Genomic DNA, 144,179 nt, shown 5'->3' with positions numbered 1-144,179 from the left:
AGACATGCTTGTCCCCACCAGACTAGGGATGTGAGGTCACGAAAACGAAATACAGTGGAAGTAAGACGTCTGGTGGCAAACAATGTGTTAATTTATAACACTTTTAACACAAAAGAAATCATCACTTGCAATCTGAATGTATACAAATGTGTCAGAAATAATATTTGAGTCACGTATTCCATCTACAAACACTTCTGCCATCTTTGCAAAACGGAACAAATGTAATTTTTACGAAATTGAAAATGGGTGCGACATGTTGTGTAAAGTACTTCACTTTAATGCCTTTTTTGTGCTGATACCAAAACTGGTCTTACATTTCGCATAATCGCCATAGTTTCAAAGTTAAATATAACATAATATTAAGATTCATATATCTCAACATATTGTTGATATTAATTCACCAGATGTATTTGCGAATCAGTTGTAGGCGTAAAACGTTATTGGATTTCTTACAGAGATCTGATAATATTAGTTCAGGAGGTCTGTTTGGCATGTTCAGAATAAGTAAACAATCAACAAAATTGTGTTGATGTCTTGTGTGTGACAAAAATATAATTGACCTAACATCAAGATAGGTTGCAATGAAAGAGGATCCACAGGAGCTGCGAACGACATTCCTCCCGTAATCGATAATCCATTACTTAAATTGTATCGCACTGTCCCGCAGAATGTGCTGCTGCGTTATCGTAGATGAAAAACACCCCTTGTGACGCTTCGTCTTGACAGTTCCTGTAACTTTATCGCGATACTTCGGTAGTATGCACCTATGACGGTTTGCCCTATATCAGCATTGCGTGTGAACGCCCCACCATTACAGACCCAAAAGACGCTCAGCATCGCCTTACACGAAAATTGGTCTTCGCCTTATTAAGGGATCGTGGAAGCACGTGCTTTGTATTGCTTGTTTTTCTCCTTACGTCTCAGTGTAACAGTGATGGACCTAGTACTCGTCCACGGTGATTAGGTGCCTAAAAAAAGTCATCTGAGCTGACCTCACACAGCTGCAACTTCTCCGCAGCTGCCCTGGTTCGGCAGGCTTCTTGAACGTGTGAGAGCAGTCGCGAAACCCAATGGACAGCGACCTTTGTTTGTTTTGTTCAAAATGTCCTGCATGATGTTGCAAACTGATGCAAGACTGATTTTCGCTCTCTCGCTATCGCCTCAATTGTGACACGCCATTATTCGAGCACGTGCACCTACACTTCTCTAGCAGTTCCTGGTTCTTTGCAGAGAGAGGGCCTTCTGGTTCATTCACACTTCTTGTACTGCACTGGAAGTGTCTGTACCACCAAAGCCCAGTGTCATGATAGAGTATTACCTCTGTAGACTTCCACCAACTTACCGTGGACTATTGCAGCGTTGTCCCCCTTCAAACGTAATGTATTATTATTATTATTATTATTATTATTATTATCATGTACTTCAATTACAACAAATCCAATACAAATCTGAAAAAAATACGTATCTACAACTATTTACGCTACATAAATATCAGACCTCCCAGACTACACACGAATGTCGGAACACTCCAGGGGAGCGCCTTGTTGGATGGTTCGTGGAGCTGTAGACTCCTGATACAACCAGGGAGGCGTGAAGTGGTTTTACATCAGTCAGACTTTTACTAAAACTTCATCTTTTACGAAATCCGTATTTCAGATGTAGGAGAGAGTAACTAATCGAATAATTATTCGATCCTTTGCCACGAGTCAAACTGGTAATTGCTTACCTTTTTGCAAATTAAAGGCTAAAATGTAAGCGCCAATCTCAACAACCGTGGTTTTACTCTTAGTTGGCAACACTAAAATCCACCATCACCCTCAACATATTCCTAAAACAATCAAAATGGCTCTGACCACTATGGGACTTAGCTTCTGAGGTCATCAGTCCCCTCGGATTTACAACTACTTAAACCTAACTAACCTAAGGACATCATACACATCCATGCCCGAGACAAGATTCGAACCTGTTACCGTGGCGGTCACGCGGTTCCAGACTGAAGCGCCTAGAACCGCTCGGCCACTCCGGCTTGCAAAACAATCATGTTCAGGTTAAGTCACCGAAGAGAAAGTTTTCTCTATGTGCGTAAAACTATTCACAGAAGTAGCAAACAGAACGGGAAAGTACATGCAGTAAAAAATATCATTAAAATGAAACTGGGTGTGAGGAGATAAATATGTAATAACGGCCTCATTAATTTCGATCTCGATATAAAATTAAAATTTGCTGTAAAAGATATGTTAGCAGGGTGCATTCTAGCAGGTGCTTGTGGGGTGAGGGAACCCACACCTCTGGCGATATAATGCTGTAACTGAGAGGTATGTTATCAGTGATGATCTTATCTCAAGCTCACTGATAGGGACTGCCAGTGTCAAGTTACGCACTTGGGAGACTTATACAAGACCATCCCCCACTCCACTCACCCCGGCGAGTCATCAGCACTTGATCAAGATCACCCAGAGGAATCTCCACACACCTTAGGCAATTGTGCTAGTTTTATTCAAGGTCATCCAGGGAATCCCTGCCCTATCGATGCATCTGGACTACTTATAGTCAAGCCTGAAGTAACTTGATACTGGCCACGTTATATAAAACTGGTGGGAAACCCGTGGGCCATTGGGAGCACAATAAAATGGAAGGAAACCCTATGGACCAATAAGATTCGAGCTCACACTCCCCTCTCCCCCCTCAACAGTTAGGCCTCTTATTTCGAGGTATGAGCATCATAGGAAGAGGGGGGGGGGACTCCGGATTGTAATTGACAAATTGATAATTCGTTAGTGACATACTTTGGAAATAATAACAATGATATAACAAAGTAACTAACAGTTTATTATGAACGATTTCTTTACTGCAATATATTATTTACACATATTTGTTGTTTATTTTTCTTCCTACAGTGCTATTTGTTATGCGAACAGTGTACTTTCTAGTTACAGTTACTTTTTGTTAATTAACAGCTTTTTCTTTACAATCGTTCGCTATTTACACAGAGGATTTTTCTTGTATGCAATAATTATCTATTGTTTTGCTGTGTTTACATTTTCTTTCTGATTGGTTTTAATATATGTTGTATTTACATATCTTTCAATATACACAATAATTACACTTAATTAATGCTTTTGTCTCTATATGCAGTACATACATGGCAAATGGAGACCAGCACCATCAAGCGAATAAGAAACCACATACACAATCACACACACACACACACACACACACACACACAACTTTGAAAAGCACTTCACCCACCTATATTGCACACTCTTGCAGTAACCATTTGCAAATAAATACACAGCCACACATTCAGTCACTTCAGTGAGTATTGTAGGGTACCGATCCCAACCCCACAGATGAACCTACATGACGCGGCTGGTCTACTTTCAGTTCAGTGCAGTATGTACCTCATTTCCTCTCAATCGAAAAATTAGCTGCTGCGCTACTCCGTTGAGCAGGTACCTTTTGTAATCATCGATCGTGAGAGCCTTTGAGGCTGCATGTTGCACACCTTTAGTCTGCCTCTGGTTGGCACCTGTATCTGTGTGGTATGTGTACATTTTCAATTTCAACCCCACAACCTCATAATCTGCGATTCATTGTCCCTCTTCATCAAGCTGATAAACTTCTTGTTTTGGGGCGCTATTCCAAAAGGATTATTGGCTGGACATCAAGATATGTCGGCTACTTTTGGATTGTACCTAAATACTTCTTATGGATCACAGCCTTTCAACCAGTAGATAAAACTGTTTCTATCCACATAGATGAACTTGGGATCAGAAAAGTGTGTCTTTGCAAACTCATAGTGGAATCGGTCCATGTGGAGTCTGGAGAGGTCTGGTACACATATACCGATATAGAGAGGCTTCGTGAACTGCACTGAAACCTTGGCCATCTCCACAGCGACTCGTTCTCCGTAGAAGATGGAGAACAGCTTGAAATTTGGTCTGGCGATGTAATCTCTAGCACCAAAACGACCTCCCCCCCCCGCCCCCACTGATAAAATAAATGAATTTCGTGATACTCTTAACAATTTCCATGGTATTTTTGAAAATTGAATTGTTCATTACCTTGCAAGAATCTTTTTCTAAATTACAAGTCACGAGAGGCATCTGTTTGGTATTAATGTCATTAAACTCCTTCAGCCAGAAATGCTGCTTGAAGGAAATTCTGCCGGTGATACTAACAAGTTCCATCCCCAACCTGAGATATAGCTGGAAATTTGTGTAGTGCAGAATAATCGCTGATTCTTCCGCAGCATTGTCAAGAGCTTCGGGATGGAACCATTTTGCAGAACTAAGCTCTCAGGACACAGAGGCAAGTAGCTCCGCTCATCAGCCAAGTGAGTCAGATATGCCATTTCCACCTCCAGAACATATCATTCACCAGTATCCTCAGCAGCATCACGGATTTTTTTCCTTCAGTGTGGCGATTTCCTCATCAGGCAGCCATTGGAGTCCTCCAAGTAGTAGACTATGTCACAAGGCATGTAGGGTGTCAAATAAATAACATGCCTTACATTGAATTCCTGAAACAATGCCAGTTAATTCGATATGTCACACAACATAGTTACGTGAAATTGTACAAATTTTATTAATATACAGATCTAATAAATAAGCCAGCATTTCGTGAATATAAACCACTGACTCTCACACTAGTAACTGCACACAAGTAATTTCCCCGACCTAAGCTACGAGACACAGTTCAGAGGGAAGGAGAATTAAATATTTTCAACATTTCACGGCCCTGGCAGCAACTGTACAAATATTACTTTTAATTTTGAAAACCAACAGCCTCAGTTGGAAAGTTTACCTAGATTTACCAAGGTTTCAGTCGGGATAACCCAACCTTCTTCAGAATAAAAGTAACTACCGTTTGTCCGTAGGGGACATCGTCAAGCTAAAACTACAAATCCATAAACTATCGTCAGACTGTAGAACCGTACCTGAAACTGCCTCGGCCCCACTTCGCGACCGCGATGCCGCAGCCACGAGTGCTGTGCTGAGTTCCAGCACATCTGGTGTTTCTTATCTAAAATCTGACTTTTCAGAGTGCGGCTTAGCCACAATTTAAACGCATGAAAGGTCTGCGTCAGGATTTGAGTTCACATTATTCACGATTAGGCAAACTTCATCACTACTTAAAAACCGCATCTCACTCCCTGTAAAACTCCACGACATATCAAAATTCTAGATTCAGGATCCTGATTATTTAGTTCACATGAACATCCTGAACACTGATGACAGCAGGCTGGAAGAAGTTAACCATGAACACATTGAGCGGAACAAAGAAGTAACCACGAGTGTTTCATTGACACAATAAGTGCCCTAGTATCTGGTATAAATCACAGCTGATTTTAAAGCAAATTCACTATGAGTCCAGCAGTACCATGGGGATGCAGGGGCTATGACAGACGGGGAGACAACATGGAGCTGCCAGCCACGGGTTCCAGTTTCTGTTGGTCGCCACTTTCTGCACTAATTCCATCCCCTGTACTTGGTGCCACAGCACCGCAGGGCTGCCAGTCCACTCTAGCGGCAGACGGACTGCTGGTCCCACGCCGGGAAAAGCAGCTCACTTTCGACAATGGAGTGGGCGCGTCTCTTGGCGTTTGCCTTGACCACCTGGGTGCGCCGTTCATTGATGGGGGGTCTGCCTCTGCGACATTCCATTCCACATTGCTGACGTCGGTGCTCATGCAACTCAGCCACGAGCTCAGTACTGAGTGCAGAGGTCAACAAAGTAGGGCGTCAACAAGTGGGGCAACCAGCTGGACAGAAGCTAGCCACCTTGTGATAACGTCCACCCCTGTAGAGCCGCATAAAGCATCCTTAAATTCCAAATATAGAGTTAATATTGGCAGCCGCTTCTTCCTGAGCCTATCGAGCGAGGTGGCGCAGTGGCTAGCACACTGGACTCGCATTCAGGAGGACGACGGTTCAATCCCGCATCCGGCCATCCTGATTTAGGTTTTCGGTGATTTCCCTAAATCGCTCCAGGCAAATGCAGGGATGGTTCCTTTGAAAGGGCACGGCCAACTTCCTTCCCCGTCCTTCCCTAATCCGATGAGACCGATTACCTCGCTGACTGGTCTCCTCTCTCAAAACAACCCAACTCTTCCTGGGCCTCATCAGCGTGCCATTCCGTCTCGCCCATCAGCGACTCTGCCTCCACAAGGTAACCTACCCAAACAACCCCCAACTCGCTCAGATCGTATACAGCAAAGAGGGAGGCTCCAGTCAGAAAACCAACAGTGCAAGCCAGCTTGGTTGGAAGTGACACGGTACCTGTAGCACCTACAAAAGGGGCAGGAGCACTATGGGTCTGAAAGCCCATGTACCCAGATGAAATGGCCATCAGAGAAGTGAAATGGAAGACAGATATGGATGTCTGGTCAAATTGATTAGGGTAATATTGACAGCAGGAGAGAATGGTATAATGGAAACAGGATTCATCGTTAACAGTGAGGTATGGCAGAGAGTGAGTTACTTTGAATACTTCAGTCATAAGGTTGTTGCCGGCCGAAGTGGCCGATCTGTTCTAGGCGCTACAGTCTGGAACCGCGCGACCGCTACGGCCGCAGGTTCGAATCCTGCCTTGGACATCGATGTGTGTGATGTCCTTAGGTTAGTTAGGTTGAAGTAGTTCTATGTTCTAGGGGACTGATGACCTCAGAAGTTAAGTCCCATAGTGCTCAGAGCCATTTGAACCATTTTTGATACGGTTGTTCTAATCAGAATCGACAACAAACCAATGCCAACATCAATAGTTAAGGTGTACACGTCGATGTCGAAGCCTAAAGGTGGATCTGTAAAGGAAGTGTAAGAGGAAATTGAACGACTAATTCAGTATGAAAAGGGATGTATCAATCTAATAATCGTGGTAGTTGGAACACAGCAATATCTTGCCGCCCCTGATCAAAAAAGACTGTGTGCTCTTTGCATCAAGTAGATACTGGTGCCATCTGCTGCTCAGTACCAGCGTACCCAGTTTACCAGCTGCTCATCCACACGGACTTTAGTTTGCAGGGTTGCCTTTTCCACCAGTTAGTACGAACCAAATACCTTCACTCCATCTCCAGTGACGGTTAACACCTTCAACGTTACCTTAAAAACGGGCTCTCACGGGGTACTATCACCAAGGCCTGGTGACCCAAGGATTTTTTAACTAGGTGTTACTCCTCCCCTCCTTCTTTCTCAGTCAGGCTTGAGACTGGCTGTGACGGAGTTTTACTATCATTATGCGGTTTTAAGTTGAAAACTTGTATACTCCATAGCTCTTACGTATTTCACTGAATATAGTACACAAAAAAATTAAAATATTCATAATTCTGCATTATTGTTATTAAAATCAAGAAAACACATTTATCATTGTTCATGTGCAATGTTTAACTTATGGACAAAACTCACAATGGAAGGTCTTTTCATGTTTTAAAAACAAGATCACAGGTTTCATGAGTCCATTGTCTGCAGATAATGCATTGTATCGTATCCTCCAACACATTTGCCTCACAAGTGAAGAAAATACCGTCATCTACAGCAGCTTCAATCAGAACTCTTTCAAGAGACGATTCCGATGAGTGAGCGGTGTTTTCTTTGCTTTTCTGCATCTTCCTGCTAGTGTCCCAGGTTCATTACTTAATTTCAGCACCTTCTCTGAAACCTGAAAAGGTTGTTTTATCCTTAATTTCTTGCAATGCTCTTTCATTTTAGGTACTGAGGAGGCTGAGTTCAGTAAGTCTGTCATGGATCATAGAATTCCACAGTTCTTTACAAGTCTGAGCTTCGAAAATTAGGTTTCACCCGAAGAATGCATGACACAAAGCTTTACGTCTCGCCTGAGCCCGTCAACACCGACATTGGACTGTTGATGACTCGAAACATGTTGCCCTGTCGGTCGAGTCTCTTTTCTAATTGTACCGAGTGATGGACGTGTACGGATATGGAGAAAACCTCATGAATCTATGGACCATTCATGTCAGCAGAGGACGGTTCAATCTGGTGGAGGTTCTGTAACGGTGCGGGGAGTATGCAGTTGGAGTGATATGCGACCCCTGATAAGTTTAGGTACAACAGGTGACTCTGACACGTGACACGTACCTAAGCATTCTGTCTGATCACTCTATCCATGCATGTCCATTGCGCATTCCGACGGACTTGAGTAATTCCAGCAGGATGGTGCGACACCCCACACGTCCTGAATTGCTACAGAGTGGCTCCAGGAACGCTTTCTGCGTTTAAAAACTTCCACTGGCCCCCAGACATGAATATTATTGAACATATCTGGGATGCCTTGCAACGTGCTGTTCTGAAGATGTTTCCACCCCCTCGTACTCTTATGGATTTATGGACTGCCCTGCAGGACTCATGGTAGCAATTCCCTTCAGCACTATTTCATACCTCTTTTGTATGTCCATCATTTTGGTAGGAGGTCTTTTGGATGACGATCGTTTACTGTTGTGAGACAATAAAACGCCTGCAGCTGTCCTGATGGTTTATTTATTTTGTTGCTACCAGTTTAGGCACTTCAGTTCACTTCTTCATGCGCGCGGAGGCCCTACACGATATTAGGCAGATGTACCAATTTCTTTGGCTCTTCAGTGTATTATTGTCAGCGACTTGAGATCATGAGCTGTTAAGAAGCTTGTACCATAATTCTCGCACTTGTCAGCACTTGCAATCTTCGTAAAATTTTTCCGAAAGATGGTATATCGCCAGGCTCATACATTCTACATATCAACGTGAATGTTTATTTTATTGCCACTTCCGCCAATTATTTTAGAAATTCTGTTGGAATGTTATCTATCTCTTCTGCCTTATTTGATATGAAGGCCTCCAAAGCTCTCTTAAATTCTGATTCTAATACTGGATCCCCTATCTCTCCTAAATCGACTCCAGTTTCTTCTTCTGTCACATCAGACATATCTTTCCCTCATAGAAGCCTTCAACGTACCCTTTACACTTATCCCTCTCTTCTGTGCATTTAACAGTGGAGTTCCTGTTGCACTATTAATGTTACCGCCCTTCTTTTAATTTTACCGAAGGTTATTTTGACTTTACTATATGCAGAGTCCTTCCTTACGACAGTCATTTCTTTTCCGATGTCTTTACAAGTTTCATGTAGCCATTTCGTCTTAACTTCCCTGCACTTCCTATTTATGTCATTCATCAGAGACTTCATTTCTGTATTCCTGAATTTCCCTGAACAACATTTATGTACTTCCTTCTTTCATCGATCAGTTGAAGTATTTCAACTGTTACTCATGGCATCATCGCAGCTATCTTCTTTGTACCTATGTTTCCTTTTCCAACCTCTGTGATCGCCCTTTCTAGAGATGTCCGATCTCCTTCATCTGTACTGAGTCTGTATCTACTCTAGGGTATACCTTACAATCCAGTACCTGATTTCGGAATTTCTGCTTGACCAAGATGTAAAATAACTGAAATCTTCCCGTATCACGCGGCCTTTTCCAATTATACCTAATACTCTTGTGATTCTTGAGCAGAAAATTCGCTATCACTGGCTAAAATTTATTACAGAACCTAATCTCCTCTTTCATTCCTTGTCCCAAGTCCATATTTTCCTGTAACCTTTTTTTTCTGCTCCTTCCCCTACAACTGCATTCCAGTCCTCCATGAATATTCGTCTCCCTTTACGTATTGTATTACCCTTTAATATGCTCATATACATTCTCTCTCTCTTCTTCTTCACCTTGCGACGTTGTCGATGTTGGTTTTCTGTCGATTCTGATACCAATCCTATCACTGAGCTGTTCACAGTAACACATTCTCTGTCCTACCTTCCTTGTCTTAACGAACCCCACTCCCGTTATAACATTTTCTGCTGCTGTTGATGTTACCCTGTACTTATCTGACCAGAAATACTTGTCTTCTTACTATTTCACTTCACTGTCCCCTACTATATCTGGAGTGACCCTTTGAACTTCGCTTTTTAGATTTTCTGGATTCCCTACCACGTTCAAGCTTCTGGCATTCCACTCCCCGTCTCGAAGAACATTATCCTTTCGTTAGTTATACAGTCTTTTTCTCATGGTCACCTCCGCTTTGGAAGCCCCTCCCCTAGATCCGAATGGGGAACTATTCCGGAATCTTTTGCCAGTGGAGAGGTCATCATGACCCTTTCTCAATTACAGGCCCCATGTCCTGTGGATACACGCTATGCGTGTTTAATTGCTTTCTGCGTTCTCGTGTCGTTGATCTTTGCTGATTCTTCCGCCTTTATGGGCAGTTGGTTCCCACCACAAGGACAAGAGAGTACCCTGAACTTCTGTCCGCTGCTCCGCCAGTGGCAGAATGAGGCTGACGTGTTAAACCTGAAGTCTTCGACCGCCAGTGTTGATTATTAATCAGACTTAAAGCGATGGCAGGTTTTCCGAACCCGGGATGGACGACATTATTTCACATTTCTGAACAATTAATGCAAGCTGCCAATTTTTGTACCACTTTGAAATCTTATGAAGATCTGACTGAATATTTATGCAGCTTCCTGCTGACATCAGCGGTAACTGCATGATCTGCAAAATGACTGGGGTTAATATTTTCTGCCAAAAGGTCCTCAGTCCAGTCACAATTTTTCACTTGATAACCCATATCTCCGAATTTTTTGACAATAAGTGTAGATGTGGTACTGAGTCAAATGCTTTTCGAAATTCAAGCCATCATCTGAGTGCCTTGATCCAAAGCTTTCAGTATGTAATGTGAGAAAGTTGGGTTTCACATGATCGATGTTTTCGGAATCCATGCTGGGTGGCATTGAGGACGCTCCTCTGTTCAAGATACTTCATTACGTTTGAGCTCAGAATATGTTCTATGGACACTGGAATGTAGTTTTGTGGATCACTTCTACTACCGTTCTTGTAGACAATTGCGACCTAGGCTTTTTTCCAAGAACTGGGTACCGATTTTTCTTGAAGGGATCTACGATAGATTATAGAAAGAAGAGGGGTAATTCAACCGCAAATTCAGCATACGAGGTCAAACAGGTTTCATTCAGCATCTCTCTATACACAGCCCTACGCTTTGTGTTACACCTATTATGCGGTAATTTCTGTTTCTTCAGAAATTTCTTTACAGTGACTATATGCTTTGGAAGTGCCCTCCCATTATGGACTGTTTTGCTGGGTACATACCTATCCAGTGTGTGATCAATTATTCTTTTAAATTTGAGCCCTATTACCTCTACATGTTACTGCCCTATGCTAGAAGTTTCAAGTCCCTCATTGAGATACGACACTTCTTCATTGAGATATGACGCTACTGACTTTTTATCTGGTTTATTGAACATATATATCTTTCTGCCTTTTTTTAGTTGTCCTTTGTACTTCGGTAATCAGTGTTGCCACAACCGCGTCATGGTCACTAATACCAGTTTCGCTATGGGCATCCTCAAAGAGGTCAGGTCTGTTTGTTGCCATTAGATCCAGTATGTTTCCATCATGAATGGGGTTTTTAACTGTTTGACCTAGGTAGATTTCAGAGAAGGCATTTGGTATTGTATCGCTGAGGCACAAGGGCGATGTACTTGAGGACAATATTATGGAAATGGAAGAGGATGTAGATGAAGATGAAATGGGAGATACGATACTGCGTGAAGAGTTTGACAGAGCACTGAAAGAACTGAGTCGAAACAAGGCCCCCGGAGTAGATAACATTCCATTGGAACTACTGACGGCCTTGGGAGAGCCAGTCGTGACAAAACTCTACCATCTGTTGAGCAAGATGTATGAAACAGGCGAAATATCCTCAGACTTCAAGAAGAATATAATAATTCCAATCCCAAAGAAAGCAGGAGTTGACAGATGTGAAAATTACCGAACAATCAGCTTAATAAGCCACAGCTGCAAAATACTAACACGAATTCTTTACAGACGAATGGAAAACTAGTAGAAGCCAACCTCGGGGAAGATCAGTTTGGATTCCGTGGAAATACTGGAACACGTGTGGCAATGCTGACCTTACGGCTTACCTTAGATAATAGATTAAGGAAAGCAAACCTACGTTTCTAGCATTTGCAGATTTAGAGAAAGCTTTTGACAATGTTGACTGGAATACTCTCTTTCAAATTCTAAAGGTGGCAGGGGTAAAATACAGGGAGCGAAAGGCTATTTACAATTTGTACAGAAACCAGATGGCAGTTATAAGAGTCGAGGGACATGAAAGGGAAGCAGTGTTTGGGAAGGGAGTAAGACAGGGTTGTAGCCTCTCCCCGATGTTATTCAATCTGTATATTGAGCAAGCAGTAAAGAAAACAAAAGAAAAATTCGGCGTAGGTATTAAAATCCATGGAGAAGAAATAAAAACTTTGAGGTTTGCCGATGACATTGTAATTCTGTCAGAGACAGCAAAGGACTTGGAAGAGCAGTTGAATGGAATGGATAGCGTCTTGAAAGGAGGATATAAGATGAACATCAACAAAAGCAAAACAAGGATAATGGAATGTAGTCGAATTAAGTCGGGTGATGCTGAGGGAATTAGATTAGGAAATGAGACACTTAAAGTAGCAAAGGAGTTTTGCTATTTGGGGAGCAAAATAACTGATGATGGTCGAAGTAGAGAGGATATAAAATGTAGACTGGCAATGGCAAGGAAAGCGTTTCTGAAGAAGAGAAATTTGTTAACAACGAGTATAGATTTAAGTGTCAGGAAGTCATTTCTGAAAGTATTTGTATGGAGTGTAGCCATGTATGGAAGTGAAACATGGACGGTAAATAGTTTAGACAAGAAGAGAATAGAAGCTTTCGAAATGTGGTGCTACAGAAGAATGCTGAAGATTAGATGGGTAGATCACATAACTAATGAGGAAGTATTGAATAGGATTGGGGAGAAGAGAAGTTTGTGGCACAACTTGACCAGAAGAAGGGATCGGTTGGTAGGACATGTTCTGAGGCATCAAGAGATCACCAATTTAGTATTGGAGGGCAGCGTGGAGGGTAAAAATCGTAGGGGGAGACCGAGAGATGAATACACTAAGCAGATTCAGAAGGATGTAGGTTGCAGAAGGTACTGGGAGATGAAGAAGCTTGCACAGGATAGAGTAGCATGGAGAGCTGCATCAAACCAGTCTCAGGACTGAAGACCACAACAACAACAACATATTGTTCCACAGGATGTCGTATCACGCTCACCACTAACAAAACTGTAATTTTCCCAATTAATTGTTGAGTGATTCAAGTCTGCACCAATGATTACAGAACGATTGCGGAACTGCAAGTGAATTTAGGTTTTCTCTACAGTTCTCGGCTACATCAGGAGTTGAGTCTGGTGCGCGATAGATGGATCCAATTATCATTTTATGCCCACACCAGACGCTCATTCGTTCACGAAGAATCTCACATACAGCTTCAATTTCTGTCTCGGTGGATCTGAGTTACTTGTCTACTTTCACAAACACACCACCTCCATTTCCCATTTGCCGATCCGTTCCATATACGCCAAAAATTTCCACAATACGCCCTGCTATCTAATTCAGCTTTCAACCAGCTTTCTGTGCCTAGTATTACGTGAGCTTCACTGCTTTTCATGCTCGCTGCAGCAAACTCAGGCACATTGTTGGGAGTGCTTCGGCAGTTCACAATCAGAATTTTAAAACCGCACGTGTGGGAGGCATTTCTTTCTATCTTACACTGATGATTGTGGGTCACCTATAGCTATCGTTATCTGGATTGGATGGAGAGTGGTCTAATGTAAAATAAAAAAAATAGCGACCTCTGACAAGTAGTGCACATTTAACCCGTTCACGCGACCCACCCATTCTCAGACCTTAGGCGAAAGTCCAGGATGTCGGTAATTATTCTTCACGTCACAAGGCTTTCCAGGAACATCATGTGAAACTGTAACAAATCTAAATATCTGAGTCAATTTATCTCTTTTTGTAATGTCCTGCATTGTATATGTAATAATGGAACAGAATGGGGCAGCTTTAATATCATTAGTACATTTATTAACTAATTTTGAATTGAAAGGCTAAGGTACTCTTGCGGATATTTTGATTTATGTATTAGATCGCGTGAAACCTGGCAGTGTTTCATGAGAAGTTCGAAATTGCTAAAAAGTTCCATTGTAAAATTTTCCAATTTACTCCCAGTGTCCCTGAAAAGTTATTTTACTGGATGGAATTGTTATCATCACATTCACAGTTCACTCAAGAACCTGTTTCCGTATGTTCTCACTTTTCTTTAGTTCTGACTCCGCACTCACGTCAACTGCGGTTTTCTTACACACGAATTGAAAACAAAGCACGCGTTCAAATACGCGTAGCTGGTTTCGTGTCGCAGTAAAGGTTCGGTTAGGTACCTCCAGTCTCGAATTCCTTCTCTTCAAGTTGACGACGACTTCTGTTCTCGAAAAAACCAACAGGTTTACAGTAAACAGTCATTTTTATATGAATAACACAACCGTTCTCTCCAAAAATCTTTGTCCTGTCAACGTAAACTTTTTGTAACTTTTATCCTACTTAGCATCTATGAAGAATGGACTCACTGGCTGATGAGGATTTTGTCTTACAAAGAACTCTTTAGCTTTATTATCTACATATTACTGGTAATCAGCACGAATATTTGAATAGTCTGCAATATTTATGGGCTTAGTTACATTTATGGCGACTTTGTTACAAACATCTTTTTCGCTTTCACAATTGCTGTTTACCTCTTTTCGCTTCAGAAGCGCTCTCACTTGTGACTCTGAAACCTTTTGTAACTATTTTGCTAGCGGTACCACAAGGAACAGAAAAAAATATTGTTGTGACTAGTTTGGTTGTTTCTTTTGCTAATTCTCGCCACTTCTTTCTTTTTTGTGCACCACTTAGATAACAGTACTTAACTTCAAAAGCTTTCATTTTTCAGCAAAACTGCACAGTTAAATGTTAAACTTTAAATTATTGAAGTCAAGTTTGAAAAATATCCCACCACTTAACGATATAACTGTTATTAACTTCCCGCGAAGAGGGCACGTCCGAAACTGAGTTGGATGTTGACTAGTCGTTACTACACCACAATGTCTTATTCGATAGATGACATTGTCGTCGAACAAATGTGTGACAATTTAAACATTTCCATAAAATGTGCATATCACCATCTAAGATACACCACACATTAAGAAAGTACCATTTACTACCTAAATGTCATATTTTGATATACATTTTTAATGTTGTCATTGTTCTTCATAATAACTAACATGCGCTGCCCTTTTCTGACGACCGAGGAACATTTCGCAAGCTGGCCTTGTGGCCGAGAGGTTCTAGGCGCTTCAGCACGGAACCACGCGACCGCTACGGTCGCAGGTTCCAATCCTGCCTCGGGCATGGATGTGTGTGATGTCCTTAGGTTAGTTAGGTTTAAGTAGTTCTAAGTTCTAGGGGACTGCTCCGAGCCATTTGAACATTTCGCAAACCCTACTGGAGACGGCAAGGACAAGAATTGTGTACACACTCTTACAACTATACTAACCTCAACGCTGACCGATTCTGCGAAACCATTTTAATCTGACCATTTCTGTGTATACTGGCGTTTATCTTGACTATGTCTGATACCTAAAGTAGTGGAAATTGGTATAAAGGCAGATTTCCAGGAAAGTTTTAGTATGTCTGAAGCATGCATGTATGGAATTTACTATGAAAGTACTTGTAAGACGTAAACAGTCATGACGGAATAACATAGTTACTTTCATAGCACGTGTAATAAAATAAGGTGTTTGCATTTTCTGAACGGAAACTGGTATAAAGCACTCACTGCCCTGTTATGTTACTGCACTCTTAGTACTTTGTCCAACCTCTAGTATTCCTAAATACCTCAAAAATTCTCTCCGGCATTGATTATGTTAGCGTTAGTAGCTCTTCTCATGTCCCTCTTTTCAGCTACTATACGGCTCTAATTGCCTTCCATTGCGATAAACACGCATTGCAAGTATTCTCCAAAGATTTTTCACGGGTATCAAATCCGGGCTTCGTTCAGGCATGGCACACATCTGTAACTTTATCTTAAAAGCACTTTTTGGCCGTAGCAGAAACATATGGTTCAAATGACTCTGAGCACTATGGGACTCAACATCTTAGGTCATAAGTCCCCTAGAACTTAGAACTACTTAAACCTAACTAACCTAAGGACATCACACACACCCATGCCCGAGGCAGGATTCGAACCTGCGACCGTAGCAGCCTCGCGGTTCCGGACTGCAGCGCCAAAACCGCACGGCCACCGCGGCCGGCAGCAGAAACATACAAAGACGCATTATTTTGTTGGAACAATAGACTTTCGTCCGCTAGATCCTCATACATTCTACACATTTCTGTCGCTGGCGTCTCAGTGTTCGTGTTAGAGTTCAATTTAGTGTTGAGCTAAGCAGTGCGCGACTTACCTTTAGCTCAGAAGGCCGCCCAAATCGTAACACTTGCACCATCGAAAGTTCTGATCATTCTTACCTGCTGCTCTCTTCTCATATCATGCCAATACTATTGAAATCCATCCTGCCCATCTCAATTAAACTTCTTTTCGTCTCTGAAGTTCAGTTTATCCGATTCTGAAGTCCATTCGGCGAACCTCAGTCTAGCCTCTTTATGTTTGGGTGTTAGAGCGGGTTACTGCAGTCGCTTCTTGAATGCAAAATGTTTGTCACGTGACAAAAATTATCGTACACGTCTCGCTGTTACTGGCAAGTGTAAAATCAACAAGTTGAGAGAAATAACGGTTTTTGGTCCTTGCTTTGTGCAAAATTAACTACTTCTATGCCTCAAATAAATTCCTACTTAGCCCATATTTTCTGTTTTGTCCATATCGTGCGTCAAAGCACTGTACTTGAACAGTTCAACTTCTTGACAATTAGAGAGTCCCATTTCCTTGAACGTACCGATTTCTGCTTTTTCTTCACACGATAATTGTTTTCCTCGTGGCATTGTCACAGTCGTGGTTTACGTACACAAAAATGGTTCAAATGGCTCTGAGCCCTATGGGACTTAACATCTGAGGTCATCGGTCCCCTAGAACTTAGAACTACTTAAACATAACTAACCTAAGGACAGCGCACACATCCATGCCCGAGGCAGGATTCGAAACTGCGACCGTAGGAGTCGCGCAGTTCCAGACTGAAGTGCCTAGAAGCGCTCGGCTACAGTGGCCGCCGTTTACGTACACAACAATTGTGTCTGTTTCATATCTGCTGTAAAGGAACGTAGCACACACTAACGCTTCACTGCCTTCATAAAGAGTTCTACCCTCTATCACCTGAATCGTTGATGTCTTGTACTACTGACATCACATGCGATACCATTGGACTGCGCTTCTCAGTATACTGTGTTTCATACTATTGCATTCACTTTGCGCACAGCTGTTCCAACCGACAATGTTAATTTTCCTGCCAATATCAATGCTTTATACTGATTTGGCTACTGTATTTCTTTATTTGTATTCATATATATTTTAGTATTTTATGTTCACTTTTAATCTTGATAACAATAAAAATTATTTATTTATTTATTATTTACATAGTTTACGCCCACACTGGAGTACTAAAATCAAACATAATACAACAGAGTCTACAATGACAAACTACCTATTGGCTTCTGTCTCGGATTCTTCTGCCGAAGTACATCTACAGATTTTACTGACGTTTCACCAGCACCAGTGGCTGGCATTGTCAAAGCTTCACCACACCATCGGCAATGGAGGGTGAAGCTTTGACAATGCCAGCCACTCGTACTGGTGAAACGACAGTAAAATCTGTAGATGAACATCGGCCGAAGAACCCGAGACAGAAGCCAATAGGCAGTTTGTCAACAACTGGCCACGAGAGCATTAACAATTTTGTAGAGTCTACAATGATTAAGTTTAGGTCTTAGCAGTCAGCAATTTCTTCGTTTCCCAAAACTTCTTCATTCGCTGTGATCTAGCTGCTCGTTATTCTGCAGATATGACACACTTCTTCCGTTCTGATGGTTTTAATGTCAGCCGCGTGTATTTGTTCTTCAGAAGCAGTTTCTCTTCTCTGTGTTTAATTTGGTAGGTGGTGATTTTCAGTTCATCCAGATCACTTTTTACTTCTTTTTAACCAGATGTTGTTGGTTTTACTGTTCCAGAAATAGTCAAAAATTTGCTTCAGGCTTCTAACATTTGGTAATGAATGTAATATTGTAATTGTTTTTCTGCTGGGTGCTAAGGTACGGGGTTGGTGTCCATTGCAGATTCTGCATGCCCTACCTAACTTCACGCCCTTCGCGGAGGCCTACTTCAGCTTACTGACGTCCATTGCTAGCATTGGCATTGGTAAGAAGTAAGCATATAGGCATCTCTTCAGGTTGATCTGGGTTGCGTCGGAAAGCGGAGAAAAAACCTCGAACTGCGTCACATGTGGCTCATTAGCTAGCAACCATTTACACAGCGCTACCTTTTAATAGGTTAGCAGTGGCTTGAATATTGTCACGTCGATGGGCTGCAACGGTGTTTGCCCCGAAAGTTGTAAGAGTAAAACACAAGTTTAACAGCTTCAGGTTTCTTGGAGTGCGTCTAGTGGCTATCCAACGCAAGCACATTTTTCTTTGATGATGTTTTGACACAGCCGCACAGCACCAAAAAATTATTAATGTAAAGTAATGAAATTTCGGGAATACATTTGTCTAGGAAACATATTTAAGTGATTAACATTGCAAGACCACAAATTAATGTAAGCGTGTGATACGCCATTGCAAAGGCTTTCATTAATAGCCGGTGTAAACTCCAGAATGTTGAATGCAAGCATGCAAACGTGGATATATTGTGTTGTCCAGTTCCCGGATGTCTGTCTGTGGGATGGAGCTTCATGACTGTTGCACCTGGTTAGTCAGTACAGGGAAGGTTAATGCTGTTTGTGAATGACGCTGGAGTTGTCGTTCAATGATGTCCCATATGTGTTTCGACTGGTGACAGATCTGGTGATCAAGCAAGCTAAGGCAACATGTCGAGACTCTATAGAGCATGTTGGGTTACAACAATGGTGAGTGGGTGAGAGTTATCCTGTTGGAAAACAACCCCTTGAACGCAGTTGGCGGCTCAGCAGGTCGAATCACCAACTGACGTACGAAACTGCGTGAGATAACCATGACACTTCTCCTGCTCTCATATGACATAGTATTCCAGACCATAATTCCAAGTGTAGGTATAGTGTGTCTAGCATGCAGACAGGTTGGTTGCATACACTCTGGTTGCCTTCTTGTGATCAACTGGCATCGAGGCAGAACCAGCTTTCATTATAAACACACACACAACAGACCTACGCCGTGCCCCTCCAACGAGTTCTCGCTTGACACCACTGCAGTCGTAAGTTGTGGTGGTTTGGGGCCAGTGGAATGTATGCTACAGGGCATCTGGCTCGGACCTGTCTTGAAGAAGCCAATTTGTAAGAGTTCGTTGCGTCACTGTGCACCCAACTGCTGCTCACATTGCTGCTGCAGATGCAATACGATGCGTCAGAGCCATACGCTGAACGCGATGGTCTTCCCTCTCGATAGTGCCACGGGACCGTGCGGAGCCTGGTCTTCTTGTGACAGTACATTCTCGCGACCACCGCTGCCGGCAGTCGTGGACAGTGGGTGCATTCCTGCCAAGTCTCTCTGCAATATCACAGCAGTAGCATCAAGCTTCTCGTAGCCTTATTACACAACCTCGTTCAAACTGAATGAGGTGTTGATAATGACGTCTTTGTCGCCTTAAAGGCGTTCTTGACTAACACCAACTCAACACTTCCAGAGGTAACTAACGCTCGCGGCTGCTACAGTGTGCATTTGAAGCAAACCTGATTTGCGTCCTCATAGTGACATTACTAGCGCCACTCTTATGCGACTATTGCGAAATCTTCAGACATCATCTTTCAGATGTTTAAAGATGCTTAGCAACTTTCGTATGTCGCACAACACCTCCTTGGTGTTGCGATTTCTTTTCGATAGTGTATTTATTGAAGAGCTCGCTAGTAATATAATCAGAGTCTGAAATTTCCACAAGAGCTCCAGGTAGAGGACAACTTTTCAGGGAAGGATGAATCCTAAGCCTCTTATATATCATCATGGGAAGCACATAATTACCCCCCAGCACTCGTACAACAGACAATAACTGTGTTATTTCCTCAGTTGGGGCCATCCGAAGTGGCCGAGCGGTTCTAGGCGCTACAGTCTGGAACCACGCGACCGCTACGGTCGCAGGTTCGAATCCTGCCTCGGGCATGGATGTGTGTGATGTCCTTAGGTTGTATAGGTTTAAGTAGTTCTAAGTTCTAGGAGACTGATGACCTCAGAAGTTAAGTCCCATAGCGCTCAGAGCCATTTGAACCATTTTGAACCTCAGTTGGAACTGGAAACACTACCCACTTGGCAATATCTTAGGCGATTCTTCCCCTACAATTGAGAAATTCGCTCCTTCACCAAATAAAATCCTCAGTTTATTTCATTTATGCTGGTATACAACTTTTTTCCAGAATATCGAAAACTTTGTTCACATTTTCTTTAATAAAACCTCAAGCCCTAATAATAAACACTTTCAGGCTGCGGCAGAGATAGTGTGGTACGCCGTTTCGCAAAAGAGTACAACCGTTTCTTACCAGCTATTTTTTTCTCTTTACTGAATGGGTTGTCAAGATGAGAATTAGCCTCAATTATTATAAAGCTAATTTCCTGAAGTCACTTATAGTAAGACTGAGCAGGTTCTCTAAGAACTCTAAAATTACATTAACCAGTTCTTCTTCACCTTAAAGTAGCAACGCTGTTTATCTCCCATTCACCGTCCCATTGTTGCCACATTCGATTCCCCGAAAACTTCCCCTCCAAAATGCCTCAGAAACGTTTTCTCTTGTATTTCATATGTTCTGCAACATTCGTTCAGATTTATTTTCGTTTCTTTAAAATCATAAAATTCGTGTACCACATTTTCTGGAGACCATTTTCCCTATTGGCTTCCAGCCATCTTAATGAAAATCTGTAAAGAAGAAGAGAAAATGATACTATAGGTATTGTGGATCGTCAACTTTCGCGATCGGTGCTAACATTTTTTTTCTCAACTTAGAATATTAGACTCCATAAATGTACGAAAATATTTAGCCTAAATGCCTTTCTTTAATCAGATTCTTAAGTTACACCAGTGCTTTTTCGACAGTTAAGCCATTTTGTGAGTTTGTCATGCCATAAACTAAATTATTGATCAGATGACAATTATAACGCTGTCAAATAGTATTTAAATATATGTTAATTGTATGCAATATATATGAGCGTAATTATGTTTCTTAGCTTAATACCAGGACCTTTACGAAAAGTGCACAAATTATACACGAAAACTGTCACTTTATTTGTGAAGCAAACTGAAATGCAAGACATACTATTACACCCACTAAAACCACACAGTTGTAGAACAGAGTTGTAAAACTACCGTAGGCTATCATAGACTATCATAAGCAAGGGTAGGCTACGATAGTTTTCCTAGTAGCTTTGGTCAGGTGACGTCGCATGTACGTTACCTGTATGTTAGGTGTATTGCATACCTATAGGGCGTTATCTCATAGCGACCGCTTTCTTTACGAATGTGATCAGTGCCATACTAGATTCCACCATAACAGGAAGCAGTGAGACATTGGAAACTGAGTGAGGATATATATAAAGTGCCGGGTAAAATACAGAACATTTTTGTTTTACGTAGTTATGCTCCTCCTGTTACTTAAAAGCAAACAGTATTTATAGCAAAACTGAAAATGTCAATGTTTAATTCAGTTTTATTCCAGAATTGTTGATCTGTAAAGTGAAACTAAAAAAAGGAACAAAACAAAAATGTATCAAACATTGCTTCAATACTTCGTCAAAATAATAAAAACATTGTTTCAGTTATACATAAAGAACTTTCGCACTTTTATGTAATGACACGAAACTCTTGCCTTTCATAATAATGGAGAATGTTCTATTGAGTATAAAATAACAAAAATTATATACATATTTTTTTTATGTTTGTGCATGTTAACACTATTTTTATCAAAAGTAATTGCCTTGGTCACATAAAAGGGAAGAAGTTATGTGATCAAATAATTTTTATTACTTAAAAAACTGAATTTATATTCTGTAAGGATATAAATTAGAGAATGCACTAACACTGAATGATGTGCGGTTCTAATTCCGTACAAAACAAACCTCCAAACAAACAAAAAAACAAAGAGAAAATCGGCTCCCAGTTTCTCTCTTACTCATTCATTTATGTTTCTTTTTCCCACCAATGCTACCAACACTACCGGGAATCCTACCACTCATTAGGCTCACTAAGGAACCGTAGAGCGCAACTCTGTTGTAGCACCATATAGAGTATTTTCTAGTCCAAACTACTCTCGCCAAGTGATGCATAAGTCTGGTCGGTACATTTCAAAACGTTACGGTGAGACTTGATAGCTAGTGCGGTACAGCTACTTTCAAGTACATGGGGTATTAGTCAGAGTTTAATGGAACTTAGGATCAAATGTTGGAGGGGAGAGTGGGGGGGGGGGGGATGGACGGAAGATAACATTCCGTCGGAATTTCTAAAATCATTGTGTGTAGTGGCAACCAAACAACTACTCTAGTTGGTGTGTAGAAACTATGAGACAGCAGACGTACCAACGTACTTTCAGAAAAATATTATCAACAGAATCCCCAATATCAAGGGAAGATAACTGAGAGAATTATTGCACTATCAGCTTAACAGCTTATGCATCCAAGTCGCTGACAAAATTAGTATGTGGAAGAATTGAGCTGAAAATTAATCTGTTAGACGACGATAAGTTGAATATTATGAACGGTAAAGCCACCAGGGAGTTGTTCCGAAGCTGCGCTTGATAATGGAAGCAAGACTTAAGAAAAATCAAGTCACAGCGATAGGTTTCGTCGACCTAGGAAAAGCATTCAACCAATGGAAATGGTTGCAAGATGTGGAAAGAGTACTTTGAAGGTCACTAAGAGGAGAGGAATTTGTCTGACGATGTCATAGACGAAGAAATAAAAGTCGACACGGAAGACATAGGACATCTTATGTATAGGACAGAATTTAACAGTGCTCGAAATAATATTAAAAATGGCGTGTAGAATCTGAGACCGGACACATTGCATTAGACTCTCGCGAAAATGTCATTCACACAATTGCGAAGATATCAAGGGTAGATAAGTGCGAGAATTGTAGAACAAGCATCTTAACATCAATGCATCCAAGTTGCTGACAAGAATAATATACAGAATTACGGAAAAGAAAAGTAATGAGCTGTTAGATGACAATGCGTTTTGCTTTAGGGAAGGTAAAGGTGCCAGAGAGGCAGTTGTGACATTGCGATTGATAATGGGAGCAAGATCAAGACAGAGTCATAAGATTTGTCGACATACAAAAAGGTTTCGAGAAAGCAAAATGGTGCAAGACGTTGTAGATTCGGAGGAAAATAAGAGTGAGCTACATAGAAAGACGGTTAACATGCAACATACACCAGCAGAAAGAGAGAACAATATGAATGGAAAACCAAAAACGAAGTGTTCGAATAACACTGGATGTTGGACATGGATGCAGTCTTTCCACCTGCTGTTCAGTCCATACATCGGTGAAGCAATAATTGAAATACGAGAAAGGTTCAAGAGTGGGATTAAAATTCAAGGTGAAAGGATAGGAATGATGAGATTCGCTAATGCGGTTCCTCTCCTCAGTGAAAGTGAAGAACATTTACAATACTTGTCGAATGGAGTGAACATTCTACTGGTACAGAATACTGACTGAGAGTAAATCGAAGAAAGACGAAGGCGATAAGGAATAGCAGGAACGGAAGTCAAAGAATTCTGCTATCTTGGAAGGAAAGTAACATATGATGGACCACGCAAGGAGGACATACTCGTAAAAAGCAGATTAGTATCCGAAAAGACGGCATTCTTCACCAAGAAGTCCGCTAATCTTAAACATTGGCATTAGTTCGAGGAAGAATTTTATGAGAATGTACGTTAGAGAGCAGCAATAGCACAGCAACGAATAGTTAATGAATCATGAACTGTGGGAAAACCGAAAAATAAGGGGATCGAAACACTTGAGATGTGGTCCTGTAGAAGGAAATCGAAAATTTGGTGGATCGGTAAGGAACGAGGGGGCTCTCCGCAGATCCGGGAGACACTGAGTAGCAGAACGGCCAGGATGATAGTATATGACATGTGTTAAGGCATCAGGGAATAACTTCCTCGGTGCTACGTGAAGTTGTAGAGACAGAAAACTGTATAAGAAGACGGAGACTAGAATATGTCCCCAAGCAATTGAAGGTGTACAGTGCAAGTGGTACTGGGAAACGAGGAGATTACACAAGAGTTGGATTTCGAAGTGGGTCGCATCTGGACGGCAGAGAACCTGTAAGATGACTGATGACTTAGCAAAAAGAAGAACGTAAAGTTTATATTGATCATCTCCCTTAATAAAGATTCGTTGGGATGCATCCTTAGAATATTCACATTAAAAGGACGACACATTAGGTGCCCCATATAACTTGATTCGATGTCAAATGAAGTGATACATAACTCTTAGCAACATTTTCCCACAAAAAAGAAAGAAAGAAAAACTAAAACAGGAAATACTCTTTTATCTGATATCTGTGTCCGTTAAGGCAGTTTAATGTCAAGGTACCTGCTCCGCAACAGCAAAGTGGGTCGAAACTACTCTCAATCAGCTACTTTTAGATAAAAATTTCGCTGCAAACATTGACATTTCTTTTTCGGTACAGCTCTTTCTGTGACTTCTCGAATGATGTTTAAAAAAATTGTTCTATAAAATGAACAGTTCTTTAAATTTTTCGATACACAGCAAAACCGTACAAGTGTTTAAATACAAGAGAGTATTCCCTGAGTTACATCTGAAGCACAAAAGGGTTCCATTATCGTATTACAAACCGCTACGTCACGTTCATTTACATAGACGCGCTGATGGCATGGAAGTCAGTAATCAGGCGCCTGAGGGACACCTATCATTACAGAAGAAGCCGAGAAACTGAGAAATACAGCCGAGTACAGTTTAGCAGCGGTAGCAGGCCCGCAGCGCCGGCGGCTACGTGTGCGGCGTCATCAAATTTTAACTGTACACCAGTCGGTTGTGCGGGTGAAAAAGTCGGAACGCCAGCTGGGGTCGCGTGAGGTCGTACAGAACAAAAGAGCCGTCAGCGGGACACGGCCGAGCCCTTTGACCTAAGGCGTAGTAGTGCCATTGTTGTGGGGTGGCGTAGCCCTGACAACGCAGAAGGTACGGCCCACCGCCCGGGGCGCGGGAAGCCGTAGCCGACAGTCCAGCATCGGTCGCCTCAGCCGTAGGTCACGCTGGGGCTGTGTGTGGACAAGGTGGAGGCGCTTCCCGACTACAGGTACCACTCGGCTTCCTCCACTGCTAGTTCAGTTTTGACTTTCCCAAACTGGAGCAAGCGCTATCTTTTGAAAAATACTTTTTTATTCACAACTAGCTGAGTACTTGGTGTTGGCCGGGTATGTATTAATTCCGATCGTCTATTAGTTCATCTACTCCCCCCCCCCCCCATCCACCCACCCTCTCCCACTGTCTGTCCATCTCCATCACCGTGTCCACCTCCTCCTCCCCCTGTCTCTGTTCATCTTCTCCTCTTTTATTTCCATTAATGCTAATTCACAATTCACTGTCATTAAACTTTGAAAAGACTACCTATATGCAGTTCAGAACCTGTAAGAGATTTCCTTTCTGCCCTTGTGTATAACATGAAAACACGCAGATGGAAGAGGACGCAAGTTGTAATCCCAGAAATTTAACACAATTTCTGGGATTACAACTTGATAATAAATTCAGCTGGGAAGAGCATACCACAGAATTGCTGCAGCGCCTAAACAAGGCTATATTTGCAATGCGAATGAATTCAGATGTAGGAGACGTAGACATAAAAAATCTTGCATAGTTTGCATGTTTTCATTCTACAACGTCATATGGTGTCATACTTTGGGGTAATTCGTCAAATGCAGCAAACGCTTTAGAGAGCAAAAGCGTGTAGTAAGACTCGTTTGTTGTATAAAGAACATCATGCAGAAACCTGTTCAAGTAACTGGGTATTCTAACCACCGCTTCTCAGTATATTTATTCCTTAATGAAATTTGTTGCAATACTAGTAATAAGGACAATCTACATAAAGACCAAAAATAACTTACCTTGGTCCAAAAAAGGGGTCAGTATTCTGGAAAACCGGTTTTCAATAAATTGCCAGAACCCGTTAAAAAATTTGGTTTCAGATAAAGACTTTTTCGTAGACAACTTCTTCTACTCTATTGATGAATATCTTAAAAGGGGTGTTAGACCAACTTGAGTAAAAATGTCTGTTAGATTTCAGTCTTGACAGCACTCGATCACAACGACCAAAAATAGATATTTTGGGTATGATAAATTTATTAAAAGCACATATCTGTGTTTATTCTGACAGTGTATTAATGCGGTAGATACTAGCAGTTCCAGTTTACTGTAATATATTCACGTACTTTGACAATGTCCTGATAAATAATCAAGGATGTGAGTATTATATTTAAAAGTCCTATTTTGTGTTATACTTTCTTATATGTTCCACACTCACGAGAATCATCTCATTTTTTGGGTCTATGGAACGGAAACTGAATCTAATCTAATCTCCTCCTCTTCTCTCACCCTGTACATCTCCTCCTCTTCCCCTTTTCAGTCCATTTCCTCCTCATACTCCGTCTGTCCATTTCCCCCTTTCCTATCTTTCTCCCTATCTCCTCCCGCTGTCTCTGTCCATCTCCCCCTCTATCTCCTCCTCACACTCCGTCTGTTCATCTCCTCCTCCTCTATCTTTCTCCCTATCTCCTCCCACTGTCTCTATCTCTTCCTCTTTCCTTTCTATGTCCATCTCCTCCTCTCCCCTCTCTCTGTCCATTTTCTCCTCTGTCTCTGCCCTTTTCCTCATCCTCCTCCTATCTGTACCTCTCTCTCCCTTTTCCCCAGCTGTCTCTTCGTCCTCCTTTCTCTCTCCACGTTGCCACGCTCACCCCAATGGAGACTGGTGTTCCTTACCCCTATAGTATTTCTTTCCATATAGTAACTAATATGAGCACCGAATTTGACTGAAACCGTTCCAGGGGTTTGGGATGAGCTTCTTACCCATGGTTTTGCTCGCATACTCCCATGCCAAATATATTTCAACCATACTGCAGCGACGTGGTGTTAAGAAGTACAATGCAATATTACTTCGGATACACATGCATGTCGGAAGGAACATTTCGTCGTACTTCTAAGCAACACAGACACTGCAATACCGTATTTATCCACCGACACCGGGCAAGTGACTTTCAATTAAAACTTCTCCCCTGTACAGGAATATACATAATGGATGTACTAGTGCAAGCTGTAGACACATGGTTGACGACATGTGTAAGTTTGGGTTTGGCCGTGAAGCGTGCTCGGATAGCCTAACGGTAATGCGAGCACGTGTTCGAATCCTTGCCCGGCAAAAATTTCCATTGTCGTCATTCCATTACACAGTTGAAGGTTGTTCGTATTTTCAACTGCGAACACATTTCTTGTAAAAATATTTCGGCATATTTCACTTGTGCTTCTATATATTTCACTTGTATATCTAGCGAATTTCGCCCTGCAGTTTCATTTTGACTCAGCTCGATGTTTGACGCCATATCTCCTGAACTATAGGCAGTAAAATGACATAATTTTGCAAGTACATCCAGTACATGTAAATATTGTCTGCGAAATGCAATGAAGTTAGTAGGAAAGAAGTAAAAAATTAAAACGTCTAGTATGGTGCAGCAGTTTTTCACGTATCTCAGTATTTTAGGTCGTATCTCTAAAGTATGTGTCGTACAGTGGTATATTTTTGTAGGTATATTCAGCAGAATACGTGGATAGTGCCTGCCTAATTTGTTGCGAATAGAGCTTGTAGCAATGCAATGAAGCAATAAAGTTTTTCCCGTGTCCAGTGTTTATGACTCCATATCTCCTGAGCTAAGTGTCCTACACTGATGTAATTCTTCTGGTACATTAGTGGTATATGTGACTACTGTCTGCAAAATGTGTCACAAATACTGTTAGCAGTAAAGACGTAATAAAATAAAATGTCTTGCTTCATGTGACAGTTTTATTACACGAACATCGAAAATGTAGTAAACGATGAGTTTTCTTGCTTTCATTATTTTGTGGGCGTCGTCAGCGAGAAAAGTTTCTCAGAAGTTTGAATTATCTGTGAAGTTTGTTGCAAGTCTAAGTGCTCTCATTCTAAAATGCTGGATGACTACGATATAGGTATTCTCATGTCGTACACTACACTGCTTTTTCATCCTCAACTCTTTGATAGGTTAGTTGTTCTTAACCCCACAGGGAGTCTTTCGTGACAGTAAATGTTATAACGTTTACCAAGTTTCGTTGAAATCGATCATATGGTTTGGAAGATGTGTAACAATTACACCTATTTTTATAATTTGCGTGGATTCCCTTGGTCGCAATGTGGTGGATTTATGACACAAACAGTTTCCATTGTAACGACTTGAAATCAACCAAACTCATTTTAGCTGACCAGGATGGGCGGCAGATGACTTGTGTTACTTTTGTATCAGTATACTGGTTCTAATAATAACTCATCGACTCGTTGGAGACTAAATCAACCAAGCAGATTTTTTAAAGCGACCACGACGGTCGCCAGAAGACAACTCGTGTTACTTTCGCAGCAAGATATTAGTACTAATGATGGCTCATTACAGTCGAAATCAAGCAAGTTGATTTTCTTACGTGACCACGATGGGCGCCAAATGACAACAGGTGGTACTACCGTCACAAAATACTGGTCCTGATGACGACTCGTTGAAGTCGAAACCAGTTAACTGTCACAAATCCACCAAATTACGATGAAGACAGCTATGAAATAAAAATTATTCAAATACGTTTTCTAACCCATTTTTCCAACAATTGTGGTGTTAGTCTTCCATGCTCTGCGCTCATAATCGCCCTAGCGCGGATGTTTGCTTTTGTATTGATTCGGCTATACGTCTCCCAAATTCTCAGTCTGTGAGATTAAAAAAATATTAAATGATATTCGAAGATAGGCGAGACAGGGAGAGCCCTAAGGAAATCCTACTCGAAAACTTGTCACCAAGCGTTCTCAAAATCGCGGATGTGCTGTTCTAAGCAGGTTGGCCCCGTACTGTAATCACAGTGTGGATCACCAACGCGGCGCTAGAGATGTTAAGGCGTTTATGGAGGTCACTTACCCTGTCTCTCCTACTTCCCTTTTCAATTATTACTTTTTAATTTGGTTTGAAGTAATTCCCCATTTCTTTTTGGTCTATACATCCACAACACTCAACAGTTTCGATAATTTGTTCAGGTGCTAAAAATTGTGTGTTGCTACAAGTTTCTGATTCTAGTTCTTTTATGTCAAGGTTGCTGCAGAATTTCTACATATGTCTCATTAACCAGTCCCTCATTTCTGGGGTGTTCACTTGGCCTTCGTACACACCTATTCTTTCTAGTATCTCCAGCTTCGGTGCTTCATCTATCCACTGTATTTCCTACACGCTTGGTTAGTATTATATTTCAAATTTATCAGCCTCCTTCTACATCAGTTTTTCCTTTGCTCCAGCCTCTCTTCCCATTCAGTGCTTTACTCCAGAAGAGCCTACCATTACAGCAAAAACATAGAATCTTAATTATTACATAGAAAACAACGTTCTTCTATGTAATTCCTGTTAAGCCATTACATATTGAGGCAAATGTCGGTTAACGTGACACAGCACAGTGTGTTACAAGGAAAACAAAGAGCAGAACTGTAAAAATGGTTAATGTCATTCATACCAATGCTAGGAACCATACATATTCGGGCGTTATCCATACTTCTACTACAGAGTCGTCGTGCCCAGCTGCTTTGTTTATTCATCTGACTCCATGCATGTATCAGGATCAGTTGAATTCACTCATATTTCACGATCACTTTCGTCTGGTATTGATTTTTCTGACCATTTTACATTTGTAGCTTAATTTAAGGGACAGTCAAATGAAAACGACAGAGATGGAAAAAAGTAAGTGGTTTACTATTTCAAAAGTAGTCGCTACAGCTGTTAATACATTTACCCCACTATGAAAGAAGATGCACAATGCTTCCATGCAAAAGTAGTTGAGGTTGCCTACGGAACCATCATTGTACCCAGGCGTGCACATCTTCGTCTGAAACAAAGCGACGCCCACTAATGTCTTTCCTCAGGATAGATATAGAAACCGCATGAAGGGAGATCGGAACTGTACTCGTATGTAGGATGGGTAAGGGCTTCCCACGAAACTTCTGCAGCGTGCTGGAAACAGCCTTGGCAACGTGTGGGCGTCCATTTGGCTGGCAGGATGTTTCGAGTACGCAGCAGAAGTTTCTCTGGGGAGTCCTTACCCATCCTACATACGAGTACAGTCCCGATCTCCCGTCAGGCCATTTTCATATTTCTGTTGCACTGAAGAAAGACTGGTGGCCGTCGATTTGCGTCGGACGAAGAGGTGCACGCCTGGGTACAATCATGGTTACCTAGGCAACCTCAAATATCTTTCCGTCCAGGTATTGTCCGTCTGGTCTCACAGTGGGCTAAATCTATTAACAGTTACTGCGGTTAATTTTGAAATAATGAAGTTTACTAACCTTTTTCCATCTGTCTTGTTTTCATTTGACGGCTCCTCATGCATTTTGAACGATGTTCCTTCAGCAGATTTCAATGTTATGCTAGTTTCACACACCGGTATTTGCTGCAGATTAATCTAGCTTCTGTTCTGTATTTCACTACACACTCAACGAAATAAAGAAGTCTGTTTTCAGATAGCACGCCGTAATCTGGCACGTTCTAGCGGTAAAACATACGGGTTGGACAGAAACATTCCGAAAATCATGCAAGATTGTTGCAGGGTAAATTGTACTGAGAAATAATTGTCAAGAAAAAAATTCGATACGTTGCGCTGTTTTAGAATTAATTAGCGTTGAAGTTGTCCAATTAGGCCATTGCGCGATCAAATACAATGGGCCCGCCAAATACAGTTAGTGTTACTTCTTTTCATAGCGTAGATGACAGGACACGAGAAACCTTTAACTCGGGTTAGATTCTTACTACCGTCCCATGTAAAACTTTTGTATTGCTCTTTTGATCGGTTTTTAGCAAACGGAACAAAGGCATTTTTGCGGCACAGTCTCTGGCGGGCCTTTCGAATCTGAGCGCATAATGGCCTGATTGGCTAATTTAAATGCTAAATAACTCGAAAAAGGCGCAATGTGTCGAATTGTTTTCTTAACAAGCATTTCTCAGCACAACCTGCCTTGCAACGCCCTTATAAGCTTTTCAGGCTGTTCCTGACCGCCCTGTATGCAGGGTGTTCCAGAAGTGATGGTCAATAAATCACACCTGGGCGGTACGGGTCAAAAGTAGCTAGAAAACTCCAATAAACATGGGTCCACAAATCATCCGTTGGCGAGATATTGAGTTGGGAATCAACTGTAAACGCGCCTGGATACCGCGGTATCCCAAGGTTTGGGATCGACTATTTGTTTACGCATGCGCAACTACTTCGCATTTCCCCTCCGTCGACCGTGCCGTACCGGCCTCACATTCAGTTACGAATGTGAAGGCACCATGGACAGAGGCTGCACTAGTGAAGAGTACGCTGACTTCCACTTCACGTGTGGCATAGCGAACGGTAGTGCCCTCGCGGCCGCACGATTGTATGAAGAGGCTTATCGCCTCCGCAGACAGCCCGACAGGCGTACATTTGCCGGTTACATCAGCGCTTTAGAGAAATCAGGAGTATCGCACACGAAAATGTCGATCCAGATTCATAAAAGCCGATGATTAGGAAAGAGCGTTACGCATTGTAATCGATCGTTCGAGTACTTCAACGATGACGATTGCTTCCCAAGAACGCATCGGAGTCATACCAGTATGTTGTGGATTTGACATCGGAAAGTACTTTATTTATATCTTCTCCAGTGACTGGAAGCCCTAAAAAATGCAGACTTCCCTTCTAGAGAGAATTCTTGCCAGTGACTGCAACAACAATGTACCCTGAATCCCCTTTTGTAAGCAGCATTATGTTCACGGATGAGGCTGGATTTACTCATGACAGTATTTTTAACTACCGTAACTGTCACGTTTGGGCCAATGTCAGTCCTAATGCAACACACCTATCACGACATCAGCAGTGTTGTTCATTGAGCGTCTGTGCAGGTCTGCTCGGAAACCGCATAATTGGGCCACACTTCCTACCACAGCACCGGACATCAGCACATGCGGTTTCTGCGGACTGTACTTCGATTTCCGTGATGATATCCCACTGAACGAACGCCTGAACGTGCATGATAGGGCTCCAGCATATCTTCACTTACGAGTGCGCCGGCTTCTAACTCGGACGTATGGCCAACATTGGATAGGTAGAATCAGGACCTGTGCCATGGTCTACCATGGATTTCTTTGTGTGGGGTCACGTCAAAAGCCTCGTCTACGCTACCGAGGTCAACTCTCTTCATAAATTACGCTTTCGGAATGAAGCAGCCTTCCAGAATTTTATTGCAATTAACTACTGATGTGTGGCTCGGTGGTAATGAAGGAAAGTGTCAGATTGTAAATGCAAAGGTTTGAGGTTAAAAATTGACTGTATCGGAATTTTTTCTGTCACCTAAAGTCGCTTTCACGTCTGCAATGAATCTATACATGCAGAAAATCCCTAGCTGCACAGTGGTTTGGAGTCTACGTTAAAGAGTTGTCCTGCCATCTGTAACTGTTGGGTATGTCAGTTCAGATATCGGAGAAACGTAAGGGCATATCATCTTCAACAGGACCATGCCTAGTAAAGTACTGAGTTAAACAAACCACAAACAGCTTTTTCTGAAGAAATCGTTCTTTGGCTATTTCATCATGCGGCTTCAGTAAGAATGCTTGATCTTAATTCTTGAACAGCCACACTCTTCCGTTTTTTGTGTTGTTTCTTAACTTGACTGCGACTCTAAATTGTATCAAATTAGAATTCAATTTCCTGGTTGAAACCTCTTTACATTGTTAGTCTGTTACATTGCACAAGTGTGTCGTGCGAGTTTTATCATACGATAGTTCTCAATTTTAAATGCTGAAGCTATTTTTAATAGCAAGGCTTTCTTGCGTTTCCAGAGTCTTGTTGGTTCCTATGTTCATAGATTTTGGTTACCACACTGTAGTTCCTACACTCCCGTAGCGTTCTTTGAGATCAAATTCGTCATTAAACTCAGCAGAACTACTGTAGAAGGTTAATTCGTAAGTATCTCTGGTGTTTCAAGAAAACTGCGGCAAAACTACAAGATGTAGTTAAATGACACAAATCAGTGTGCAGAGCATATCTCCAAATAAGTACCGCAGCATCGTTGCATACGTCCAGAACATGGCATACAATGAAGCGATGCGTACATTTTGTGTTGTTATTCGATAAATACGAGTCAGTTGTAACGTTTCAGCACAATTTCGCATCAGATATAAGATAAAAGCTATGACAGCCACGCTACAGAACATTTGAAAGACGGCACGTCCTTTGGATTCGTCTTTCTTTTTCTTTAATTATTCAGATAATGTGGAAGTGTGCAATTAGGGCACTTGTATCTGATTAGGAAGGCGCAGTGACTGATAAAAAACTTGTTAAAGACGGCATTCGTAGCTTACAGAGTTCATTGGACGGAGTAATTTTGAGGTGACGAGATTGTTTGTGTGTAGTAGAATGTTCTGCAGGACTGTTTCAGCTACAACTGGGTGAAGGGATTACTAGCCTTAGAAAGCCAAGAGGTCGCTTTAATGGTTTCAGCTCAGGGAATAAGGTATTGGAGTGGACGCAGGTACAAGGTGCGACAATAAAGTAATGAGACGATTTTCTTTGCAAGATGTAGCAACCCTGCAGGCTTGCGTAGGCACAATATCTTTGACCTTGGTTTATAAGTTGCTTCTAGTCCAAGCGGCACATCGATGCAGCTGCTCAGTCATGAGTTGTGCTGTAACACGTTAACATGTGTTTGTGTCTCTCGTCACGAAAATGGAACCGCATAATATTGTGCAACGTTATGCCATTTCTTTTTGCGTTAAATTGGGTGAAAACGCGACGACAACATACGGTAAGCTTCAGAAGGCTTTTGGAGAGGAGGTTATGTCAAGCTCTCAAGTTTTTTGTTGGCATAAAATGTTTAGTGAAGGCAGAATGAATGTTGAAGATGAAGACCGCAGTGGACGACCATCAACCTCACGGACGGATGTCAACTTGGCCAAGGTGCGTGAACTCGTACAATCTGATCGAAGATTATCCATGAAAATGATTGCAGAAGAACTGAACACCAATCGAGAAACGGTTCGTCTAATAATAATTGAAGACCTTGGTATGAGAAAGATTTGTGCAAAAATGGTCCCTAAAACTCTCACACCACAGTCTGTCAGTACAGCAATTTTTAACCTCAAAACAAATTTCACTATTACCACAGGCACCTTATTCACCTGATATCGCTCCGTACGACTTTTTTCCATTTCCAAGAGTCAAAACGGAGGTCAAGGGGCACCATTTTCAAACAACACAAGGTGTCCAAAAAGCTCTGACGGGGGTCTTGGAGGATATTACAGAAGATGAGTTCCAGAAATGTTACCATCAATGGCAGAAGCGCTGGAAAAAGTGTGTGCAATCAGAAGGGAACTGCTTTGAAGGAGACAACACTAAACTTGACTAATACGGCATGCATCATTTTTTTCACATCAGTCTAATTACTTTATTGTCGCACCTCAAACAGTATATCGGCTGGGCCTTCGAAACTTGGTCAAAAGATGGCAAGTTGGCGGACGTGGTCTGAGCAGTAGGGGGTACCCAGCCACGTACAGAGAGTTGCTCTTGGAGGGCTACAGTAGTGCCCTAGAGGCTTGCCTAGGGCACAACCTTTTACAACTTCCTCAGCCAAGTCGCGACGGGCCAGTGCCCTCATAATTGGTCCCTTTCGAGAAGAGTGCATTCTTCAGATTCTGTAGAAATCCAAGACCATGTTTTACGTGGATCGTCCTGCGAGATCCATATATGTAAGGATGGTAACAACATTTCCCTCCGGTAGCTGAAATGGACGGACGTAGCAGAACCCTCAAGACACTGTCGCCAGGATAGCCGCTGCGTTTTTTGGAAGTCACTTAGGCAACCACGCCAAGTAGTTTCCCGAGCGAGCAAAGATTTAATTGGGAATCCAATCATAACGTCAGAACACCTACCGGAGGACATCTGCGCTCTGTCGTGGAAAGCGATACGATTGGATGAATGAAGTTGCCCTTCTTCGGGAGGGAGGCTGTACTGAGAGAAGAGGAATATGCAACTCGCGTAAAGAAGCGCATTTCGATTGCTAGTATGTTTTTCGAAAGTACTGCACCTTGAGTGTTTTGTGAAATAGTAGAGAAGAGACGGAGGAAGATATTTGGGCTTTGGCCGTGAAGCGAATCTGATCGGATATTCAGCGAGAGCCTCGATTCGCGTTAGATCGTGGATTAGGGTTTGATCTGGTGCCGTCGTCGCCGGTCCTGGGACGAAAAGAGGAGACTGAGGTCCGTCGTTCGAGTCAACGCAGAGGCTCGCTGGTTGCAGCATTGCTGAGTCCCGCAGGTGCACGGTGAGCATTTTGCAGCTCCGGCGCACTACGAGCCTTTGAGGTGAATTCTCTGGGTGCACGGCGTGCTCTTTCAAAGAGCAGCAGTCGCTCTCCAATTTATGCATATCGTGCTAGCTCGCAACTTAATGATTCACAATCATTGTCAGCCAAAGCAGATACAGTCATATTTCGTTATCCACATTTAAAGTGGGCGGCGTAGTGTAAATTATTCCACCCATTCCCTAACTTTTTTGACCCTACATCAATATATGCTTCTTTGCGTTAAACAGGCGCTTGAATTTAATTCATGATTGTCTATTTCTGTGTATCTCTCATATCACTTCTGTGTTTTTTCTGTAATAAATCTTCATGTGGGAGCTAATTGACGTTATTTTGGAGTGTTGTACATAGTGTCAACTTCAGTTTCACTGCCAGGGACCTAATCAGTCATCTGCATTTAAATCATCCATTATGTAGAGTTTCACTATGGTATAGCTGAATGATGGTTCTCCGTCGTAGAATATTCCGGGGCAGAAGTTAATTATAAATAAACCCACAATACCTTCCCACCGCGACAGTTTGTACATTCTGCGAGACTGTCTGCTTATATGATGCGAAGCAAACAAATCGGTCGGGATCGTCAGTGGAGAAGGCAGATCGTCAATGGACAAATCGACGACACGTCCGCGAAGAGAATTGCAGGTACCACAATCAGCCATCCAGCGCATTCTACCGGGTGATCAAAAAGTCAGTATTAATTTGAAAACTTAATAAGCCACGGAATAATGTAGATACAGAGGTAAAAATTGACACACATGCTTGGGATGACACGGGGTTTTATTAGAACCACCCCATATTGCTAGACGCGTGAAAGATCTCTTGCGCGTGTCGTTTGGTGATGATCGTGTGCTCAACCGCCACTTTCGTCATGCTTGGCCTCCCAGGTCTCCAGACCTCATTCCGTGCGATTATTGGCTTTGGGGTTACCTGAAGTCGCAAGAGTATCATGATCGACCGACATCTCTAGGGATGCTGAAAGACAACATCCGACTCCAATGCCTCAGCATAACTTCGGACATACTTTACAGTGCTGTTCACAACATTATTCCTCGACTACAGCTATTGTTGTGGAATGATGGTGGACATATTGAGCATTTCCTGCTGTAAGATGTGTATATTTCTGTTCTCTATTGTCAAACCACAATTTATGTAAGGTGTTTATATTTCATTAATAGGATTAAGTAGGAATAATTAATATTTGTCATGTTGGAAATAATTGTGGTAGCAGGGAATATCTGCACCGAAGTATTGTTGATACAATTTTAAAAAGGGCGGGACAAACCGCGTACGGATACATTTTAAGAAAAGAGCGGGAAAGATCGTGCATTGATACATTTTGTAATGGTAGCAGGGATTGTCTGCACCAGAAAGCATTGTTGGCAGGAGAAATGGCACTTTAGCGTTCGTACGAAGTCAGTAGTAAGCGAGAAGTGAAGCGAGTCGGTAGCAGGTCTTTAGCGAGAGGTTGAGAGGAGCGGTGTGCCTGCCAGCCACTAGCTATGATTTACAAGAGATTATAAACGGTTGTACAGAGACATCAGCTAACTATTATCATAAGAGTAACTAATATTATTGAATTAATTTTTTGAGAAACTCAAGACTACTGAAGGTATGTTTTCCCATTGCTAGTTGTAAGATTATTGTAAAAAGTAAGTCCCATTTGAACGTTTGTAAAATCACTTCATTCAGAATATAATTAACTTCTGCCAGCAATATTGCATTTCTAATTATAATCCATCCCAAAAACCATCAACGTAAAACTTCGCAAAATTTTATTGTTGTCAAGAAAAAGTTTAACTATGAATTACGTAACTTCAATCAAATTAATTAAAGAATAACGTTAGCTTTGCTATTAAAGAATAACGTCAGCTATGGTAGTAAATACAGCCACTTATTATGAAAGCCCACCAGCAGCTGATAGAGTATAGTAAAACAGAGTAAGTATATTCATGTCGCAGTTCGATGTAGCAGTCAGATGGCGATCCAGTAACAGTAAAAAAGGTAAGGAACAGTTTTTGGTTATTGCAGATAACGACTGAGGGCCACGACGACGACACATTCTATGTTTCGTCGAAATAATCAGAAAATCACTTTTAATAAGCAGCAATTAAATTTGTATGCGAAGATAGAGAAAGAGAATAAATTTCAAAGGGAAGATTTCATTTGGTATTATTAAGCAAGAGATAGAAATCCTTAGTAAAGTTTACATAGTTTGTTGTAAAAGGGAAGGTTATCAATAACACAAGAGGTATAGAGGAGACGGGAAGGTTTCACTGTAAAGAACATCATTGCTTTGTCTTACTTTGTTGTGCTGATTATTGATATTCTGGTCAGATGAAGCACCATCTGTCGGACATTTTTTGAATTTTTGTATTTTTTTTTTCTAATAAAACCCCATGTCATTCCAAGCATGTGTGTCAATTTGTACCTCTCTATCTACGCTATTCCGTGATTTATTCAGTTTTAAATTTATACTGACGTTTTGATCACCCGGTATATGAATATCTCCGTATAAAGCCATACTGGCTCCCGTTGTAACAGGGGCTGAATACTCGGGGCCATAAGCTTCGTTCTGACTTTTGCAATAACTTGGAGCGGATACTAGAGGAAGCCGTATTTTTCATAGACTTTAGCTCAGTGATGATGCCAGTTTCATGTGTCTGGAGACGTAGGTCGCCGTACACTGAGGTGACAAAAGTAATGGAATAGCGATATGCCTACAAACAGATGGCGGTAGAATCGCTTATACCAGTTTGTATTCGTCTGATTCACGTGAGAAAGTTTCCGACGTGATTAAGACCACACGACGGGAATGACAGATTTTGAACGCGGTATGGTAGTTGGAGCTAGAAATAGCTCACATAGCTTTCAGATATTTGTTAAAAGACATCTTCTATGTATCATGAGCTGCACTAGAAATTTATGTTTACCAAAACTACTACTACTATTGCCTCATCTCACTGTCACTGTTTTCCTCTTGCTCTCTCTTACTGCTAGTATCTCATTTATTCCTTCCCATTGCTGCTGTGTGTTCTCGCTGTCTGTCTCTTGCTCGTTGTCATTGCCATAGACTGTGCCTCTCATTTACACTGGCTCTCAACCGCTTCCATTTTCACCTTCTCTGTATTCCTCTCCCACTGGCACTGTCTCCTTCACTCTTTCCCTAGAACTGTTCTGTCACTGTCAACTATGTGCCAACGCTCTATCTTTCGGACTGCTATTGTCTCCTTCGCTCTTTCTATACCACAACCACTGTCTTCTATCTTCCAGTATTTATTACTTTTCCTTCTCTCTCAGCATAAAAAAGCGCGAATGTGCATACCAAAATTTTTAGGAAAATTTTTAAAGATGACGAGGAAGTTAGAATGAGAGAGCTGCTACCTCCCTTTTCAGTCAGTGTTTGAAACTGGAGCATATTTGCCTTTTTGTGGTACGACAGAAGCATTTTTCTGCTGGTCGATGACGGATTCGAAGATAGAAGCTTTATTGGGCGATAGTCGCTACATACAGCTGGGCTACCCTTATGCTTCCAAATTAGGGCTGTTTGAACTATTGTGCAACATGTCCAATCAGCTGATGTCCTTCCATCTTCAGTAATTTTGTTGAAGAAATCTGTCAGCCATTCAGCTGAATCCCAGTGCTTTGATTTCGACAAATATGCAGGTAAAATTTTTGGTCTCGCCGCCTTTCCATTTTTCGTTTTGTGCAACCGCCTCCTTGGTGATTAGTGTAATGGGTCCCTGTACAGCTGTTGACACTGGAATTGGAGCATGTGATCAGTGCAAATTTTCTCAAAGTATTGCCATCATTACTATGTTACTTTATTCCTATTTTTAACAAATCTGATTCCCCATAATTTTTGTATGTCCGCTGCTTCACTAATCCATGGTTCAAATGGCTCTGAGCACTATGGAACTTAACTTCTGAGGTCGTCAGTCCCCTAGGACTTAGAACTAATTAAACCTAACTAACCTAAGGATACCACACACATCCATACCCGGGGCAGGATTCGAACCTGCGACTGTAGCAGTCAGGCGGTTCCAGACTGTAGCGCCTAGAACCGCTCGGCCACCCCGGCCGGCCACTAATCTATGACGCTGCTTTGCAAGTCGGTAAATGACTCGATTTCCGTTGGTGTTTGAACTTTATGTCGGAATTCGATAAAGTGGACTGATTCCGCTGCTGCAACTGCCTTATTTGCTGCACTCCCACGTCACGTTAATCATTTCAGTCTACATATGTCCTAGAATGAAGTAGCGTTTAATATAGGTGCTTTTTTAAAAATGCCGTTAATTTGTAACTTACTGAACAGCAGATGATGGGAAAAATATTCTCGTTATTTCTCGGTCGCCCTCAGGAACACAGAAAAAAGTAATATTCAAATTTTCGTTCTTAGTATCTGTATTGCCGGACGAAAAAAAGAAAACACACTTGAGAATCCTCGTCGACACTGCAGGGTATCGTAGCAAGCCTAGATTTACTTCTGGAAGAGGTCGAGCGGATACTGCAACTGTACACAAAATACCGGGCCACTTTATTTTGAACTGAACAATCTAAAATGCTTGTAAACAATTCGTATCCACAGGAATACCGCTACGTATTTGTTACTGTCGCCGAAGCCTGTAACTGTTATCACTTAATACAATGCAGACTGATAGTCTCATCTCAATGTACAAGTGACTACACTCTTTGCTACACAGTTCTGACTAATACGTCTGACAGGTCGCAGCTGGATCTGTCCTAAGACTGTGCTGTCGTAGCAGGCAATGATTACAGAGTGAGTGAGCTGCGCTGTGCTCTGATGCAAGTAAGCTTCCGATAGCGACGGCGTGTCCAACTTCTTTAGGGTTGTCTACTCCGACGTCTTTTATTCGTTGCTGCGTCAGGTAGCGACTGTCCTCACTTGTGGTTCCGCCATGAGGTATCGTTTTTGACGTGGGACCACGTATTTCAGAGGCCACAACAATATCTAATAAATTTAAATTTTTGGCTTGACAGTTTGACATCACAAGTACTAACGTTCAACATTATCTTGCACATTCTGTATTTTTGTCATCAGCTTATTGCGTGATGTGTGTTTTACCGAATATCGTATAAAGTCTCTAATAAGCTGAACAGGCCTATTGAGGTGTGACGCTCCTAGGTCAGAAGAAAGCGTGTATCACTTACCTATCGCCCTGTTACACCCACGAATGATGAAACGACACTCCGGTATTCCTCTCCGTGTGCCATTTTGTTCCTGACACATTCGCACCCCCCGGAAGCGATAGTTTCTATGTCCTTTCATTCTGAAAGTCTACAGTTAATCATCTGACGACAGTGTTCAGAGTGGACGGGAATTCAATCCGTGTCATTAGGTCAACGCTGTCGAGGACACGACGCCGTTCAACCAAACCAGTAGGGCCACCACATAGCGCGGCATCCATTCTGAGATGCAACAACGAGTAAGACGGGTAGAGTTTTAAACTGCGAGGAACCAGAAAATTGAAGAAATGTTGAGACGTGGTAAAGATAAGACCGGCCTAAGAGTACCAGTTATTTATAATGTTCTGTTGCGCGTTCAAAATGGCTCTGAGCACTATGGGAATTAACATCTATGGTCATCAGCCCCTTCTGTTGCGAGGGTGGCAGCAGTGACGTGGGGCAGTCTATGCGGAACGCCGAACGTCGTGCTGAATATCGTCACAAAAATTTTGAAAAATCACTGGTGGCCAATAACAGTCTAATAAACAACACAAGATTATGTTTGATAAAACAAGGATTCTGCCTCAGGATTCGAACTACGGGGACTGCGATTAAGTAAGCGGTGGAAACTAGACTATCTGATAGCAACTTCCATAAAGACGCCGACTGCGCAGTTAGTAATGTATGAAAGAGCGCACTTGATAAAGAAAGATCACAGAGGAAGACTTCTCACAGTTTTCCATCTGATATGAATGACGGGCTGCAAATGATGCTAGACAGCGAGTACAAACGTATTTTGTGGTTGAAGAGGTTGCCTCCTGAAGACTCGGCATCTCCATGACGTTATCATGATGAAATCCTGCCAATCGAATGCCGTCTTCAGGGCATAAATGGGAAAGCCTCGGCAGTTTACCATAGTTAGACATAGCCCCTGAAGACGATGATGAAAGCAGTCAACGAAGGCTTGGAATTTTGTTTGAATTTGATGTGGCCACTTAATCGACAAATTTTTATCTAAGCGTTACAACACGAAAGACTTCACGTTAAACTTTTTCTAGGGCGGTATCACTGTCCACGGGGGAACATGGGTATCATGGCGTGGGTTTAACGGAAGGGGAAGTTGAGAGGGCGTGTTGAAAGTTCAAATATTTCCCTCACCCCTTCGCCCCTCCCCCCCCCCCCACACACACACAGGAAATATTCTAAGAAAAACCTGGATTCCTCATTAACGCAGGTGTCTGCTCTACCTTCCTGGCAGCTTTGTATTTTCGCGCTTAATACGATGCCTTCGCATTTCTCACATCTCCCAACGCATTCCTAACACAAAGAGGTGGCCGCGTTGTCTATCTGACGATAAGTAATTGACCAGTGACAACGCGCGCGCCCCCTAATAGCCTGCACGACTAGTATCCCATGTTCCTCGGCATACAGTATTGACGTAGACCAGGGCCCCAGATTTTCACATTTTCCGCTCTCTATCGAACAATCGCCAAGGAATTTCCTCGTGGTTCGACGAGTTCATCGCCTCAAAACCCCGCGATATCTACAGTCGCAGAATCTAAAACTTACTGCAGCATTGTTAGACTGTTGGAAATAGTGAAGGAGAACACATAATTGATGACTAACGTCTCAGTTATGTATATCTGTTGTCTTTATTAAACTTACGGAAAACACTACTAACTTATGCACCGCCACTTGATTATTATTATTATTATTATTATTATTACTTGGAGGAATATGAACGATGAAGTATGCATACACACATCATCAAATCATCGACATCAGCTATTCAATAAAAGCCTCATATTCCGTACATTTCAGGAACAGAATGGTATGTACAAGCACACCATTTTGTTCTTGAAACATTCCAAGTACGACAGATTTGCAAATTTACATATCTCATCTGAGTCAGTGGGGATATACTCAGGATCATGGTCAGATATCAGGATGACTCAGTACATCTTCGGTTTCTTACAACTCGTCAAAAGTGGCTATAATCCTTCAAAACGTACAAGGATATCTCTGATACCCCTTAGTCACCCATTTTACCTATCGCTTGCCATTATGTTTCCGCACAAGGCTACCCTGATTTAAGAGGAGTGAAATTAGAGCTTTTGACCCGGTTTATTACATTCTCCTGCTCGTAGGTAGCGCCGTTTGACCTATAACTCAAAATTCACGGCAGTGATGCTTACCATTGTGTTACTTGAGCCGCTCAAATACACTACCGACCATTAGAATTCCTAAACCACAAAGATGACGTGCTACAGACGCGAAATTTAACCGACAGGAAGAAGATGCTGTGATATGCAAATGATTAGCTTATCAGAACATTCACACAAGGTTGGCGCCGTTGGCGACACCTACAACGTGTTGGCATGAGGAAAGTTTCCAATCGATTTCTCATACACAAACAGCAGTTGACCGGAGTTGTCTGGTGAAACTTCGTTGTGATGTCTCGTGTAAGGAGGAGAAATGCGTACCATCACGTTTCCGACTTTGATAAAGGTCGGATTGTAGCCTATCGCGATAGCGATTTATCGTATCACGACATTGCTGCTCGCGTTGCTCGAGATCCAATGACTATTAGCTGAATATGGAATCGGTGGATTGAGGAGAGTAATACGGAACGCCGTGCTGGATCCCAACGGTCTCGCATCAGTAGCAGTCGAGATGACAGGCATCTCATCTGCATGGCTGTAACGGATCGTGCAGCCAAGTCTCGATCCCTGAGTCAACAGATGGGGGCGTCTGCAAGACAACCATGTGCACGAACAGTTCGAGGACGTTTGCAGCAGCATGGACTATCAGCTCGGAGACCATGGCTGCGGTTACCCTTGACGCTGCATCACAGACAGGAGCGCCTGCGATGGTGTACTCAACGACGAACCTGGGTGCACAAATGGCAAAACGCCATTTTTTCGGATGAATCCAGGTTCTGTTTACACCGTCATGATGGTCGCATCCGTGTTTGGCGACATCGCGGTGAACGCTCATTGGAAGCGTGTATTCGTCATCGCCATACTGGCGTATCACCTGGCGTGATGGTGTGGGGTGCCATCGGTTACACGTCTCGGTCACCTCTTGTTCGCATTGACGGCACTTTGAACAGTGGACGTTGCATTTCAGATGCGTTACGACCCGTAGCTCTACCCTTCATTCGATCCCTGCGAAACCCTACATTTCAACAGGATAATGCACGACCGCGCGTTGCAGGTCCTGTACGAGCCTTTGTGGATACAGAAAATGTTCGAGTGCTGCCCTGGCCAGCACATTCTCCAGATCTCTCAGCAACTGAAAACGTCTGGTCAATGGTGGCCGAGCAACTGGCTCGTCACAATACGCCAGTCACTACTCTTGATGAACTGTGGTGTCGTATTGAAGCTGCATGGGCAGCTGTACCTGTACACGCCATCCAAGCTCTGTTTGACTCAATGCGAAAGCGTATCAAGGCCGTTATTACGGCCAGAGGTGGTTGTTCTGGGTACTGATTTCTCAGGATCTATGCACCCAAATTGCGTGAAAATGTAATCACATTTCAGTTCTGGTATAATATATTAGTCCAATGATTAGCCGTTTATCATGTGCATTTCTTCTTGGTGTAGCAGTTTTAATGGCCGGTAGTGTAACTTATGTACCAGCACTTTATTATTATTATTATTATTATTATTATTATTACTTGGAGGAATATGAACGAAGAAGTATGCATACACACATCATCAAATTTTCGACATTAGCTATTCAATAATAGCCTCACATTGCGTACATTTCAGGAACAGTATGGTATGTACAAGCATACTATTTTGTTATTGAAACATTCTAAGTACGACAGATTTGTAAATTTACATATCTCCGAATCATCTGAGTCAGTGGGGATGTACTCAACTCCTGGTCGGAGATAATCGGATGACTCAGAACATCTTCGTTTCCTTGAAACTCTTCAAAAGTGGCTATAATCTTTGAAAACGTACAAGGCTATATCCGATACCTCTTAGTCAGTCATTTTACCTATCACTTGGCATTATGTTTTCGTACAAGGCAACCCGGATTTAGACGGAGTAAAATAGCAGGTCAGCAACTGGAAGCAGTTAATACCATAAATTATCTGGGAGTACGCATTAGGAGTGATTTAAAATGGAATGATCATATAATGTTGATCGTCGGTAAAGCAGATGCCAGACTGAGATTCATTGGAAGAATCTTAAGGAAATGCAATCCGAAAACAAAGGAAGTAGGTTACAGTACGCTTGTTCGCCCACTGCTTGAATACTGCTCAGCAGTGTGGGATCCGTACCAGATAGAGTTGATAGAAGATATAGAGAAGATCCAACGGAGAGCAGCGCGCTTCGTTACAGGATCATTTAGTAATCGCGAAAGCGTTACGGAGACGATAGACAAACTCCAGTGGAAGACTCTGCAAGAGAGACGCTCAGTAGCTCGGTACGGGCTTTTGTCAAAGTTTCGAGAACATACCTTCACCGAAGAGTCAAGCAGTATATTGCTCCCTCCTACGTATATCTCGCGAAGAGACCATGAGGATAAAATCAGAGAGATTAGAGCCCACACAGAGGCATACCGACAATCCTTCTTTCCACGAACAATACGAGACTGGAATAGAAGGGAGAACCGATAGAGGTACTCAAGGTACCCTCCGCCACACACCGTCAGGTGGCTTGCGGAGTATGGATGTAGATGTAGATGTAGATGTAAATTAGAACTTTTGACCCGGTGTATTACATTCTCCTGCTCATAGGTAGCGCCGTTTGACCTACAACTCTAAATTCACGGCAGTGGTGCTTACCACTGTGTTACCTGATCCGCTCAAATAGCACTAGGAGCTAGTCTGAGTTTTGACTGCTTGCATAATATTGATAAATATTTGGGCTGAAATTAAGTATCGGGAATTGTGTACTCGGAAAATGGAGACAGAGCCACCTCCCCTGTAATACGCCCACGTGCACCGTTGCCCGCAGGGAGGCGACGAAGCAGCCCCCGGCGACGGCGAAGACGATGGCGCCACAGGCACCCCCCCTGCTGTACTACATGGCGGCCAGCCCGCCGTGCCGCTCAGTGCTGCTTCTGGCGCGCGCCCTGGGGCTGCGTATCATACTGCGCGAGCTCAACGTACTGGCTGGCGAGCAACTCGACGCCGCCTTCATCAAGGTGACGCCGTCCACTTCACGTTCCACGTTCTCCTCCACTGCCTCGCCAAATACTGAGAGTGGACTCGACATAATAGTAGTAGTAGTAGCAGCTTAATACATCCGTAGATATCTTTTTACAAGGGTATAGCACATGTCAAAGTATTTACAAATTAAGAGCAATTTAAAATAAGATAATTCGTATACACACATATTTACAGACTTCCAGTTAGAAACAATCATTAGATTTACTCCTGGCATACAATACTTTTTTTTACAAATAACTTATTAAATAACGTAATGATAAATTGTTCACTCAAATCTCACTATCAGTCACTGCACACACTATACACACATTGCTTCATAACACTTCACTCACTACACACACACACACACACACACACACACACACACACTCACACTAGTGATCTCTGGGCGATTTTCTGTACCGCAACTTCCCATTTGCTATCCTGAAAAACTCAGTCAGCATCCCTCCATAATGTGTGAGATGTTGAGCTCAAAAAGAGGAAGAGGTGTTAATATTGTACGATGCATAGCTTGGGGGTAAGTATTTCCAGAAAGGAAAAACAAGAAGGAAAAGTACATAAAGTGAAGATGTTATGTGTAATGTTGGATTTTTATAATCATTACTATTATTATTTATTTGTATAACATTTTTATCAAACCCCTTCTCTGCTTTAGCTAAGTAATCCTTCAATGTATAGAATGCATTGCATAAGAGGTACTTTTTAGCTGCCTTTTTAAACAAGTGTATTTTGGCAATTTCTTTAATCTCTTTTGGTAATTTTTGTACAGTTTTATTCCGTGGTAGAAAATGCTGTTTTGAGTTTTATATTTATTTTTTCTTGGTAGATGTAAGTTGAGTCTATCTCTTGTTGCATGGTCATGGACAGAGCTGTTTGTGCAGTAATTACCTATATTATTTTCGATGTGTACAACTGACTGGTAAATGCATTCACATGGAGCAGTTAAAACGCCCATTGTTCTGAACAGATCTTTACAATGAGCTCAACTAGTATTTTTGGTTATTATTCAATGCGAATTATGCAATGCGCATGAACAGGTCCATTCCGTCCTCCTAGATTTTTGAAACGCGTTCCCGGTGTGCCACACCGTCGACTTCTGACCAGAATACACAAATATCACGCAATCTTCGTTCATGTCCGTTCGGTTCCAGGAATGTTTGACTAAAAGAACACATCACACCCTACAACAAGTGTTCCACAGAAACAAAAAGTGACAGCGGGTTCATTCTAAGGAATATGATGCCAGTTTTCCAGTGTGCATAAACCATTTATGATGTACTGTCTGTTTATAAATAAAGTGCAGCTACTCATGGAGGCTCAGTGTGGACTGTAATTACCGTATAGCAGCGAAACTTAACAGATATGCTAATGCATTGATGCAGAACCGATTTATGCTGGAAAAAATTAGTTCTAGTTTTGGCCACCAGGTGCAAATCTGGCGCTGTACACTGTCTGTGTACTATCCGTACTGTCATTTCACAAGGCATAACGTGAGTGACCGATATGTCTATCGAGAAGACAGTGTTAGTGAAATGGTTTTAATTGAACGGCAGCAGTTACAGTGCTGCACTGAAAGACTGAAAAGTCCGAGGAGAGAGCTGAGGTCATTAAATAGTTTAAAGAAGCTGATAATGAAATTCGAAAATACGGGTGAGTTTAGTGTGGCACCTAGAAGAGGAAGGCGTCCTGTTCCGAAGGAAGTTATTTACGAGGTTGTTGTTGCTGTAACTGAACATGAAACACGTGCCCCGAGTAGTGCTACTGTCCATGTATTGTCACGAGAATTGTACACCCCATGGTCAACAGTAGGAAACGTTTCGTGGTCTATTTTACACTGGTCCCCGTGGCGCAGCAATTGAAACCTCAGGACACACAGCAATGCTCTGAAGTTTGTTTTCGCTTTCTATTATCCCAGAAGAGTCAAGTTAGCCAGGACCGCTAGCAATCATTTTTATTACTACGAGCAATTTCGAGAGATCTACGCCATCATCATCGGATCTTGTAACATTATTAATTGCAAATGCTTGTTAAAATATTAAAAGTCACGTAGTGATATTGTGTCAAATAAAACGCAGCGGGGAACATCAGCATGTCACAAAGAAGGTAACACACAGCTGGAACATACAGCATGTTGTGCATACGCTCCTATGCTGAGACATCAGCACAACATGGCCCATGTTTTAACTGTGGGCTACTTTGTGACATGCTGATGTTCCCTGCCACGGTTTATTAGACGCAATTTCACTATGTGACTTTCACCATTGTAATAAGCACGTACAATTAATAATGTTACAAGATCCGATTATGACAGCGTAGATCTTTCGAAAACGGTGACAGTAATAAAAAGAATTGCTGGCGATTTTGACAAATCTGATTCTTCCAGAATAATACAACTTTCAGATCACCCCAAACTGGTGCAATGTCAAAGATTCGTTTTCACCTTCTGGCACGGATCCAAGCTGATGACACGTGCCCAGGCAATATTACATGAAGTAGAAGTTACATTTTGCACTACAGGGTGCAGTGAATACACAAAACTGCCGAATTTGTTACTGTACGGTGTTGATTCACAACCGTCATTATTCACGGTCCATTCTTCGTTGAGAAGAATGCACCCAGAGGGCCTGTCAGGTCTACCGTGGCGTCTCCACGTTTTCGAGACCTCCCTGTAAAGTATGTGATTCCTTCTTTGGAAGAGAGCAACTCTGTGGAAACGCCTGTTTTCAGGCAAGGTGGCGTAACGCCTCATGTCGCTCGCCTAGTGAAAGATTTTCTTAATGCAATCTTCCACGAACATGTTATCTCCAGAGGTTTTCCAGATTCATAGCCTGCGAGATCACCTGATATGAATCGATGAGTCTTTTGTCTCTGGGAATATATAAGAGAATGCGTTTACCAGGGACACATTCGATCTCTACCTGATCTGAAGGCCAGTATATAATAACATTTTGCTCAGATTCTACCAGAACTGCTGTGAGTAACTGTCGATCACGTCGTTTTAAAGATGCAACATCTCACTGACGTCTCCGGCGCTCATAGCGAACAAAGTGTGTAAGCGGCAGTCGTTTGACATTTTTCTCGCGTCTGCTCCTAATCCACTGCATATGCAAACATTTCTTCAGCTTTTCTTGTATTCACACAGCCTGATTTACAACTGGTGGCAAAAACTGGAACAAATTTTCTTCCAGCGTAAATCGATTGCGCACTAACGCATTAAAACATCTAATTACCACATTTCGCTGCCCTACGACAATAACAGCCGAGGCTGGACCTCTGTGGGTAGATGCTCTTTAATTATGACCACCCGCTAGATATAGATAGCAGCATGTGACGTTTCTGTTACTTGGTATAATTAGCTCCAAACTATTTGTTCCAGTCTCTCGTTCCTGAGCGTTTGAATAAATCTAAGTTCTGCCTCAGGTGAAACGTCTATGAAATACAGGCCTTATATTCAAAATACCCGGACATGTGAAACGGATACTCAACCAAACTGCCTATTTCTGGCCCTAAATAACCGTATGACTGTGTGTTACATATATAACTCATCCCTACCCCCTTTTTTAGCATTTTGACAGGCGTCAGATAGGGATATATTTTGTCGCCATTCCTTTTCATATTTGTCGTAGATTTCATAATGAGAAAAACTATGGAAAACTCCAACATGAGAACACGTTTGAATGACCAAACAAGGTTTACGGATCTACATTTCCGTGATGACGTCGTTCTTCTTGCACAAAGCCCACAAAGCTTACAATAAATGACTATCAAGCTGGATAGGATAGTCAGTTTTGCAGGGCAAAAATGAACAGTAATAAAACGAAAACACTGTGCATAAAATGTGTATATGTCTACTCAAATTATGCCGCATGAAAATTGACCAATTTCCATATCTCAGAGCCTTATCTGTAATAATGGAGACGTAGATGCACATATCAACAGCAGAATTAGGAAAGCTTCCTCAGTCTTCGAATAAATGCAGTCCATGTGGTAATCAGATTCTGTAAGTATGTCCAAAGCTTCGACTGTACTCTTCTATCACGCTACCAATAGCCGTATTTGCATGTGAGACCTGGAACATGTCAGCAAAATCGGCACGCGAGCTCAACTTTTTCACCATCGATGCTTGAGGCGAATTTTAATGGTCAGTTATCGCGACCACTTTCAAACGTGAAGTAGTGACAAGAAGTGGTCTACGCAGACTGCACAAAATGGTTACTGAAATGAGACTGACACATGCGTGTCATGTTCTACACATGACAGATGGAAGAATCCCTAAATTAGTACTGTTGTGGAAACCAACATCTGGACACGGAAGCAGAGGAACACCTCAGAACACCTAGAAACGGACTTCCTCAAAGCATCTTCAACATGGACATGAACTGTGAACAAACTGAAAATTTGGCAGCTGATCGAGTTTACTGGAGGAAATATAATGCCTGATATGCTATATGGCATTGGGAAAACTATGTCTAAGTAAGTGTATGTAAAATGAAGTCCAAAGAATCTTCCAAGCAGTATTTATAATTCACTAATTTCACGTAATGTTCATCAACAAAAATCCTGCACTGCATTTTCAAGACGCGAACAAAAGCTTTCGATTGAGGGCGTTGTTGCAGCGTATATGCAACTTAGCACTACTCCGATGATGGTATTTAAGCACCGACATGCAGCACCGACAGTGGCCGCAACCTACAATTAACAAACATAACTGTTCCTCTTAAAACTATATCGTTCCTCCGTTACTTAAAATACATAACTGAGGCTATACTTCTACAGAAAACGTTGAAAATAAAGCTGGTCTGAATATAACACCCCGTCAGGAGAAAGAATGACTTTATTAATATGTTACCTATAGTATACAAAGATTTCAATGTTTATTTTGTAATTGGTCCATTGATAGATATGGAGAAAGAAATATAGTAATTACTGCAGAAAACATTAGAAATGCCATCAGGCGTACAGTCAGGCTGAAGGTTCTATACTTATGCACAAAACGTTGCATTCCAGTTTGATACACGTTCTATCCACACGATCAAAAATCACCGCCCTGAGACGGCTTCTTAGGTCATTTTAAGTAATGCAAATCTTGTTTTACAGTGACATTAACTAAATAAGTATATACACACACCAAAAAAGTTTTGCATCTCCCCAGTTCCCAGAACTCCTGAAGATACATGTTGACTAGGATATTGTATCACAGACACAGTCCCTTTGACTGTTCAGAGACTTCACTGAACCCGCCCAAGGATGTAAACAACCATGCATGAGCAGGGCCTATTAAACGGAGAGGGTCCGACAGCCGATCAGTTCCAGTCATTCCACTCAGTCAATACCGTGGTTCGATCGCATCCGCATTGTTACTTTGTGCCAGGAAGGGCTCTCAGCTAGAGAAGTGTCCACGCGTATTGTAGTGAACGAAAGCGATGTTGTTCGGACATGGAGGAGATACAGAGAGACAGGAATTGCCGATAACATGCCTCGGTCAGGCCGCCCGAGGGCTACTACTGCAGTGGATGACCGCTACCAATGGATTATGGCTCGGAGGAACCCTGACAGCAACGCCACCATGTTGAATAATGCTTATCGTGCAGCCACTGGAGATCGTGTTATGACTCAAACTGTGCGCAATAAGCCGCATGATGCGCAATTTCACTCCCGACGTCCATGGCGAGGTCCAAACCACGACACCATGCAGCGCGGTACAGATGGGTCCAACAACATGCCGAATGGACTGCTCAGGATTGGCATCACGTTCTCTTCACCGATGAGTGTCACATATGCCTTCAACCAGACAATCGTCGTGTTTGGAGGCAACCCAGTAGGCTGAACGCGTTGCTGTTTTGGGGTGGCATTATGTGGGGTCGAAGTACGCCGGCGGTGGTCATGGAAGGCGCCGTAGCGGCAGTACGTTACGTAAATGCCATCCTCCGACCGATAGTGCAACCATATCGGCAGGATATTGGCGAGGCATTCGTATTCGTGGAAGACAATTCGCGATCCCATCGTGCATATCTTGTAAATGGCTTCCTTCAGGATAACGACATCGCTCGACTAGAGTGGCCAGCATGTTCTCCATCGAACATGCCTGGGATGGATTGAAAAGGGCTGTTTATGGACGACGTGACCCACCAACCACTCTGAGGGATCTACGCCGAATGGCCGTTTATGAGTGGAACAATCTCGACCAACAGTGCCTTGATGAACTTGTGGATAGTATGCCACGACAAATACAGGCATGCATCAGTGCAAGAGCACGTGCCACTGTGTATTGGAGGTACCGGCGTGTACAGCAGTCTGGACCACCACCTCTGAAGGTCTCGCTGTATCGTATGCAATGTGTGGCTTTCATGAGCAATAAAAAGGGCGGAAATGATGTTTATGTTTATGTTGATCTCTATTCCAATTTTCTTTACAGGTTGCGGAACTCTCGGAACTCAGGTGATGCAAAACTTTTTTTGATGTGTGTAGAATACATACAATATGCAGTCGTCAACAATATTGCTCTTAAGTCGCCGGCACAGTGTCAAAAGCTACTGTTTCAAATTTATTTTACTCTTCAAAACTTTTCAGCTATTGCTTTACTTTGGTGATGTCGTCTTTAATGAACTATTTTACCATAATGAATGAACTGTATAAAACAAGTATGATGTGTTTTATTCTAACAATGCACAATTTCCAATCTTTCATTTCAGTTAAATCCGCAGCACACCGTTCCAACATTAGATGACAATGGTTTCATTTTGTGGGAAAGGTAAGTCAATATTCAAATCCCTTCCGTTTTTCACACTGCAAAATGACAGCTTATGAAATCAAATTACCAAGGCCACAAAATAAAATCTGAACAAAACTATCCGTAGACACTTGTGTAATGCGGAATTGATCACAAGACGTCACGAAAGGTGGACCGGCCAGTATAAAAGGAGCATTGTGTTGTCAGCAGAGAAGTAATAACAGCAGAATAGGTAGGCCAGTATTGCTCAGTGACTTCGAACGTGTTCTAGTCATTCGATGTCACCAAATTAACAGACACATCAGAGATATTTCTGACCTTCGAAGACTGCCCAAGTTGACCGCTGGTGATGCGACTGGGAAGTGGAAGCGCAAAGGAACAGCAACAACTCAAGCAAAACGAGGCAGACCTCACGTAATGGTGGACAGGAACCGCCTTGCATTGCGGTGGGTGGCTCTAAAATTCGCATGAAATAACGAAGGGAATCACTCGTGAGTTCCAGCCAGCAGTCCAGCCAACACAGTGACTGTGCGTAGGGGGCTGGAGTGACGATCATGCTGTGCCCTGCGATAATCCGAAGGAAGGGTTTGGGTTGGCGGATGCATGGATGTCACCTGCCATCACGTGCTGTGAAATAGGTAAAGTACGGTGGAGGTGGTGTTACGTTAAAGGTTTTTTTTTCGTTGTTAGGGTGTGATCCCCATACTGCGTTTACGAAATAATAACTGGAAACGATATGGGGCCGACCGGAGTGGCCGAGCGGTCCTAGGCGCTTCAGTCTGGAACCGCGCGACCGCTGCTGTCGCAGGTTCGAATCCTGCTTCGGGGATGGATGTGTGTGATGTCCTTAGGTTAGTTAGATTTAAGTAGTTCTAAGTTATAGGGGACTGATGACCTAAGAAGTTAAGTCCCATAGTGCTCAGAGCCATTTGAACCATTTTTTTTAAATCTAACTAACCTAAGGACATCACAGACATCCATGCCTGAGGAAGGATTGGAACCTGCGACCATAGCGGTTCCAGAATGAAGCGCCTAGAACCGCTCAGCGACACCGGCGGCCCAGACGTTCAACGATCAACGCTGCTGATGTCGTGATACGTGTGCTGCATTAGGACTGACATCGGCCCGAATGTAAATTCAGCGTCACCCGTGAACAGAATACTGCTTACAAACAGGGAATTCAGTGTACACTGTTGTTGCAGTCTTTGGCAGAATTCTCTCTATGAGGGAAATCTGTATTGTTGAGGGATTGCACTCGCTGGAGATGATATAGATAGAGTACTTGCCGATTAAAACCCGCCACACACTCTTCTGTCGCCCTTGGATAGCAGTCCTTCTTTTCGAAGTACTCGAACGTTTGTGTACAATGCGCACCTTTTCCTCAACATCGGGTTCAAATGTTCAAATGTGTGTTTGAATTCCTAAGGGAGCAAACTGCTTAGGTCATCGGTCCCTACACCACTTAATCTAACTTATGCTAAGAACAACTCACACAACCATGCCCGAGGGAGGACTCGAACCTCCGGGGGGAAGGGCCGCGCAGTCCGTGACATGGCTCCTTAACATCGGGTGTTAAGCATATGCGTCGACCTTCTCGTACTGGTGTGCGAAAACTCTCGGTTTCTCTAACGCACTGACATGCCCGGCTAAATGTACGCCTGTCGGGCTGTCTGCGGAGAAGAAAAGCTTCTTCATACAATCGTGCAGCCTCCAGGGCACTGCCTGCCATTCGCTTTGCCATACATGAAGTGCAAGTCGTAACTGATTGTGAGGCCGCTACGGCACAGTGCATGGAGGGGGAAAGGGTAGTAGTTGCGCACGCGTAAAGTAACAGATAGTCGATCCAAAACCGTGAGAAACCAACGTAAACACGGCGGTACCCAGGGGCGTTTACAGGTGGTTCCCAACTCTAATTAATGCAATACCTCGGTAACGGTTGATTTGTGGACCCGTGTTTATTGGAGCTTTGTCAATAAATGTGCCATTAGCTGTATTCCTATGTTGCCATATTCGTAATATGTAAAGTGTTTTTGTTCGACTCTCGTAATTACTTCTTGTCATTTACGTTTTATTTTTGTGATTGTAGTCACGTTTGCGACTCACGTTCTAGTTTCGATGGCACAGCTACCAGATGATGATTTGTGGCCAATAAAAGAACCAAAGACAGCTTTGTGTTATGAATTTTGTATAACTTATTGAAGAACTTATTCTTTGCTGTATAACTGAGCCGCTAGTGTATGGAAAGAAATTTCAGCAGCACTGCATTCTGTATCTGTTCCCTGCTTTCAGCGGCGCCATACTGTGCTACCTGGCCGACCAGTATGCGAAAGATGACTCTCTATACCCGAGGGACCCGAAGCGCAGAGCCGTTGTCGACCAGCTGCTCTACTTTGACAGCGCTACTCTGCAGCAGCGTATTAACCAGTATTTCGTAAGTACTACAAATACAAATACCAGCATGACCCCATCGGTCCGAAAAGTTTAGAGACTGAATTAACAAAAATCAGAGAAATATTTTAATGCTTAATGTTTCTTCTTAAGCTACCCAACTTGAGTACAACGCACACTATGTTCAGGTAACCATAAGAAACAGAAAAGTCCTTTTTTGAGATGTTGTTCAATCCCTACTATTCCGTCTCCCTTACTCCACCTCTCACTTTTTTACTACTGGAGTTAATTTTATTCGGTTGGTGGTTTTATTTATTTAGATATGATTATATATGTGTAGCAGCAAGTAAGTTGGTACATGGTAACTAGTAACTTTGCTTTACGATATTAAAGTTTGGATTTGCAATGTTCAGACTGATATAAAACTGAAACTGAGAGCTGATGGCAGTACACAAAATTATTTGTTACAAGTAGCTATGGTTTTGATTCAATGTTATTACACTGTCTTTACTTAGTAATTCTTTCTTCATAAAAGCAAGTAACTTTGAGTAATGTTGAATAAATATTTCACTTTGGCTGTCTGAGTCACACTAGCACACATATGTTAAGTTCAGACATGAAGTGGGAGAGGGAATAAATACTTTTATCATAAATGTGGCACACCGTGGATCAAATTATTGCTTTTCCACATCTGCTCTGGATAAACATGTAGAGAACATTCACTTGCTACTGTAACGTAATCAAGAAAGAAAGAAAACTGTATCTGAACTCACTACCTTGCATCGTATTCAGAAAAGTCAGTAATGAAATTCAGATGATCGTTACAGAACTGAATGTTGTTTACGTTATGCAGTGGATTTTTTAATACCGTTAATTAGAATAGGCGCGCGGCTAGCCCGCGTTCTCTTAATCTCAGGTAAAAAATGTAAAATATTGCTTTGGTTTCACAGAGCAAGCCTTGCCACAAAATGTGAAAATGATAAAGTCATAACACAGTTATTCGTTATATTTTTTGCGGCCGCATGGAACATGTGGCACAGCACCTTCCAAATCAAACTGAGATATGCACTGAATAATATGATATAGTCTGCAGGCACTGCTGTAAGCTGTAAGAAAATGTTAAATATTATTAATGTACCTCGCTTTACCGGCTAGGTGACTGCGATGCCTGAAATAAATATTTTTTAAATCTGCTGCGTCAGCGGCCGTTGCCCTCGCAGATTGGTACAACGGCTTCCGCTAAATTAAATGCTTTTTACAAGAACTCGCCTAATGGCGGATCTCAAGCTTCATGAACAAAAGACTCACGGCTAGCATATATATTTGCTTAACACGCAAGTGTTACTCGTAACGAACCCCAAAGACAACAACGAGATTATTACAATGCTTTTTACTATTTATACATGTACTGAATTGTCCTTTTTATCTGAGGCACAGATCATAATCACTAATTCATTTAACAAGATTTTCAAAGATAATAATATGTCATGGATTCAAAGTTAAAAAATGCATAAAACGTCAAATAATTATGAGTGTTCTACATACACACATAGTACATTCGTGAAATGTTTACAAGTCTTCCTTTATTGCTTCACTTGGTCGTGTTTATTCGTGTTTAAATTATTTCTCTTTCGCCGTGTGCGTGGCACTATATCGATACATGTTAACTGGTCTTACACACACGGAAAAAATTCTATCACACGCTTTTTATGACGACTGGCCAGGAGTCGCTACACTACGTTACATTGGTTTAAATGTCGGTATGTCGTCAAAGTGTTGATCCTTCAAGTGAATTTTTGCATTTTGTTGTTCTGTGGCAGGTTCACTTCGATAACACCAAGTCTTGTGATGATTTCCTGCAGAATAGAAATTACTCGCATTTTGCATTTGTCAGGTTGCAGCAGGCATCCACCCATCGTTGTTTCTGTTAGACAGTCAAGATGTTTGCATAAAATCTTCGTACACACTTTTCTCTTCTTCAGAACATTCTGGAGAACGTCCTGAACACTTGATGTGTACTTGTAATTGTGACATAACGTCACGCATAATGAATGCGACCTTACTGCAAATCAATAGGAGCGCTGCACAATTGCTGTACTAGCTGATAAGCCAACGTCTTGATTTGACATACACAACTGCCCATTAAAATTGCTACACCAAGAAGAAACGCAGATGATAAACGGGTATTCATTGGACAAATATAGTAGAACTGACATGTGATTACATTTTCACGCAATTGGAACAACCACCTTTGGCCGTAATAACGGCCTTGATACCCCTGGGCATTGAGTCAAACAGAACTTGGATGGCGTGTACAGGTACAGCTGCCTATGCAGCTTTAACACGATACCATAGTTCATCAAGAGTAGTGACTGGCGTATTGTGACGAGCCAGTTGCTCGGCCACCATTGACCAAACGTTTTCAATTGGTGAGAGATCTGGAGAATGTGCTGGCCAGGGCAACAGTCGAACATTTTCTGTATCCAGAAAGGCCCGTACAGGACCTGCAACATGCGGTCGTGCATTATCCTGCTGAAATGTAGGGTTTCGCAGGGATCGAATTAAGGGTAGAGCCACGGGTCGTAACACATCTGAAATGTAACGTACACTGTTCAAAGTGCCATAAATGCGAACAAGAGGTGACCGAGACGTGTAACCAATGGCATCCCATACCATCACGCCGGATGATACGCCAGTATGGCGATGACGAATACACGCTTCCAATGTGCGTTCACCGCGATGTCGCCAAACACGGATGCGACCATCATCGTGCTGTGAACAGAACCTGGATTCATCCGAAAAAAAATGACGTTTTGCCATTCGTGCACCCAGGTTCGTCGTTGAGTACACCATCCCAGGCGCTCCTGTCTGAAAAGCTAATCATTTGCATATCACGGCATCTTCTTCCCGTCGGTTAAATTTCGCGTCTGTAGCACGTCATCTTCGTGATGTAGCAATTTTAATGGCTAGTAGTGTATTTCGGGTAGAGCTCATTATCAGATTGTCTTGGACATCTTGGTGATCAAATGTACAAAGACAGTGTATAACGAACAAAGTTGTCATGGAAGACTGAGTCAAATTTGTTTCTTACATACGTCCTTATATACCTGATCAGCAAGATGTTCATGACGATCTGATGATGAGTTCTACCTGAACAGTGTCAAATAAAGTCATTGGTTTATCAGGTGGTGGCCTCTTATTTAATGTCCAATATGGCAGTTGTGCAGTACCATGACTTGATTTGTCGCCGTGCGGTCTGGGACGCCTGCCAAGGTTCACGCGGCTCCCCCGTCGGAGGTTCGAGTCCTCCCTCGGACACGGGTGTGTGTGTTGTCCTAAGCGTAAGTTAGTTTAAGTTAAATTAAGTAGTATGTAAGCCTAGGGACCGATGACCTCAGAGTTTGGTCCCATAGGAATTTACCACAGACATTTGATTTATAGATGTTGTTCCATTGCGAATTGTGACGTAACAAAGTTAATACATTAAGGCCGCACTTCCAGTACTCAACGTCATCTCTTCACAACTCGCTGGTCAAATATGCATCTGTTGTCTACAGTTGTCTGTTCAAGCTGACACCGTAGTTACTATGCTGTAGTAGCTTATACGCCAGGAATAAGAGCCGTTTCTTTTTGTACGGACGATGTCCCGCTTTAGTGAGACACGATGACTGGCTTGTAAGTACTTTTAAATCATGTATTTCAGTCTCAGGTCAGTCAAATGGTATCGACATATTACCAGGTAATTATCAGATGATTTGTTTAAAAATCGAGAAAAAAGAGATAGTAAAATAGTAGGAAACTAAATTATGGATCAAATTAACTTCCACAAGTGACAAAATGTAATGTCCAGCATAACAGTACAAATTGCTCCATTTAGTATGTCTTTCCAAGGTCGCCATATGTTCTGGGGTGGTAAATACTCATACTAATGAATCAGGAACACAAAATATGTGCTGAAAAGGTTTGAAAAAAATCTGCAGGAAATGATCGAGCTCAGCTTCTGATAATAAACGCATTGCCTCAGCAGGACGACATTTCCCAAATCACTGGGTTCCGCAACCAACTACAGACAATGCATACAATTCCACATTTGCAGCCACTTCAGTATCAGAGTCGGTTTCACAACATTCATGAATTGCTTCTTCAAGCCCACCTGTTTTATCTCTACTAGACTTTTCACCCACTGGACCGCTTGACATTGTGTCACCCAGACTGAAACTTCAGAAATAGTAGCTACACTATCCGCAACAGTGTTCTCCAAATTATAATCTTCTGCGGGCTCTTCTGCGATCACTTCCCAGCAGTTCCTCACACCACTAACCATAACTTCATCTGTCATGGAACTATGCCATTTCCATAAACTCTTATAGACCTAGAAACATATTTACAAATATAGGTACGGTCCTTCTAACTACTGTATAAGAACCAGCTATAAATGAGGTACTAATATACGTATAACATTCAACTGTGTGCTTGAACTGTTTTTGTCATTTTACACATTTTCAGTAATCATCCTACACGTGCACTGTCAGAGGAAATAGTTTGTATTTTCTCAGTAGCTAACATTTTCGAGAAGATTTATGAACAATGTCATCGGCAATGTTCATTCTTCATTAGGAGAAGCATTTCACAGCATCTGATGAGTAAAATCGCATGTAACTAGTAACTGAACTCACGACATGTAAGGATCGGAAGAAAAATAGCTGAGGAAGTCAGTTCCAAAACTGGACATGTCCATCTTAAGGAAAACAGAACAACGGAAAAAGACTACTGTGTCACTTTGTAATGAAATTAGAAATCTATAAAAAATAAATTAAATGCAGAAAATTATTTCAAACAAATATGTGGTAGGTACTAGAAAATACCTCATTTTCATAATTAATAGTAAATTTTTAACGGAAATACTGACTTTTGAAAGTAATAGAGGACACGTTTAGTTTTGAAACAACAAACGTGGACATAACGAGTTTTGCAACGGATAAAATATGAACGATTCTGGAAATCATGAAATGTTTATAAGAATTCTGAGATGTATTCCCATTTTTAATATAATTAAAAAGTAGTTACATGAAGAAAATAACTGTATTATATATATTTTATAATCACTTGTCTCTTAATGCACTAAAGACAGAAACTGTTCCTAGAGATAGAAACTGCTTCTCAGAGTACAATTAGGAAACGGTTAAAATTATGATACTTAGGTGCAATATTTTGCACTATTGAAAGTATGTATTTATGTATTTCACAAATACGTATTTTATGGGTGACATGGTAATTTAAGAGAAGTGGAATCAAAAGAAGTAGCTTTCTTGAATTAAATTCAGATGGGTTCTAGCTGTCCATGTGAAATACTTTGGGCTGTTAGTGAACCATCCATTTAGGATGTATCTGTTATTATTAAAAATTAATTGTAATTTGAAACATACTCGGAAACAAGCATTTCTTTCTTTAACAAAATTTCAAAAATGTTCTACAGTATGGTTACCAACGTGGTGTACTTTGCGTTATTGATATATTATTTATACGATACAAATGTATTCTATGGCCGGAAATAGCTTAAAAATTACGATTTATGGCGTACAAAACTTTGCTTCAATGAAGAACGCGGTTAAATAAAGTTTTTTTCAGTCATTGGTCCTGTTGTCGTTGTCTTAAGTTAAGCTTTCAAGACTCTGGCAATTCTTTGAAAAACTAATTAAATGGATTGTTGTGCTACTCAGTGCCGAACTGCTTATACGGCAGGCTCATAACCTCTTTGATTTTTGAAGATTTAGATACAAAACCCAAAGGTAAAGGTGCAACAACCACCTGCTTAATGCTTCTGTCTTTTCTGCAAACACTCCTTGGCACTCCAACATCTGTAATATAGCTTGTTTCACCTTGTATTGTTGTTAATATGCTTCTGTGGATAAAGAATCTTTTTATGGGAACGAACTTGAAGTGGCAGTTTGCTAGATGTTTCATTATATCAGTCACTGCCTTTTTCCAGTTAAGGAATCCAGCCAGACAGATGACGCATCCAAATTCCTGAAATACTTGTATGTCTATGTACTCTTGGGGACACAACTCAACACTTCCCCTCTCCTAAACTTCATATAATCATCTTTGTTGTTCATTACTTCCCACACTCTCTCTTCCTACATATTCCCATTTTCCTGTATTCATTAAGTTGTTTTATTTGTTGCAGTTGTCTTTGTATTCCACATAGGCTGTAGTTTCAATAGTTAAGGGTGTCCATGTTTAACTCCCCTTGTAGTTGTCTCATCAAATACTGTTCATATTTTACTTTGCTGATTTATTTAATGAAAACTGGTACACAGCCACTGCTTTGATTAGAATGTTAATGTTAAAATGCAGTACCACCACACTCTCAAACTGTAGGTTCCCTCAAACACCTCCATTTTCCTTCATTTATCAATTTCTCATTATCTTATTGATATTGCTTAAGTTCGTTATGTATTCTGTATTCACATTGACAACTGTCTCTTCTTTTTAATTGATTGTGTATCACTCTCCATGTTTCATACCTCTTGATGCTGCCTTGTCTAGTACTAATTTTATCTTATTTTATTAGTTTTGTTTATTAATAGAAACTGTTATGTAGGCATGCTATTCCTATTTTGTGCTAAAGGTTTTCCTGTCAGCTCCATTGTTATTTATGTACTGTTCAGTTTTTACTATTTCATTGCAAAGATGTTACTTACTGTATGTTTCTACTTCACTCTAGATGTGTTACTTCTCTTCCAATGTTGTCTGCTAACATTTAACTTCTTTGGTGATAATACGCAGTAAGTGTCTGAAGATGGCCTTGTAAGCCGAAAACCGGTTAGCAATAAAAGTGATATTGTACAACAAAAGCAAACTGGTGCTTTTCATTTATTATTAGAATTTTTCCGTCGTCGAATATCTTCTCGATACGACAAAAAACGCGATCTGGTGGCATACAAGAGTGGCCAGTGACTGGAAAAATTACGACTTTTTTTAATTGGACTGATGCTTCAGTTGCCAGTCACTTACTCAGCACACACGTCATGATTTCATTTTTGTTTTGACCATCGCATCCATCAGCAAAAAGGCGTAAAGTGTGCATCATTGGAGGGAAAAATGTATTTCTTAATTTGTGATGCACACGGGAAGCTATCATATTGGAACTTTTGAAACCCTCATTTTCCATCCAGCAATACTCTGACAGGCCAGGACGTTATGACCACTGGCCACCGCAATGTTCGATGCCGCCTTGTGGCATAGGGGCACGTGACGCGGTAACAAAAGTGTGTAAGCGGAGCAGGCGCGGACAGATATGAGCTGCAGATGAGGAAATCCCTTGAGATAAGCAAAGGACAGAGTATTATTTAGCAGAGCCTGTGACCGAATATCTCGTAAACGGCGTACCTGGTCTAATGTACACGTTCTGCTTGTGATGAGCGTCTACGGAAAGAGGAAGGACAGTGAAGCTATCACTAGGCGCTAAAAAAAACTGTTAGACGTCCACGACTCTTCACAGAACGTGGAGTTCGAGGGCTTGTCTGCACTGTGAAGTAGGATGGATGGCGATTTGTGGCATCACTGCTGAAAGATCTCAATGCTTGTGCACGCGCAAGCGTTTCGGAGCACACCGTTCGTCGTATATTTTTGAACATGGAACTCCGCAGTAGACCACCCCTCTGTGTTCACATGTTGACCCAACGACATCGCGAATTACGATTGCAATGGGCACGGGACCATAGGAATTCGACCGTCGATCAATGGAAACGTGTCGGCTCTTCGAGTGAATCACATTTCTCCTACACTTTGCCGATGATCGTCCCCACAGACGCCGCCGTCGAGGTGAACAGCGGCTCGAAACGTGCAGCGCGCCAAGGGCGCAGGCTAATGGGAGCAGTATTATGCTACAGGAGATATTCTCTTGGTAGTATTCGAAGACACAGTGACAGCTGCGAACCATCTACATCCCTTTATGCCGACGGCGTTGTCAATTTTCAGCAGTATAACTGTCCATGTCTCGGAGCCAGAACCGTGTACAGAGGTTTGAGGAGCATTATAGTGAAGTCACGTTGATGTCTCGACAACAAAATTCGCCTGATGAAACTTTATGGAACCCAACTGGTCGCTATCGGGTGCCATTACCGCGTACATAAATCAGAGGTCCGTTACGTACGCTAATACACAACCTGCGGTACATTTCTTATCCACAAACCTACCAACAACCTGTTGGATCCCTGATATGCAGAATCAGTGAGGTATTTCGTTACAAAGACGGACAAACAAGCTATTATGCAGGTGGTCATAATGTTCTGCATGATGAGTGTATAAAAATGTGTGTCGCGCTGGATTAGCCGATGCGGTCTAAAGCGCTGCAGTCATGGACTGTGCTGCTGGTCCCGGCGGAGGTTCGAGTCCTGCCTCGGGCATGGGTGTGTGTGTCTGTCCTTAGGATAATTTAGGTTAAGTAGTGTGTAAGCTTAGGGACTGATGACCTTAGCAGTTAAGTCCCATAAGATTTCACACACATTTGAACATTTTTTTTTATAAAAAGGTGTTTTCCTTAGACTGCTTTGACTACTAAGTTCCTTCTCAAATAGTGAAGTTAAAAAATTAGGGCTGGCGGCTATTTATGCCGCCTGATCCTCTAGTTTAGGTAGTAAGATTCTTTTCGGAGTAAAGAGACACGGTAATTTCTCGCTCATTCTGACTTTTCAGTAGTTTGAAAAATGCCATCCCACGCAGTTTGTGATAACCAAGTTCACTGAGCAACTTACCTTTCAATGCAACATTCCCTGCCATTTTGGCTCATCGAATGCGTTCTTGCAACACAGAATAGTTTGAGCATTTGTCTGTAGGCGGTGTCCTGAAACTTATGTTATATTTGGTTCTAAAATGTTGTAAAAGAAACCGTATTTCACTTTCATTTCAGGATTCTGTGCTGCGTTGTAGATCTTCCATAACTTTTTAGTGAACAGTTCACTTGGCAAGTACTGGCAGTTTGAATGATCACGGCAGTAATGTGACTCAATGGGTGTCAGAGATGGAGTGAAGAGTAAATTTCTTTACACCATCTGTTTGTTTCACATACTTTTTTGAAGGGCTATCAGCCCCTCTTTTTTCTCGCGGTGATAACCTGATCCTTAACTGATCTTTACAAAGCATTTGAACCCTAAAATAAGAAAAGTTTCAATATCATTCTTGCCTTGTTCGTTTTGGTTTTTCTTCCACGTAGGGATATCTCATTTCCTGTTCCTACTGTGTCCTAGTTCAGTGGCAGTAATAATAATTTCACGAACCCTAACATGGCTTCTTCCCCTTTTATTTCACTATGCATGATTACAGTTACTACGCTCAATACTGGTGCATGCTATCAACTGGGCAAAACCCATTACAGAATCGTTTATACTGGTTGTTCCTAGATACTTATCTTATTTATGCGGCTATAAACATCATTAATAAAACTGCGGCATGCTGTTAAATGAAGACAGCTCCTTTTTAGTCTTCTCAGAGTTAAAAATGTGATGAATTACTTAACTGTATGTAATACGACAGTTTTTGCGTGTTTTTGTTTAGTTCATTGTAACAAACATAACAGGTAGACATTTTTTTGAGAAACTTAGAAATTCACGTTAGACATACAAAGTTTCGGAACACAAGTGAAAGAGGACGTACAAAGTTTTGGACAAGAGTGCAGATTTCAACTCTTAATATCCACGTCACGCGAAAAGTTACGGACGTATCTCTTTTACTACGTTGCAAAGAATGTTGCGAAGATTCTGGAACATGTGATATCTCTATTTTAGATTTGTTTTGGACATGGGTTTTGGAATTGACCGTCTCAGCTGTAAATATGCCTTCAAATAGTTTCCGTATGGACTTTTTACTTTATAATGTAAAATAACGTAATTGTTAATTGAACTTGACGTCGCTTATACCAGAAGAATAAATCCACAAGTGACAAATGCTTGCTGAACACAGACTAGCTCTATAACCTATAGCCTCAAAGGCCATCGGTAAATATTCATACCATCACTCACCTGTTTCCCGACATCTGAAACTTTCCGACGTAGCAACATAAAAATGGTATTCACACTTATCAGAGAAAGTATTGTGAGTATATTAATACCAACATATTCGATTGTTTATAGTAAATAAAGTAATAAATGACATATAAATCAGTGGTATCTATAATTACCAATGTCACTTAAAGGGTTAAAAATGCGGGATCCTTCACCAGCAACTTCAAAGTTCTGTTTTAGGTATAAAATTTATGTAGCCCAACAGTAGTATTACTGTTATTTATTCTACAGATGCGAAGCGGCAGATGTTTGCAATAATCAATTATAAATAGCTTGGGTTTATGTGTAGTGTTACATGCAATAACAGTCTTGTAAACCGTGTGTTCCTACTACACTAATCTGACAAAGTAATCAATGTTCTTTTGTCACTTTAAGACAGAACAACAAATCTAAAAATCGTGCTAAATGAAGCAATAACAAATATTAAATTGAAACTATCTGTTATTGAATTGTGAAATATTTTTATATTCCTGCACAATGTTTGACACAGACACTTTTTCTGTAGAGTTCATTACTGCACTGTTCAAATGGTTCAAATGGCTCTGAGCACTATGGGACTTAACTTCTGAGGTCATCAGTCCCCCAGAACTTAGAACTACTTAAACCTAACTAACCTAAGGACATCACAGACATCCATGCCCGAGGCAGGATTCGAACCTGCGACCGTAGCGGTCGCGCGGTTCCAGACTGTAGCGCCTAGAACCGCTCGGCCACTCCAGCCGGCTCATTACTACACTGTCCAATCACATTAATGTGCTTACCTGTCAAAAGCCGGAATAACCGCCTTTCGAGAGTGAGACGTGCAGAAAGAGAGTCAATGACGTTCTGGTAGGCACCGATAGGCATGTGGAGCCATGTCGACTCCAGTGCCGGCCAACTGTGCTAGGTTTCTCGGTTAAGATCCATGGCGCGAACAGAATGATCGAGGTTGTCCAAAGATTCCAGACCGGGCTTGAATCCAAGGAGTATTTTGTCCAGGGGAGTACAGTAAACTCATCCTGGAGCTCTTCGAACCACGCTCATACACTGCCACCTGTGTTACATGTAGCACTGTCCTGTTGCTTGATGCCACAGTGCTGTGGAAATATAAACTGCATGGATTGCCTCGGTCCCCAAGGTTAGATGCATACTTTTGATGATCCACTATGCCTTCCAGAATGACACGATTGCTCAGCCCTTTCACACCGTACACTCCAAAAGACATCTGTCTCATGGAGCATAAAGCGTGATTCATCTGGAAAGGCCACGCGTCACCACGCAGTGGACGCCCAGTTGTGTCATTGCCGTTCAAATTCCAGCCTTCGTTACCGATGAACAGTAATCAGCATGGGTTCATGGACCAGGCACCGGCTGTGGAGGGCCAAACGTAGCAACGTTCGCTGAACGTTCACCGGGGCGGTCAGTTGCCCAACAGTTGGTCCAAAAACCATTGGTCATGCCATTGTGGACATCAGATAACTCGCTCCGTTTCCACTGTACACAAAGACTGAACTGCTTTCCGCGTCCCTCAGATACACCTTATGTACCCCCCAATTGCTACTGCTGCCACCTGCCGTCTGTGAGTGGTCGAACTTTGACGTCGAACTTAGGCGCTGGTCACATTAATGAGTCTGGAAAATCTAGAAATAACAATAAATTTCGTTACAGCACGATTTACAATCATAAGCTCGCAGGGTTAAATATAAGTCACTCCCTCAAAAGAGTTTCAGGGAGAGCATAAGGGAACAATTGTCAGGAATGGGTCAAAGAAATGCAGTAGAAGGAGAATGGGTAGCTCTGAGGGATGAAGTAGTGAAGGCAGCAGAGAATCAAGTGGGTAAAAAGACGAGGGCTAGTAGAAATCCTTGGGTAACAGAAGAAATACTGAATTTAATTGAGGAAAGGAGAAAATATAAAAATGCAGTAAACGAAGCAGGCAAAAAGGAATATAAACGTCTCAAAAATGAGATCGACAGGAAGTGCAAAATGGCTAAGAAGGGATGGCTAGAGGACAAATGTAAGGATGTAGAGGCTTATCTCACTAGGGGTAAGATAGATACTGCGTACAGGAGAATTAAAGAGACCTTTGGAGAAAAGAGAACCACTTGTATGAATATCAAGAGCTCAGATGGAAACCAAGTTCTAAGGAAAGAAGGGAAAGCAGAAAGATGGAAGGAGTATATAGAGGGTCTGTACAAGGACGACGTTCTTGAGGACAATATTATGGAAATGGAAGAGGATATAGATGAAGATGAAATGGGAGATATGATACTGCGTGAAGAATTTGACAGAGCACTGAAAGACCTAATTCGAAACAAGTCCCCGGGAGTAGACAAAATTCCATTAGAACTACTGATAGCCTTGGTAAAGCCAGCCCTGAGAAAACTCTACCATCTGGTGAGCAAGATGTATGAGACATGCGAAATACCCTCAGACTTCAAGGAGAATATAATAATTCCAATCCCAAAGAAAGCAGGTCTTGACAGATGTGAAAATTACCGAACTATCAGTTTAATAAGCCATGGCTGCAAAATACTAACGCGAATCTTTACAAACGAATGGAAAAAAAGGTAGAAGCCGACCTCGGGGAAGATCAGTTTGGATTAAGTAGAAATATTGGAACACGTGAGGCAATACTGACCGTACGACTTATCTTAGAAGCTAGATTAAGAAAAGGCAAACCTACGTTTCTAGCATTTGTAGACTTGCAGAAAGCTTTTGACAATGTTGACTGGAATACTCTCTTTCAAATTCTAAAGGTCACAGGGGTAAAATGCAGGGAGCGAAAGGCTATTTACAATTTGTACAGAAACCAGATGGCAGTTATAAGAGTCGAGGGGCATGAAAGGGAAGCAGTGGTTGGGAAGGGAGTGAGACAGGGTTGTAGCCTCTCGCCGATTATATTCAATCTTTATATTGAGCAAGCAATAAAGGAAACAAAAGAAAAATTCGGAGTAGGTATTAAAATCCATGGAGAAGAAATAAAAACTTTGAGGTTCGCCGATGACATTGTAATTCTGTCGGAGACAGCAAAGGACTTGGAAGAGCAGTTGAACGGAATGGACAGTGTCTTGAGGATATAAGATGAACATCAACAAAAGCAAAACGAGGATAATGGAATGTAGTCAATTAAGTCGGGTGATGTTGAGGGAATTAGATTAGGAAATGAGACACTTAAAGTAGTAAAGGAGTTTTGCTATTTGTGGAGTAAAATAACTGATATTGCTCGTAGTAGAGAGGATATAAAATGTAGACTGGCAATGGCAAGGAAACCGTTTCTGAAGAAGAGGAATTTGTTAACATCGAGTATAGGTTTAAGTGTCAGGAAGTCGTTTCCTAAAGTATTTGTATGGAGTGTAGCCGTCTATGGAAGTGAAACATGGACGATAAATAGTTTGGACAAGAATAGAATAGAAGCTTTCGAAATGTGGTGCTACAGAAGAATGCTGAAGATTAGATGGGTAGAGGAGGTATTGAATAGAATAGGGGAGAAGAGGAGTTTGTGGCACAACTTGACAAGAAGAAGGGACCGGTTGGTAGGGCATGCTCTGAGGCATCAAGGGATCACAAATTTAGCATTGGAGGGCAGTGTGGAGGGTAAAAATCGTAGAGGAAGACCAAGAGATGAATACACTAAGCAGATTCAGAAGGATGTAGGCTGCAGTAAGTACTGGGAGATGAAGAAGATTGCACAGGATAGAGTAGCGTGGAGGGCTGAATCAAACCAGTCTCAGGACTGAATACCACAACAACAACAACAACCCTTAAAAGAGCACAAAGAACGCTTAAAGCTTTGTAGAGGCCGCTGACGTAACTCATGGCAGTGAAGTGATGTTTGTGTCAGCTGTACGGATCCGGCACAGGAGACTCAGATGATATGGAGATGTGACAGGAAGATAGAAAAGAGCTAAGTTTTTGGACATTCCCCTGCCAACAACATGTTTGAAGTTGCCCCATTTGTCGGTTTATCAGTGCACATCGTCAAAGATGTCTTCCAGTTTTGGTGTACCACTCACAGCCATGTGGCGCAGAGTAAGAACAATGGTCGTAAAAAGAGCCTAATCGAGAGGGACTGGGCACAAGAATCGCCCCTTGTCAGAGACAATAGGTTGCAGTCCCACCAGGAATTGCTGCAGTCCATGAATCCAGATAGGTCCATCCCACCTAATTTCCAGTGGACATTTGGAGCAGGCACATCGAAGCACAACGGTACATAAATCTGAACGTCCTCAGTGGGCAGTGGCTGGATGGTGGCCAGAGATGGCTCTGTGTTGTCTTTTTTTTATTTTTGAAAAGGGTAATCGTAACAAGACTTGGACCCATTTATTCAGGTTACAGTGAACAAGAACCGGCATATGTAGCTCAACATTCACGGTGACCAAGTGTTACACTTTCTTCCACATCTCCACAATGAGTGTGCTGTGGATGGACAATCCCGCCTTCCAAGATGACAACACCCGAGCTCACGCGGCTTCTCGCATACATTTCTAGTTTGACGAACACTTAGGTGCCCTGATGCACCTCGACTGGATAGCTGAATCCCCCCCATAATCCCTTTGAAATGTGTGGGAGTATTTGTAACGGCGGCTGGAGCACATCAATCAGCATCCCCATATTTTGATAGCTCTACGGATATAATAACCAGTAAATGGCTTCAGTTGGATATGGCATACCTGAAAAACTTGGGGACTCTCTTCCTCACCAAATTGAGGCCATTATATATTTCATTAACATTTTTGAATTTGGTCGCTTTCTCGTGTGTGTTTCTTCCGTACAAATTCTGCAATTTATTTTAAACAAAATTCCTGATGAGCTAGATGCTTGAAACTTTCGGCATACGCAGGACTGGAGAACGGTGCAATATTAACTGGCTTTGTTGTCTGGTATGTGGCCGAGGGTACTTTCTTTACCACTGTCACTTTCTGATGAGCTGTGAACTCTAGACTTTCAGCATAGCTCAGAACTGGATGAAAATGCATTATTTACTCGCTTTCTTGTCTAGTGCGTGACGGAGGGTACTTTGTGTGCCAGTACTTTTTGCCCTTTTCCTGTTACACTTGCGAATGTTTTGTAGTAAGAACGGTTGCTGGTAATTCCCCGTGTGAGGTCAATTGTCCATAATTTTTACCTTCGAGGTCTTTTCGTGCAATAAACACAGGAGGAAGTAACGTATTGGTTGACTCAGTTGAAGAGCAACAGAAATAATTCTGAAATTTGCCCCACGCTTCTCTTGTAATCTCATCAAAATGTATGAAATCGATTGAAAAATTTTACACACACAATACGAAACAGCAGAAAATAATTATTTAAATAATTTTTGTAATGTAACATGTTTTCAGAACGGACTAAAAAGTCTAAAATAATTTCTCCTAGCCCCATATAGATCCTAACGCCGTAGAGATAGTCCTCAAAATTCGTACTTGTGCATTTTTGATGGCTATGGAAATATTGTAGAATTTATAACGAAAAACGTGGGCGCATGCAATACATAATTGATTAATGAATGGTTCATCTCCTTACTATTATCTATTGCAAGCACCCCACGTTTTTCTACAAGTATTTTAATAGCGATTGAAAATTCACAAGCACAAATTTTCGGAACTATCTGTACGTATCTGTATGGGACTAGGAGAAATTATTTTATACTTTTTAGACCGTTTTAAAAATGTGCCACATTAAAAAGATTTTTATTTAAATAATTGTCTAATAGAAACAAGAATGTTTTATTCAGTATGGTCATTTTCAAACGACTCTATAACTACAAATTCATTAAGGTTAACGAAGGGTAAGAGTAAACATTGGTGCTTTGTCCTAGAACAGCATTCGAAAGGTATTAGAGACTACAGCAAAGAAATACCGTTATACACAATCGTGGATCACAACAGCGACAGGATGGATTTCATAGAAGCTAATCAGTCGTAAAAGATAAGGTGAGCAACTTGTGACTCTTTTTAAATTATTCAAAGTTGAGAGCTACCAGCCACGTACAGATGATACTAGAAGAATCATTCGAATGAATTATTTGTTTTGATTTCTAACAATGCCATATAAACTTTCAGGGCGCAAGATATGAGTTCATTGTAACTGTTCTTAATAGTATTTGTCAAAGGAAAGGTGTACTACATTATTGGTACAAACGAACATTTTGTTTGAAGGTCATGTAGTCACGTAGAATGTGAAATTTCTGGGGAGAGTTGTCCTGCTGGGCTTCATGAGCACTTTTTTTTCCACAGCGACCAGTAGCTTTCGGTGGGGCCAATCCTGACCCATCGAACCTGCAGAAGGTGGAAGAGGCGCTGGGCTACCTGGACAAATTCATCGAGGGCCGCGCATGGGCGGCAGGCGACTCCTGCACGCTGGCTGACTTCTCGCTCGCAGTCAGCGTCAGTAATACCGAGGTAGGTAGTCCTATTCGAGCCGCACAGTTTTACACAAGGAGAAGCGGGTCGGCATCCGACCGACTGGTCTTTCTCGATCCTGTTGGACAAGAATCGGATACAACGCTGACCATTTAATCCGCAATGCAAGAAAATGCCAGAAAAGGTAGTAGATAACGAAAATTTACTTATTGTGCATACAGAAGAGTCAATCTTAAGATGATTCAGTGCAAGCAACAATGGATTCTGACCCCGCTGGGTATCAAATGGTTCAAATGGCTCTGAGCACTATGGGACTTAACATACGAGGTCATCAGTCCCCTAGAACTTAGAACTACTTAAACCTAACTAACCTAAGGACATCACACACATCCATGCCCGAGGCAGGATTCGAACCTGCGACCGTAGCAGTCGCACGGTTCCGGACTGAAGCGCCTAGAACCGCTCGGCCACCGCAGCCGGCCCGCTGGGTATCGAGTCCCACTGAGCCTGGATGACGTATGCGAGCACGTCATCCGTGCTGCTGCAAATACATGGCAAAGTTCATCAATCGCGACATCTGGTGGGTACTACTCTTGACCATTCATGACCATATCAACGGGTGAGAGATCCGGGGAACATGTTGGCAAGGACAACACTGTGTATCGACGTAGGCTCAAAAAACGGCTCTAGGCACTATGGGGCTTAACATCGGAGGTCATGTCCCCTAGACTTAGAACTACTTAAACCTAAGGACATCACACACATCCATGCCCGAGGCAGGATTCGAACCTGCGACCGTAGCAGCCGCGTGGTTCCGGACTGAAGCGCCTAGAACCATCGACGTATGTCATAAGAGAACGGACAGCATACAGCCTTGCGTTGTCTTGTTGAAATATGACGTCATGGAGACCTTGAAGATAGAGCTGAGTCACCCTCCTTCAGCGCGTCAAAAATGTTGCGGCTGCTGTCGAAATTACAGGCGATATAAACCAAAATTCTTTACAGAGGAACCGAAAACTGGTAGAAACCGATCTCAGGCAAGATCAGTCTAGATTCTGGAGGAATGTAGGAACGCGTCGGGCAATGTTGAACCTAAGATTTATCTTAGAAGCAGTTAAGGAAGAAAAATCTATGTTTATAGCATCTGTAGACTTAGAGATAGCTTCTGACAGTGTTGACTGGAATACTCTCTTTCAATTTCTGACGGGTGCAGAGACAGAATACAGGGAGCGAAACGCTGTTTACAACTTGTACAGAAACCAGAAGTCAGTTATATGAGTGGATGAGCATTAAAAGGACGCACTGGTTGAGAAGGAAGTGAGACAGGATTTTAGCCTATCCCAGATGTTATTCAATCTGTGCACTGAGCAAACAGTAAGACGTTATTCAATCTGTACATTGTGCATGCAGTAAAGAAAACCAAAGAAATGTTTGGGGAATGAATTAGAGTCCAGGAAGAAGAGACAAAAACTTTTAGGTCTGCTGATGACATTCTAATTCTGTCAGAGACAGCAAACGACTTGGACGAGCAGTTGAACGGAATAGCCACTATCTTGGTTCAAACGGCTCTGAGCACTATGGAACTTAACATCTGCGATCATCAGTCCCCTAGAACGTAGAACTACTTAAACCAGTCTAACCTAAGGACATCACACACATCCATGCCCGAGGCAGGATTCGAACCTGCGACCGTACCGGTCGCGCGGTTCCAGACTCTAGCGCCTAGAACCGCATGGCCACTGCGCCCGGCGCCAGTATCTTGAAAGTAGGATATCAACAAAAGCAAAACATGGATAATGGAATGTAGTAGAACAAAACCAGGTGTTGCTGAGAAAATTAAATTAAGAAACAATTCACTTATAGTAGTAGGTGAGTTTTGTTAACTTATGATGACCGAATTAGAGAAGATATGAAATGTAGACTGGCAATGGCAAAAAAGCGTTTCTGAAGAAGAGTAATTTGTTAAAATCGGATATAGTTTCAAGTGTTGGAAAGCTTTTTCTGAAAGTATTCGTATAGAGTGTGGTCATATATGACAGTGAAACGTGAACCATCACTTAGCTAAAAGAAAAGATATTTGTGGCACAACCTGACTAGAAGAAGGGCTCGGTTGATAGGACACATTCTAATACATCAATGGATCACCGATTTACTATTGGAAGGAAGTTGTATGTATGGCGGAATGGGAGGTAAAAATCGTAGAGGGGGACCAAAAGATGAATACAGTAATCAGATTCAGAAGATGAAATTTGCAGTAGCTATTCGGAGACGAAGAAACCTGCACAGGATAGAGTAGCATGGAAAGCTGCATCAAACCAGTCTTCGGACTGAAGACTGCAACAACAACAACAATAACGAGGAACCAAAGATGATCGCTTTGTGTACCGAATGGCACCCCATCGTGTTGTTTTCCCAGTGGCACCTCATACCATCACGGCAGGTGTTGGGCAGGTATGAGGATGATGACTGTATCCAGTGCTGTTGGGAGCAACAATATCGGCGCACCTCTCTCGGATGCGCATCAGTGGAGGCCTCTGTGGTTACCGTTCTGACGGTTCGTGGTTTCCAGAGATCCTTGTATCCTCAAGGACGTGTCTTTCTGCGGACAGTCCGTTTCCTTATTCAAGGTGCGCGACGTGGCTGTACGATCCAGCACGGGAGAGCAAACAAAATGTCTGTCTTCTCGGGCGCTTGTAGCATGTGGCAGCTACGGTCTTGTATGGCGTGGAATATGGTGCTCCTGAACCCATCTATTCCATATCCGTATGACTAAAGCGAGCAGCAGCACCAAAGAACAATTACCGAGACTCTTGATAGACCACGATCCTGCAGCTATCGAATTCCAGCACTTGCTGGTAGCCATTTTTCCTTCTTACATGAGACATAATCCTATCTCCTCAGAAACAAACAACATTATAATGCGATTTATGAATGAGAATGAATATAATGTAGATGTCGTTGAGTTAAAATGCTAATTATTTGCAAATCGGACCTGGTACTCACACTTTTTGTTGCGTGTCGCCATTATGGTGCTGCAATTTTAATGACCAACAGTGTATTTAGCCGGACTCCACAGTCGTGTAGGACCGATGCTGCCGCGTAAAGAGACGGTCGCGCATTTGCATCCTGCCTCGAATATTGGTGTGGGCTATAAATTTGCCACTACGCTTTGCATCCCGCAGTACAGAATACAGAAAATATCCACTGTAAGCTAAACACGTACGCCTATCCTCGTGGGAGTAGTTAGGTGTCTTTTCTCTGACATTCCTAGAGATATCTTGTTTTATTTCAGAGGTTTGCAGGTGTAATCAGTCCAATGAAGTGTTCCATGTGACGGCTAGTGTCAACTAAAACATTGTATGGGTTCTCAATGTAAACAAAACATTTTCAGATTTGCAATCTGAACGTCCAATCGATGAAGTAACATCAAAGCTGTCTGGTGCAAATAATCCGTTCCATGACATTTACATTCAGTGGTACAAAAATAAACAAAAAATAGTGTTTTAGCAGTTCTTGCAGAACTGGGCTGTCTTCACGATGCCGTCACACAGATGTTCCGATAGTCGAAGAAAGGATCGTTATAACTTGACATCTCGTCGAAGTCGAGGCCATTGACAGAGTAGAAAAAAAAGTTCGAAAAAGGTATCGCCGTATCTACAGTGCCCTTGATGAAAGAATTATCCTGAACTTTCTGCATATGATTCAGAGAAACTACATGGAAGTTAAATCTGGATGGATGGACGGTGTTTTAGCTCATCTACTCAAAAAGACAAATTTAAGCACCGTTTCACATTCTTATACTCGACTATCGGTTTCGCACACAGTCTGAATATACCAGGCAAGTGAACACTCCGAAGGTGGTTCACAAAACACATCATATTGGAGAATCATGAAGCATAAGCGTAATCCGATGGTATTATTAATACGAGAATCAGGGGATTCTCCCCTATGGACACAAGAGCATTAACTAGTAATAGTTTCGCCAGAACATTTCTGATTGGAAATAACAAAAGGAAAAGTAAACAAATATTGATTGAATTTTCACATTCTGAGAAATTATAAGAAACGACCTGTTTTACTTGGTATACTCTTTCTAAAGCCAAGATCGCTGAAGTATTTATTTATTTACAAACAACCTGCTTCGACAGACTTCACTGTCATCTTCAGGTCTTCAAAAATTTACTTTACAAAATGTGCTTATTTTGAGGTGGACCTCACGTCAAATTTTCTTGCAGACGTGAGGTCCACGTCAAAACGAACAACGTGTCGAAACAGGTTATTTGCAAATAAAGAAATATTTATGCGACCTAGGCTTCAGACAAATTTTTACTAACAAATATTGCCGTGTGTCAACAGACGTTCATCTCATTTGGCACACTTTTTCCTATTCTTCTCTTCTCCTCCCTTCCTGGATTGGGTGGTGTCAATTGTTCTGGTCAACAAGGCCGAGCCACCTCTTCTACGGTCTTCCCCTTTGTCTTGTCCGTCTAGGCTTCTACTGAAAAATTTTCTATGAAAGTCTATTTTCATGCATTCTATCTACGTGTTCCCACAGTTGTTTTCTGTTTAAATCTGATTTCTCGTAATGAATCAACTTGTAGTTGATTTCTAATATCTCCATTTCTGAAGCGATCTTCTCTGGTGAACCCTTTATCACCAATAAGAAATCTCATTTCCGCATCCTGGATCCTGCTCATATGCTTTTGCGTGGGTACCCTTATTTCAGATCCATAGGTACTGCCATTACTTTGTAAAACATCACCTGTATCCCTTTTGTGGCCTTCTTCTAAATCATCCACAAACTGCCTTAAGTTTTAGGATCTGGTTAACAATTTCACTGTCGAAATTTCGTCTTGTGTCACAGACCACATGCTGAAAACTGGCTGCTTACTCCAGTACTACACAGTTTATTATAATTTTAGATCTTTCACTCGATTTTCCCTAGAATGTCATAACCTTTGTTTTATTGGTGGAGATGTTCATGTTTTATTTAGGTGATAAACGGCCCTTTGAAAGTTATCTTTATTTTCTCGAATTATTGTATGCTCATCTGGCTATAGTAGAGTGTTAAAACGCTTCTCACTGTTGTCCTTTAGGCTGAAGATAATATTGTTCCCAAGCCTTTACTAGGTGATCTCCGAGTATGTTGAATAGAGCTGGAGGTTGACCACATCCTTGCCGAACTCTCCTTGTCGTTCATATCTTAGACAAGTTATCTCCATATTCAATTACAATTTTTATCTCTTTGTAAAGAGCTTCCACAGATTTAATTAGACGAGTTCGGAAGCCTCTTTTTTCCCTGTCTTCTCCAGAATTTAATGTAGCAACCCTGATGTGGCGGAGAACACTTGCTTACTCCTGGAAATTATCCATTTAGTCATAATTCGGCTGAAAACGGTTGAGACCTATCTTCACACTCTCTCACTGTAACAGAAGATTCATGTGGTTATCAAAACAAAAAGACTGCATCGCACGTTATTAAAAGCGTGCTGCTACAAAGGACAGAGTGCTAGTACAGAGTTCAGCCACTAACGAATGTTCAGTCCAACGAATAATTTGTTACGAGCAACAATCATTATTGTGTAGATACCTTGCAGCTGTAATTACCTTTCTTTCAGAACGCTAATTCTGGTGGGTTAGTAGGGAGAAATGTGTGCAGCCCGGGTACAGCATTCACCAAGAAACCTAGTGTTAGTATTCGCACTGTAATGATGCGCGTCCGTCGATAACCTACTTTCCGAACCACAGGCGATGTTTTAGTGGAGACGACTACAGCAGTCTGCAGATCTGAGTGCTGACCAGTATGTCGTCTTGTAGAGCTGATAACCGTCTGATCCAAAGGTCTGGTCCTTTAAATCACACTAACTATAGGAATTGGGTAATGATGATTCAGAATATAAGGGCGATCAAAAGATTTCGGTTTGAAGGCTGTATAGTCCATAATCAGTACACCAGTCAGGCGAATCGCCGCGAGCATTGAGGCAGTCATCCCACCGGCGCACCAGATTGAAACACTCGTTTGGTTCAAAATGGTTCAAATGGCTCTGAGCACTATGGGACTTAACATCTGAAGTCATCAGTCCCCTAGAACTTAGAACTACTTAAACCTAACTGTCCTAAGGACATCACACACATCCATGCCCGCGGCAGGATTTGAATCTGCGACCGCAGCGGTCGCGCGGTTCCAGACTGAAGCGCCTAGAACCGTTCTGCGCCAGCGGCCGGCACTCGTTTGGTAAAACACAGTGTGCTGTTGTGTAAGTATGTAACTGCCTGCTGCATATCCTAGTCCGACAGTAGCCGTCGATCCTTCAACCTTTCAAGGCCTTTTTTAAGGGACCGAAGCCATGACAATCACATGGAAAGGGGTCAAGGCTATAGGGCGGGTGCTCGAGGGCCTTCCAAGAGAGTTGGCGTAACTTCAGAATTATGACATTTGTGACATGGAGAAATGTATTATCGTGAAACAGCAAGGAACTTGGTGCACCATTCCACAACAGTGTTTTTCGGCAGACATGCTGGTCCATACACATATTTCATTCTCTGATAGATGCCTACCAGTGTTTGTCCTTCTTCAGTCAAGAAAAGAATAACAGCACTTGGACCCGTTTGGACGCATTTGGTAATAATATCGCCACAGTGCGTGTTTACGCACTTGTCTGCGTGTCGTTGCTTATATACCCGCACCCGAGTCGCGCTACGTTGTATACACTCTGTAACAAGGCATTCACATCGAAACTTTTCGTTTGCGCTTTATAATATACTCATCATGCTGATATGACGTATCTTACCGAACACTGACTGTGGAACGCTTGCGCGCCACCACACAATTGCCGTCGAAGTTCGGCAAAAGGTAATGGTGTTCGCGCACTTTTGCAAAATATACACAAATTAAAATGTTTAAACTAGTAGAATGATTGTTTCACAGCGATGAGTCCTGTCTATTGATACTACTGTTGGTGAGAGCTTGATACAGAGCTCGATACAGAGAGCTCTTATGCATAATAAGGACATCTCTTACGCATGTCTTTGGTGCCTCTCATATTTAACAAGTCGGACAAGTAGCGTCTATCTGACGTTGACCTCCGCTCCCCAGTCGTGCCGTCTGCTGCATGATTCAGCGCTACTGGCTGAGATACCGCTAGCAGCTCCGCGTGTCAGTCCTGCTTAGATCAAAATAACTTTGCTCAGCTTCTGCAAATCATGCACAGACCAAAATAAGTCTTTCCTCTCTGTGACATGCTCAGTTTTTAGCTGCTGTCATCCTACGTATAGCACAATGACAGAATAAAATCAAAATCTTTAATTTATACTAGTCATCCGCTTACGTACTATACTAACCCAATGCCTGCCCCCTCTCCGTAGCAACACACTTTCTCTGATCTAATGAGTAATGAGTTATTAGAAAGGCATTAGTGACACAGTCACTGACTACGGTAGTAAATAACAAGTGGTTCAAATGGCTCTGAGCACTATGGGACTTAACATCTGAGGTCATCAGTCCCCTAGAACTTAAAACTACTTAAACCTAACTAACCTAAGGACATCACACACATACATGCCCGAGGCAGGATTCGAACCTGCGACCGTAGCGGTCGCGCGGTTCCAGACTGACGCGCCTAGAACCGCTCGGCCACACCGACCGGCAGTAAATAACATTCCATACTCCCAAAGCGTACTGAGTTAACGGCAGTTATCCAAAGTGGTTCGATACCTGATCGTACACGAATGGTTACAGTCAGAGTCGATCATTACCTCTTATTCATAGCTTATGTAGATAGGTGAGACAGAGCAACTCACCTGCTACAAGGCTTTGAAAGAAGCAAGAATGTCATTAGAACTGCTAGTCTTGCTGAAGGTAAACTTTCTGCTCATAGGGCTGTGGTCCATTATCTCAGTGTAGACACAACATCAGAAAGTGTGATTAGCAACATGGAACAGAGCTGTATTTTGTTCTCTGACGTGCTGGTGAGGCTGAAACTAACAAGTTGGCTTGCGGCAAAAGAGCACCGGTCGAAGTTTCCACTGTTTCGGCAGTGTCTTAGGACAGGGATACCTTGCTCCTACCATTCGAACCTCCACGATAACCATGGCGGTTCTTTATGGATCAGAGATTTAGGGGCGAAACGCTCAGATATTTTGCTATTCCGTAAGTGTGTGACATCCTTTTTTTTTTCACTTTTCGCGAGCAACAAGGTTAAAGTAAATGCAGGTCAGGTGACACAGGCCATGTTATTGTATGTTGGAATACCTAGGCAGCCGTATGTCTTGGATTTTTAGCCCATTAAACATGTACCGAATGGACCTGGAAGACACTCTGAAAATGGGTCAAGATATTCCAAGATGGTTTAGAGAATGTACCACTAGTGTTGATCAGAGAAACAGAATGTAGACTCTGGTACTGACACGTGATCTACTCCTCCGAAATAACATCAAAAGAGCCACCCAGAAACGATAAACCTAAACAGTGTCATATGGCTTCACCGTTTCACAAATAGAGAGAAGTTTGGTACTGACTGTGGCATACTAACGTGCAATCTTGCTGTCGGGGAATGTATGCCAATGTCTCTCCACGCCGTGTGGGTAAATTCCTTCCACCGTCGGTGTTAGAACCGGGTACTCCTGCGGCGAACGCTACGGTGTGGACTCGTCAGGTCTGGCCGCATACCAGCCTCAGCGCAGAGTTTTATCTGATGCGGCCAGCCGTCACGAAGCCGAGTCACGATTGTAATAAAAGTTTCCGCGTCTGCAGCCAAATCTTCGAAGCTCCATCGAACGTGAGTAACCCTTAACGGGGTAAGCGGTGACTCAAAGGTATTAAAGTATGAAACTTCTGTTTTTTTTTTTTTTTTTTTTTTTTTTTTTTTGCTGCAGACATTTACTTGTCACTGTAGCACCGAATAATTATAAAATGGCATCATGATTAACAAAAAGTTAGAAATTTCTCAGTTTTACAAATAAACTACTTTTCCACTTGTGTATTACAGTAGTAGAAAACGTGCTGCATGTATAAAGGACTTTTATAAGGGTAAATAATTCAAACTTCACTTTGTTCTACAAAATTGTTTCTGGAACACTATTACAGTCAGTTATGTCGATTCGTCACACAGATGAGAAATTGCGAAACTAAGGCTGCCATATGTGATCAAGTTAAATGCTATTCGCGCTACGTTCCAGAACTGGTTTCTATGACAAAAACCTGATAAAACAGGGAAAGAAATGCCACTACTTGCGTGCACATTGACCTATGTGATCTGTTAATCAGATACAGCATCATGAACGAGATACAGTCATTTATCTGTTGTCGCTATTTGTGAGACGATGTTTGTCTGTAGACGCTCCACATCCCCACTTACTTTACACACACACACACACACACACACACACACACACACACACACACACACACTTTTGTGATACACAGTACGTTAAAATATTTACTGTAGTGCAGTGACATGGAATGAAACTTTAAAACCTGTGAGAGTTATGATGACTTTTATAGTATCTAATCCACACACAATAGAAATAATTCCAGTGACCCTCCGTAGTGACTAGTGCCAGTTTCGAATCTGCTGACTGGTAGAATGTCCTGCCACATCTCGTAATTTCAGAGAAACACTTTGCCTGGTCGCTGACCGAGACAGCCCTTCTTCTACGTAGCTCAGTTCAAAGGAATTAAATATCATATGACGTAGGACCATATGAGTCGCTTTTCTATTTCACTTTTGAGACGTATTTTACATTTTAAAAAAGTGATCAGAAACAGGAAGCACAATGCGGAACTGGAAAAGGTTTGGTTTAATTTAATTGACCTAATCTGTCCCATATTATTCGCAAGAAGCCTGCTGTTGGCTCGTTAGTTACGGTTATGACGATAAAGGGACTAATGACCACTTTTGAGTTCATTATAAACAAAAGTTACCATAAATTTGGTTTCAGTTACTGTGTGTTAGTATTCATTCATTTATTTATTCACCACGTATATGCCCAAAACAGGAACCTTCAGAGATTTGCAACAAGTGAAAGCAAACATTAAGAAAAGACAAATAACTCATAGAAACTTAGTCCGCACGCAATAGTTACATCAACTGTACAGCGTAATGCTAACCATAAATTTACCAGAACCAAGTAAATTTGAAAGAACGCTTCTACTTTGAGAGTGGCTGGTGTTTATCTCCTTTTGTAAACTTAATAAAGATATTTTTTACAAAACGTATAACATACAGTGAGGTGACAAAAATCATGGGATACCACAGATATCATGTCGGACCTCCTTTTGCCCGGCACAGTTCAGCAACTTGACGTGGCATGGGCTCAGCAAGTCGTTGTAAATGCTCTGCAGAGATATTGAGCCATCTGCCTCTATAACAGTCCATAACTTTTTTTTACGGAATTGTTGCCGGTACAGGATTTTGTGCACTAACTGATCTCTCGATTACGTCCCGTAACGTTCGATGGCATTCATGCAGAATGATCCAGGTGGCCACACCATTCGCTCCAACTGTCCAGAACGTTCTTCACACGAATCGCGAACAATTGTGGCCCAGCACATCGCGCACTGTCATCCATAAAAATTTCATCTTTGACTGGGAACATAAAGGCCATGAATGGCTGCAGATGGTCTCCAAGTAGCCGAACATAACCATTTTCCAGTCAATGAACGGTGTAAACGTGGAAGATATCCTTATGAAGCAACCATCAGCTTGCACAGTGCCTTGTTGACAGCGTGGGGTCTGCGCCATACTCGAACCCTACTATCAGCTTTTATCAACTGATAACGGGACCCATCTGACCAGGCCACGTTTTTCCAGTCGTCTACGGTCCAACCGATACGGTCACGACCTCAGGAAAGCGCCTCAGGCGATGTCGTGTTGTCAGCAAAGGCACTCGCGTCGTACATCCCACATTGATTTCTGCGATTGTTTCACGAAGTTAGCGCTGACAACTCTACGCAAATGGCGCTGCTGTCGATCGTTAAGTGAAGGCCGTCGGCCACTTCGTTGTCCACTGTGAGAGATAATGCCTGAAATCTGGTATTCTCGGCACACTCTTAAGACTGTGGATCTCGGAATATTGAGTTCCTTAACGATATCCGAAATGGAATTTCCCATGGGTCTAGCTCCAATTACCATTCCGCGCTGAAAGTCTTTTAATTCCCGGCATTTGGCCATAATCAAGTCGGAAGCCTATTCGTACGCATCACCGGAGTACAAATGATAGTTCCACCAGCGCACTGCCCTTTTATACCTTGTGTCAGCGATACTGCCGCCGTCTTTATAAATGCATATCACTATCTCAGTACTCAGTGTATACTTGATTGCACTGGTTTTTTAAAGAAAATGGTTGCCTATATATGTAGATATGGAGTCTAGTCCTGTTTACGATGCTTTAATACTTGTCATGCAGTTTTATAACGAACGGCGGTATTTGCCATGTAGGGATTGGTGAGATACTTAACTGTGCTTCTGCCAGTTGTGCTTGAAGCAATGTTCTTACTGCTCCCTGCTGCTGAATAAATACTTTTTCTTATTTTAGGCGCCGGCCGGAGTGGCCGAGCGGCTCTAGGCGCTACAGTCTGGAACCGCGCGACCGCTACGGTCGCAGGTTCGAATCCTGCCTCGGGCATGGATGTGTGTGATGTCCTTAGGTTAGTTAGGTTCTAAGTTCTATGGGACTGATGACCACAGCAGTTAAGTCCCATAGTGCTCAGAGCCATCTGAACCATTTTTTTTTTAATTTTAGATATACAGTACAAGAAGATAATGCCTTTAGGCGGGGAGGGGAATGGAAATAAGCGAAATGAAATGTGTGTGAATTCCTAAGGGACCAAACTGCTAAGGTCATCGGTCCCTAGACTTACACACTACTTAAACTAACTTAAACTAAGAACAACAAACACACCCATGTCCGAGGACCCGAACCTCCAGCGGGAGGGACCGCGCAATATGTGACAAGGTGCCTCAAACAGCACGGCCACTCCGCCCGGCTATATGAAATGAGTCAAGATTTTTGTCTTTATTTTTATACCATAGACACACTTCTAAGTGCAAAAAAGACACCACTGAGTTTCTTCGTTAGCAGATCTGCGAGGTCGTGCTGAAGATTAATGCATCGAAATTTTTTATTCTCTTCCCAATATTGTTTGAGGAATTACATGTAATGCATGTTACTTGGCTTTCCCGCTTTGCTTACACAAGTTGTAATTCTCTGCCACCTGACGACTCCGAATTGTAATGTGTTACATGTCGATGGGTAACGTAACTACACTGCCGAAAAAAATCACAACACCAAGAAGGAGTTCTGCGACATAAACGAGATTTCGTACCAGCCGCGTAAGAGTGGCGCTCGTAGTGCCACTGTGAGGGTGTAAAATAGGTTTGCTTAAAATACACGTGGTGATGGTCGTGAGCGTTAGTTACCTTTCAAATTGGATGTGGTGAGTTGGTCTTAGTCAAAAATGACTTTAAGGAGACAAAGACGCAAATATCAACACGTCACTGAGTTTGAACGAGGTCGTGTAATAGGGCTACAAGAAGCTGGTTGGGTTGTTTGGGGGAAGAGACCAGACAGCGAGGTCATCGGTCTCATCGGATTAGGGAAAGACGGGGAAGGAAATCGGCCGTGCCCTTTCAAAGGAACCATCCCGGCGTTGGCATGGAGCGATTTAGGGAAATCACGGAAAACCTAAATCAGGATGGCCGGACGCGGGATTGAGCCGTCGTCCTCCCGAATGCGAGTCCAGTGTGCTAGCCACTGCGCCACCTGGCTCAGTACAAGAAGCTGGATACTGCAGAAAAACTTGGTAGGAATGTAGCCACTATACATGATTGCTGGCAGCGATGGTCACGAGAACATATGGTCGCAAGAAGACTGAGCTCCTGACTGCCACGTGACATTACTGAAAAGAAGGACCATCGTGTTCGGCACTTGTCTCTGGCGCATCTTACAGTATCTGCAGCAGCAGTTTGGGCATCAGTTGACACTATAGTGTCACAACGAACTGTTACAGACCTTCACTTCAAGGACAGTTCCGAGCCAGACTCCCTGTAGCCCGCATTCCACAGACCCCAAACGACCACCATGAGCGACTTCAGTGGCGTCAAGCGAGAGTTCATTGGAGGGCAGGTTGGAGGTCTGTTGTACTTTGTGATGAAAGCTGGTTCTGCCTCGATGTCAGTGATGGCCGTGTGTTGGTTAGGACAAGGTCAGGTGAACGCCTGCAACCAGCCTGTCAGTGTCCTAGATATTATGGAGCTACAACTGGAATTAAGGTCTGGGGCACTCGCATTATTATTCCATACGCTGACTGCAAATTTATCCGTCAAACTACCATCCATGAACAGAATTCTACTGGCTGTATTCCAATTGAATAATACTTGCCCACATACCGCTGTTGTAACCCAACATGCTCTACAGAATGTCGACATGCTGCCTCTGCCAGCTCGATCACTGTCTCCAATCGAGCACATGCGGGACATCATCGGACGACTACTTCAGCGTCATCCACAACCAGTATTTATCGACCTTGTTCTGACCGACTAGGTGCGACAGGCACGCGGCTCCATCCCAAACTGACATCCAGCGTCTGTAAAACACAATCCGTGCACGTTTGCATTCAACATTCTGGCGGCTACACCTGTTATTAATGTACCACTACTTCCCATTTACAGTGGCTTATCTCTTAGTGGAAACCACTGAAATTATAAAAAGGAACTTACTTAAACAAAAAAACGTTGATAGGATTACTCATGTGGAGCTCGAAGGGGCGGTCTGTAGTGATTACTTATAGGAAGCAGAACTTCTTAGCCGAGATCGCTATAAAAAACTTTATTGTAGATAACCGGTTCCAATAAAATTAAGTTACCTACTTCATATCTGTAATAAAATTGTAAGAAGTCCTACAGACTGTTTTACAAAAGTGCAACATTAACCCACAGAGGAACCAATTGACAACATTCTTTCATAAAGGTTATTACAAGTATTTTGTGCAAGCCACACACAAATTTTTTCCGTTGAATTTCCAGGTACATAAAACATGAAATGAGCAATTCGCTGGCACGTCAAGACTAAAAAACTATGTTCATCAGAATTTGTCAAAACACCATTCCGATAACGTAACACGTCATACCTACCAGCGGGCCGGGCCGCAAGAGTACCTGTCAATAGAATATGCATTAAACCAACTGACCACAGTACAAGAGGTATTGCTGCATTACATCTATACTATCAATAAAAGTCAAATAAAAATGTAAAACAAACATGATTCCCAATACACATACATAAAAAATTCTGAAATGTATATAAAATATTTTTGATGATTTATTCATGACACAATACTGCTAATAAACCCTATACCCGATATTTACGATACTTACGTTATACCATTACAAAACTGCAAATAGTTTTTTTGACAGTATCGCTAAGTAAGCGACAAACATAATTACGAAAGACTTATTATAAGAAACGGAAGTTAGACTGCATGCTAAAAAAATTTTTAGTAAATTGTTAAAATCAGAATACAATAGTCTTCAACCCAATATGTGGGTCAACCAGTCCGAAAATTGTACCATTATAGCGCATCGTATCACATTTAGCACACCAAGAAACTTATTAGGCGATGTTATAGCCTATATCACGGCCATGAATGCTACGTATGATACCAACGGAAAACGTCTGTAGCCAAAGAATACTAAACATCAGAAACCAAAACGCGATCCTGACGCAGAAACCTACGAAATCACATACATTAATTTATATCGATATACGCTATGGATAAATATAGTAATGTAGCAAAAAATCTGTTTTCATACATCAACCTACAAAAAGGATATCCAATATGGACAGAAACTTGAATAACCCATAGCATATGCCACAGACCAGGCGAAAGCCAAAAATAATTTTAAAAAAATGCTAAGAAACTTCCCTTAATAAATCGATCTTTACACCATCGTAACTCGAGCTCTACGTGCAGCAGCATACGGGTGGAAGTACTGAAGAACTAACCACACTAGACGCGTAGTGCCTGTGTGCAACAGGGAAATATTGAAGAGCAGAAGGCTATAATTTTGCTAGATATCTACATCTGAAATGCATCATCACTTTGTGACATGTATACTGCCACGTAGATCGCTGTCCACGTTCAAACCACTGTACAAAAAAAAAAAAAAAAAAAAAAAAATATTGAAGCAGTACTAGCAAAATATGAGACATCCAACTGACCAAATAATAACATATGTTTATCTTCTACCCACACAATGATATTAAATAGGATATTAAGAGATATTGAATGATCTTTCGTTTATACAGCAGTGCAGCTCAAGGTCTACGTTCCCCAACGTAAAGCTAATACTATTGCAGAACAGATAAATTGAATCTGAGACACAATGACAACCTAGTACCTGTATGCATTAGTCCTGTATCTAAATAGTATCAAGTAGACCATCATACACCATATCTCGAAGTCTACGTTAAATCATTTTCTCATTTTCCAGTAATTCCAGAAGAATTAAAGATTAGGATCTGAAACATTTCCAGTTCATAGCAACTGAATACCATCCTCCATCTGAAGAGTGGATGCCCGAAGCTTCGCTAGATATCTACACTCCTGGAAATTGAAATAAGAACACCGTGAATTCATTGTCCCAGGAAGGGGAAACTTTATTGATACATTCCTGAGGTCAGATACATCACATTATCACACTGACAGAACCACAGGCACATAGACACAGGCAACAGAGCATGCACAATGTCGGCACTAGTACAGTGTATATCCACCTTTCGCAGCAATGCAGGCTGCTATTCTCCCATGGAGATGATCGTAGAGATGCTGGATGTAGTCCTGTGGAACGGCTTGCCATGCCATTTCCACCTGGCGCCTCAGTTGGACCAGCGTTCGTGCTGGACGTGCAGACCGCGTGAGACGACGCTTCATCCAGTCCCAAACATGCTCAATGGGGGACAGATCCGGAGATCTTGCTGGCCAGGGTAGTTGACTTACACCTTCTAGAGCACGTTGGGTGGCACGGGATACATGCGGACGTGCATTGTCCTGTTGGAACAGCAAGTTCCCTTGCCGGTCTAGGAATGGTAGAACGATGGGTTCGATGACGGTTTGGATGTACCGTGCACTATTCAGTGTCCCCTCGACGATCACCAGTGGTGTACGGCCAGTGTAGGAGATCGCTCCCCACACCATGATGCCGGGTGTTGGCCCTGTGTGCCTCGGTCGTATGCAGTCCTGATTGTGGCGCTCACCTGCATGGCGCCAAACACGCATACGACCATCATTGGCACCAAGGCAGAAGCGACTCTCATCGCTGAAGACGACACGTCTCCATTCGTCCCTCCATTCACGCCTGTCGCGACACCACTGGAGGCGGGCTGCACGATGTTGGGGCGTGAGCGGAAGACGGCCTAACGGTGTGCGGGACCGTAGCCCAGCTTCATGGAGACGGTTGCGAATGGTCCTCGCCGATACCCCAGGAGCAACAGTGTCCCTAATTTGCTGGGAAGTGGCGGTGCGGTCCCCTACGGCACTGCGTAGGATCCTACGGTCTTGGCGTGCATCCGTGCGTCGCTGCGGTCCGGTCCCAGGTCGACGGGCACGTGCACCTTCCGCCGACCACTGGCGACAACATCGATGTACTGTGGAGACCTCACGCCCCACGTGTTGAGCAATTCGGCGGTACGTCCACCCGGCCTCCCGCATGCCCACTATACGCCCTCGCTCAAAGTCCGTCAACTGCACATACGGTTCACGTCCACGCTGTCGCGGCATGCTACCAGTGTTAAAGACTGCGATGGAGCTCCGTATGCCACGGCAAACTGGCTGACACTGATGGCGGCGGTGCACAAATGCTGCGCAGCTAGCGCCATTCGACGGCCAACACCGCGGTTCCTGGTGTGTCCGCTGTGCCGTGCGTGTGATCATTGCTTGTGCAGCCCTCTCGCAGTGACCGGAGCAAGTATGGTGGGTCTGACACACCGGTGTCAATGTGTTCTTTTTTCCATTTCCAGGAGTGTACATTTGAAATATATTAACACTTATACGGCATATGCGCCACTACGCAGCCTGAGGTCTGCGTTCAAAACACACTAGGCACCTAGCACCCATATGCAATAGAACAAAATCATCTTTTATCTGTTGAGAAGACGGCAAAGCTTGGCTAGGTATCTACTTACGAAATATATCGTACGTCATTATTACTGTACAACGAAACCTGGAAGAGTAATAACGAAATGAGAGATACCCGACTGCATAAAAACAACCTGCATTAGGAAATTACCCTCTTCTGTCCACAAAATGAGCTCTAATAGGGAATTCAGTGGTATTCAGTTATTTGTCATTAGACAGTAATGCAGCTCGGGATTAACATTCAAAAATGTTAAGTGGAAATATTAAACAACTGACGCTTTAACCCTATGAAACACGTGACAACCTAGCTTCTGTGTACAATAGGATATTACTGTCTACTGACTAAACGGTATGAAGAAGACGATTATATAAAGAAGAGCGTAGCGCGAGCTCTACATCATTACATTTCCAGGCTACCTTAAACAAGAATATCATAGACGAAACGCAGGAGAAGAGGATACGAACGCCATATACTCATAAATCAATCACAACAGACATCTACCCACATCTTAAGAACTGTCGCATACGTAAATCCCTAACACAAATAAACAGCTGCTTAATTGTCAGATAAATACTGTAAATCAAATACTATACTATCCCCTCATTCACTATCTACATGACTCACTCCCGCAATCCCCTTCGCTCCATTCCTATAATTAAATAAATACGCATGAACATAAAAGAATCGATATAAGTGCGAGTGGGACTCATGCGTCGAGGGTTCCGTTCATACTTAATTATGTATGTGGACAGTTTATCCATCCAGGAAATCTAAAATTTTGACGATTTTTGCCTGTTATCAATATCTGTACTGGAAAGTTATCAAAATATGTGACATAAATGACCTATCTTCTGACTGCATTGACGTAGAAGCACTTTTCTGCATTACATAAATTTCATCTTCATACGTCTACCCTTTCCTAAAAAAAAAAAGAAAAGGAAAAGGCGTCTTAGCAGACGGACAGAGAGACGACAGGATAAGATAAAACAAAAAAAATTATGTGATATAATTACAAATTAACAAGCTGCGAATTCTTTCTCGTAATTGCTTCTTGTCAAATTACATGATTCTTTACCAACGGGAAGTACACTAAAGGTTTTGATCAGTGCGTTTGTTAGTACCAAAATATTTGACACAAATGGCCGTACCTTTAGATTGCATTGACTTAGAAGCTTAAATGTTTTACACCGCTAAGGGACCGTAGACCTCAGTACGCAACATAAATTTCAACTTGACGTTTACCCGTTCTGAGAAAAAAAAGGGTTCTTGACAGTCGGACTGACAGACAAACAACAAACCGATACCACAAGGGTTATACTATTACATGTTGAGGTACGAACCCCTGAAACAGAAAAGAATAGATTTAAAAAAAAGATTTTTTATATAAGAGAAAAATCTATTTTGAGCACTGGACACATAAAATACACAGATTTACCTTCAGTCAGAGAAACATAAATAAACATTTACAATGAAGTATTTAATAGAGTTTTACTTCAGGAAATATGTAGCGCTGAAGTCAAAGCAATATGAGGCCATAAACAGCACTCTGACATCCTTAAGAGTACCTGGAAAACGTGCATGTAGATGACACTCCCAGGTGTAAGAAAAACCACACAAAAATGGAGAAAGTAAAATTCACGCTACAGTACCTCTTGAAACCAACCGTTTTTGGATCCAGAACCAAAAACAAAATTGATTTTATGTTTAGCTCCGAACGACACGCAATGTCACGCAAAGTAAATAAAACGAAACACGTGTGGTAAGTATATAGGCATGCGAATAGTTACCAAGGCTGATTTGAAAACTTCAAATAATGTCAAACGAGTGATTATCTGTTTCCCAAACAATGCATCGCGTATGACCCTTACGAATCTGCTGCACATGATATCGTATGTTACACGGTATTGTCAATCGAGTGAACTGTGCTTCAGTCGGTAGCTTTTACACTCGTTAACCTACAACCATCGATCTCTACAGCCCCAGGGTTTTACAGCTAAATGTCCTAGGTGAATAGTAGAACAGATATATCTCTGTATTTCAAAATGATTTTTATTCACTTTTTCCCATTCGAGCCTGTAAATGATGAAATTTTCGCAAACGTTAGTGCATTAGTGACGCTGTGCAAGACGAACTGCACGACTGGTCATACAGTTCTACAGTAAGCAGAAGGGAACAGCTTTCTGCAGTGGCCACAGAGCAGCTGGCGGTACGAGTCGGTCCAGCGAGCAATCGCTGTCGTGGTCCGCTTCCGCTCATAAAGGCTGCTGCTACACAAGGCCACGCCCGTGCCAGCCGACACAGTTGCGCATTCCAGTACCCGATATACGATGTATCAGATGTGACTATAGCTGCTTAATGTAGTTTTGGTCATCAAGCTGAAATTCTCAATACTAGGTCACTTCCGCGTCGTCTTTTACAATGTTAAATGATTGGAATTTTTAGACTTTCTAGTCTATTATACAGCAAACAAGTTTCTACAAGTATGCTATCTAAAATAACTCAAACGGGAAAAAGGATTAAGATAAAATCGGCAAGCAGGTTTAACTTAAATCTGTTAGGCAAAATACACTGTATTACCCGAAAATTTGAATTACAAAACTGATTAAAAATCCAGTAGGGTCAATAGAAGAACCAATATTTATTGTGAGTGTAAGAATTTTAAGAAATGTGAAGTTAAGAAGAAATAAAATAAAACTGTATTAGTACATACAGTGACTGAATTCTCTACTGACTCCAATCTTAAAAATCTCGACACAGTCAGCTGTATAAATATAGCGTCATCGCTATTAGTTACCCTCAGAACTAACAATATTAGGAAGCCGGACAATAACACATAGCTTAAGAAGAATAATTTAATTTTTAGGAGAAAATACCTTTGTAAAGAACTCTGTATTATGTAAAGTAAGAGCACAGTATTACTAAGATTTTAGTAGTTGCACCTGGATAATCTTCGTCAATAGTGCTATGGAACAAGAATTAAGACCGGATCTCTGGTAAAGCAATACAGAGAGAATTATGTCTATTTTCTGCTACCAGTCACTTTTCTTTGTTTCATGTTTAATTGAATATACTGCAATGCTTTTCAAGTATGTTTTGCTCGTCATCAGGATACCGGTTTCTGGCAACACCCGCCCTCTCCCCTTTTCACCAAATGCCCCAATAGCCATTCCAGCAGCGGACAGTGAACAGAACAGTCCTACATTGATTTAAACATTTTATCTCTAAGTAACAATTTTCTGTCTGCATAAACGCCTAATCATGAGCAAAACTTCCTTGAAACGCGTTGTAGCGTGTTACATTAAACGTAAAACAAATAAAAGTGACAGGTAGCTGATAATACAAATAATTTTTCCACGCTGTAACGGTCCCTAAACTTAGACATTATGGTCAGAATTAATCTAGGAATAGCTGTAAGCATAAAGTTACTATAACTTATACCGCCGAAACAAAACATTTGTTCCTTATGGAGCACATAGAAATAAACACACTTTCTCAGAGTGATGGTACAAAGAGCCCACCGTAGCTTCTGAAAGACAGTCGTGAGCCTTGAATCCAGACTCCGTGAAAGAGGGCTGTTTTCGTACAAGATGACCAAGCTTTTCAATAGGAAAGAAACATAATTTATAGCTCCAAATAATACATATTAATCATGATGATGGGCTTCCATGAAAATTCTATTTGTAACACAGATCTACAGCTACTTCTACAAGATTACTCTGCATTTCGAAATTAAGTGCCCGGCAGAGGATTCCACCATCAAGCTGTTTCTCTACCATTCCACACTCGAAGAGCGGGCAGGAAAAACGAACATTTAAATCTTTCAATGCAAGTTCTTACTTCTCTTATTTTGTTATGATTTTCCTTCCTTCCACCCCCCCACCCCCCCACCCCCACCCCATGAACCATGGAACTAGCCGTTGGTGGGGAGGCTTGCGTGCTTCAGCGATACAGATGGCCGTACCGTAGGTGCAACCACAACGGAGGGGTATCTGTTGAGAGGCCAGACAAACATGTGGTTCCTGAAGAGGGGCAGCAGCCTTTTCAGTAGTTGCAGAGGCAACAGTCTGGATGATTGACTGAACTGGCCTTGTAACACTAACCAAACCGGCCTTGCTGTGCTGGTACTGCGAACGGCTGAAAGCAAGGGGAGACTACAGCCGTAATTTTTCCCGAGGGCATGCCGCTTTACTGTATGATTAAATGATGATGGCGTCCTCTTGGGTAAAATATCCCGGAGGTAAAATAGTCCCCCATTCGGATCTCCGGGCGGGGACTATTCAAGAGGACGTCGTTATCAGGAGAAAGAAAACTGGCGTTCTACCGATCGGAGCGTGGAATGTCAGATCCCTTAATCGGGCAGGTAGGTTAGAAAATTTAAAAAGGGAAATCGATAGGTTAAAGTTAGATATAGTGGGAATTAGTGACGTTCGGTGGCAGGAGAAACAAGACTTTTAGTCAAGTGAATACGGGGTTATAAATACAAAATCAAATAGGGGTAATGCAGGAGTAGGTTTAATAATGAATAAAAAACAGGAGTGCGGGTAAGATACTACCAACAGCATAGTGAACGCATTATTGTGGCCAAGATAGACAAGAAGCCCATGCCTACTACAGTAGTCCAAGTTTATATGCCAACTAGCTCTGCAGATGATGAAGAAATTGATTAAATGTATGAGATGAAAGAAATTATTCAGATAGTGAAGGGAGACGAAAATTTAATAGTCACGGGTGACTGGAATTCTAGAGTAGGAAAAGGGAGAGAAAGAAACATAGTAGGAGAATATGGATTGGGGGAGAGAAATGAAAGAGGAAGCCGTCTGGTAGAATTTTGCACAGAGCATAACTTAATCATAGCTAACACTTGGTTCAAGAATCATAAAAGAAGGTTGTATACATGGAAGAATCTTGGAGATACTAGAAGGTATCAGATAGATTATATAATAGTAAGACAGAGATTTAGGAACCAGGTCTTAAATTGTAAGACATTTAAAGGGGCAGATGTTGACTCTGACCACAGTCTTTTGGTTATGAACTGTAGACTAAAACTGAAGAAACTGTAAAAAGGTGTGAATTTTGGAGATGGGACCTGGATAAACTGACAAAACCAGAGGTTGTAAAGAGTTTCAGGGAGAGCATACGAGAACAATTGACAGGAATTGGGGAAAGAAATACAGTAGAAGAAGAATGGGTAGCTCTGAGGGATGAAGTAGTGAAGGCAGCAGAGGATCAAGTAGGTAAAAAGACGAGGGCTAGTAGAAATCCTTAAGTAACAGAAGAAATATTGAATTTAATTGTTGAAAGGAGAAAATATAAAAATGCAGTAAATAAAGCAGGCAAAAAGGGATACGAAGTCTCAAAAATGAGATCGACAGGAAGTGCAAAATGACTAAGCAGGGATGGCTAGAGGACAAATGTAAGGATGTAGAGGCTTATCTCACTAGGGGTAAGATAGATACTGCCTACAGGAAAATTAAAGAGACCTTTGAAGAAAAGAGAACCACTTGTATGAATGTCAAGAGCAGATGGAAACACAGTTCTAAGCAAAAAAGGGAAAGCAGAAAGGTGGAAGGAGTATATAGAGGGTCTATACAAGGGCGATGTACTTGAGGACAATATTATGGAAATGGAAGAGGATGTAGATGAAGATGAAATGGGAGGTACGATACTGCGTGAAGAGTTTGACAGAGCACAAAAGACCTGAGTCGAAACAAGGCCCCGGGAGTAGACAACATTCCATTGGAACTACTGACGGCCTTGGGAGAGCCAGTCCTGACAAAACTCTACTATGTGGTGAGCATGATGTATGAGACAGGTGAAATACCCTCAGACTTCAAGAAGAATATAATAATTCCAATCCCAAAGAAAGCAGGTGTTAACAGATGTGAAAATTACCCAACTATCGGTTTAACAAGTCACAGCTGCAAAATACTAACGCTGATTCTTTACAGACGAATGGAAAAACTGGCAGAATCCGACCTCCGGGAAGATCAGTTTGGATTCCGTAGAAATGTTGGAACACGTGAGGCAATACAGGCCTTACGCCTTCCCTTAGAAGAAAGATTAAGAAAAGGCAGAACTACGTTTCTAGCATTTGTAGACTTAGAGAAAGCTTTTGACAATGTTGACTGGAATACTCTCTTTCAAATTCTAAAGGTGGCAGGGGTAAAATACATGGAGCGAAAGGCTATTTACAACTTGTACAGAAACCAGATGGCAGTTATAAGAGTCGAGAGGTACGGAAGGGAAGCAGTGGTTGGGAAGGGAGTGAGACAGGGTTGTAGCCTCTCCCCGATGTTATTCAATGTGTATATTGAGCAAGCAGTAAAGAAAAGAAAAGAAAAATTCGGAGTAGGTATTAAAATCCATGAAGAACAAATAAAAACTTTGAGGTTCGCCGATGACATTGTAATCCTGTCAGAGACAGCAACGGAATTGGACGAGCAGTTGACCGGAATGGACAGTGTCTTGAAAGGAGGATATAAGATGAACATCAACAAAAGCAAAACGAGAATAATTGAATGTAGTCGAATTATTCGGGTGATGCTGAGAGAATTAGATTAGGAAATGAGACACTTAAAGTAGTAACGGAGTTTTCTATTTGGGGAAAAAAATAACTGATGATGGTCGAAGTACAGAAAATATAAAATGTAGACTGGCAATGGCAAGGAAAGCATTTCTGAAGAAGAGAAATTTGTTAACATAGATTTAAGTGTCAGGAAGTCGTTTCTGAAGGTATTTGTATGAAGTGTAGCCATGTATGGAAGTGAAACATGGACGATAAATAGTTTGGACAAGAAGAGAATAGAAGCTTTCGAAATGTGGTGCTACAGAAGAATGCTGAAGATTAGATGGGTACATCACATAACTAATGAGGAGGTATTGAATAGAATTGGGGAGAACAGGAGTTTGTTGCACAACTTGACAAGAAGAAACGACCGGCTGGTAGGACATGTTCTGAGGCATCAAGGGATCACAAATTTAGCATTGGAGGGCAGCGTGGAGGGTAAAATTCGTAGAGGGAGACCAAGAGCTCCCGTAGTCACGTAGAAGTGCCGCTACACGACGTGGCATGGGCAGGTTGCAGTAAGTACTGGGAGATGAAGAAGCCTGCACAGGATAGAGTAGCATGGAGAGCTGCATCAAACCAGTCTCAGGACTGAAGACCACAACAACAACAACAACATCCTTCCTCCCTATGTAGGTGGGTGCCAACAAAATATTTTCACATCCTGAGGAGAAAGTTGCTGATTGAAATATCGTGACAAGACCCTGCTGCAACTAAAAACGCTTTTGTTGTAATAATTCCCACACATATTAACGTATCATATCTTTGGCACTCTCTCCCCTACTTTGCGCCAATACAAAACGAACTGCCCTTCTTTCGACTTCTTCGACACCCTCCGTCAGCCCTAACGGAGGTGGATCCCACGCTGCACAGCAATACTCCAGAAGAGGGAGGACTTGCGTAGTGTAGGCAGTCTCTTTAGGAGGCCTGCTGCATTTTCTAAGTATTCTGCCAATAAATTACAGTGTTTGGTTTTGCTTTCCCCACTACATTATCCATGTCATCGTTCCAATTTAAGTTATTCATCATTGTAATCCCTAAGTATTTAGTTGAACTGACAGCCTTTACATTTGTGTGACTTACCGTGCAACCGAAATTTAGTGGATCTCTTAGTACTCATTTGGATGTCTTCACAATTTTCACTGGATGTAGATGTCGCAGAAGACGAAGGAAAGAAATAAAATTTCTTCGTGATGTCCAGACTATTGAAATGAATAATCCAGATGATGTTCTCAGATACACTGGGGAAAACATGCAATTTTACGGACAATATCACATCACAACTGTTGCACGCGTTAAGACAGACAACTTTAATTATTAATGTATGCTGAAAACAGAAATGTTGTAGACATACACTGAAGAGACAGATAAACTGGTACACCTGATTAACATCGTGCAGAGCTCCCGTAGTCACGTAGAAGTGCCGCTACGCGACGTGGCATGGGCTCAACTAATGTCTGAAGTAGCGCTGGAGGGAATAGACACCATGAATCCTGCAGGGCTGCCCATAAAACCCTAAAAGTACGAGGGGGTGGAGATCTCCTTTGAACAGCTCGTTGCAAGGCATCACAGATATGCTCAATAATGTTCATGTGTTGTGAGTTTGGTGGCCAGCGGAAGTGTTTAAACTTAGAAGAGTGTTCCTGTACCCGCTGTAGTAATTCTGGATATGTTGAGTGTCGGATTGCCCTGCCGGAATTGCCAAAGTTCAAAATGCATATGAATGGATGCAGGTGATCAGGGAGGATGCTTACGTACGTGTTACCTGTCATAGTCGTATCTAGACATACCAGAGGTCCCATAATACTCAAAATGCACACGCATCACAGCATTATTGAGCCTCCACCAGCTTGAACAGTCCCCTGTTGACATACAGGGTCCGTGCATTCATGAGATTATCTCCATACCCATACACGTCCATCCGCTCGATACAATTTGAAACGAGACTCGTTCGACAGGGCAACAATTTTCCAATTATACACAGCTCAATGTCGGCGTTGACTGGCGCGGGCGAGGAGTAAAGCTTTGTGTCGTGCAGTCATCTTATGCACACGAGTGGGCCTTCGGCTCCGAAAGGTCATATCAATAATGTTTCGTTGAATAGTTCTCACGATGACATTTGTTGATGGCCCAGCATTGAAATCTGCAACAATTTGCGAACGGGTTGCACTTCTGTCACGTTAAACGATTCTCTTCAGTTGTCGTTGGTCCCTTTCTTGCACGATTTTTTTCCGGCCACAGCGATGTCGGAGAATTTATGTTTTCGCCGTATTCCTGACATTCACGGTGCACTCGTGAAATAGTCGTACGGGAAAATCTCCACTTCATCGCTGCCTCGGAGATGCTGTGTCCCATTGCTCGTGCGACGGCTATAACACCACGTGCAAACTTACTTAGGTCTTGATAACTTGCCATTGTAGCGGCAGTAACCAAACTATCAACTGCGCCAGACACTTATTGTCTTATACAGGCGTTGCCGACCGCAGCGACGTATTCTGCCTGTTTACATATCTACGTATTTGAATACCCATGGCTATAGCAGTTTCCTTGCGCTTCAGTGTATTTGGATGTACAATCATAACTACATTTCGCGAAGAGAGTAAAACAGCTTGTTCCATTGCTGGTGGAATTAATTTGCTGAAAGCACAATATTTCCTTACAAATATTAAACCTTGCCAATGGACAGCAGATGATCTGCAGGCGAGAGAAGTGTGCATCCCTTAACTCTGACTTTGATAAGGCGTTTGTTCTAACCGTACATCTGGAATTGAGTGATCTTGGAACAACGTGGTACACTTAATAACCCTCCTATTATAATGAAAAGTTATTAATTTGAGATTTAATCAAAACGCAGAAAACATAGCTTTCACGAAAAGCAATGGAGCATTTGCATAAAGAGGTACAATATCTATAGCTTTCATTTCCTGTATCAGAATGTCGACAATATATATTTTTATATAGTATATATTAGTGGCAGTTGATTTATCGATATTGTTTTGTTAACGAGTAATCTATTTTCAGCATATGAAACTCCACATGACCTTTAATTAATAGTACTATATCAGGATTTCTTGTTTAATCAGATAAATCTGACTAATACTCTAGGTTAAAAATTGAAGCAGCAGTAATCGAAGTCAAAGAATTTATTGCAGCAAAATGTATATTATGAAAAATTAGGACAAGCTTCATCCTAAGATTATCACAAACATGACACACTCTTAAACTTAGAACCTACAGAACAAAGTCAAACAATATCACTTGCAAGGATACGATTTACAGAAATTTGATGAAAATTAAACAAGTACACAAATTTTATGAAACTCTACAACTACAGTCTTATCGACATACATTTATGAAATTCAACCATTGTTCCGTGGAAAAAGAAAAGAGCAAAACATAGTAGCACTAAGTATAACATTCTTAAGAAGACTTAAGAATTCTTTACCGATGTACAGTGAAGATGATCAGAAGAAAATTTCAGTCCTGGTAAAAAATTTCAAATACGAAGATTCATATCTTATGAGGTCTATGTAAACTTACTAGAATTCACTTCTGGCCTTTATCGTATAGCTTACGACATTAAGCCCTGGAACATGGGATGCCCCATCCCTAATCTACCACACCATTTCCCACTTTTTTTTTAATAGCGATTCTTTCCATAGTTCTAGAATAAAATTAAGGCAAATCAAGTATAACAAATGGAATGGTGAAGGGCTCAGTGTCTGGAATCGCATGGAACTAGAAAAAATGAAGAGAAGTTCAGGAAATCATATAACATGATGGTACTAAGTTGAATTGAATGGAGCTATTGGAATCAAATATATTTTTTTCTGGAAAGCCTTTTCATACGTTACATATATTCGATAACATCTCAAAAAGCAGCCTCCGAAGTCCTGAGATGAACAACACTTAAGAAAAGAAACAAAACATTTGTAGGATAACTGACATTCTTAGTTTTTGTTTTTAGATACTCGAAAGAGTCTAATTCGGATTCACTGCAGCAGGTATTAAAACACCTTTCTAGTTGTTCTAACAACAGTAGCGCCGCTTCTTGGTGTTCGTCTTGTAAACCTAAATGTCTCTGCAGCTGAGATCAACTTGCATGATTTCCAAATTCGTTCATTCATTTTATCTCTTGTTACTGTGGTTTGATACTTCAAACAAACAACACTTATATACAAGGCGAATGATGCAACAAATAAAGAAAAAAATTTTATTTTATCTGGATACCAAAGAAATCATACCTTGGTATCTAAGAGGTAAAGTAGCAGACTGTGAATCCAACAAGCTAGGTTTCAATTAATAGTCAGTCCTAGACTTTCTATTCCGATACTTTTCTCTTCTTTCACCTATGGCAATGTTTGTTAATGTGAAAAATGCCGAGTTACATAGTGGCTAGGAATGAACATTAAACTATAGATCCACCTATAACTGGATCTTTTACGTCAGTTCAAATATCGGAGGAAGATAACGTCATACACCTATAAGGAGCACACCTCGTCAAGAACTGTGGAACTGTGGTGTCCAAACCAGTCTCTCGATTGAAGATACACTACTGGCCATTAAAACTGCTACACCACGAAGAAATGCAGATGATAAACGGGTATTCATTGGACAAATATATTATACTAGAAATGACATGTGATTACATTTTCACGCAATTTGGGTGCATAGATCCTGAGAAATCAGTACCCAGAACAACCACCTCTGGCCGTAATAACGGCCTTGATTGAGTCAAACAGAGCTTGGATGGCCCGTACAAGTACAGCTGCCCATGCAGCTTCAACACGATACCACAGTTTATCAAGAGTAGTGACTGGCATATTGTGACGAGCCAGTTGCTCGGCCACCATTGACCAGACGTTTTCAATTGATGAGATATCTGGAGAATGTGCTGGCCAGGGCAGCAGTCGAACATTTTCTGTATCCACAAAGGCCCGTACAGCACCTGCAACATGCGGTTGTGCATTATCCTGCTGAAATGTAGGGTTTCGCAGGGATCGAATGAAGGGAAGAGCTACGGGTCGTAACACATCTGAAATGTAACGCCCACTCTTCAAAGTGCCGTCAATGCGAACAAGAGGTGACCGAGACGTGTAACCAATGGCACCCCATACCATCACGCCGGGTGATAACGCTTCCAATGTGCGTTCACCGCCATGTCGCCAAACACGGATGCGACCATCTTGATGCTGTAAACAGAATTTGGATTCATACGAAAAAATGACGTTTTGCCATTCGTGCACCTAGGTTCGTCGTTGAGTACACCATCGCAGGCGCTCCTGTCTGTGACGCAGCGTCAAGGGTAACCGCAGCCATGGTCTCCGAGCTGATAGTCCACGCTGCTGCAAACGTCGTCGAACTGTTAGTGCAGATTTTGTTGTTGTCTTGCAAACGTCCCCATCTGTTGACTCAGGGATCGAGACGTGGCTGCACGATCCGTTACAGCCATGCGGATAAGATGCGTGTCATCTCGACTACAGTGATACGAGGCCGTTGGGATCCAGCACGGCGTTCCGTATTACCCTTCTGAACCCACCGATCCCATATTCTGCTAACAGTCATTGGATCTCGACCAACGCGAGCAGCATTGTCGCTATACGATAAACCTCAATCGCGATATGCTACAACTCGACCATTATCAAAGTCGGATACGTGATGGTACATATTTTTCCTCCTTACACGAGGCATAACAACAACGTTTCACCAGGCAACGCCGGTCAACTGCTGTTTGTGTATGAGAAATCGGTTGGAAACTTTCACATGTCAGCATGTTATAGGTGTCGCCACCGGCGCCAACCTTATGTGAATGCTCTGAAAAGCTTATCATTAGCATATCACAGCATCGTCTTCCTGTCGGTTAAATTTCGCGTCTATAGGACGTCATCTTCGTGGTGTAGCAATTTTAATGTCCAGTAGTGTAGCTTCACTTTTACCATACAAATATGTCACGCAATTGCGGCGAAAACAGGCAAATGTATTCTTCCACGAAAATTTCTAAGTAAATAGATAATTTATAATTTAAAAGTGGTAATATTTTACTGTTCAAACTAAAATACGTGATTATTTAAAATATGGATGTCATTTTTTTTATCTAACGCTAAATTCAGGCAATATCAGTTGAAACTTCCCCTTAGAAAAATTAGTGAATTACTGTGCTGGTAAATCCCTTACGTTATTTGATTTTCAAACAGCTGAGCAGAACTGAACGTACTCAGACATTTCGCTCTTTACCTATTCTGATCAACACTAAACTGACACACAATATTTTTAGCGCAATGTAATCTGACTTTCAAAAACCCCTACAAAAGAATGGCCCTGACTAACAATAACCTATACCTTTCACAAATCACTTACCTCACAAAATCTTCGTTACTCGAACTACTGCACTACAGCGAGCGCCACTACTGCCAGCTAAATAAAAGATTGAAACTACTGAAGGCACTAACTACTGATAGGCATAGTTAGCAAATGAAAGATTTTGATAGAGAACAAACAATGTATTTACCTTAATAGTGTTCAAAAGTCATAATATATATAGCAGTTCATGACATGCATTCTTACAAATGTACTGTTTCTGTTGGACACACGTCCAGACCATCCGCTCTCAAAAATCCGCCATCTCACTTCCCCACATCCACCACTGCTGGCGGCTCACCTCCAACTGCGCAATGCTACGCGCTGTTAACAGCCAAATGCCCAACACTACAATAGCAAATTCCAACAATGCCACCCAGCCACAAACTGCACACAGCACAGCCAGTGATTTTCATACAAAGCGCTACGTGGCGGTGGTGTTAACAATATAAGAAGCTGAACAGCCTACTTACACAGTGCACCATTCCACTCGTCCCTACACTTATAACAGCCGGAGCGATTTCGTCTGGGTTATCAGCACAATAATAGACACAGCACCGATCCTAGATGCGATTTTCCGGTAGAGTATCACAGTGTGTCAGCTATATTGTAGGCAGTCTGAAGCAGACATTACGAGAAAAAATTTCAGGAAAACACACAAGAAGGAGAAGACTGATCCATTTCACATAGCGAGCGAAATGGCACAATGGTTAAGATTCTACAGTAGTATTCGGAGCGGAGCAGCTCATAATCTTAACTATCTCGATCCAGTTTCCCCGTGAAGTTCCTGGAAAGTTTAAGATCCATCGCAAGGGACGTCACCGAATCCTTTACCCATTCTTCCCCAGTCCATGTTTGTGTTTCGCCTTTAATAATCTCAAATTTTGAGATTACTTTTTTTAGTTTTATTTTCTGGGGATTTATTTTAGTTAAATTATTTTTTCCGTTGTCGAAGGAACACTAAAGCTTCACCGTTCATTTTTCTTGAGATGAAGGTGTTTTGACGTTGATAACTAAATAAACTGTAGCATATTCGGTCTCGTTCAAATTTTAGTTGACTTGAACAGATAAAGATTTCGGTTTCACATCCGTCACAGTTATCTGCAGGAGTCGCTTCCAAGAGGTATTCCGGTTTTGTTATGTCAAGAGGCACCTGGAATACAAGAAACATGCTTTAACTTCATACGAGTGAGTAACTCATGTTTATGAACTTTGGCGTACAATCAGTGATTACATAAATATTTTAATCTGCAGATGTATGCTCACAAAAATACGTTGAGTTATTTTATGTCTCGCATTTTCCTTATAACTGGTTTCATGGTATTTTGTCAAAATTCTTTAGCTATAAGCAGTATGGCTATGAGGATCCTGTGACGTAAGTTTAAGCCGCTGTTAGAGCTCTTGATATTGCAATTTCTGTGTGTTGATGTTTTATATTTGTACCACACTCTTGACAGTTTCGCTCGATACAGTGGGAAAAAACGTCAGCATCTAACGACAGCTGTAAAGCCGAAACCACTGTGAGACTAGTCCGTACTCTACTGCGTTGTTAACCGTGTCCATTCCAGGCAAATATAACATTCTGTGATAGTATATTTAAATGGTTTGTTCGAAAAGTATAGTTTTCGTAAAACATTCTGTTCTCTTATCGATCATGTCGTTTTTTGAAACTAAATTTTAGCATCACTCGAATACTGGTTCTGGTTGTTTGTCTTACGTAGGTAGGATACTGTAATTATCGCTGAAACCTGTTCTAGTTGTATGTCACATAGTAACACGTAATTCCCAACCTGATACACACAAATTTACTCCACGGAACTAGGTTACGGTCATTGTTAAAACTCCCTCTTATTGTTTGATTTGCTTTTGATTTTCTTATTTTCATTGCAGTATTTCGCCATAATTAATCCTCGCTGATATACCACATTGCTTAGTACCACAATTGGAGCTCTAATTCGGTGGACGATGGTGCTTGTCTGCCAAGTTGATTCCTCAGCCTTAATAAGTGCTTTCGCCGGCAAATTTTGTTTATAAAAGAAATAGTACTAAGTATATTGTCAAAGTGAATCACGTTCGACATGAAAATTGTGGTGCTATTTAGGTTTTTTCTAAAAATTTGGTGTTGCCGTTTGGTAGTGAAAATAGAGTTTCGAAGATACCTATTATTAGTTATCTAAGGATTGTGAGAGATAATATGTCGTAAATAGGGCTACATGTGGCAAGAGCGCTGATATTATAAATTGAAGATGTTGTTAACGACGAATTCACATTCACGCTTTCACTTTTCTCTGCAGGCGTTTGGCGTGAATATCAACAAGTACCCGCAGATCAGGAAGTGGTACACGAGATCAAAGCAGGAGATGCTCGGCTTCGAAGAGCTGAACCAGGCCGGCGCCAATATGCTGGCCAGCATACTCAAGCAGAAGGCGCAAGAGAACGAGGGAGACAAGGAGCACACTTGAAGCACTTCCGTGTCACGTCACGTCACGTCACGTCACGTCTCTGTCGCTGCACGTCTCCTTCCAGTCACAGGGCAACTCAGCAAAAGGCAGTCACTCTTAGCTCCTGTACTGAAAAATATCTCTGCCTGTATATAGTCAAATACATATGCAAACCACTGTCTTCACTCTAAGATTGACGTCAATATACCACATCTGCTGAACGATTCACGAAAATACAATAATAATTTTTCGGGATGGCTAACATTTTCCTGAACTGCGTCTCCTAACGGTCTTTATTAATATTAGTGTATGACTGTAAAACACTGAAGTGTTTACTTTACTTGGCAACATATAGCACAGGTCATATTAACAATGAAAGTTATGATGTGTGTAACACTTACAAATTGTTCCTGACGTTGCCGTTTGTTAAAATCGTAGCATGCAAAGCCAACTAGAAGCCAGATATAACGTGACGTTACTTTATTAAACTGTACATACATTTTCAAGATTTAATTTTTAATTGCTTATTTGTGTACCTAACTGATTTGTGAATCTCTTCTTATGAGGTTGTCTATTGCTATAAAGTGTTACTGAAATTATCAGTTGCATGGAAACTTTTAATCAAAGAAATTTCCGAGTATTTATCTTGGAAGAATTACTCTGCTAAATATGCTTATAACATGGTCTCGGTTAGTGCTCCGAAATCAGTATGCCGCCACAAGGCAAAAGGTCTGATGTGAACATACACATACTACTGTAAGAAATATAGGGAATCGAATATAAACACACTGTGAATTCTTCTCTTTTTAGAGAAATTAAATGTCATTTATTTCCTTTGATTTTAAGTTGGGAAATGCTTGTTTATTCTTTAACTGTCTAATACCGATAACTTAATTCATTCACTCATTACTGTTGTCATATCTTACTTATCTTAATTTCATTGCATTCTCGTCTATGCCACTACACTATGCCGCTAGGATGCGAGTACTTTGTAACACAGCGTCTCTCGTGTACGGATGGTTGGACCTGCTTTGCCTGAAAATTTCGAGATTAGCAGAACTGCCTCTTCCTTGTTATTTTTATTGCCTTGTTTTGATATTTCTTCCAACTTTTAGCAGCTTCTTAAACTTTACTGCTCTTTTATTTCGCCGGAAAAGGAGCCTAACATTGTGTTCGACAATGATAGTGATAAGTTCTTTGTACGAAATGGTCAGTCCTAGACTGAAGGTCGTAAAATCATCGATCCCGAAAAAAAAGAAAGCAGTTTAACGGCTTTATAGTGATAATTATACATCTTAGCTTTGTGTGTGTGTGTGTGTGTGTGTGTGTGTGTGTGTGTAAGTGTGCGTGTGGCCGGCCGGAGTGGCCGTGCGGTTCTAGGCGCTACAGTCTGGGACCGAGTGACCACTACGATCGCAGGTTCGAATCCCGCCTCGGGCATGGATGTGTGTGATGTCCTTAGGTTAGTTAGGTTTAATTAGTTCTAAGTTCTAGGCGATTGATGACCTCCGAAGTTAATAGTGCTCAGAGCCATTTGAACCATTTGTGTGTGTGTGTGTGTGTGTGTGTGTGTGTGTGTGTGACGACAAATCATGCCAAGTCGCCAAGTGTGTTGTATGTGTGCTGAAAAACTCAGTAATGCTGCTAAGGTTCCCAGTAAATAGAAACTATATTTGTCATCAAAACATTCCTCCCTTCCAAGTAAGTATGTGAATTATTTTCGTCGGTTGTTGAAACAAACAAGAAACGAGTGTAGCTCATGACTCCGTCAGTAAGTGTTCCGCAAAAAGTACGGGAAGCTAGCAATAAAGAAGCGGAAAACAGGCCAAAAAAACCACACAAAGTAGCAGAAAAATTGTTAATGCCCACGTGTAAAGAAATGGTAAAGATGGTCTATGTTTCAGAAGCTGCTAATGAAATTTCAGAAATTTCTCTCTTTGGTTACACCGTCAGCTGCCGAGTTACTAATATGTCCAGTGACATCAAAGGCATTTTGAAGGCAAAAATAAAGAGCATTTCAGATCGACGCATCCATCGATGATATTGGCCGTCACACATAACATTTTTGCTACATAAGGTATGTTGATGGGGATGTAGCTGCATGTAATTTCCTTTTTTTTTTTTTTCTTTTTCCGAAGAACTACCCGAACGAGCAAGCAGTGAAGAATTATTTCGTGGGACTAATGAATATTTGGTCCATAATGAATTAGCGTGGGAAGGCTGCGTTAGAGATTTTACAGATGAAGTCGCTTCTATGACAGGCCAAATGAAAGGATTCGTGAGACAATCACGCGAAGTTATTACCTACCCTTACCAATCATTGCAGCAAATTAATCCACTCTGCTTTTCACATATTAAAAAGCTTGTTTCTAATTTTCCTATTCAGTAGTCACTCATAGCTTATACCTACAGTATTCTGCCTAAAACTTACGTATCTCACCAGTTCCACAGCACTCTCATATCATTTTCCGTCTTCAATCTGACGTCCACCACTCCTGAAGTCTTAAAACGCTCATTCTTATCATTCTTACATAGCTTGGCATTGCGAGGACACGAATGGCGCAATAACGACGCTCAATATACACTGAAGAGCCAAAGAAACTGGTACACCTGGCTAATATTGTGTAGGGCCCCCGCGAGGACGCAGAAGTACCGCAACATGACGTGGCAGACTTATGTCTGTAGTAGTGCTGGAGGGAATAGACACCATGAATCCTGCAAGGTTGTCCATAAACACACAGGGGTAGAGATCTCTTCTGAACAGCACGTTGCAAGGCATCTCAGATATTCTCAATAATGTTCATGTCTGAGGAGTTTGGTAGCCATCAGAAGCGCCTAAATTCAGAAGAGTGTTCCTGGACCTGTGGGGTGTCGCATTGTCCAGCTGGAACTGCCCAAGTCTGTCGGAATGCACAACGTAAATGAATGGATGCAGATGCTCAGACAGGGTGCTTACGTACGTGTCACCTGTCAGAGTCGTATCTAGACGTATCAGAGGTCCCATAATATTCCAAATGCACATGCTTCACACCATTATAGAGCCTCCACCAGCTTGAACAGTCCCCTGTTGACATGCAGGCTCCGTGCATTCATGAGGTTGTCTCCATACCCATACACGTCCATCAACTCGATACAATTTGAAACGAGACTCGTTCGACAGGGCAACAATTTTCCAATTATACACAGCTCAATGTCGGCGTTGACTGGCGCGGGCGAGGAGTAAAGCTTTGTGTCGTGCAGTCACCTTGTGCACACGAGTGGGCCTTCGGCTCCGAAAGGTCATATCAATAATGTTTCGTTGAATGGTTCTCACGATGACATTTGTTGATGGCCCAGCATTGAAATCTGCAACAATTTGCGAACGGGTTGCACTTCTTAAACGATTCTCTTCAGTCGTTGGCCCCGTTCTTGCGGCATCTTTTTCCGGCAGCGATGTCGGAGATTCGATGTTTTACGGGATTCCTGTCATTCACGGTGCACTCATGAAACGGTCGTACGGGAAAATCTCCACTTCATCGCTACCTCGGAAATTCTGTGTCCCATCGCTCGTGCGCCGAATGTAACTCCATGTTCAAACTCACTTATATCTTGATAACCTGCCATAGTAACAATAGTAACAGATCTAACAACTACGTCAGACCCTTACTGTCTTGTATAGGCTTTGCCGGCCGCAGCGCCGTATTCTGTCGGTTTATATATCACTGTATTTGAATATGCATTCCTATATCAGTTTCTTTGTCACTTTAGTGTAGCATATGTCGGGAAGGTGTCATTTGGGACTCTGTTTTCATAGCGAACATGTCGGCACTCGACGTTGAGGAACTCTCAGGCATTGCGATTGAGCTGCTTGACTTGCAAAACAAAATCAGAAATCATGGAGAACCGGCGAAACAAGACTGAAAAGCTTCCATTGAAAATTTCAACTGACCAGGGGCTCACTCGCTGCAGAACAGATCCGTAAACCTCAACAACATATTTACAAATTAAACACGTGAATTGTGTAATTTATTAATTTATCGAATATATGTGCTACTTATGTATTCTACTACTGTAATAACGAAATAAAAGAATTATATACTGATTACTGATGGAAAGCTTCTATCAGATCAGGTCTGTGCTGTGGTAACAGCTGTTGCAAGAAAAATAAACATATCTGATCGCTGGTCATATCGTCTGGCCTCATATGCCAATTCTGAGAACTGCTATAAGGAAGATAAACATTTCTGTTTACTGTCATGACACCACGATCTTGAGTTTCCTCTGCTGTTGTGAAGATTAGGTATCTGGCATTCCCATGTCAATGAACAATTACTTTTCTTCAAAGTACTACATGGTGCTTTAACATATTTCTTACAGCCTGTTCCGAGCGAGGTGGAGCAGATGTTAACACACTGCACTCGCATTCGGGAGGATGGCGGTCCAAACCCGCGTCCAGCCATCCAGATTTAGATTTTACGCGATTTCCCTAAATCGCTTCATGCAAATGCCGGGATGGTTCTTTTGGGAGAGCACAGCCGACTTCCTTCTACATCCGTCAATAATCTGGTGGGACCGATGACCTCGCTGTTTAGTCCCCGCCCCCGAATCAACCAACCAACCATCGAGCCCGCTTCCTGATCTCTCTCTCTCGCTAGGAATTGCTGTATACTGCTCAATACGGCTCCTGCATGCTACAATATCATGTAGGATCATCCGATTTGGCACGTCTATATTTCTGAAACTAACAAACACATACAATGAATATTGTTTTTGATGAACGGGAAACTCAAAAAGTTTTTTTCATAACCTTTCGTAGGTGTTCAGTATGTCCCCCTTGAGATGCACGGCATACGTCAATGCGGTATTCGGACTGTTCCCACAGTGCAGCGAGCATGTCTTGAGTTGTAGCTTCCACATTTGCTGTTATTCATTGTTGTTGGTATCGGGGCACATAAACAGAGTCCTTTATAAATCCTCACAATAATCACATACAGTCAGGTCCAGTGACCTTGGAGTCCAGTAATGTAAGGCTGCAGAATGAAATTTTCACTCTGCAGCGTAGTGTGCGCTGATATTAAACGTCCTTGCAGATTAAAACTGTGTGCCGGACCGAGACTCGAACTTGGGAACTTTGCCTCTCGCGGGCAAGTGCTCTACCAGCAGGAGAGCTTCTGTGAAGTTTGGAAGGTAGGAGACGAGGTACTGGCGCGACGTGAAGCTGTGAGGACGGGGCGTGCTTCGTACTTGGGTAGCTAAGATTGTAGAGCACTTGCCCGCGAAAGGCAAAACTCCTGATTTCGAGTCTTGGTCCGGCACACAGTTTTGATCTGCCAGGAAGTTTCAACGTAAGGCTGAATCATTTGGTCCAATGCGACAGATGCATCGTTCGGTATTCCTTTGATTTAAAAATTCCTGCACTTCCAGATGCCACTGTGACGGTGCCCCATCCTGCTGGTAAATGAAGTCGCTCGAATGAGTCTCCAACTGTCGGAAAAGAAAGTTCTCAAGCATATCGATATAATGCGCTTCCTGTGTCAATGTTCTTGTCAGAAAAAAATGGACCGTACACCTTTCCCCATGAAACTGCAGAAAACACATTAAATTTTCGAGAGTCTTCCTCATGTTATACAACTTCATGTGGTTGTTCCGTACCCGATATTCTCGAATTACGACACTTACCTTTCCATTTAAACAGCTTCGTCACTATACACTAAGTGTGGAAGAAAGCTGTCATCCTCCATCTTGCCAAGAACGAAATTACAGAACTCCACACGTTGTTATTTACCAGCTTCATGAAGAGCTTGTAATTTTGTATGATTTCATGTGTAAACGTCGACGCAACACACGCTTGACGGACATCGGGGGCATGTTGAGCTGTCGAGCTGCAATGCAAGCGGTCTTCTGCGGACTCCTTGTGAAACTATGGCGGATGCGTTCGACGTCTGTGTCAGACACTCGGGAAGGCCCGGCGATTTGCCTTTACACAAACAACATCTTTTTTCGGAATTGTTCATGCCATCGTCTAATGCTCTGTGCTATAGCAGGATCCACACCATACCTAGTTCTAAAGTGTCGATGAACAGTTATTACTGGCCCGCACTGCGCTTTCTTTTGTCCCGACACCATTTTTACTAGATCGGAAGTGGGCGCACACTGCTGCTACCTAGCGGCAACCATGAAAAACTCGGAAGTTTGCTTTTTCTAACGGCACGTTGTTCACGCACATATCTCAAATAAAATGATACTTTTTAAATGATGATTCTTTTTGAAACACTGTATACTGCACAGTGTACTGGGGAAGCATTAATATTTTTGAAGCTCAGCAGCCTACTTCGATATATAGCGCAAACAACGTAGATCTCAGACAGCCAATATTATTCTGCAGTACTCAGCACTGCACAGAAAGAGCTGAGTCTATGAAGACCCCTTAAGCCACTGCCTGTTCTGTTCTCACATTGCCCACGCTGTGGCGTCCCCTTCAAATGGTTCAAATGGCTCTGAGCACTATGCGACTTAACTTCTGAGGTCATAAGTCGCCTAGAACTTAGAACTAATTAAACCTAACTAATCTAAGGACATCACACACATCCATGCCCGAGGCAGCATTCGAACCTGCGACTGTAGCGGTCGCCCGGTTCCAGACTGTAGCGCCTAGAACCGCATGGCCACTCCGGCCGGCGGCGTCCCTTCCCTTGTGTTTTTCGTGTGTTGGCATCGCATGCTCTGCTTTCCGCCGATTGCACCACACGGCTTCATACAATGCGCCGAAGTCAACAATGTTGTTCTAAACAATTTCTCTTTCTTGTAGGTGCTTTTACTTCTCAAACTTCTACATAAAGATGAGGTTGAGGTTTATTTACCTATGCAATAGTTTTAGTTATTCAGCATTTAATAGAAAATAGGATGACACCGAGATTTGGAAATATATTGGTCACCTTACAGTCTTTCCATTTTGGGAATCACTATTCTACAATGCTGAACTATCAGTGGCAATAGCTCTGTTTCAGGCTGGTACATACACTCCTGGAAATTGAAATAAGAACACCGTGAATTCATTGTCCCAGGAAGGGGAAACTTTATTGACACATTCCTGGGGTCAGATACATCACATGATCACACTGACAGACCCACAGGCACATAGACACAGGCAACAGAGCATGCACAATGTCGGCACTAGTACAGTGTATATCCACCTTTTGCAGCAATGCAGGCTGCTATTCTCCCATGGAGACGATCGTAGAGATTCTGGATGTAGTCCTGTGGAACGGCTTGCCATGCCATTTCCACCTGGCGCCTCAGTTGGACCAGCGTTCGTGCTGGACGTGCAGACCGCGTGAGACGACGCTTCATCCAGTCCCAAACATGCTCAATGGGGGACAGATCCGGAGATCTTGCTGGCCAGGGTAGTTGACTTACACCTTCTAGAGCACGTTGGGTGGCACGGGATACACGCGGACGTGCATTGTCCTGTTGGAACAGCAAGTTCCCTTGCCGGTCTAGGAATGGTAGAACGATGGGTTCGATGACGGTTTGGATGTACCGTGCACTATTCAGTGTCCCCTCGACGATCACCAGTGGTGTACGGCCAGTGTAGGAGATCGCTCCCCACACCATAATGCCGGGTGTTGGCCCTGTGTGCCTCGGTCGTATGCAGTCCTGATTGTGGCGCTCACCTGCACGGCGCCAAACACGCATACGACCATCATTGGCACCAAGGCAGAAGCGACTCTCATCGCTGAAGACGACACGTCTCCATTCGTCCCTCCATTCACGCCTGTCGCGACACCACTGGAGGCGGGCTGCACGATGTTGGGGCGTGAGCGGAAGACGGCCTAACGGTGTGCGGGACCGTAGCCCAGCTTCATGGAGACGGTTGCGAATGGTCCTCGCCGATACCCCAGGAGCAACAGTGTCCCTAATTTGCTGGGAAGTGGCGGTGCGGTCCCCTACGGCACTGCGTAGGATCCTACGGTCTTGGCGTGCATCCGTGCGTCGCTGCGGTCCGGTCCCAGGTCGACGGGCACGTGCACCTTCCGCCGACCACTGGCGACAACATCGATGTACTGTGGAGACCTCACGCCCCACGTGTTGAGCAATTCGGCGGTACGTCCACCCGGCCTCCCGCATGCCCACTATACGCCCTCGCTCGAAGTCCGTCAACTGCACATACGGTTCACGTCCACGCTGTCGCGGCATGCTACCAGTGTTAAAGACTGCGATGGAGCTCCGTATGCCACGGCAAACTGGCTGACACTGACGGCGGCGGTGCACAAATGCTGCGCAGCTAGCGCCATTCGACGGCCAACACCGCGGTTCCTGGTGTGTCCGCTGTGCCGTGCGTGTGATCATTGCTTGTACAGCCCTCTCGCAGTGTCCGGAGCAAGTATGGTGGGTCTGGCGCAGTGTTCTTTTTTCTATTATCAGGAGTGTATTTTCAATAGATGAGTATTAAAGAGACAAAGTTTGTTTACTCCAGCCCATAGCATGTTGTAGCAGAACGACAAAATGGCAGCAGATGGGACCGAGCGAGGTGGCGCAGTAGTTAGCAGCACACTGGACTCGCATTCGGGAGGACGACGGTTCAATCCGCCGGCAGGGTAGCTCAGCGTGTTCGGTCAGAGGGTCAGCTGTCCTCTGTAATAAAAAGAGTAAATGGATCAACGATGAACTTCAACGGTGTCATGGGACATTCGCCCCGAACAAACGCAACGAACTATACCGAACAAAATAAGATGAAAAAAAATCTCGCATCCATTCACCCCGATTTAGGTTTCCCGTGATTGCGTTTATTATCATTATTATCAAAAAAATTACCACACATTTAAGCAAACACTCGTTGAAAATGTGCAAGATAAACTGCCTTACGGCCCAAAACTTTAATAAAAGCAGAGTTACTGTTGCACAGAATTCACAATTAAAATAAAAAAACTTAACTACTGATGTAAGTTGAATGAACAAATTTTGACCCAGCCAAATTATAGTCCTTTACGAATGTTAATACGGTAACACAGTTTGTAGCAAGCAAGTTTTCAAACTATTCAAATGTAAATTGTCTTAACAACGAAGTCTATCACAATTGAGCAACCTGATTAAGAACCCAAAAATCTGCAACTTACAGAGAAAAGCACAAAAAGAGTTAACACAATTAAGCACACTATTGATGGTTGACGTTCTACATAGCCGGGTGTCTGAATTTCTAGCGCGAAACCCGACCAGCAAACACAACCAGCACGGGCTGTGCACTAACAACAGCTTCTGTAGCACACCCAGCACCAACCCTAACATACAATTCACTTAAATCACCTTAATGGTAAAATACAGTATCATCAACATAGTAAACAAATGGGGATTAGTTCGGCTCGAAGTTTCTTAAATTCGGTATTGCGTGATAAACTGCAGATACAGCGGTTAATTGGGCCGTTAAGACAGCTTGAATCAAATTATCGTTCATAAAATGTAATCTGCAGAGCTACTCAGGACTTCGACCTTATAAAGAAAGAAGACCTGCATGCAGTTTTAACTTCCGAGAATACCGCCCTTTGATTGCACAAGGTTTCCAACAAGCCACAACCGGCTACAGGTAGAAAGTGGCACAGCAAGTCAACCGTTAGCACACAGACGAGGAATTCATTGACAAATCGTGGAAGTAGCAATTCACTCAGATAAGATGCATATTCGCCGAATATCGGCCACAACGGACAGCAATCAAGAACTGATAGCAAAATCAACCAGAGCATAAGTCAGTTCCACTCGCAATTAGCAGTGATGCAGGCTCAACATTCAAGTGATTTGGAAGAACGCCCTTCGAACAACAGCGTGGTCACACGGAGCAATCAGGATTCGATAAGGATCCACCAGACAAAGAGCTCACCATTTGAAAATTAATCCAGGGAGCTGCCGTAGAAGTAAAAGCCAGGGCAAACTCTGTGGGTCTCATCAGAGAGCAAAGACGGAACGACTCTTGAACATAGCCCATGTTTACGGGGTTTACCGGTCACTACAGCCACACTCCAGTTCCTCTCGCCAGCAGCCGCCGGCGCCGCAATGCCGACACCAGAACCGCACAGCAGTACACCACGCGCCAACTGATCCTCTGCAATGCCCTCCCTCCGTCCTTCTTCCTTCTGCAGAGCACCGGGTCACGCATATCGGGAGGGGGGGGGGGCCGGCACCAACCTGAGCGACGCAAAGTATATCGTTTGGACAGCGAAAACTAAGCGAAAGCAAGAGCACCGCAGTTTACTTGCTATTATGCAAAAATAATGTCTTTAACCAGATTTTACATACATTTTAATCATCCGGAATAAACACCAGTCTTTTCCCATTCTGGATATAGACGAGCGCCGACCTCATATTTTAGTGTTCATTGATCTTTAGAAAATTAAACTTCTCATTCCGAGCGTGGTTGCTGGTTGCAGTAGACTAACAACATATTCCTCATATCTGTCGTTTGTAGTTATTCAGTTCTCTTTTCCCGCTATCCACATAGGGCTGCTTAGGCTGAATTCTTTAAAAGTACAGTGCAATAGAAATTAGGTTATTTCATAGGACACCCTAGTGCACAACGTTCGGGATGTGTAAGCAATGCCTTATATCATACGTGGAATTACGACCAGCAAAGCGGCTTAGACCACATTTCTATAGCTCTACCAAAGCACAGTAACTTGGAATTCTCTCGTGAAACAAAACAAAAATGTTTATGGATTAAGCCACTGTCGACACCAATGAGACTTCTGTGAAACTGAAACAAATTATGGAGACGTACGCACTTGGTCCGCTTCAAAGTATGCCATATCCTAAGCACTAGTGCCTCTCTGTGTCGTTGCCGTACAGCAGAATTAGAAAACAGTAGCATTCGCTATACAGATCACATGTTAAGTATGAATTTCCAATAAATCAGAATAAGAAAAATAATTACGGTCATTCCAACTACATAACAAGATTATTAACTAGTATTGAAGAACTCGCCATCAAGTGCTATACTCAGAAGTATTGGCTTAAGAAGAAGCAACCACCATTAACAGATTATTTTCCCTATGCTTTGCCTTCTAGTAAATACGTAGCTGCTCCCTGAAATTTGAGTTACTTCACCACGATCTGCTCTAATAACAAGAGGCACTGAACGTTAAGACTTAACTTCCATGCATCCAAAGGACACTGAGTGAAGAAAATGTAGCTGACCGTTTACTAACTTAGCCATCCTACGCAGATTTTCGCAGATGGATCAAAGCAGAAATACAGAGCAACAAGTGCATTTGTAGATGGAAATGCTAATCAAGAGGGAAAATTGTAGCCTTATGAAACAGCGTCCATACAAAGTGCAGAACATACAGAGATTTAGAGAGACACGCAAAAGAAGTTTGAGCAAAACACAATCGTTATTTTATGTTATTCACGCTTAGCACGGACGCCTTTAAAATGCTACGATGTCGAAACACCAAAGTTGTCTGTTATGTCACATTACAGAAGCAGCTGAGCAGCTTTCTCGCCGAAATAAGACTACCATTGCCAGCCGCGGTGGCTGTGCGGTTCTAGGCGCTTCAGTCCGGAACCGCGCGACTGCTACGGTCGCAGGTTCGAATCCTGCCTCGGGCATGTATGTGTGTTACGTCCTTAGGTTGGTTAGGTTTAAGTAGTTCTAAGTTCTAGGGAACTGATGACCTCAGATGTTAAGGCCCACAGTGCTCAGAGCCATTTTTAAGACTACCATTATGTCTGGGTGAAGGAGCACAGCGAAATAAAGGGAAAGGGAGAAGGAAATACTTCGGGCAAGACAATAGTGTACAAAAGTTCAGTGCAATACAGTAACGTCTCCTGACAATCTCCTACATTCGATGAGGACGAGAATCAGGGCCCGATGGAACAAAAACCAGCACCGGTCTTGCGAAATATAAGAGAGACACTATGCCGCAGTGATACCTAATCAACCATCACACCGGCCGCGGTGGTCTAGCGGTTCTGGTGCTGCAGTCCGGAACCGCGGGACTGCTACGGTCGCAGGTTCGAATCCTGCCTCGGGCATGGGTGTGTGTGATGTCCTTAGGTTAGTTAGGTTTAAGTAGTTCTAAGTTCTAGGGGACTTATGACCTAAGATGTTGAGTCCCGTAGTGCTCAGAGCCATTTTAATCACCCATCACGTTCTTGGTATCAAAGTTGCAAATACAGTAGAAACTTTGTAGTGACATGAGAGCCTTTGACCTAAGCATGGGAGATTCCGTCACCGTCTCTACCGCACCAACATGGTCCCATCTTCTTCATGCAAATGCGGCACTGAGGAAGATATGAACATTTTGAAGGTAAAATCATCCAAGGGTGACAGGCCGCGTCATGTTCCTCTTAAATTTCTTAAACAAGATAGAAGTTTCGACCCTTGTGCAGGGATAGTCTACGGGATCTTCTGGTGTTCACAGCCGTCAACACAATAAGACCCAGAAGAAGACATGTCAATCGAGTAGAGGCAATTGAAGAGGAACACGACGCGGCCTATCACCTGAATGATTCAACGTCCAATGACAACGCCACAGAAACGTGCAGACATACCTACATTAATATAATATAATATATATAATTATTATATATAATTATATATAATTATTATATATAATATAATATATAAAAAACACGATATTATTGATCGTGTATAATGTTCTCTGGCCACGTTTTACCATCCAACATTCGAACACTTTTAGCGACAGACGACCTAAAAGTGTGTAAACTCCTTTACGATTTTATGGCAGAAGAACAAATAATAATATAGGAAAAGTTCTTTTTACGTTATAAGACAATATATGAATAACGATGCATCGTGTTATCAACCCTCCTTCTGGATTAGTGAAAGCGTATAGTTTTTTTAGAGGATGGACTTAAGTTGAGGTGAAATGAATGTAGCTGATGGTTGGTGTGTCATAATAGTACTTGTATCACATCTTTCTTTGTGACTGTTTCGGGCTGTTACCTTTTAAATATTAAAAAATCATTATGAGACTGGGTGCATGGGTGATTTCCGAAAGCAGTTAATAAACTTCTTAAAAAAAACTACATAACCTACTAAGACACATGAGCCTTAGTGCAACATACCTAACTAGGGCCCAGCATTGTACAACTGTTCCATGGGTTAAGTTAGAATACTGCTGCTGGTTGAACAGCGTGCTATCCTACAAACGTACAAACGTATATTGAACCGGTGTAGGTTTTGAACAAGGCAAACTGACTGTAGTGGCGCAATGGTTAGCATACTGGACTCGCATTCTAGAGGTTCTACGCAGATTTAGATTTCTCGTGCCTTCCCTGATTCATCTAAGGTGAGTGCCGGGATGGTTCCTTTTATTTCCCACCTCACTGTCATATCCGAGCATGTATTTCATCTGCTGTAACCTAGCCGAAAACGGAAGGTCTACATCTACATCGATAAACTGCAAATCACATTTTAGTGCCTGGCAGAGAGTTCAACGAACCATCTTCACCATTCTCTATTGTTCCAATCTCGCATAGCGAGCGGGAAGAACGAACATCTACATCTTTCCGTGCGAGCTCTGATTTTCCTTATTTTATCTTGGTGATAGCTTCCTCCTATGTACGTCGGCGTCAACAAAATATTTTCCCATTCGTAGGAGGAAGTTGGTGATTGGAATTTCGTAAGAAGTTTCCTCCGCAACAAAATCCGCCATTGTTTTAATTATGTCCATCGCAAATCCTGTATCATTTCAGTGACACTCTCTCTCCTATTTCACGATAGTATGAAACGTGCTGCCCTTCTTTGAACTTTCTCGATATACTCAGGTAATCCTATCTGGTAAGGATCCCACAAAGCACAGCAGTACTCCAAAGAGGACAAGCGTAGTGTAGATAGTCTTCTTAGTAGCTCTTTGCATCTTCTAAGTGTTCTGCCAGTAAAACGTAGTCTTTGGTCTGCCTACCCCACAACATTTTATATGTGCTCTTTCCGGTTTAAATTGTTCGTAATTGTAATTCCTAGGTATTTAGTTGAATTTACGGACTTTATATTAGACCGGTTTATCGTGTAACTGAAGTTTAACGGATTCCTTTTAGCACTCATGTGGATGACCTCACACTTTTCCTTATTTATGGTCAATTGCCAATTTTCGCATCATACAGATATCTTACCTAAATCGTTTTGGAATTGGTTTTGATATTCTGATGCTTTTACTAGTCGATAAACGAAAGCATCATCTACAAACAACCCAAGGCGGCTGCTCAGATTGTCTCCTAAATCGTTTATATAGATAGGGAACAGTAGATGATCCTTAACACTACATTGAGGAACACCAGAAGTTACTTCTGTCACTTCTGTTTTCCGTCAATTACTACGAACTGTGACCTCTCTGAAACGAAATCACGAATCCAATCACATAATAACTGAGACGATATTCCATAACCACGCAATTTCATTGCAAGCCACTTGTGTGGCACAGCGTCAAAAGCATTTTGTAAATGTAAAAATACGGAATCAATTTGAAATCCCTTGTCAATAGCACTCAACACATTTTATGAGTAAAGAGCTAGTTGTGTTTTACAAGAACAATGTTCTCTAAATCCATGTTGACCGTGTGTCAATAGATCGTTCTCTTCGAGGTAATTCATAATGTTCGAACACAATACATGTTCCAAAATCCTACTGCATATTGACTTTAATGATAAGGGCCGGTGATTTATTGGATTACTCCTACTACCTTTCTTGAATATTGGTGTGACCTGTGCAGCTTTCCAGTCTTTGGGTAGGGATCTTTCGTCGGGTGAGTGGTAGTATATGATTGTTAAGTTGGGAGCTATTGCATCAGCATTCTCTGAAAGGAAGCTAATTGGTATGAAGACAGGACCAGAAGACTTGCTTTTATTAAATGATTTAAGTTGCTTCACTACTCCGACGTTAGCTACTTCTGAGTTACTCTTGCTGGTAGCTGTTCTTGATTCGAATTCCAGAATGTTTACTTCGTCTCCTTTGGTGAAGGAATTTCGGAAGGCTGTGTTTAGTAACTCTCCTTTGGCAGGACTATCTTCGATAGTATTACCATTGGTGTCACGCAGAGGAGGCATTGATTGTGTCTTGCCGCTAGCGTACTTCACGTACGACCAAAATTCTCTTTGGAGTTTCTGCCAGGTTTCGAGACCTAGTTTCGTTGTGGAAACTGTTATAAGCATCTCGCATTGAAGTTCGCGCTAAATCTCGAGTTTTTGTAACAGATTGTCGATCTAAGAGATTACGCGTCTGTTTAAATTTGGCATGGTTTTTAGTTGTTACTGCAACAGTGTTCTGACCCGTTTTTACGATGGGGGTTCAGCTCCGTCGTTTGTTAATTTATTTGGTATAAATCTCTCACTTACTCCCGACACTATTTCTTTGAATTCAAGCCACATCTAGTCTACACTTACATTGTTAATTTGGAAGAAGTGGAGATTGTCCCTCAGGAAGGCGTCAAATAAATTTTGATTTGCTTTTTTGAATAGATTACGTCTTATTTTTCATTCCATGATTTTGTAACGGCAAAAGTAAGTAATAATGGTCGCACACGTAGCTGAAAACGCTAATGCACCCTAGTACGATGGCGCTCTACGCAGATGTTAACAGCCTGAAATCGTGGTGGTGAATGAAATTTCCACTGCCATTGTTTGCCCGATAGGGGGAGGATAGGTGGTGGCACAAAGCTTCTGATCATCAGTCTTTGCGCCAATGTCCTGGGCTCAGTTCCAAACCTCTCCACAGTATCTAATAATCCGAGGGCATGTGACACTGTTGAAGTGATTCGGTAGTCGGTAGAGGACGTTAAGCTCGGTGATTCTCCTAGTGCTTTTGGAGAGGAGTAGGCTATGCGCCGGCACCGAGTTTCATCCTCTCCATTCTCACATCGTCTCCAAGACGAACGCGACACTACATCACAGACGAACCCATTACAATCATCTACTCTTAATAGCTACACTGCCACACCCAGACCTCATTGTAAGCGAAGGATAGGCGCCTGCGGGTATGAGGGATGGGAAAAACCTTTCCAATTAGACGCCTGAACCTGCCCATGTGGGGTTTCCCAACCATTCATCCCAAACAGTTTTTTTCTTTTAGCAATAATAATTGATACATGAAAATGTACAACAAAATAAAACAATCACATTGCTGCTGGAGGAGACTGCTGAAGTAAAACTTGGAAAGACATTGTCAAACAAAGTACTGAGGAGACCAGCGACTATAAAGTTCCAACTCGGCACCATGACCGATAGGAGAAACCACATGGTTAGCACCTACTGCGCCATTCATAGAAGTTCATTACTGTAATCGAGAGAATGGCGGAGAGAAGAGGACAGCAGCGACAGGAATTCCCGGACGAGATTGAAGTTGAGAGCAGTTGTGAAATCAAGAGACTAATTAGGGAAGGAAGACAATATGAGTGAATCCATAAATTTTTGGGTTGAACGGAAGAAAAATTTGCACGACGACAAAAAAAAGACGCACCACGAAGAAATTGTGAGATTTGGACGGAAATCGGTAAATGTGATATACATGTACAGACAAACAAATGATTACAGTTTCAGAATAATTTGACAATTTATTCAAGAGAAAGAGCTTCACAAACAGAGCAAGTCAATAACGCGTTGGTCCACCTATACCCCTCACGCAAGCAGTTATTCGTTTTGGCATTGACTGAGCGAGTTTTTGGATGTCCTTCTGAGGCTCATCGTGCCAAATTCTGTCCAACTGGAGCGTTAGATCGTTAAATTTCAGATATAAAATGTTTCAAACGTTCTCAATTGGGGAGAAATTCGACAACCTCGCTGGTTAATGTAGGGAATGGCAAGCACGAAGACAAGCAGTAGAAAATGTCGCCGTGTGCAGGTGGGCATTGTCTTGCTGAAATGTAAACCCAGGATGGTTTGCCATGAAGGGTAACAAAACGGAGCGTAGAATATCGTCGACGTATCGCTGTGCTATAATGGTGCCGCGAATGGCAACCTAAGGGCTCCTGGCTGTTGATATACTTTCCGGGATGTGAGGTCGTGGTCCTAGAACTTTTCTGCTCCTTACGTTTCGTCCAGGACTGCGCTGGACTTCCTCAGAGGCGCTGCTCCGCTGAGTCTTGCCAACTGGTCGGACGAAACGTAAGGAGCAGAAAAGTTCTTTGACCACGACCTCACATCCCAGAAAGTATATCAACAGCCATGTCAACCGGTCGTGAAAGCCTTCATTCTAAGGGCTCCTGCTACGAAAATAAATGGTAACCGAGACAACCAGTCTTCCTGTAAATATCATTTCTATGCCGACGACCTCCAGCTCTACCTAAGCGTCAGACCTGAAGATGTAAACACTGCAATCGCTCAGATGAATGATGATCTGTCTTCAGTAGTGACATGGGCGAAAAACCTGGGGCTTAAACTAAATGCAAAAAAGACGCAAGTAATCTTAATAGCCCATCAGAAAATAATAAGTTCAGATTTCCGCGAACGGCTACCTCCTATTCTGCTCGACGGTACTCCAATATCATATCAGAAAACAGTGAAGAACTTGGGTGTAACTTTGGATGAGCATCTCAACTGGGCGGAGAATACAGTCGCAGTGTGCCGAAAGACGTCTGCTTGTCTCTATGCTCTCAAAAAGTTTCGGAACATATTTCCACAGGACTTGAAACGCCAGCTCGTGCAAGCACTCGTTCTACCGAACCTCCACTATTGTGATGTGATTCAACAAGGCATGAGTAGTGAAAACAAAAGACGGCTAGAGCTAACCATGAATGCCTGTGTCCGTTACACCTGCAACATTCGCCGATATGATCATGTTAGTGCTTCATACTCCGAGCTAGGGTGGCTGCGGCCGGACAAATTGCGTGACTACCACACTATATGTCTACTTCACCGACTCCTCGTCGCGCAAGCACCCCAGTACCTTACTTCAGAGATTAAAAACCTGTCATGCCATCATAATCGAAACACGAGGTCACTCTTATTTGGTATCCTAACTGTGCCCACTCACAAAACAAAAACTTTTGCAAACTCCTTCTCAGTTGCCGCTGTCCGCCTCTGGAACAAACTGCCCCTTACCTTGCGCAAAATTCAATCTCCTGCTGCTTTTAAGAAGAAGTTGAAGCATTTCCTACTATCATCCTCATAAAGTTCTCCACAAAATTAATGTACAAGGCCAATCCTCTCATCTGTCAAATAGCAAAGCTAGCGTCTCCTATCTTGCTCCTGAGATGCCTTCCTCTTCATCTATCTCTATTAGCCACGCAATCTTCTTTTCCTTTATATTTCTTTAATTATGTTTCATCATGTCTCTTTATTCTTCTCCTCCCTTCACCATGAGTCTCCCTCATACTCCCTGCTGCCAGCACTCCTATCTAAAATCTGTCTCTTCAATAATGTCTAATTATAACAGTACTTATGATTTACGAATATAAACTCTATACGTATGTATTTTTCCAGGTGTACCTTTCTAATTGTTTATTTCACTTTTTGAACTAGATGTAGTTTAACATGCCTACTAAAACATATGAATGTAAAATAAGTAGAGTGCCTGGTTAGATGTAAGAGAGGGCCTGATGGCCCTAATCTTGCCAGGTTAAATAAATAAATAAATAAATAAAACAGAACCAGTCATGGTCGTTGGTCTGTATGGTGAGCAACAGTCAGAATGGTATCCCACCGCTAGCCGGCGCCTCTTCGGCCTGGTAGCTCATTCGCTGTAGTAGAATTGTCTTAAGTGACGAGTCCACATCGAACTGAGCCACAATGATTAGCGAAGACACGTATGGAGATCCCCCAAACGGAGATACCAGCCTGAATATCGCCCGCCACACTGCCTGATAACTACGAATGATGGTCTAGTGTACCATTTTTTTCATATCAGGACCCCTTTTGTTGTCATCCGCGGCACCCTCGTAAGACAGCGAGTGGTACCTCAACGGTATTCTACGCTGCGCTTTTTTATCCTCTTGGCAAGCTATCCCAGGCTTACATTTCAGTACGATATGCCAGCCCACAGACGGAGGGAGTTTGTACAGCTTCGTGCTTGCCAACCCGTACCTCGGTCAGCAAGGTTGCCATATCTCTCCCCAACTGAGAACGTTTCGAGCCTTATGAGCATGGTTGTCCAACCAGCTCGGGATTTTGACGATCTGACGCTCCTATTCTACAGGATAAGGCACGATATCCCTTAGCACACCCAACAACTCTCTCAAACAATACCAGGACAAATAATTGCTTGCTTTAGGGCCAGCGGTGGACCAACGCTTTATTGTTCAAAATGTGTGTGAAATCTTATGGGACTTAACTGCTAAGGTCATCAGTTCCCAAGCTTACACACTACTTAACTTAAATTATCCTAAGGACAAACACACACACCAATGCCCAAGGGAGGACTCGAACCTCCGCCGGGAACGCTTTATTGACGTGCTCAATTTGTGAAGATGTTTCTCTTGAATAAATCATAGAATTTTTCTGAAATTGTAAACATTTGCTTGCCTTTACATATACATCACATCTACCGATTTCCGTCCCATTCAGATCTTGCCTTCGTGGTTTGTCCTGCTATTTTTTTCTTCCTTTTTGTGTTAAAGTGTAAAAGCAATCGGATTGGTCTTCCACTTCTCTGTTCAACTTTGCTTCTAATATTGGATTTTCTAAGTCTTCCAGAGCGACTCCCATTTCTTCTATCACGTCATTATATTCTTGCTCCTTCAGTCTGTTCTTCCTCTCTTCCATTTACTTTTATCCTTGCACGCTTAACTCCTTTTCTTTGAATTTCACAGTAACTTGTTTTCATTTTCTAAGTTCTGAATCCGTCCTTGCGACGATCATATCCTTTCAGAATTTGTCGCATTTTACCTTCGGTCATTTCACTTGAGCTTCATTGTACCTCCTATTTGTTTCATTCCTAAGTAACTCAATTTGCTGTATTTCTGACTTCTGTCTGCATAATTTTTGTACTTTCTTCTTTCATCGATAGAGTAACTTATAACTTCTTATCCAAGTTCTTTTCGCGGTTAACTTTCTTTTACCTACATGTGTTACTTTTGTCTGTCCGACTTCTGTGATTGTTCTTTTTAGAGATGCCCATTGCTCTTCAACTGAAAGATGCCCTTCCTCTTCAAACGAAATGCTTGCTGTAGGATTCATTATCTGCAGTATCTACAGCCTTAGAGAACTTCAAAAGGGATCTCATCATTCCTCAGTACTTCAGTATGTACTGAGGAATGATGAGATGCCTTTTGAACTCTAAGACTGTAGCTACTGCAGATAATGAATCCTACAGCAGGTATTTCGTTTGAAGAGTAAGGGCATCTTTCAGTTGAAGAGCAATGGGCATATCTAAAAAGAACAATCACAGAAGTCGGACAGACACTTCTTTTCACAATGATTCATCCCGGCGATTCTCTTAAACTTCAGTCTGCTCTTCGATACCACTAAATTGTGTTCCGAGTCTATATCTGCTGTTAGGTGCACTTACAATCTATTATCTGATCTCGGAATTTCTGCATGTCCATGACATAATCCAGCTGGTATCTTTCCGTGTCTCCGTGCCTTTTTACAAGTATATTTCCTCCTCCTAAGATTTTTGAATATTGTGTTCGCTACGTTTAGTTACATCTATTGCAGATCTCAATTAGTCGGTCGAGACAGAGTCCATACTCTTCCATAAGTCTGTCTATTCCTTCCCCTACTACAGCGTTCGAATCACCCGTGATTGTTACGTTTCTATCAATCTTTACAAACTGAATTACACGTTCATTGTCTTCTGCTTGTGACGTCGGTATGTATACATGGTTTGCTGTAGATTCTGATGGTATTAATCCTTTCACTAAACTGTTCACAGTAACTAACTCTCTCTCCTCTTGTAACAGTCATAACGAATACTACTCGCTTTACAACATTTTCTGTTGCAGTTGACTTTACTTTATATTCGTCTGGTTCAGAAATTCTTATCTTGCTTCCATTTCAATTCACTACTCCCAACGTATTTGTATTGAGCCTTTGCGTTACCATTCTCAAATTTTCTAGCTTCTCTCATACACTGAGAATTCTGGCATTAACACGCTTCGACTCGTAGAATGTTATCCTTACATTGGTTATTCAGTATTTTTCTCATGGTTGGCAACCCGTTCACGGAGATCCAAATGTGGTACTTCTGCGAGTACAGGTATCATCATGACCCTTTTTCAGTTACAGGCCGCATGTCCCGTGGGTACACATTACACTGACCAGCCAAAATATTATGACCACTAGCTTAATAGATTGTTTGTCTTTGGAGCGATATACATCACTCCGCGTCTCAGGAACCCGGCAGTTTGTTGGTAGGTCTGTGGAGGTATGTGGGATTAGATGCCTACACACAGGTCATGTAATTATGCAAATAAGGGGCCGCTGATTTGCGGACGCGGTGATGGCGCCCGATAGAGACCTAGATAGGTTCCATAGGATTTACATCAGGCAAATTTGGTCGCCGAAACATCAGCATTAGTTCACTATAATGTTGCTAAAAACATTATAGTACGGTTCTGGCTCCGATACACGGATAATTATTTTGCTGAATGAGGATATCGTCGTCGGAGAAGACATATATGCTTGGATGCAGGTGGTTCACACCTGACAGCGTGTTTTCGATTACTACCACAGGTCCCATGCAAGTGCAAGAGAATGTCTCCTATAGCATAATACTGCTCCCACAAACCTGCGTCGGTGGCGCGCTGCACGTTTCGAGTCACCGTTCACCTCGATGACGGCGTTTGTGGATACGATCATCGACCTAGCGTAGGAAAAACGCTATTCACACGAAGAGTCGACATGTTTCCACTGATACACTTTCGTATGCTAATGGTCCTGTGCCCACTGAAATCGTAATTGATGATGTCGTTGGGTCAATAAGCGAACACGTAGGGGTGGTCTGCTCATATTGTTCAAATGGCTCTGAGCACTATGGGACATCTGAGGTCATCAGTCCCCTAGACTTAGAACTACATAAACTTAACTAACCTAAAGACATCACACACATCCATGCCCCAGGCAGGAGTCGAACCTGCTACAGTAGCAGCAGCGCGGTTTCGGACTGGAGCGCCTAGAACCGCTCGGCCACCATGGCCGGCGGTGGTCTGCTACGGAGTTCTTTGTTCAACAGTGAGCAAGGAACAGTATGCTCCGAAACACTTGTGCGTGCACCAGCATTGTGCTCTTATGGCAGAGACGCCACAGATGAGCATCTATCCTACTTTACAGAGCAATAGAACGTGAACATTCGACCAGCTTCCACGTTTCCGAGATAATCGTTCACAGGCTCTGCGTAGTAATAATCTGACCTTTGTCAAAGTTGCTTACCTCAGTGGGTATCCCCATTTTCAGCTCATATCTTCGCTAGGGTGATCTCCCGTCCATGTGATACTTTTGTTATCACGTCACGTGCCCGTAACGCACCACCAAGCGCATCCAATGTCGCGGTGGGCAGCGCTCATAATGTTTTCCCTGGTCAGTGTACACGTCTTTAATGAGTGACTTTCATTACCTGCATGCAACTGGTTCTTCCACCTTTTAGGAAGAGTTCTGCACTCCAAAGGCACGACAGTGTCTCGAAGAACATCTACCTGCTCCTCCATCTTCCCTGTCAAGACCCCTGTTAAAACGAGGGTAAGTCTTTCGACCGCAAATGGCTGTGAGCACTATGGGACATCTGAGGTCATCAGTCCCCTAGACTTAGAACTACTTAAACCTAACTAACCTAAAGACATCACACACATCCATGCCCCATGCAGGAGTCGAACCTGTGACCGTAGCAGCAGCGAAAGAACTTGCCCCCCTTCTAACAGCCGTATACCGCAAGTCTCTAGAGGAACGGACGGTTCCAAATGATTGTAAAAGAGCACAGGTAGTTCCAGTTTTCAAGAAGGGTCGTCGAGCAGATGCGCAAAACTATAGGTCTATATCTTGAACATCGATCTGTTGTAGAATTTTAGAACACGTTTTTTGCTCGCGTATCATGTCATTTCTGGAAACCGAAAATCAACATGGATTCCGAAAACAGCGATCGTGTGAGACCCAACTCGCTTTATTTGTTCATGAGACCCAGAAAATATTAGATACAGGCTCCCAGGTAGATGCCATTTTCCTTGACTTCCGGAAAGCGTTCGATACAGTTCCGCACTGTCGCCTGATAAACAAAGTAAGAGCCTACGGAATATCGGTCCAGATGTGTGGCTGGATTCAAGAGTTTTTAGCAAACAGAACACAGAATAGTTCTCAATGGAGAGACGTCTACAGACGTAACCTCTGGCGTGCCACATGGGAGTGTTATGGGACCATTGCTTTTCACAATATCTATATAAATGACATAGTAGATAGTGTCGGAAGTTCCATGCGGCTTTTCGCGGATGATGCTGTAGTATACAGAGAAGTTGCAGCATTAGAAAATTGAAGCGAAATGCAGGAAGATCTGCAGCGGATAGGCACTTGGTGCAGGGAGTGCCAACTGACCCTTAACATAGACAAATGTAATGTATTGCGAATACATAGAAAGAAGGATCCTTTATTGTATGATTATATGACAGCGGAACAAACACTGGTAGCAGTTACTTCTGTAAAATATCTGGGAGTATGCGGACGGAACTATTTGGAAGTGCAATGATCATATAAAATTAATTGTTGGTAAGGCGGGTGCCAGGTTGAGATTCATTGGGAGAGTCCTTAGAAAATGCAGTTCATCAACAAATGAGGTGGCTTACAAAACACTCGTCCGACCTATACGTGAGTATTGCTCATCAGTGTGGGATCCGTACCAGATCGGGTTGACAGAGGAGATAGAGAAGATCCAAAGAAGAGTGACGTATTTCGTCACAGGGTTATTTGGTAAGCGTGATAGCGTTACGGAGATGTTTAGCAAACTAAAGTGGCAGACTCTGCCAGAGAGGCGCTCTGAATCGCGGTGTAGCTTGCTGTCCAGGTTTCGAGAGGGATGAGGTATCGAATATATTGCTTCCCCCTACTTATACTTACCGAGGACATCACGAATGTAAAATTAGAGAGATTCGAGCGCGCTCGGAGGCTTTCCGGCAGTCGTTCTTCCCGCGAACTATACGCGACTGGAACAGGAAAAGGAGGTAATGCCAGTGGCACGTAAAGTGTCCTCCGCCACACACCGTTGGGTGACTTGCGGAGTATAAATGTAGATGTAGAAATTTTGGGCCGCCATTGTTTATTTTTTTATTCAGAATTTAAACAGTGGCTGGGATCGAATACGAGAACCATAATGTTTCGATTACTAGTTGCATGCCCTATCCAGAATCCACAGTTACCTGTGTGCTCCAGACGAGATCATTACATATTTTATGGCCTTCAATTTGGCTCTGAGCACTATGGGACTTAACATCTGTGGTCATCAGTCCCCTAGAACTTTGAACTAATTAAACATAACTAACCTAAGGACATCACACACATCCATGCCCGAGGCAGGATTCGAACCTGCGACCGTAGCAGTCGCGCGGTTCCGGACTGAGCGCCTAGAACCGCTAGACCACCGCGGCCGGCTATGGCCTTCAGTAACATGAATATGCTGTCGTATATGTCCGTCTTATCCAGTGATGAGCCATAGGTGTTAGTGGATTATGCAGTAATATCACTTTTAATCTACTTTTAGACGCATCAGCAAACTGCTTGTTTTTGTTGAGGATGTTCCAAATCGAGAACCAAAACATTTAGTTTCTCCTAGGATATGAGGTTAGGTAAAGTGTCTTGTGGTTCAGGGGTGCTCTCGTTCATTGATGGAGCAACTGATTTATTTCCCTCGTATCATTTTCCACCTCGTTTTGATTCCCAAGTTGGAGTCAGGGAATCTCAAGGCTTCATCACAAGGGAGAGGTTTATGCACTGAAGTCAGGCGAGGGTGCCCAATATTGCAGTTTTACTTGCGTGAACTATAGCATATGCCATGAACAAATAGTAATCTGAATAACCTTCTGACTCTCCCCAGATCTTTCGAACAACAAAACGGCCTGGTTCTGCGGTTTCCTTGCATCCACTTCTAACATTCAGCGTGGTGTCTGTTTGTTTTATGTCGTGTCTCCCTGCCACTTTCGCGCAACGACGCTCTGAGCGTGTTGTTCAGGGAATTGACTAGTTTGAACCTGGGACTTGTTGCTGGTAAGGAGACGCCAGACCACACATGACATGTAGAGTTCAGACGAGTTCATTGAGACTAGCGATGATATAACCAAATACTTAATGATCTCAGCGTCAGCTCCACTGCACTCCCTGTAAAAGAATCTTAATACTAACTAAATTTAGCGGAAGGGATTCAAGGCTTTCCTATTTTTACTTAGCTGGTAAAATAACGTCGAAAAAGCAGTTAAGTTTACCATTGGAAATTTTATTCTACTCACAAAACATAGTTTATAAATTGCACTATTGATAAAAGGAAATGTTTTAATACAGGATGATAAAAACCAACTGCGTTCAACAAAAATGTGAACGAATATTCCCAGAATGGGTTTCCAAGTTCTACAATGGATCGAAGGATGACCTATGCCATATCACATCTATAATCTAGGTTTAAATTAAGTTTCACAAAAGAGAAAACTATCAGAATGGTCTACAGTGACCCTCAATTATCTTTAATTACTTATCTAACTTGTCGTAAATTATAGTGACTGATGTGGCTTCTCAATAATTATATAACAGAAAAATCATCGCGTTTCAGATTTTAACTTACGTAGCAAATGTGAATACCATGAGCTTTAATTGACAATCGACACTAGTATTACGCAAAATGGGGGTGTAACAGATGAGACTTCTGCAGTTCTGAGTGAAGCTTTATGTGCTGTTATGCGGCATCGCGTGCGTTCATTACCTTGTCGTTGGTTAGGCAGTGTCAGGGGCCGTCGGTCGGCACAGCTCCACGCACCTCGCCAACTCGGAAGCAACTCTCTCCTAACTTCTCCTTACTACTATTTACCGAAGTTGGTTTTAAAAAAAACTATCTGGCTGTGTTTTCATCTGACCAATCAGGGTCTCAATGTTAACCTTAAGCTCCGCCTACAAAAATTCTGTCTATCCAATGAGAAACGTTATACTTTTCGTGGTGGGGCAATGTTTTTAAAGTTTGCAACGTAACACAGACGCGAAAAAGTCTCACGCTAAAATTTGTAGCTGGTGCGGCCCTTTTAGTGTTATTATAAGATCTATACTGTTCTTCTGGAGGGCTCTAGCTTTTTACATGGGCTGGGGGAGGTCCTGGTGGTTAGCTGGCGACGTGGGTGTCCGTCCTTTATCGTAGGGCCTTCTAGCTTAACACGGTTCTGCTCTAGGCTTCTGTTCTCGTTTCTCCCCTCGGAACTGCGTCTGTCTCACGGTGGGAAAGTATGATATGCATTTAGGTATTCTTGTGTTAGTCTGTGGTATTCCATTTGCTCACTCGTTACTCGTATTACTTTGGTTAATTTAATGTCACGATATATTCGGAGCTATGTGACATACTACTGGATTTGCTTATCATGTCAGGGTTTTCATGGAAGGTGTTGGATTTGCCTGACACCTTACACACTCTAGAAGACTGGTTGTGCAAGTTACACAATTATGCAAGCAATATGCGACGCAAACGTCCTGGTCAACGGGAACTTAATCGAAGTACAGTTTATAACTCTATGACTGTTATTATTTTTTTCTTTTTTTCGTGGGGTGGACTTACCACACACATAGCAAAAGTTATCAGGTCGATTTATATATGCACGTTTCTTACTAGTATAGCCACTGTATAAATTTGAATGTAAAAAATAAAAAGTTTGTTACCTTGTGATTGGCATGACACTGAAAACAGCGAATCAAAAGTAAATATAACAGATTAAATAAAAATCTAATGCCACAGCATAAGTTTGCTGCACAAAAATAGGTGAAAAATTAAAAGTTACAATCAAGTCAAGCAATAAACGTATGTCCATCATATGATATTTAAAATTTAACATTTCAATAAAAAGAAAAGTAGTATCATCATAATTTGACATATGAAACTATTTGGCAAATGATACGCAGCTGCCACCTAGCAACTTATTTAAAAAAAAAAAGAACGTAATTTCCTAGTGAAACTTCTTATATTTTAAATATTTAAAGATACAAAAATATTAAATTGACAGAAAAATGAATAAATAGTGTGTAATTTCAAATACCTCGAAAACCTTACACGATTCCACTTTTCTAAGAACATATTTTGTTTTACAACCAACAATACGTGGTGATTAATATATCACATACCAGGTGCAAAATGGTTGTTGACCAGCGTAATAGCTGCACTGTTTCCAACACTTTCTTCTACTTTCCGACCCCCCCCACCCCACCCCCCACCCCCCACCCCCCAAGAGTCATTCATTCTTTGCTAAGTTATAAAATTCTTGTCTTCAGCCTTTGTGTACTTATGTTTTAGTATCATTTCTGGTGTTGTGCGTCAGTCTCGTTATGCAATGGAAGCTCTGAATGTCTAACAAAGTTGTTTACTATACTCCTTACTGGCGTAGTGTGTGCGTAAGAAAGTATAAGCAGGCAAACCTGTGGGTTTCAGCAAGTTATTCTGAATTGCGTATTCAGTACAAAATGTACGCCTTTCGCATTTGCTGGTGTACAGTGATGTGTGTGCTAAATACTTCTACAGATGATTAATCGTGTGACTGTAAACGTTTCATGTTCCCAAGTAAACTGCTCTTAAAGTCATGTGCTGTTGTATTGCCGATCACAATGCAGATCTGAGGTGCACGAATATTGCGTATTCTCACTATCCACTCACATCCTAGTATATTTAAAGAATATCCAAAGATTTACCATGAAGGAGAACTGTTCAGTATCATCGCCTGTGTGATTTTCTGTTCTGGAAAGCTCCTCGGACAACAGGAAGTACGTGTAACGTACAAGCAGTAGATAAGCGCGGCGGTTTCTCCGATAACGCAGTAAGAGAAAACGGACGTCTAGCCGAGTGATTCAGTTAACTGCATGGCATTCGCAGAGGAAGAGAACAACCTTACATAAGACACATAGCAGTCGCAGATGGTGCAGCGTAAAAACAGATTCGCCACATTTTTCTTTCGTGTAAAACACGAGCCACGAGAGAAAGTGGGTTGCATGAAATCAGACGGAAAAGAACATTGAGGATACCTGTATACCTCGGTCGTTACAGAACTGGTAGACACGTGCTTCCAAAAAGCTAAAATCTATCGCTGTCCAAAATACTTTGCGTTTAATGCCGCCATGAAATTCGTTTCGACTTCATCTTCATGTTCCTCTGATATCCAGTCAGTCATGCACGATGATGACTAACGAGTCCGTCCCGATAGCTGAATAGTCAGCAGGACGGACTGCCGTCCTAAGGGGCCCGGGTTCGATTCCCGGCTAGGTCGGGGATTTTCTCCGCTCAGGAACTGAGTGTTGTGTTGTCTTTATCAGCATTTCATCCCCATCCGGCGCGCAGGTCGCCAAATGTGACGTCGAATGCAATAAGACGAGCACCAAGGCGGCCGGACCTGCCCCGTAAGGGGCCTCCCGGCCAATGACGGCAAACGCTCATTTTCATTTTCATGACTAACGATAGGGCTCCGCAGCTGTGATAGTATCAAGTGTGGTCTGAAACTGTATTGATGTGCCATGCGGATATCTTGTATGCATGTTCTCGGTTCATGGGATGAAATACGCAGCTGTAAAACTCTTTGGCACTCTAGGCGTGCAAATAAAATGTCCGACAGATATGAGTAGTGTTTTCAAAAGTATATTAAAGATGTTTCTTGTGAACGAGTCTGTAGCACAGAGCGATTTTTGAATACAAATAATCAGTGATTCTTTCGGGGTGAAACTGTAAATGCCTAGTGGATACCGGGTGTCTCTCCTAAGAGTTGTCAGGCGAACTATCTCTGGTGTTTCGGCAGATATTTGCAATTTCGGTTTTGCGTTGTGTATCTGGAGTCAATAGAAACAATTACTCCTAGCCACGTCTTCAAATGGTTGAAATGGCTCTAAGCACTATGGGACTTAACATCTGAGGTCGTCAGTCCCATAGACTTAGAGCTACTTAAACCTAACTAACCCGCCGGCCAGAGTGGCCGAGCGGTTCTAGGCGCTACAGTCTGGAACCGCGCGACCACTACGGTCCAGGTTCGAATCCTGCCTCGGGCATGGATGTATGTGATGTCCTCAGGTTACTCAGGTTTAAGTAGTTCTAAGTTCTAGGGGACTGATGACCTCAGATGTTAAGTCCCATAGTGCTCAGAGCCTAACTAACCTGACACATCAATGCGCGAGGCAGGATTCGAACCTGCGACCGTAGCAGCAGCGCTGTTCCAGACTGAAGCGCCTAGAACCGCTCGGCCACAGCGGCCGGCCCACGTATTCCATGCGACTCCCAGAGTCTACAGAAAGCGTCGCCATTACACAAAAAAAAATTGAAAGTGTAATTGTTTGTCCCCATTCCATTGAACGGTCCAAGATTAGCGTAGTGCAATATTTCTTTTACCGATATGTATTAACACGAAGAATGCCGGCCGCGGTGGTCTAGCGGTTCTGGCGCTGCAGTCCGGAACCGCGGGACTGCTACGGTCGCAGGTTCGAATCCTGCCTCGGGCATGGGTGTGTGTGATGTCCTTAGGTTGGTTAGGTTTAAGTAGTTCTAAGTTCTAGGGGACTTATGACCTAAGATGTTGAGTCCCATAGTGCTCAGAGCCATCCGAACCATTTTTTTTTAACACGAAGAATAAACAGCAATCCAGCAGAGACTCAGTAGTGCTGCATGCTTAGCAGCAGCAGTCGGTGCGGGCCAGGGCAGTGCCGCCACTGCAGGAGTACTGATTAGTCTTACATCTTTACCGACCCTATTAATACATATCGATGAAACAAATACCACACTAGTCTAATCTGGAATCGCTCTGTCGAATGGACACGTAAAATACTCTTTCAAAATCATTTTCTTTGTAATGACAAACAAACTGACGCATTTCGTTGGTACTGAGCGTCGCATGAAAGACATGATCAGCACCAGTTGTTTGGGATGACTCCAGCTACAAACTGCAAAAACGGAATTGTCTATATCTGCCCAAACAGCAGAGGAAATGCGCGTGACGACTCTTAGGAAAGACACCTTATGTCCCTAAACGGCACCGACAAAATATGGGGACAGGTTCCTCGCACCAAAACATGAAAAAAAGTCTGGTAAACATGGGCTCCAAAGCGCATACCTTAAGAGATCACTTATTCGGCTTCGCTACTATAAAACACATCTCCTCTAATGCAAGCTCTTTGTTTTTCATGTATTGGGAGGGTATAGTGTGGACCAAAACAAGAAAAAAAGTTTAGTAAACATGGGCTGTAAAATACATACCTTAAGAACTCTGGGCACTTATTCCGTAGAAGACACTTGTTTCACACTAGCGAAGATTAACAAGTGCTCATAACTCTCACAGTAAGCACTTTAGACGACATGTTTACTCGACTTTCTTTCTTATTTTGATGACTGCTTCCTCCTTCCTGCTACCTAGCAGTAGAAGAGATATGTTTTGTAGTATCTAAGATGAATAAATGCTCATACATCTTAAGGTACGCATTTCACAGACTATATTTACTCGTCCTTTTTTTCTTACTTCTATGTACCTAACCCATACCTAAAGTTTGTTGGTGTTTTGGGACAATCTATATACATCCACTAATGAGCCAAAACATTATTACCACTGTCCATCGCGACGTTGGATGCCGACGTGGGCACGTGACGTGGTAACAAAAGTATGTAAGCGGAGCGGACACGGACGCGGGATCACACTAGCGAATATATCGGCTGCAAATGGGGAAAAACTCATTGAGATATGCGACTTTGATGAAGGGCAGATTATTATTACGCAGAACCTGTAAACCAATGTCTCGAAAACGGCGAAGCTGGGCTAATGTTCACGTGCCTCTGTCGTGAGCAGCTACGCAAAGTTGTGGAAGGACGGTGAAACTGCCACTAGGCGCTAAATAGTTGGGCGCCCACAACTTTTCACAGAAAGTGGGGTTCGGCGGTTCGTCTGCTCCTTAAAGTAGGGTAGCTGGTGATCTGTGGCCTCTCTCCCGAAACAGCACACCGTTTATTGTACACTGTTAAACGTGGATCTCCGCAGCAGACCACCCCTACCTGTTCACATGTTGACCCAACGACATCGTCAGTTACGATTGCAGTGGGGACGGGACCATCGGGATTCGACCTTCGATCAATGGAAACATGTTTCTTCGGTTGAATCACATCTTTGTTACTGTAGGTCGACGGCCCGGCCGGAGTGGCCGAGCGGTTCTAGGCGCTACAGTAGGGAACCGCGTGACCGCTACGGTCGCAGGTTCGAATCCTGCCTCGGGCATGGATGTGTGTGATGTCCTTAGGTTAGTTAGGTTTAAGTAGTTCTAAGTTCTAGGGGACTGATGACCTCAGAAATTAAGTCCCGTAGTGCTCAGAGCCATTTGAACCATTTTTTTCTAGGTCGACGGACGGACACAAATGCCGTCATCGTGGTGAACGGCGGTACGGAACGTGCAGCACGTCACGGACGCAGGATGGTGGAAGCAACATCATGCTGTGGAACACATTCTCCTGCGCTTGCAGGGGCCAGTGGTAGTAATCGAAGACACGCTGACAGCTGCGAACCACCTGCATCCCTTCGTGCTTGATGTCTTGCCCGACGGCGTTGTCAACTTTCAGCAGTATAATTGTCCGTGTCTCGGAGGCAGAACGGTGCTGCAGTGGGTTGAGGAGCATTATAGTGAACTGAGCTTGATGTCTCGGTAACCAAATTTGCCTTATGTATATACTATGGAACCCATCGGGCGCTTTCACCGTGTACGCAAATCAGCCCATTATTTGCACGAATTATGTGACCTGTGCGCAAACATCTAATGCCATATACCTCTACAAACCTACCGACGAACTGTCGGATGCCCGATACGCAGAATCAGGGATGTGTTCCGTTCCAAAGAGGACAAACAACCAACTAAGTAGGCGGTCATAACGTTTTGGCCTGCTAGTGTATATATACTCAAAATTACACCGACGAACTCCAAGGTGATGTAGAAGGTGTCTTAAAAAAATTGGGGTAGGAACCCATGCTCGGAAACGTTATCCAACGATGCTACATGGCGTCGAAATTGTAGGCCCTGGCACCTATGTATGTATGTATATACAGGATGATTCCGTGATGACATTAAAAATTGATGGATAAAGATAAATGTATTAATCTGAGGCCAGGAGCAAAAGGACAAAGTGGCCTCTGGCGCAAATAATTTATTCGAAATGGCAGCTGCGTTTTGCCCACCTCTTATGAAGCGACACCTCCCCCTCCACCCCTGGAAAAGGCGGAATTTTTTGGTGAGTCAGTTAGGTTACCTCCACTAACCTAACTCCCCCACCCATAAGAAGTGAATCATCGCCCCTGTCCAGACCCTCTACCACTTGTGAATTGTCAGGAAAGGACCCATTCTGCGCTTGGCTGCAGGAGAGGAAGGACATAAGGTATTTATTGATTTATTTTGGCTGGAAATATGGTCACGATGGTGTTATTCTGCTGGTCAATTGTCCTCCACACGACGCCGCCCCCTGCCCCGCTTTTCCGATCCTGAGTATGTATGTTCACCTCCACGTTTGAAGACCGACTGCTCTACTCCACAATCCTGCCAGCAGAAGATGCTCGAAACCATTTCCACTTCCCGCCTCCCCTTTTTCCGATCATGCATGTGCATGTGTATGTTCACCTCGAAGTTCTAAAACTGACTGCCCTACTCACACAATACCCCCACCAGAGGGTGCTCAAAAGTATGCAACAGTCACCCCACACATTCCGCAGAACCCGCCCCCACATTTCGAGTTTCAGCTGCTGGTTTGGACATCTGTCAGATACAAAAAAAAATTAGTTCTACAGCTAGTGTGGTCCATGTAACTTTTCTGAAACAGTCAGTGGGTTTACTTTATTTTCACTGCTGCAGTCAGAGATGTTAAGACACTTATTTTTCTGCACCACTCAGAATCATCACTTCTGCATCCTGCATATAACAGTTAACCACAGGACACTCCTACATATGCCACAAACACAAAGATCCCAAAAACAGAAGCACATGCCCCGTATATGGTCGCAGCACTACATATCATCTGCCAACGAAAGCGCTTCACCGGCGAGCTCTGTCGGTCAACCACTGCAGCACACGGTCTTGAGACGTGGGACATGCTGAAAACCTTTCAGCAACTACGAATACAGAGCAACATAGCTCGTCTACAAAGATTTTTACATGAAAACTCGAAAATGAGGAAACTGGTAGTTCAAATCGTATTTTTTAATAAGTATGACAGAGTCCACATTATCCTTGTACCTTACAAAGTCAACTTAAGAGCCAACACAGAGAGAGAGAGAGAGACAGAGAGACTTGTAACGAGTTGTCCCACTACACCCCTGACAAAGAAGTGTGACGTCATTGATCACACCACCTCGCAGTCAAACAAGAGGCTTTGGGAACTCTCAGACCTCCCGGGCCGAGGACACTAAGAGAGAGCGACTTGTAACGACTTGTCACACTACCGACCTCATAGACAAGTGTGATGTCACTGATCACATCACCTCGCAGTCAAACAAGAGGCTTCTGGAACTCTTGGACCTACTGGACCAGCGACATACAACAAAGGGAGAGAGAGAGAGAGAGAGAGAGAGAGAGGTACTTGCAATGACTTGCCTCACTACAGTCTCCAGTCCCAACAAAGAAGTGTGACATCACAGATCACGCCATCTCACAGTGGAACAAAGATTTCTGGAACTTCCATTCGAAATATGCATCTCACAGGTTCCCAGAAATACTCTTTCCTCTTCATACACTGGCCATACCGGATGCTCAGAGGCTGGAGAGACTGCCACTGTGACCTCTAAGCAGTCAACTACTCAATTAACCTGGGGGCGAATAATCGTCCAGCCCAAGCAGGAGGTGGATGAGGAGGTGGAGGTTAGTGTTTAATGTCGTGCTGAGAACGAGGTCATTAGCGACGGAGCACAAGCTCGGATTAGGGAAGGATGGGGAAGAAAATCGGCCATGACCTGTCAAAGGAAGTATCCCAGGATTTGCCTGGAGCGATTTAGGGAAATCACGGGACACGTAAATCTGGATGGCCAGACACGGGTTTGAACCATTATCCTTATGAATGTGCGTCCAATGTGATAACCATGTCAGAGAACGAGTCACTCTCTCACTATTTTCCGTTCTCAAGGATAAAACGTAATGTTGATTTTTCACCCAAAACATCGTGTTTGTGAAACAACAAGAAGTTATGAGCATGAGCTGGCACTGATGAAAACACGTACATGGTTAATGCATGGTGACTCTCCTTCAAATACTATTTTTCTGGAGTTGAGAAAAAATGGTTCAAATGGCTCTGAGCACTATGGGACTCAACATCTTAGGTCATAAGTCCCCTAGAACTTAGAACTACTTAAACCTAACTAACCTAAGGACATCACACACACCCATGCCCCAGGCAGGATTCGAACCTGCGACCGTAGCAGTCCCGCGGTTCCGGACTGCAGCGCCAGAACCGCTAGACCACCGCGGCCGGCTGGAGTTGAGAACAAGGAGGCAGTTTGGTCATTTAACAGAGCATCTTGCAGTGGACGTTTGGGGCTTGAAAGCCACGCACAGCTATTAGGGAAAGAAACTTCTCGAAAACACGTACTGAGGACAGAATGCTGGGTGCAAAAATTTCTCCCATGGTGTGCAGACAATGTGTTTGGTCGAAGAGCTGGAAAGACGGCCTACCTGGACCTACCTGTTAGGTGCCTCTTACCACAACAGGGACCAGGGATGTGAGAGAAATCTAGGTCACCCAGCGTCATAAACGCCCTTCTTGAGCAGGGACGATGGCCACAGAAATTCGAGAGTTTCCGTATTCATTGTGAACCAAATGCTATCAAGGGAGCCGTCAAGTGGTGTCATACCTCGGCCTGCAAACTACTTTCGAAAGCCTCAGGCCTTCAAAACAATTTTAGAAGGAACATAACATTTATAGCAGCTCTGAAATGATCTATAAATGATCTATGATGGAACACCAAAGCATTTCTCTTAGTTTAACCAAGGCCCCTGGTTGGACATGCTGTAATGTTCAGGCCATCCAGATAATTATTTCCATGATAAATGTGTAGTTCGCTTTAGAGCTATATGGAAACAAAATAACACGCTGCCTAACGTGGCTGTGGAAAAAAGAAATCAAGTCAGGAGCACAATGTCTTCTCCACCTTGCGCGGGAATCTGAGTCAGGGATTGGCTGCTTCTCCTGAAAAGAGAAGAATATTGTTAACTTTGATTCAGATTGGCCGATGAGGAGAGCAGAAGAGTTAGAGGGAAAACATGGAGTCTTGTGATTGGTACGATACCCTAGTGGAGGCAACTCAGTGAGTGCTTTGGGGCAGTTTACCAAGGTTTGATGGGAAGTGAGGGGTGGAGAAATTTACTTTTCTGATTCAGACTGTTAACTGTTCGTTGCATATTTGTGCTGCCATAAGATTGTGTTTTATTTGTGACATCACGCTTGACATGTATATTTGTCCAATTTTTAATAAATAAACTTGTGTCACAACTTCTATAAAAGATCAGTCCTGTGTTGATATATTGATCACCCATCTAGAGTTCACAAAAATAATGACAGGGCCACCATTTCACTAATAGTACTTCAGCATTCAAGTTCATTTAGATTCTGATAACTGTGATATCCTCTAAGGCAGGTTATCAACAACAAACACATTTAAGGGGCAAAATCAATTGCTAAAGACAAATGGAACAGGTAGTCATCTGGAAAGTTTACTAGTTACAATGACTGCTGTAAGATCGATAACTCAGAGTAGCCTACTGCCTTCCAAAAGATACCGCAAGTCTAGTGCAGTCACGCAACCATTACGCCACCTCATCTGGTCCCGGAGCAAACACTCGCCATATTGAATCTTCTCAAATATACATGTACAAATCGGAGAATACACGGAACACACTCGATTGTGAAGGCTCCCCAACACACAGAGAGAAATAATTCGCTATTCTCTAGCCCAGAGTGTGACACAGTAAGGTCAACTGCACCTTCGTACTCCACCTGGCTGGTCTCTGAGGCTCAGGGATGACTCATGCCTTAGGCTGGAAATGTCCACCTGTTCTAGCCGCTGGCTACCTCTGACACACGTCCAGACACCAAGCAGAGCTGTCGTAGGAAACCAGTCTCATTTTTATTGGTGTAATTACAGCTAAATATTACGATTGCAGCACCAATCTAGTAATATTTGACAATGAGCGAAGTATCGTAAATACCTCCTCCTGACGACTGTGGCTCAGGATATATCAATTTCCCGCATAAATCTATATCCTCTTTACAACTGAAAATAATTTTCCAAGTAAAGTCTTTCATACCCTTTACAGCTATCGATGCATTGAAATCACAAGTCCCCATGTCAAATCTATTCTCCACTAATGGCTACACATATGTAATTTTGTACAGGAGTTGTAGTCCGATCACCTCCCACACACATTGACGACAGCGAATGACACTCCATAAACATCCTCCGTAAATATTCTAATCTCCTTTATCATATTCCTATGATTAGCACGCTATAAATACGACAGTATAGTCATGTCAGTCTTCGTTTTTTTTTTCCTTTACTGTGATTTTAAAACCTGTACAACAGGCAGGCTAGCAGCAGCATTCTACGCTGCTCTTCAGCCGTAGAATAGACAATGAGAAAAATCATAAGGAATACATAAGGAATACAAAATCATAAGGAATACATAAGGAATACATCATAAGGAATACAATCATAAGGAATACATACATACATTATAATTCACATAATGGCGGGTAATAAAACAGTCGACACATAAATACAAAAACACGGAGCCGTTCACACTCGACGATAATCCACACTACAAACTGTCGACACGACGCACAAACACTGAAGATGTCGATGGCACATGTGAACGATGGAGTGTGACGGTGAACACTAAACACAAAACACAACGGCACACACGAGAAACGGATGGCGATGATCTCCGGCGCGCTAATGTTCACGTAACGTGTGCGAGTCTCAGTCTTCGTTGACAGCACAGTGTATGTATGGATATATCCTCCTTATTGAGCAGCGGCTGGTGAAGTATCAGTGCAGCAGTAGTGCAGCAGCCGTGCAGTAGGGAGTCGCATATTTAGCTTTCATATTTGTTTTGTAGTTTGATTCTTAATTTCTTTCCGAGTGTTTGTGCGCTTGCATATTTAATTACATAAAATCCTTGCGTATTCTCGTATTTGAGAGGAGTAATATTGCTTATTGACAGCTATAAAGTATGAATTCTCGGAGTCGTCAGTCAGTTGTTTGTTTTGGACAGCCAGTGCTTTCTGTTTATTTCGTAGTGTCAGTTAGCTGCAGACAGAGGCCAGTGCGGTTTCATCTGTGCTTGCAGAGTGACGTGTGCGAGCAGCAGTCGCAGAAACTAGTCGTATATTCAGATTTTCGTATTAGTTCCGCAGGTTTAATTCAAATTACTTTGTGTGTTTGTGTGCTTGCGTGGTGAAATTTTTCGGATCTTTGCGTATTTTTGAATTGGATAGGGGTAGTATAAAATTTTAATAACGGTAGAGTGTAACATCGCGTAGTCGGTTGTCATTTGTACTAAGACAGGGGTAGGATCGCATTGTAATATCTGTATAGTGGCGTAGTCGCGGTCATTTGATAGCTTAGTTCGTAAGTAATTGTTCATATGACGCAGCTCAATCAGGCGCTGGTGACGCTACTGTGCAGCAGCATATTGCTGTTTGATTTGTCGCAACTCTATATGACCAGATATTAGCAGTAGGATGGATAGGGTGTGTGCGTGCAGTGTGTGGGTGCAGGAGGAACTGGCCGCGGTTCGCGAGCAGCTGAGGGTGCTGTTGGCCACGGTCAGCCGCCTTAAGGCTGCTGCCTCGAGGTGCAGCGACGGCGGAGGGTCTGGCGCGTCGCTTGAGACATCCCAGGTGTCGCTTGCTACGTCCGCTGACTCAGCCGTCGAGGCACCTTCTAGTGTACCCGGCGCGTTGGGGCCGCCCTCACCTCAGGGACTGCAACGCGTTCGCGTCGCTCGAGGCGGAGGGTCAATGTGGAGGCTGACCGGCTAGCGTCGCCCGTTCATCGTGTCAGTGGGCAGGTGGCCGCTCCTTCAGCAGGGCCTGACCAGGCACATGGGGGCAAAGGCTTGCTGGTTATTGGGAGCTCCAACGTTAGGCGGGTGATGGAGCCTCTTAGGGAATAGCGTACAGGGCTGGAAAGAATTCCAACGTGCACTCGGTTTGTCTGCCGGGGGGCCTCATCCAAGATGTGAAGGCTTGCCTGCGGCTATCTAGCGTACGGGGTGCAGTCGTCTGCAAGTAGTTGCTCACGTCGGCACCAATGATGCCTGTCGCTTGGGTTCTGAGGCGGTTCTCAGTTCGTACAGGCGGCTGGCGGATTTGGTGAAGACCGCTGGCCTCGCACACGGGGTGTAAGCAGAGCTCTCTATTTGCAGCATCGTTCCCAGAGTGGATCGGGGTCCTTTGGTTTGGAGCCGAGTGGAGGGTCTCAACCAGAGACTTCCTCGACTCTGAGACGGTCTTGGCTGCAGATTTCTAGACTTGCACTATTGGGTGGTGAATTGTAGAACGCCCCTAGGTAGGTCAGGGGTGTACTACACAAAGGAAGCGGCTACTCGTGTAGCAGAGTACTTGTGGCGTGCACATGGGAGTTTTTTAGGCTAGGCAGTAGTGCGAGGTGTCCTGATGAACACTCACCAGTCGGCGTGCAGGCAGGGAAATCAGGACGCGCTCAGTGTAAAGACACTTCAGCTATCAAGATATTAGCAGTAAATTTTCAGAGTGTTCGGAATAAAGCTCCTGAATTTACTGCCCTCCAGGAAGCGTGTGGCGTGCAAATTATTCTCGGGACTGAGACCTGGCTGAACCCTCAGATAGGAAGTTGTGAAATATTTAGTGAGGATTGGAACGTGTATCGGAAAGACAGATTAGACACCGTAGAAGATGGTGTCTTCATTGCACTTGACAAAAATATTGTGTCTACTGAGGTCGAAGTAAAGTGTGATTCTGAAGTTATCTGGACACGTTTAACAGGGCTAGGAGAAATAAAGATAATTGTTGGGTGTTATTACCGGCCACCAGGTTCCACCGTAACAGTTCTAGAATCATTCAAAGGGAGTCTACACTCTGTTTCGCAGAAGTACCCGGATCATGCTATATTAGTCGGAGGCGACTTCAACCTACCTAGTATAGACTGGGATGTCTATGGATTCATTACAGGTGATACAGACAAGCCGTCGTGTGAATTACTTTTGAACACATTATCCGAAAAATGTCTTGAACAGCTAAATCGACAGCCAACGCGTAATGGAAATATTTTAGATCTGGTAGCCACGAACAGACCAGACCTCATCGACGGTGTCAGTGTTGAGACAGGGATTGCCGGCCAAGGTGGACGAGCGTCTCTAGGCGCTTCAGTCCGGAACAGAGGGTCTACTTCGGTCGCAGGTTCGAATCCTGCCTCGGGCATGGTTGTGTGTGATGTCCTTAGGTTAGTTAGGTTTAAGTAGTTCTAAGTTCTAGGGGACTGATGACTTCAGATGTTAAGTCCCATAGTGCTCTGAGCCATTTTTTTGAGACAGGGATTAGTGATCATGATTTGGTCATTACGACTATGGTTACGAAAGATAAAAAGTCGGTCAAGAAGGCTAGGAGAGTATTCTTCCAAAAAAGCGCACACAAGCAGTTGTTAGCATCCCACTTAGTAAATGAATCGTCTTCATTTACTTCTGGTACGATGAACGTGGAAGAATTATGGGCAAATTTTAAACACATTGTAAATCACGCATTGGAGAAGTATGTGCCGAAAAAGTGGGTTACGGACGAAAAAGACACACCGTGGTTTAACAGCGCAATTCGGAGAATACTCAGGAAGCAAAGACAGTTGCACTCGCGGTACAAGAAAGTTCGGGAGAATGAGGACAGGCAAAAGTTAGTAGAGATTCGTGCTGCTGTAAAAAGAGCGATGCGCGAAGCATACAACCACTACCACCGTCATACCTTAGCAAAAGATCTTGCTGAAAACCCAAAGAAATTCTGGTCTTACGTAAAATCGGTAAGCGGGTCGAAGATTTCCATCCAGTC

The 144,179-nt window shown here is 42.6% G+C and overlaps 1 protein-coding gene across 1 annotated transcript; it reads left to right on the top strand.

Moving 5' to 3' along the window:
* The first annotated feature begins 25,249 nt into the window (after positions 1–25,249).
* On the top strand, positions 25,250–104,856 carry LOC126161592 (glutathione S-transferase 1-1-like). The gene is made up of 6 exons (XM_049917539.1): positions 25,250–25,343; positions 45,815–46,004; positions 52,722–52,780; positions 55,049–55,190; positions 71,424–71,588; positions 103,901–104,856. Exons 2-6 carry the CDS (start codon positions 45,852–45,854, stop codon positions 104,066–104,068), a joined length of 687 nt encoding a protein of 228 aa, XP_049773496.1. The 5' UTR covers positions 25,250–25,343; positions 45,815–45,851; the 3' UTR covers positions 104,069–104,856.
* Positions 104,857–144,179: the final 39,323 nt, after the last annotated feature.

The sequence above is a fragment of the Schistocerca cancellata genome, chromosome 2 (assembly GCF_023864275.1).
Source record: "Schistocerca cancellata isolate TAMUIC-IGC-003103 chromosome 2, iqSchCanc2.1, whole genome shotgun sequence".
NCBI lineage: Eukaryota > Metazoa > Arthropoda > Insecta > Orthoptera > Acrididae > Schistocerca > Schistocerca cancellata.
This window is presented reverse-complemented; position numbering and strand designations above follow the sequence as displayed.

Excerpts from the sequence above, each read along its gene's own strand:
- LOC126161592 (XM_049917539.1), top strand. The coding sequence starts at position 45,852 with ATGGCGCCACAGGCACCCCCCCTGCTGTACTACATGGCGGCCAGCCCG. Across the intron at positions 46,005-52,721 it reads TCGACGCCGCCTTCATCAAG|TTAAATCCGCAGCACACCGT; the intron begins GTGACGCCGTCC and ends CTTTCATTTCAG. Across the intron at positions 52,781-55,048 it reads GGTTTCATTTTGTGGGAAAG|CGGCGCCATACTGTGCTACC; the intron begins GTAAGTCAATAT and ends CCCTGCTTTCAG.